Source organism: Stegostoma tigrinum, chromosome 7 (genome assembly GCF_030684315.1).
Source record: "Stegostoma tigrinum isolate sSteTig4 chromosome 7, sSteTig4.hap1, whole genome shotgun sequence".
NCBI lineage: Eukaryota > Metazoa > Chordata > Chondrichthyes > Orectolobiformes > Stegostomatidae > Stegostoma > Stegostoma tigrinum.
The window spans coordinates 83942239-84084107 of NC_081360.1; the positions used below are offsets into that span (position 1 = coordinate 83942239).

Consider the following 141869-nt stretch of genomic DNA (forward strand, 5'->3'; position numbering starts at 1 on the left):
CCCAATGGTATCAATGTGGATTTCACAAGCTTCAAAATCTCCCGTCCCCCCACTGCACCCGAAAACCAGCGCAGTTCGTCCCCGCCTCCCTAACCTGTTCTTCCTCACACCTATCCCCTCCTCCCACCTCAGGCCGCACCTCCATTTCCTACCTACTAACCTCATCCCGCCTCCTTGACCTGTCCGTCCTCCACGGACTGACCTATCCCCTCCCCACCCATACTCTCCTCTCCACCTATCTTCTCCTCTATCCATCTTCAGTCTGTCTCCCCCTCTCTCCCCATTTATTTCAGAATCCTCTCCCCATTCTCCTTTTCTGATGAAGGGTCTAGGCCCGAAATGTCAGCTTTTGTGCTCTTTAAGATGCTGCTTCGCCTGCTGTGTTCATCCAGCTCCACACTTTGTTGTCTTATATTTATGACCCCTTGTTTTGGACCTCTGTCTATCAGTTATTTTCCTTTGTTTCCACCTGTAGCCCAGGCTAATTCAGTCTCAGTGCTGAGATGTTATTTGACGTTTCTGTATGTCCGTCTGCCTCAATAATATTTTCAATTCGTAGAAAGTATGATTTACTTTGCAGCCTGGTTTTACTATGTCAGCTTCCCTTGTTCAACACCAGTCCTAATTAAGACAGGTTTATTAATGGCAAAGGTCAACTCCAACATTCCTACTCGTGAAGATGATAAATTAATGTAATTTCATTCAATATATTAATGGCTAGCTTGTTACCACTGCTGGGCAAAAGAACTTTGACAATGTGGTAACAAACAGTAAATGACTGCATTTTGAACCAAATGTCATATTAGACAATTCCACTCAGATGATGAAATTTCACTTACGTCACTGCATAACAATTAGGAAATAAGCATTACACTAATTTTAACAAAAATGACATTGACAACACTTTAAAATCATATTTTACGTATGTATATGTATGCATTAATTTGAGAAAAGTAGAAGAGACACCACTACACACACAGCTACATAAATTGTGTCAGTAATTGGTCAGTTAGTGATGATCTAGTGGTACTGTAACTGGACTAGTAAGTCAGAGATGCAGGTAATATTCTGGGGACCTAGGTTTGAATGCCACCACACCAAATGGTGCAATTTGCATTTAATTTTTTAAAAATCTAATGATGATGGTGAAACAGTTTTAATTTTTTGTAAACACTCATCTGGTTTCCTAATGCCCTTTACAAAAGACAACAGCTCTCCTTACCCACTCTGGCATGCACATGACTTCAGACCCACTGCAGTGTGGCCTAGCAAGTTACTTTATTGTATCAACTGCTACAAAGTCTAAAGAAAAGGACTAAAGAAAAGAATTAAACCAGATGGACTGCTTGACTCATTACAGTGTAGAGCTGGAGGAACACAGCAGATCAGGCAGCACCAGAGGAGCAGGATATTTGATGTTTTGGTTCAGAACCCTTCATCAGGGCCAACATGGCCAACACATCAGTACAAAAGGTAAAAGTTGAACCATCTGCAACAATCTTCATTTAGAAGTGCTGAGTTCATGATCCATCTTAGTCTCCTCTGGAGAAGGGTCCTGACCTGAAAAGTCAACTCTCCTGCTCCTTTGATGTTGCCTGACCTGCTGCGTTCCTGCAGCTCCACACTGAATTGACTCTGACTCCAGCATCTGCAGTTCTTGCTATCTCAGAGTGGACTGCCTGACATTGACTAACAGACCAAGAACAAAGAAAAGCCTCTCCAGCGTCTGCAGTTCCCATTATCTCTGATCACAATGAAAAGCCTATTGGTTCTGTGACATTCTCCTTACTGAAGTCTGGGGACTACTGCCAAAATTGAGGAAGCTGTCTCTCAGACTAAATGTCACTCTTCAAAAGGTGTAATTCTGTTCCTGTGTCCCAGCCAACATTATCCCTGGATTCTTCCTCTCCCGCTGGTAAGACAGATTCAGCAGAGGTGGCAGTACAGTGGCATATAGTGTGCAGGGACTTGCCTTGGGAGTCCTCAACATTGACTTTGGACCCCACAATCCCTCATGATGCCAGGTCAAACCTGAGCAAAGAAATCTCTGAAGAAGGGTCCTGACCCGAAACATCAAGCTTTCCTGCTTTTCTGATGCTGCTTGGCCTGCAGTGTTCATCCAGCTTCACACCATTTTATCAAAGAAATCTCCTGCAGATTACCGTATACTGTTTCTCTTTTCTTCTTCATCCTTCCCCCACTACTTTTGCTGCAAAAATGCTGAGACTGTATGAGGTAGCCATAAGACAATAAGTACAGGAGCAGAATTAGGCCATTCAGTCTACTGAGTCTACTTTGTCATTCGATTGTGGTTGATAAGTTTCTCCAGTCCATTTTTCAGCCTTACCCCCACAATCCTTAATCTCTTACTAATCAAGAGCCCAACTATCTGTCTTAAAGCCACTCACTGACCACGACCTCCTTGGCTTTTTGTTGTAGTAATTTAAGGCTTTGAGGTAGATTTGTGGTACTAATTTCCATGGATTCACCACCATATGGCTGAAGAAGTTTTCTTATCTCAGTTCTTAAGGGTTGTCCCTTTATTCACTCTGTGGCTGTACCTTCCAGACCTGGTGTCTCCTACCAGTGGAAAATATCTTCTTCATGTCCAATCTATCTGTGCCTTTTGGTATTCTGTTAGTTTCAGATTGGGTCTGTACTCAGAGTCCTCAACTGCTTCTCATGTGACAAGTCTTTTGTTCCTCAGTTTATTCTTGTAAACCTCCTCATCACATCTTTCCTTAGATATGGGACTCAAAACCATTTGCATATTCCACCTGAAGTTACAAAACAGGATTACTTGTGTGCCAAACAATGCAGGCAGCAAGCGATAGCCAGATCTAAGTGTTTCTACTACTAACAGATCAGATCTCGACTCTGCAGTCCTGCCCCGTCCACTTGTGAATGGTGGTGGATAACTGAACAATTCACTGAAGAAGGATGCTCCATAAGTGTCCCAATGCTCTCCTAATGGAGACCAACACATCAGTACAAAAGATAAAAGTTGAGGCATCTGCAATGATCTTCATTTAGAAGTGCTGAGTTCATGATCCATCTTCGTCTCCTCCAGAGAGTTCCAGATTCACAGATGCCAGTCTTCAGCTAATTCTGTTCATTCCATGTGATATAGAATTGGTTGTAGGCACTAGGCACTGCAAAGTCAATGAGTCCTGGTAGCATTCCAGCAACATAACTTAAGACTCCAGAAAGTACTGTGCCCCTAGCAGAGCTGTACAGCTACAACACTGGCACCTACCTAACAATGTGGAAATTTGCCCAGGTATGTCCTGTATACAGCAACCCAGTCAAATCTAACATAGCCAAATACAACCCCCAACAGTCTTCACTCGATCATAAGTGATGGAAGGTGTCATCAACAATGCTATCAAGCAGCACTTTCTTAGCCATAACTTGCTCACGTATGCTCAGTTTGGGTTCTGTCAGGACCACACAGCTCCTGGCCTAATTACAGCCTTAATTCAAATATGGACAAAAAAAACTTAATTCCCAAGGTGAGGTAAGAACCAGAAGTGGCAATTTTCACTAATGATTGCGCAATGTTTAGCACCATTTGTGATTCCTCAGATACTGAAGCAGTCCTTGTCTGAATGCAGTAAGACCTAGACGATATATTGGCATATGTTGACAGTGGCAAGTAACATTCATGCCAGACACAAGTGCAAGGCAGTGACCATTTCCAACATGAGAGAATCTAACCATCACCCCTTGAAATTCAATGGCATTACCATAACTGTAACTTTAACTATCAACATCCTGGAGTAACTATTGATCAGAAACTGAACTGAACTGGCTATAGCAAAATCCAAAAGGCAGATTATTATCTGAACAGCGAAAAATTGGGAAAAGCGGAAGTGCAACTTGTTCTTACTCGTCAGTCAAAGAAAGTAAGCATATAGTTGGAAAGGGCAATGAGGAAGGCAAATGGTATTTGAGTTCTGAAGAACCAGACCCAAAATGTTGACTCTGCTGTCTCTCCACGGATGCTACCAGACCTGCTGAGTTTCTCCAGCAATTTTTTTGTTTCAGATTTCCAGCACTTGCAATTCTTTGTTTTTTGTTTCGGCAAATGGTATGTTGGTTTTCATTGCAAAAGAATTTGAGTAGAGGAGCAAGGATGTCTTACTGCAATTGTATAGGGCACTGCTGAGACTACACCTAGAGTATTGTGTGCAGTTTTGGTCTCTTTATGTAAGGAAGGATGTTTTGGTTATGGAGTGAGTGCAATGAAGATTTATCAGACAGATTCGTTGGATAGCGTTGTGGAGACCTGTTTGCCCTATCTAGAAAGGAGAATAGATTACCTATGGCTATATTCACTCGAGTTTGGTAGCCTGAAGGGTAATCCCATAGAAGCTTATAAAATTCTAACACAGCTAGATAGGGGGGAAATGCATGAACGATATTCCCGCTGACCAAGGAGTCGAAAACCAGAGGTTACTTGATAGGTTATTTTGGACTGAGGTGAGGAGAAATTTCTTTCCCTGGTGAATGAAAAGGCCAAAAAAAGGGAATGTTTTCAAGAAGGAGTCAGTTATATTTCTTAGGGCTAAAGGGATCAAAGCGTATGGGTTGGAACAGGGTACTGAATTGGATTATCATCAATGGAATAAATATGCCATGATCATCACAGACTTCATTAGTAAGCATGTAGAGGACTGCATGTCAAAAAAGTCAGTCCCAGTGTTGCCCAACTGGAAATATAAATGAGCCAGGAGACCTAGTCTAGGTCAAAAGTGTTCAATTCAGGTGACCCTGAATATATAAACTAAATCTAGGTGCAACCTTTGTAAGGCCATCGGGGACTTCAAGAGACAATAACAGACTAAACTAGAGTCTAAGATTAACCACATGAACACATGTCGACTGCAGCAAGGCTAACACAATGTAATGGGCTGCAAAGCGAGTTTGAGTAGAATCGCTGACAACAAGGCAACCCTCTCTGATGACCTTAATGCATTCTATGCTTATTATGATCAGAGGTTCAATGAAATGATGTCACCTGCCTTGACAGCTTTGGGTGCAACTGTACCCACAGTCACCACTACAGACATCAGATTGGCCTTCTTGTGGGTGAACCCACGGAAAGGATTGAGTCCCCGGCCATGCACTCAGATCCTGCACAGACTAGATGGTGGGAGTATTTGCAGACATCTTTACTGGGATGTGAGTCTCCCACCTGCTTCAAGAAGACCACTACCATTCTAGAAAGAAAAATCAGGCAACATGCCTTAATGACTGATACCTGGTTAGTAATGGCAGACATCAACTCCAGCCTCCCAGATTGCATTAATCCACTACAATTCACCTACCATCACAATAGGCCCACAGCAAGTGCCATCTCCATGGCCCTACACCCTTTCCGGGTATACATGCATAACAGGGTGGCAGGTGTCTCAGTGGATAGCACTGCTGCCTCACAATGCCAAGGAATTGGGTGCAATTTCATACATACATTCTCCCTGTGTCTGCATGAGTTTCCTCCCACAGTCCAAAGATATGCAAGTTGGGTGGATTAGCCATGGGGAATGCAGAGTTACAGGGATGGGGTGGGTTGGGCAGGATGCTCTTTGGAGGGTCAGTGTGGGCTTGATGGGCTGAACGTTCTGCTTCCATACTGTAAGGATTTTATGATTTATCCTATTTGCGGACTTTATCTCTGCCTTCAAAGCTATGATTCCAAAAAAACCTATCTCCAAACTCTGAGACCTAGAACTCTGCTCTTGCCTCCACAACTAGAAGCTTGACTTCTTGACCTGCAGACCACAACCAGTAAGGATTGGCAACAACACCTCCTCTGCACTAATCCTCAAAACCAGTGCCCTGCAAGGCTGCATACTCAGCTGAGTTTGCAGGTGACACCAAAATAGGTGGTATAGTGGGTAGTGAAGAAGACCATCTCAGAGTACAATGGGATTTTGATCAGATGGGCCAATGAGCTGAGAATGGCAAATAGAGTTTAATTAAGATAAATGCAAGGTGTTGCATTTTGGAAAGGCAAACCAGGGCAGGACATACAGTTCATGGTAGGGTCCTGGGGATTGTTGCTGAATAGAATCCTATGGGTGCAAATTCAAAGTTCCTTGAAAGTGGTCGATGGTAGACAGGGTGGTGGAGGGCATTTGGCACACTTGCCTTCATCAGTCAGATGATTGAGTGTTGGAGTTAGGATGTCATGTGGTGACTGTACAGGACATCGGTGAGGCCAGTTTTAGAATACTACATACAATTCTGATCGCCCTTCTATAAGAAGGATGTTGTTAAACTTGAGAGCACCTAAAGATTTACAAGGGGTGTTGCCAGGACTGGAGAGTTTGAGTTATAGGGAAAGGGTGAATGGACTGGGCATTTTTCTCTGGAGCATCCAAGGCTGAGGGGTGACCTCCTAAAGATTTATAAAATCATGAAGGGCATGAATAGGGTGAATAGCTAAGGACTTTACCTAGTGTGGAGGAGTCTAAAACTAGAGGACATAGATTTGAGGTGAGAGAAGAAAAATTTAAAAAGGGCCTGAGAGGTAGCTTTTTCCACAGAGTCTGGTGCAGATATGGAATGAATCGCCAGTGGAGTTGTTGGAGACAGGTCCAATTGCAACAATTAAAATGCATCTGGATGGTTGGATAAATAGGAAGGGTTTAAAGGGATATGGGCCAAATGCTAGCAAATGGGACTAAGTCAGACTAGGATATCCAGTCAGGGTGGATGAGTTGCATCAAAGCTATATGACTCTAATTTTTACAGATGCACAATAGAAAGCATCCTATCTGGATGTACCAGAGCTTGGTTTGACAACTGCTCTTCTCAAGGCCTTAAGAAATTAGAGTTGTGAACGTAGCCTAGTCATCACAAAAACCAGCTTTCTTTACATTGCTGCCCGGCTTGATGTGTTGTTCCAGCCTCCTGATTGTCTGCTGCCTGGCTTGAGATGTTCTTCCAGCCTCCTGTTTGTCTACCTTGGATTTCAGCATTTGTTTTATTGTCTCCTTCCCTCCATTGACTCTGTCCCCACTTTCCACTGCCTTAGGAAAGCTCCCAACATAATCCAAGACTCCTCCCACCCTGCTTGCACTCTCTTTCAGTGGACAGGAGATGCAAAAGTTTGAAAACATGTACTGACTCATTTAAGAACAGCTTCTTCCTTGCTGTTTTCAGATTTATGGAGAGGCTTCTCATATATTAGAGTTGATCTTTCTCTGCACCTTCTCTGTATCTATAACAGTTTGTTCTGCATTCCCTTAGCCTGTGGTACTTATGCAAGGTATGATTTGCCTGGTTAGCACACAAAATAATACTTTCACTATATCTTGGTACAGATACAATAATAAATCAAATCAAATCATATTGAATGGCTGAGCTGGCTCAAAGTGCCAAATGGCCTACTCCTGTTCCTATTTTGTATGTTTTCCTATAAATATTGTGGCTACAAGAGCAAGAGAGAGATGTGGGATTGTGCAGCAATTAACTCACTTCCGGACTCCCCACAGCCTTTCCAACAGTTCCAAAGCTCAAATCAGAGGTATCATAAAATACACGTCATATCTGAATGAATACAGCTCCAACAGTACTCACAAAATATGACAGCATTCAAGTCAAAGCAGCCTGCTTGTTTAGCACCGCCTCCCAAAACACGCATACCCCCCATAACACAAATGTGCTCAACTTGTAAGATGCAATTGTTATGGACCAAACCAGATAACCCCCCTCCAAATTTTTGTAAGGAAATAGCCTAGACCCTAACTTCTGTATTTTTTTAAAGGCAAGTGTATGGTGTTGTGTCCCACATTCAGGTATTTCTGCTGTAGTGCATGTTTTGTTAATGGGAATTGGTTGTAATGTGATTGATGAATAGTGGACACTGTTTGCAAAATGTGAACTTTCTGCTGTACAGGTTTTGTGATTTTCTATAGCAATTTCTCTATAATGCGATTTTCTATAGAGGGATTTTCTACAGTGCAAGGTCACACAATAATGCAACTATTGCGTTTTAAGAGAAATACCTGTATGATTCAATTAGTCCACCACTCTGCTTTAATCAAAACACATTTTATTCTTACAACAGTTAAAATACAAAAAAAGTTGACAAAACTTCGTACAAATATTTAACAAGATAATGTATTATTTAACCACCAGTCATCAACTGTTCCAATATTGACAGCATCCCATAAACACACTCTTTGGCAAAAATGCAATTCAGCAAAACAGTAATGATTCTCACATGCAGTCTCTCTTCAGTCCAGAAGAAATAATCTGCCTCTTTTCATTTTTAAGACAAAGCCTCACTATCCAAGACTTCACTAGCAGGTGCGAACGCGGGCTTTCAGTTCAGCAGCCAGCGGAAACCTTCTCACTAAAAGCAAAACAAAAACCCTTCCTGGGTCTTTGTGAGCCCTGACTCCGCCCACTCATGATTCTCTTGTCTCATTTTAAAAGAACTCAGGGATGACTCCAAGCTGTTTATCTGAAGGAGATATTTTGACATCACTGTGACAATACCCCTTTGCAAGAGAAATAGCGCAGAAGACATCTCTTAAAGGCACAATACCATCATACATTGTAAAAGGCACCTTAGACAGCATGTTGCAAACCCATGACCACCACTATTTAGAAGGACAAAAGCAGCAGATACGTGGGGACAATACCACCTGCAAAGCCCCCTCCAAGCTACTCAGAATTAAGATTTGAAAATACATCACTGTTCCTTCAGTGTTGTTGAATCAAAATCATGGAACTCCCACCCTACGGTCCCTGTGAGCCCACCTGCATCAAATGAACTGCAGCAGTTCAAGAAGAGAGCTCATCACTCTCTCCCAAGGTTTACATAGATGGTCAATAATGTTAGCCCAGCCAGTAACAACCACAACCCTTCTCTCAGCGAGCAAGGAGATCTGACTCCCCTAGTCTGGATTCACAGTCTGAGCCGACGCTCCAGGTCCACAGCTAGCCTGGGCACCTGAAGGAGAGGAGGCATCAGTGAAAGAGATGGACGATGGATCAACGGCAGCATCTGGAGGAGCGATGGATGGGGAATAGGAGGTACAGAACCCGTGCATCACCAGGCCCATGTCTCCAGCTTGGATGTGGGAGTCGCAGTGATGGAGGCCCGTAATGGAGATTCCCCAAGTCTGTTTCACAGACTGTGGCCAATGTCAACCAGCGACTGGAGGAGTAGCAGAGGAGAAACAAGACAAAAAAATGAATTCTACTGTTGTAAAATCTTACATTATATTCAATGATTCAAGATAGCACCAGAGTGTGGTGACACTTTGCATATGACACATGATAAAAGTTTTATACTGTGTTTTGATATGTATGTGAAAATAAATGTAAATCTAATTATTAAAAAACTGAATACAAGGTCCATTCCAAGGTGCGAGCATTAAAATGAAGGCTGAGGAGATTACTGAGAGAGTGTTGCTTTGTTGGATCTTTTTCAATTAGGTCATAAACTCATATAGATGTGCAGCATGGAAACAGAGCCTCTGGTCCGACTAGTCCATGCGAACAGATATCCCAAATAATTTAGTCCCAACTGCCAGCATTTGACCCATATCCCTCTTAAACCCTTCCCATTCGTACACCATCCAGATGCCTTTCTAAAGGTTGTGATTGTACCACTTCCACCATTTCCTGTGTCAACTCATTCCATTCCCACACCATCCTCTGCATGGAAAAGTTGCTCTTTAGCTCCCTTTTAAATCTTTCCCCCTCACCATAAACCTATGCCCTCTGGTTGACTCCCTCATCTCAGGGAAAAGACCTTGTCTATTTACCCCTTTCATTGCCCCTCAGGATTTTATAAACTTCTATCAGGTCCCTCAGTCTCCGATGCCCCAGGAAAATAGCTCCAGCCTTTTCAGCCTCTCCTTGCAGCTCAAACCTTCCAATCCTGGCAACATTTTTGTAAATCTTTTCTGAACCCTTTCAAGTTTCACAACATCCTTCCAATAGCAGGGAGACCAGAATTGCACACAATATTCCAAAAGTGGCTTAACCAATGCCCTGTACAACCGCAACATGACATCCCAACTCCTATACTCAGTGCACTGACAAATAATGGAAAGCATACCAAGTGCTTTCTTCAACTATCCTATACTATCTATCTAACTATGGTCTTAAAAAGCAGACATAATATTAGGGTTCCTTTCCAGAGGGATAGAATTCAAAAGCAGCAAAGTTAAGATAAACTTCAACAGAGTGTTAGACCACACTTGGAGAGCTTTGAACAGCTCTGGACATGATGATATGAAAATAATTTACAAGCCCTGGCAAAGATGCAAGTAAGGTTTACCAGAATTATACCAAAATTAAGCATCTATGTCTATCAGTAAAGATTGAAAAGGCTGACACTTCTTTGTGTAAAACAGTACAGAAAACAAGGTGTAGAGCTGGATGAACATAGTAGGCCAAGCAGCATCAGAGGAGCAGGAAAGCTGATGTTACGGGTCTGGACCCTTCTTCAGAAATGGACCCTTCTACAGAAATGGGGGAAGGGAAGGGGATTCTGAAATAAATAGGGAGAGAAGGGGTGGTGGACAGAAGATGGATAATGGAGATGATAGGTGGAGAGCAGACAGACAGGTCAAAGAGGCAGGATTGGACCAGTAAAGGTGAGTGTAGGTGGGGAGCTCGGGAAGATGGGCAAGACAAGGGAGGTGGCGGTGGATGACACTAGTAGGTATGAGATGGGGGTGGGGCTTGAGGAGACAGGAAGGGATTGGTGGGAGGAAGGACAGGTTCGGGAGGCAGGGACAAGCTGGGCTGGTTTTGGGATGCAGTAGGGGGAGGGGAGATTTTGAAGTTTGACTCCTCTTCAGGAATGGGGGAGGGGAAGGGAACATTCAGCATACTAAATTGATAGATGACTTCAGTCTGTTCTGTGGAACTGCCCAATTAACGCAACTACCCCTTGAAGGGCAACACATCACTCACAGAGTGCCTTTGTGCTCGTAAGAGAAAGCATATTCTGCACTCTCTGGGTGTGGCTGCGGTTATTTTCCACTTCCAATGCACATCTACTATTTGCATATGTAAGGCAACATAGGTTCAACCTGAAACATCAGCTTTTGTGCTCCTAAGATGCTGATTGGCCTGCTGTGTTCATCCAGCTCCACACTTTGTTATCTGGGATTCTCCAGCAGCTGCAGTTCTCATTATCTCTGATACAATTTTAACCTCACTGCAAAGCCTCTTCCAAGGATGCTTAACCTGAAGAAGTTACTGTCCTCCCTCTGGACAAACCTCAGGGGATTTCACTCCCACTGCAACTCTCTTGTATCCATCTTCGATCCACCTCCCCATCTCTTCCTATTTATTTCAGAACCCTCTCACCATCCCCCTTTTCTGATGAAGGGTCTTGGCCCGAAACATCAGCTTTTGTGCTCCTAAGATGCTGCTTGGCCTGCTGTTCCTCCAGCTCCACACTTTGTTATCTCGGATTCTCCAGCATCTGCAGTTCCCATTATCTCTGGTAATCAAGTGTGCCCAACCTCCATATACTTTTCTTCTTACACTCCCTTTCAAGCCCATCAAGACAGCTTCCACATGTTCTCACATGCCTTTTTGAATTGTGAGCTTATGAAATATCAGAGTAGTAGTCACAAAACATGGTCACATAGTTTGGTTTAAGTAATAAAATGTGAGGCTGGATGAACACAGCAGGCCCAGCAACATTCAGGAGCACAAAAGCTGACGTTTCGACCTAGGCCCTTCATCAGAGCAGTTTGTGAAAGGCACAGTATAATTTTTTTTTGTTTTGTAGAACATTTGAAAACAATCCAAATACCACCCTGGTGGAATACTAGAATTCTACTATCAGTAAGGCAGAAAATTCTTTGCTGTACAATATCTAATGTCAAGGTGTTCAATTATAAAAAAAAATTCTTGTGAATATAATTATTGCCCATCTCAAATTTCCCTTGAGAATACTGTGAACCACCCTTGCAAACAACAGTGGTCTACAGAGCATTCTACAACCATGCTGTTTTCTGTAAGAAGCTTGATACAACTGAATGGCCTTTTGGCCATGTCAGAGGGCAGTTAAGAGACATCCACGTTTCTGTAAACCAAACCAGGTAGGTACATCAACTTTGATCAGAGATAATGGGAACTGCAGATGCTGGAGAATCCAAGATAACAAAGTGTGAAGCTGGATGAACACAGCAGGCCAAGCAGCATCTCAAGAGTTCGTCAACTTTGCTCCCTGGGGACATTACTGAACAGAAAAGCTTAGTATTATGTTCAAATATCACAGTTTTCAGAATGGGATTTGAATTTGACACTGTCTCTGGAGCATTAATCCAGTAATGTCACACTTGGCTACAATCTTTAACCAAAAGTGAAACTAATAACTTGGACTTGAGAAATCATTGACACAAATCTATTTCCTCATAAACATTCACCTGATTTTGACAGCTACAAAATGAGGAGTAATAAAATTTACTGATAATTAATTTTGACACTCTGATGCAACCGAAGGTGTTTTAACTTGTTTATTCATTTGCAGTCCTGGATGGTGGAAGGTTGTTGGGTGATAACATCAACGTTGACCTGATGGCAGTAAATGGGATAATAGGTGAGAAATAATCAAACTAGACACAGATTGTTGTCATCACCATGGTTTACAAATGAAACACGCTTTATTACCCTTAAAAAAAAGATATTTCAGCACTTGCCTAAAAGGCATTTTAAAAGAGCAAGGCTAGCAACATTTGAAAATATCTTAGGACAGTTACAAGGAATGTGATGGATAACATACGCATTTAATGAAATGGAGCCATATGCATATTTTTTCAAAGGGGATGGATAAATTGAGAAGAGCTTAGAAAGACAATAGCCTGACATCACATGATTATGTAACAATTTCAAAGCATGGAATTACAAGGTGTAGAGCTGGATGAACACAGCAGGGCAAGCAGCATCAGACGAACAGCTACGCTAACATTTCTAGACCTGAAATGACAGCCTTCCTGCTTCTCTGATGCTGCTTGCCCTGCTGTGTTCATCCACGTCTACACCTTGTTATCTCAGATTCTCCAGCTCTTATTACTTCTTCAAATCATGGAACTTGGGTTTCACCAGCTGGGTAAATATTTATTGAAATTTCTTTTGTCCTTGAAGGTGGTGGTGAGCTGCCTTCTTGAAAGGCCCCAATCTATTTGGCATCAGTCCACAGACAATGTTGTTAGGGAGGGAGCTCCAGGACTTGTCCCAGTGGCACTGAAGGAACATAGATACATTTACGACTGGCGAGTGGCTTGGAAGGAAAATTGCAAGACGTGCTGTCCCCATGCATCAGCTGTCCTTATCCATCTAGATGGTAGTGATTGCTTGTTTAGAAGGCCCTGTCCAAGAAGCTACAGTGAATTTCCACAGTGCAACTGGCAGACGGTGCATGTCACCGCCACTTGCCTTCGGTGGTGTAGGGAATGAAAGTTTGTTGGATGCTAGTGCCAATCAAGCCTGCTGTCCACCCCACACAGGCAAGACGACTCACGTAAGGGAACACTTGACAAGGGGATGCCCGACAGAATGCAGGTCTTAGGTTTAAAGGGCAGAAAGCCCAGGCTGCTCACCCCTGGGTTGTCGAGTGTCACGGGGCACTCGACCGCTCAAGCTGAATCGGAAAGGGGGACTGGAACAAAAAAAAGTGGGCGTTGGAGGAAGGCATATAGAAAACAAGGTGATCTAATCCAGGTGTACGAGCTCCTCCGCAAAGCGGACCCCAAATGCAACATAAATTGAGCAGACCAGCTCCGGCACAGGACAGGGTTATGATGGTGCGCGCGCAACCCCTCCCCCCACGTTGTGGGAGGCGCGCGCGGCTCCTTGGGATTGCTGCTTTAATGTCCGCCATGTTTGCCGTGGCGCATGTCGCGGACCGACGGCCAAATTTCGGTTTCTCGGGCTCGGCTCGGTCGGCATGAGGGGCATTTCAAGGAGCGCCCTATCCACCCAGGGGACGGACTCCTTAACTCGCATCCATGAGCGGCTCTGGGCGTCCGGCCGCCCAATTAAGACTGGTCTAAAACGCCATCTTTGTGCCAGTGAGGTCCGCTCCTTTTCGCTGCGCGGTGTCTGCTGTAGTAACCCCACGGCGATAACTGGGGGGGGTGGGGGGGGAGGGGGTGTGCGGGGAGGGGAGGGATTTTTTTTCTTTGTCGGAAAATTTTCTTTTATATAAAAAAAACAGGAATCCTCTCCCGCGCACACCATGAGTAAACTGTCGTTCCGAGCGCGGGCGCTAGACGCCACCAAGCCGCTCCCCATTTACCGGGCGAAGGATCTGCCGGACCTCCAGGATTGCGTCTCCATCAATAGGGCCGTGCCGCAGATGCCGACCGGGATGGAGAAAGAAGAGGAGTCGGTGAGTGAGAGGGGAGGGAGGATGGTTGGTGGGGGGGCCGGGGGGCGGGGAGAGAGGGAGAAACGGCGGCCGCTGGCGTTTTACTCACTGCGCAAGCCACGGCTCCCGCCGCCATTGTTATCCTTTGCAGCCAGGGGACGTTTTGGCGCGGAGATTTGAAATCCCGGAATCGTTTTTTTTCAAAAACAAACGTGTTGACATACACATTACTTTCGGGCGAAAAAAGTTCTTGTTTAACTTGACACGGAACTGAGACATCGAACTTTTTTTTGCCGAACCTATGGCACGATAACCATCCTCCTGCAGACTGTTGCTTTTGATGGTTTTTGTCCGTTTATTTTAAATAGTCCTGCCCCTTGCCCCGTCTGATTGGCTGGAGCCCCTGACAATCTCATTTACCGGGTAGAATTCGGCCGCTGATTGGATGCCGGCGATGACGTGCCGCTCGGCGGGTAAACACCGAAGCCCATGCGTCGGCAGCTTGTTGACAGTTCGCGTCGTAGAGTTACTTCTCTGGGAGAGTGGAGGCTGAAATTTTATTTAACCAAAAAACTAAATGACCCTAGATCTTGAGGCGACTCAGATGTTTCGCCCCTGTTGGAGGCCGGTTTGGCAGCAACCTGTGCTATTTGTGATACCCGATTATACTTAACATTTAATGCAAATAACTAGAATTTAATGGTACTTTTGTGGAAGTCATTTTCAGTGTCCTAACACGGATTGAGAGATTAATATGTGGCAATGAATGGCGATGTTTCTGCACTAAAGCTGACTACACTAACCAAGGAAAAAAATTTTGAAACGTATGGGATTATTTTTGCTGTTAAATTCTTCCCTACGCTAATTGCTTTGTGTAATGCAGTCAGATGAAACATGACAATAAATGCAACGTACAAAATACAGATTGGCTGATTAGTATTCTAGTGCAAATGGTAAGGCAGATGTTCACATGAGAGATGATGGGAACAGCAGATGCTGGAAAATCCGAGATAACAAAGTATGGAGCTGGAAGAACACAGCAGGCCAAGCAACATCCTAGGAACACAAAAGCTGATGTTTCGGGCCTAAACCTGATTACCCTGCAGTTTAATCTGGTTTCATTTATGTGCTAATTTAAACCCTACCTATTTTGCAAGGAATTATCAGATCAAAGCAGGAGATGCGATCAGGCCAATCTATTAATTTGAGACCTAGAAAGACTAAACTTGGCCCACTGACAACTTTTTCCAAAAGATTTGGGTCTGGTCAAGTCGAGAACTGTTTTAAGTACTCCTCTGTTCCACCTGCATAGATGCCCATGTGGTGCAGAATATGCTGCCTCACTGCCAATGAAATTAGGAAAATGCTTTCTCCTGTATATTTTCTGAATTTGTGTCACTTGAATGCTGGAGCCAAGGTCAGTACCAAATGTTTAGGTTTACTGCAATCAGTTCTGGTCTCCCTGCTTTAGAAAAGATGTTGTTGAACTTGAAAGGGTGCAGAAAGGATTTACAAGGATGTTGCTGGGACTCGTGTGTTTGAGGAATAGGGACAGGCTGAACAGGCAGGGGGTATTTTCCCCTTAGAGCATCAGAGGTTGAGGGGTGACGTTATAAAGGTTTGTAAAACCATGAGGGGCATGAATAGGGTGAATAGATTAGATTCCCTACAGTGTGGAAACAGGCCCTTCGGCCCAACAAGTCCACATCGCCCCTTGAAGCATCCCACCCAGACTCATTCCCCTATAACCCACACACGCCTGAACACTATGGACAATTTAGCATGGCCAATCCACCTAGCCCGCACATCTTTGGACTGTGGGAGGAAACCGGAGCACCTGGAGGAAACCCACGCAGACATGGGGAGAACGTGCAAACTCCACACAGACAGTCACCAGAGGCTGGAATCGGACTTGGGTCTCTGGTGCTGTGAGGCTGCAGTGCTAACCACTGAGCCGCTGTGCCGCCCCACCACTGAGCTACCGTGCTGCCCCAAGAATAGCTGAGGTCTTTCTCCCAGGGTGGAGTGGCCCAAAACAAGAGGGTATAGGTTTAAGATGAGAGGAAAAAGATACGTTAGGGATCTGGGCGTAACCTTTTCGTGCAGAGGGTGTTGTGTGTATGCACTGAGCTCTCAGAGGAAGTGGTGGAAGCTGGTACAGTTACAGCATTTAAAAGGCATCTGGATGGGTACATTAATAGGAGGAGTTTAGAGGGATAGGGGCCAAATGCTGGCATGTGGGGCAGGATTATTTTAGGATGTCTGGTCAGCAGGGATGGGTTGGATCAAAAGGTTTGTTCCATGCTGCATAGCTCTATGACTGTAAGTTTGTCTCAAAAAGAGGAACGTTATCAGTGGAGCTTGCACTTGATGATGGAAGAACTCATTTGTGCAGTATGTAAATAACCTAAAAGCTGGGATGATGCATTTTGTCGGCAGCTCATTGCTGCAATAGGCTGAAATTCTGCTCTCTAATAAGTGCCCCAATCAGGGAGATGGAAAACTTGGGCTATAGTAACTAATTTGTACATGTGTATTCAGTGCAGTTACTTTAATTCTTTTCTTCATTTTGGGAAAATATGGAAGATAAGAGATTTGTTTTCCTGATTCACTTTATTTACTATGCTGCATCGGACATTGGTGCCCTGCCGTGTATTGAGTAAAAGAAAAATACAAGTTGTCACAATCTGGTATGAAATATTCTTAGGGTTACTGCCTAACTAGAAGATTACTTTTTATTTTAAATGTTTGCTGTGATGTTGACATAGCTACACCATGCCATTCCTTATTGTATTTCCTAATTATATAATCGGTTGATGGGTATGTGCAACTTTTTTACCCACTTTTTTGGATTTATAATTTCCTGCTTTGCGCATTATAGTGTATAAAGTAGGCATCTAAAAGGAAGTCTACATTTGCGAACAAATCAAACTGATCCAAAGTTGTTATTTAGTTCACTGCTTGAATGAATGATTCTGTAATTTGTATCACCATTTTAACTATAATATGACTAACATCAGAATGACCTCTTTTCTCAAATTACACCCTTTCCCCTATCTTTCTTGAAGCAACTCTATTTCCATCCAAGTCAGCCTATAAGTCAGAGTTTGTTCCTGCCTTATATAAAAATAGGAGTAGAAGGATACGCATCCAGTGGGGCTACCTGACCATTTATTTTGGTAGTGGTTGGTTTTGGTCTTTGCTTTGACTTCCCTGCCCACTGTTCATACGGTTTGATTTCATTGAAGGACAAAGCTATTTTGCAGCCTTAAATGTATTCAGTGACAGAGAATCTGTAATGCACTAGGTTAGGGAATTCCAGGGGCTCACAATCCTCTGGGGTAGATAATGCTCATCTCAGTGATGAATCATCAGCCCTTATCCTAAAACTCTGCTCACTTTGTTCTACGTATGTTGGCCAAGGGATGAAGTACCTTACTATCCACCGTGTCATACCTCTTTGTAACTTTGAATGTTTCAATGAGACCACCTCTCATTCTTCTGAACTGTAGATAGTGTAGACCCAATTTAGACAGCCTCATGATAGACAACCCTCTCATCCCTGAACCTTTATACTATTCATGATGCAAAATGTCCTTCTCTAACGAGTTCCAATATATTTTAGAGGTGGTCTCTTCAAATTCTGACAAACCTTGTAGCAAAACGTTTTTTATTTCTCGGGATTGGAATACAAGAACAAAGGCCAATGTTCCCTTTGATTTTCTAATAGCTATTTTTACTTCAATGCTAGCTTGTTGTTTACCTTGGAGGAGCAGGCTCCAACCATAGAGTCATTGAGATGCACTGCATGGACACAGACCCTTTGGACCAATTTGTCCATGCTGATCAGACATCCTAGATAAATCTAGTCCTATTTGCTTGCATTTAGCTTATGCACTTCTAAAGACTTCCTATTCATATATCTATCCAGATGTCTTTTAAATGCTGTAATTGTATCAACCTCCACCACGTCCTGTGACAGCTCAGTGCATACACACACCACACTCTGCATGAAAAAGTTGCCCCTTATGTCCCTTTTAAATTTTTCCCCTCTCACCTATGCTATCTAGTTTGTGACACCCCCACCTTAGGGAAAAGACCTTGTCTAGTTACCCTACCTATGCCCCTCATTGTTTTATAAACCCCTATAAGTTTACCCCTCAGCCTCCGACACTCCAAGGAAAAAACCCTCAGCTTATTCAGACTCTCACAATAGCTAAAACTCTCCAGCTGAGTATGCATATGACACCAGGTTACAGTCCAACAGTTTTATTTGAAATCACAAGCTTTTGGAGTGCAGCTTCTTCATCAGGTGCAGTGAGAGAGAAGAACACGTTGACACAAACTTTATGGGCAGAGAGATCAAGGGCTGAGAGATCAAAAGATTATACAACTAGTGTGAGTGGAGCGTCAGATAATAGGTCTCAGCAGGTGACCAAGTGTCGTGGAAGGTAAGTAAAGTGTCAACAGCTAAATAACCAGTGAAGGGATCCGATTAAATGAGGCAGAGAGATAATTACAAAAAATGGAAAATAAGCTGGTACTGGAGACAAACAAAATGACCAGAATAACATGGTGGGTATAACAGTTGCATGCTGAAGGTCTAACGAAACTAATAAATAATTCAAAATTGTGCAAGCTAATTAAGGTAGAGACATCATCACAATTTATGGAGATGATGGTGTCAAAACAGTACAATAAGGAAGATTTTACAGATACAGAACAGTGTGGTGGGGCCACATATAGCGTGACATGAACCCAAGATCATGGTTAAGGTCATCTTCCTGGGTATGGAACTTAGCTATCGGTCTCTGTTTGGCGATCCTGCGTTGTTTTTTTTTCTATTCATTTGTCGGATGTGGGTGTCGTTGGCTGGCCAGTATTTCTTGCCCATCCCTGACTGCCCTTGAGAAGGTGGTGGTGAGCTACCTTCTTGAACCGCAGCAGTTCTCCTGCTGTAAGTCGACCCACAATGCTATTAGGGAGGGAATTTCAGTATTTTGAACCAGCGACACTGAAGCAATGGCAATATATTTCTAAGTTGATGAGTTGCTTGGAAGGGAACTTGGAGATGGTGGTGTTTCCATATGTTTGCTGCCCATGTCCCTTTGGGTGGAAGTGGTTGTGGGTTTGAAAGGTGCTGTCTGAGAATCTTTGGTGAATTTCTGCAGTGCATCCTGTAGAGAGTACACACTGCTTCTACTGAGTGTTAGTGGTGGAGGGAATGAATGCTTGTGGATGTAGTACCAATCAAACTGGCTGCATTGCCTGGATGGTGTCAAGCTTCTTGTTGTTGGGGCTGCACTCATCCACACAAGTGGAGGGTATTCCGTTACATTCCTGACTTGTGCCTTGTAGATGGTGGACAGGCCTTGAGGAGTCAGGAGATGAGTTATTTGCCACAGTATTCCTAGCTTCTGGCCTGGTCTTGTAGCTACTGTGTTTATGGTTGAGTCTGTGGTCGATGATAACGCCCAGGATGTTGATCGTGGGAGATTCAGTGATGGTAACACCAATTGAATGTCAAGAGATAGTGGTCAGGTTGTCTGTTATTGGTAATGGTCACAGCCTAGCATTTGTGTGGCTTGAATGTCACTTGCCACTTGAAGCCCAAGCCTGGATATTGTCCACGTCTTGTTGCATTTGAACATGGACTGCCTTCAGTATCTGAGGAGTCACAAATGATGCTGAACATTGTGCAATCATTGGTGAACATGTGCAATCATTGGTGAACATCCCCAGTTCTGACCTTATGATGGAGGGAAGGTCATTGAAGCAGCTGAAGATGGTTGGACCTGGGACATTGCCCTGAGGAACTCTTGCAGAGATATCCTGAAGCTGAGACGACTGACTTCCAAACAACCATGACCATCTTCCTATGTGTTAGGTATGACTCTAACCACCGGAGAGTTTGTCCCCGATACCCATTGATTACAGTTTGCTAGGGCTCCTTGATGTCACACTCTGTCAAATGCAGCCTTATATCAAGGGCTGTCATTCTCACCTCACCTCACCTCACCTCTGGAATTCACCTTTGTCCACTTTTGATCCAAGGCTGTAATGAGGTCAGGAGCTGAGTGTCCCTGGCGGAACTCAAACTGGACATCGCCGTGCAGGTTTCTTCTGAGCAGGTGCTGCTTGACAGCACTGTTGATGACGCCTTCTATCACTTTACTGATGATTGAGGATAGACTGATGGGGCAGTAATTGGCTTGGTTGGATTTGTCCTGCTTTTTGTGTACAGGATATACTTGGGCGATTTTCCACATTGCCGGGTTGATACCGGTGTTGTAACTATATGGAAACAGCTTGGCTAGGGGAGCAGCGAGTTCTGGAACACAAGCTTTCAGTCCCATTGCCGGAGTTGTCAGGGCCTGTAGCTCTTGTAGTATCCAGTGTCTCCAACCATTTCTTGATATCATGTGGAGTGAATTGAATTGGCTGAAGACTGGTATCTGCAATACTGGGACCACTACGCCAAGATGGATCGTCCACTCAATCTGGCTGAAGATTGCTCTGAATGCTTCAGCTTTATCTTTTTCACTGGGCTTTACCCATCATTGAGGATGCGGTATTTGTGGAGCCCCCTCTTCCAGTGTGTTGTTTAATTGTCCACACCATTCATGACTGGACGTGGCAGGACCGCAGAGCATAATGATCCGTTGGTTATGGGATCACTTACTTCTGTCTATCACTTGCTGCTTTCACTGTTTGGAGTGCAAGTCATCCCGTTTGGTGGCTTCACCAGGTTGATACCTCATCTTTAGGTATGCCTGGTGCTGCTCCTGGCATGCCCTCCTGCACACTCCATTGAACTAGGGTTGATCCCTTAGCTTGATGGTAATGGTTAAGTGGGGGATATGCCGGGCCATAGGATTGTGCTGGAGCACAGTTATGCTGTTGTTGATTGCTCACGGTGCTTCATGGGTACCCAGTCTTGAGTCGCTAGATGTGTGTGAAGTCTGCCCCATTTAGCACAGTGATAATGACACACAACACGATGGGAGTTATTCTCAATGTGAAAGCAGGCCTTTGTCTCCATACGGACTGTGCGCTGATCACTCTTAATTGTACTGTCGTAGACAGATACAACTGCAGCTGGCAGATTAGTAAGGATGAGGCCAAATATGTTTTTCCCTCTTGTTGGTTCCCTCACCATCTGCCACAGACCCAGTCTAGCAGCTATGTCCTTTAGGACCCAACCAGCTCGAAAAGTAATACTGCTGCCGAGCCACTCTTGGTGGTGGACATTGACGTTCCTCACCCAGAGTACATTTTGTGTCCGTGCCACCCTCAGTGCTTCCTGTAAGTGTTGTTTAACATTTGATGAGTGCTGATTCATCAGCTGAGGCAGAATGGTATGTCATAATCAGCAGGAGACTTCTTGCCTGCATCTAACCCGAAGCCACGAGACTTCATGGATCCTGGAGTCAATGTTGAGGACTCCTAGAGCAACACCCTCCTGACTGTATACCTTTGTGCCAACACCTCTGCTGGGTCTGTCCTGCTGGTGGGACGGGACATATTCAGGGATGGTAATCGTGGTGTCTGAGACATTGTCCATAAGTTATGATTCTGAGAGTATGACTCTGCCAGGCTGTTGCTTAACTACTTCTGAGGAAGGGTCACCAGACCTGAAACGTTAACTCTGTTTTTTCCTTCACAGGTGCTGCCAGACCTGCTGAGCTTTTCCAGCAACTTTGTTTTTGTCGCTTAACTAGTCTGTGAGGCAGCTCTCCCAACTTTGGCCCTAACCCCTAAATGTTAGTGAGAAGGACCTTGCAGGGTTGGCGGGGCTGTTTCTGCTATTTTAAAAGTAGAAAGAGCTGCGGATGCTATAAATTAGGAACAAAAAGCTCAGCAGGACTGACAGCATCTGTGAATAAAAAATCAGAGCTAAGGTTTCAGATCCAGTGACCCTTGCTCAGAACTCAGAAATGAAAATTTTATGTGTTATGAAGCATTTGGATCCTACAAGTTGTAACTTGCTTCCCATGATATTATCCATCATGGTTTTATCTTAAAATTGCTATTGGAATGGCTGACATCAGTAATGCTTGAAAATTTTGCACTTCAATTCTGCATTGTTATACTTTACTTCAAATACCCAGATCCAGCAGCATCTGTGGAGTGAGAAACAAGTAACATTTTAAGCCTTTTTTCTGAGCTTTTGTATTGATACTTGATTAGCAATGGGGCAGATTTTCTGCAGGCCAGACATTTGTTGTGTAAGCATAGATCAGAGTTGTGTGCGGGACTGTGCAGAATCCCCGTTGTAGCATCCTCTGAAACGTGCACAGGAAATTGAATTTTCTGCTGGATACCAGACACATTTTTCTCCCCATCCTGGGAGCTGACACACTGCTCCAATTTGTGCACTAGTTGACCCAACCCAACTCTCCAGGATCCTTTCTGATATAGGAGTGGTTGCTTTGCTGGTTGGAGTCGCACCCTGACACAAGGAAGGTGGTTTGATTGTTGGAAGTTAATCATCAGCCATGGGACAACATTCATCAGTTCCTAAGCCTAACAGCCTTCGCCTGTGTCTGCAGTGACCTTCCCTCCACCCTAAGATCAGGCTTGGGATGTTTGCTGATGATCGTACATGGTCAAGTAGAATTTGTAGTTGTGGATACAGAGTAGTTCACATTCAAGTGCAGCAAGACCTGGACCGCATTCAACTGTGGGCTGCTAAATGACAAATAACATTAGCACTACACAAGTGCAGATCTTTGAAGCCTAGTAGACTGAACTTTACATTTGAAATGCAAATAGGATTTTTAAAAATATTCATTTTTCATGTACCCAGATACCTTCCTTCTATTTTCTGTAAGTCATTTCTCATCATTTGTGGGTGTGGTGTTTGGCCTTCACCTTGGATAGAGAAAAGTTACAAAAATTGATATTGGATGGGAATGGCAATGTGTTGCTATCTTGACCTCCGCTGTAGTTTCGGTGCATATTTGGTAACCTTTCCTTTTACTGTTAAGGTTTTGGAGTAGATCTGTAGCTCGGGTTGTGGGTGTTGAGGTTGGTTGGCTCGCCAAGCTGATTTGTTGTTCCGCAGACTTTTCGTTACTGTGCTTGGTAATGAAACGTCTGCAGAACAACAGACCAGCTCGGCGAACCAACCAATCTCAACTTTCCTTTTATTCTTTGGAATTGGGATATCATTCGCAAGGCCAGCAGTTGTTATTCATTTCTAGTTGCCTTTTTACTGAAGAACTTGTTAGGCCACTTCACGCCCAGTTAAGCATCAACTGTTGTGCTTACTCTGCAATTTGAGTTCATATATGTGAAACTGGTGAAGGGGTATTCTGCAGATGTCACTTTTGCAAGGGCTGTCTCAGATATGTCCACCTTTTTCCTCAACTGAGGATTCCCCTCCATCGTTGTTGACATGGCCCTCGTCCACACCCAATGCATTTCTGCCCTCTCCCGTTCCCTCCAAGAACAACAGTATGGTCCTCTTGTCCTGATTTTTTACCATAGCAGCCTCCACATCCAAAGGATCATAAGCTTCCATTCTTGTGACCTCCTGCAGGATGCCACCACCATACGAATACTCCCCTCCCCTCCTTTGGCAGCATTCCTGTGGGACTGTCTGGTCTATGCCTCCTCCAGTCCCAATGCCTTGTCACACCGTACTGGTTCTTTGGTGTGCAAGGCCTCAGACACACCTTCCTGGTGAAATGGCGATTTACCTGCACTTCATTGAATCTAGTGTACTATCTTTGCTGCTAACTAGGTGGTCTCCTCAACAATGGGGAAACAAAATGCATTCTGGGTTGCCGCTTTGCCAAACACCTCCATAAAAATAACCCCAAGTTTACAATTGTCTGCCACTTTAACATACCACGTGCCCATGTTACAGTTCTGTTTCAGGCCGACTACACGGCTCTGGTGAAGTTCAGTGCTAGTTGGAAGAGCAACACTTCATCTTCTGTCTAGGTACCTTGTAGCCCTCAGGATTCAACATTGAGATTAGCAATTTTAGAGACTGAACACACTCCTCCATGTTCATGAGCTAGGACTATGTGGGTGTGTGGGTTAGGTTCTGTATAGGTTGCTTCCACTACAGTCAGTGCACTTCCACTATTCACAACTCTCATTATCACGTATTTAGCCTTTACTTATTCCTAGGTTTACTGTTAGCTAAACAGCAGATTATGAAACAAGACCGTTGAAGGTTATAATCTCAGAATTACTCCTGGTGCCATCTCTATTCTCCTATTTCTGTGCTTTCTAGCAGCAGATGAATGCATGGTTCACGAGGCTGGATGGGCCTGTACTTTAATTCCAAAAGTGTTAGACTGATGCGGTCATGATATGGATTGATTGGTGGAATTGCGATGTTGCGACTACCACGGAGATATGGTTGAGGGAGAAAAATGGCCGGCACCCTAATGTTCTGGTGTTTAGGACCTTCAGGGAGAGTGTAAAAATGGAGGTGATGTCATATCATTAGTTAAAGAGTCAGTTACTGCGGTAAGGCGGGGTGATATCTTGGAAGTGACGTCAAATTAGGCTTTGAGGGTAGAACGTCAGAATAAAAAGGGGACTATCAAGTTGATAAGTGTGTATTGTGCATCCCTTAAACAGACAGTGGACAATTGAAGAGCAGGTATGTAATCAATTCACCTGAGGTATGTAAATATAATCGGGAATTTTAAATACCCTAATGTTAGTTGGGATAATTACAGTATAAAGGGGTTGGGGAGGCAGATTTCTTGAAATGCATACAGAAAGCCCTGTATCAACGTGTAGACTGCCTTGTAACAGATGGTGCAGTGCTAGACCTAATTCGGGGCAATGAAGCTGGACAGGTTTTCAAGGTGGGTTCAAGTGGGGAAGCATTTTAGTGATAGTGACAGCAACACTGTACATGTTAAATTTGCTTTGAAAAGGAGAAAGATGACCTGCAAAAAAAAAACAGTTTTGCATTAAGGCCAATTTTATTAAAATAAAGTAAGAAACCGCTATTTGAGGGAAAATCTACAGTGGAATTCTGGCAGTTTTTCAAAAAGGTACATGGGGGAATACAGGCCCAATGCTTTTTAGGGTGAAGTGTAGCAGCACAAAGTACGGACAACCCTGGATGTTTAGGAATATTCAGGACTTGATAAAAAGAATAAAGAGACTTGAAACTGCTGTACAGGGAGCAAAATAACAGATGCCTAGAGGTGTATAGAAAGTGCAAGAGGACCTCAAGAAAGCAAATGGGAAAGCAAAGGGAGACATGAAAAAAACGCTGGCTAGCAAAATTAGGGAGAATACCAAGATATTCTACAAGTATATCAAGGGGAAGGGAATAATCAGGGAAAGAGTAGGGCCTATTAGGATCAAGGGGGCAATCTGTGAGGAAGCTGCAGGACGTTGTTAGTGTTAAATGAGTCCATCATATCTGTCTTTACTTGGGAAAGCAAAGATGCAAGTCAAAAATTCAAGAAGGTAGCCTGTGACATTCTTGAGCAGATTGATGTAAGAAGCGAGGAGGTATTTGGAGGTTCTGGCAGACATCAGGACAAATATCCAGGTTCAAGATAACAAAGTGTGTAGCTGGATGAACACAGCAGGCCAAGCAGCATCTCGGGAGCACAAAAGCTGACGTTTCGGGCCTAGACCCTTCATCGGAGCTGCTTGGCCTGCTGTGTTCATCCAGCTACACACTTTGTTATCTTGGATTCTCCAGCATCTGCAGTTCCCGTTATCTCTGATCACAAAAATATCCAGGTTCAGATGGTTTGTATTCTAGAGTCTGTAGGAGATGAAGGAGGAAATTGCAGGGGTCCTGACCCAAACTTTTAAATCATCTCTGGCCACAGGGTCATGCCAGAGGACTGGAGAACAGCTGTTGGTCCCACTTTACAGGATGGTGGCAGAGATAGAGTAGGGAATGATAGACCAGTGAGTCTAACATCAGTAGTAGGGAAACAGGTCTTTGTCAGAGGGAAGTCATTCTGAATAAATGTAGTGGAATGTTTCGAGGCGGCGACCAAATGCGTAGATGAGGGTAGTGCAGTTGATGTAGTTTGTATGGATTTCAGCAAGATCCCCCACAGGAAACTGATGAAGGATGTAAAGGCTCATGGGATCCAGAATTGGTTTTGTGGCAGGAGAGATAGGGTGGTGGTCAAAGGCTGTTTATGTGACTGGAGGTTGGTGTGCAGTGGTGGACCACAGGGATCAGTGCTGGTCCCTGTTTTTTTTTGTGATTTTTGTTTTAATAGAATCGCTATAGTATGGAAACAGGCCCTTCAGCCCAACAAGTCCACATGGGCCATCAGAGTATCACACCTAGACCTATCCCCAGACACAATGGGCAATTTAGCATGGCCAATGCACCTACCCTGCACATCTTTGGACTGTGGGAGGAAACTGGAGCACCTCGAGGAAATCCACGCAGATGCGGGCAGAATGTGCAAACTCCACACACGGTCACCAGAGGGTGGAATTGAACCCAGGTCTCTTGCGCTGTGAGGCAGCAGTGCTAACTACTGAGCCACCGCACCGCCTGTTTTCATAAGTGATGTAAACGAGAACGTGAGAGATGGATGATAAGTTTGCAGATGACATTTGCTGTGTTGTTGACCGTGAGGAGGAAGGTATTAGGTTACAGAAGGATTTCAGTGGATTGGTCCGATGACCCAGATCCAATGGAGCTGGAATTTAACCTTGATAAATGTGAGGTGATGCACTTTGGAAGGAGGAACAAGATGAAGAAGTACTCAGAGTGGCAGGTCACTAGGAAACTCAGAGAAACAGAGGGATCTTTGGGCACTTGTCCACAGATTCCTTCCAGCAAACGAAGAAGGCATCAGAGATCATGGGAACTGCAGATGCTGGAGAATCCAAGATAACAAAGTGTAATGCTGGATGAACACAGCAGGCCAAGCAGCAGAGACCTCAGGAGCACAAAAGCTGGTGTTTCGGGCCTAGGCCCTTCATCAGAGAATGAAGAAGACATGCTTGACTTTATCAGTCATGGTATAGATTAAAAGATCAGGAAGGACATGATGGAGCTGTACAGAACTTTAGTTAGGCAACAGCTGGAATACTGTGTGCATTTCTGGTTACTGCTCTATAGGAAGGATGTGATTGCACTGGAGAAGGTGCAGAGGATATTCACCAGGACATTAATTGTGATGTAATATTTCAGCTTTGAAGAGAGGCTGGATAAGCGTGGGTTGTTTTCTTTCGAGCAGCGAAGATGAAGAGGGACCTGATAAAGGTGTATAAGGTTGAGGGGCATGGACAAGGTGAATAGAAAGCAGCTGCTCCCCTTAGTTGAAGGACCATAATTTTAAGTTGAAAAGTGGGAGATTTAGAGGAGATTTGAGGAAAAGAAAGCCTAAGCCAGAGCTTGTGGGAGATCTGGGGCCCCCTGCCTAGGAGGTAGTTGAGATGGGAGACTTGTCAGCCTTTTAAAAAGTACTTGGATGAGCACTTAGTGTCATAAGATTGAAGCCTTTGGGTTCAGTGCAGTGTAGGCAGTACTGTGCAGATCGCAATGGGTTGAAGGGCCTTGTCTGCTGTTCTGTGCTGTACAATTCAATGAATCCCATTGTGTGCTTCCTATTTTTCTCTTTCTCTCTCTGAACACTTTTTCTATCTATTTGTCTTATGCTCCAATCCCATTAGTATCACTTTCCCTGCTGCTTTTAGTTCTGACCAAGGGCCATTGCACCTGACACGTAACTACACTTTTCTCTCCCCAGATGCTACTAGGCCTGCTGAGGTTTTACCAACGCTTTCCTTTTTGTTTAAGATTTCCACCACCTGCAGCTCTGTTTTATTTAAGGGGTACAGGTGGTCTATATAGCAAGTTGAAAAAGTTCAGATTCAAGTACTCTTAAGCTTGCACAGCTTATTATCTGTCAAGACACAAGATGTCAGTCTTGGCGTGTGGGAATTTCACTGTCTTCTCTGAGACCTTCACTGAGGGCTGTCCTTCCACTGTGGGGGTTTTGCAGTCTTCTGAATCTGCAGCTCAGGTTCATTCTTCTCACCTGCGTTAGTCGGTGGTTCTCAATCTTGATCGACTTTTAGGCAGATTTTAAATCCAATTTACAAGACTTGCTATCCCCTGTCTTATTCATGGTACTGGTGCTGATCTACACGCTGTTCTTTTTGCTGCACAGGATTCATGATTTCTTATCACAAGTTCACTGTTGTGACTAAAGTCCTTTGCTGCTTTTCACAAAAGAATAGCTTGTCAGTATTAGTCTGTTGGAGTTTGTAGTTTAGTACTTAGGTCCACACAACTTTTTGGGGGTCTGGAATCACATGCAAACCAGACCGGGTTAGGTTGGCCGATTTCCTTCCCAAAAGGTTGCTAGTAAACAAAATAGGTATTTTACTATAATTGCCACTGAATCTTGATTTAAATTCCAGACTTAGTAATTAAATTTATAATCAGTTGTGGTGAGATTTGAACTTTGTTCTAGACCATTAGCCTAGATCTCTGAATTACTGGTGCAGTAACATTGCTATTAAGTTACCATCCTCCCCCTGATGCGTACTTGTGGGAAGCTCTGATTGAGGTTGTTAATGAGCGATTTTTCACAAGTGCAATTTTACCAGTGATGCAATTCCACTGTCTTTGTAGTTCATAAACTCACAGGAGGAGTCAAAACTGATGAATATAGTATGCTGCTGCTGTAATGTGCGTGTTCAAAATGAAAATTGGCAACATTGCAGTCATTAGAAAACTTTGTTTTCTAATTGTATGGTTATCTTTTGGAGACTGATGTCATAGTGCTGGGAATGAAGAGATGGCTGCGTTTCCTCCACCTCAGTCTTGTAGCATGGAAACAGGCTCTTTGTCCCAACTTGTGCATGCTGATCAAATTTCCCCATACTAAATTAGTCCCATTTGCCAGCTTTTGGCCTATATGCTTCTAAACCATTCCTATTTTCCAGTTTTGTTTCTTTTACTGTGACAGTAAAGGTAGTCAACTGCTCTTGCAATCACACATATGGAATTGCCTAACCAGCCTTCCTGTTGGACAGCAGCCTTGAAGGGGCCCTCTATATTCTTGGAAGTATATATTGTTAGGTCAACTACAACCTCATGATGGCCCAATCAACCTGGGAAAGCCTATATCTTGAAACTTCTGTTTCATATTTCCTTTAAGCATACTTCCAAATACAGGATATTGTCTGACAGACTCCCTTGAATTCTGTTTTCCAAGAAACATTTGGTATTTGTTTCCTCATGTAATTTTTATATATTATGTGCCAAAATGTAGAAACACAAGATAAGCTCAAAATGTCAGCTTTCCTGCTCCTTTGATGCTGCGTGGCTTGCTGCGTTCACCTAGCTCTACACCTTGTTATCTCTGATTGTCACAAAAGCCGTTTTAATCATAGTGTTGGTATGCAAGTACAGCAAGTGATCAGGAAGGGCAGTGGAATCTTCTCTCCACAAATGCTGTTAGACCTGCTGAGTCTTGCCAGGAACCTCTGTCCTCCTTTCAGACCCTCAGCATCTGCATTTTCGTATTTATTTAAATAATTGTTGTAACCCACAGGGCCGAGCTGATGCTTTGGGCAACGGGTTCAAATCCTTCTGAGGCAAATGGTGGAATAACACGTCTGGAATCGAGAGATCGTCTCAGTCATGGTGACTGTGAAACTATCACTGATTTTTGTAAAAACCCACCTGGTTCACCAGCATGGTAGTGGTGGGGACAGTCAGCATGGCTTTGTGCAGTGCAGGTCATGTCTGAATTTTCAAGGAGGTGATGAAGATGATCGATGAGGGTAGAGCAGTGGATGTTGTCCACATGGATTTTAATAAGGCACTCGACAGGGTCCCACATGGTAGGATCGTCCAGAAGATGAAGATGCATGGGATCCATGAGCTCCATGATCGCCTTGTTCAGGGTATCGGGATGAAGGATTGAGTGGAGCAGAGATGATGAATAGTAGGAGAGAGAAGTCACTAGTTGTGTGGTCTGCAGGCCCCCTAACAGTAGCCATGATGTAGGACAAGTCTACAAGAACAACTATCAGGTGCTTGTGATAAAGGTACAGCAATAATCTTTGTTGACTTTAATCTACATATACTTTGGAAAAATGAAATTAGCAGTAGTAGCCTGGGTCAGGAGTTTACAGAATGCCTTCCAAAGAGCTGCTTAGAACATCATGTTCTGGAACTGATCAGCAAGTCGGTTATTTTAGACGTTGTATAATGTGACAGGATCATAACCTTACAGTAAAGACGCCCATGGGCAACAGCGAACACAATATGTTCGAATTTTATATTCAGTCTGAAAGGAAGGAGATTGGGATTGAGACTAGTATTTTGAACATAAATAAGTTCAATTACGGTATTTCTGCTATAATGTGTGCTTCATTAACACAAATTGGCTGTAATGTGATTGATGAATAATGGAAACTTTGGGTAACATGAGCCCTCTCCTGTACAGTGTAGCGATTTTTTTTTTTTTCTCTATCATGTTTCCCTAGTGTGATTTTCTACGGTGATTTTCTAGAGCAGGGTTTGCACAAGAACACAACTGTCGTGCTATAGGAGAACTAGCTGTATATGCGCATTAAAGCTGAGCGAATTGACTTGAACAGAGATACTAGGTTTGGGATAGCTGATTAGAGGTACAGTTGCAAGCGTTAAAGGAGTATTTCAGAATATTCAAGAAGTAAATTCCCATAGTAGAAAGTTAGGGAAAACATTAAATTCAAGAAAAGGGCATATAACTATATAAAGATGAGTGGCAGCCAACTGATGGGGCAGAATGGCAGTGAATTACTAAAGCCTTAATTGACAGAAATTTAAGTATAGTGGAAAGTTAACTGCAAGTGTAGATGCAGAAAGAGTTTTGATGAGTATTTAAAAAGAAAAAGTCTTAAGTAAGTTGAGTTTTTTGGTCTGTTAGCAACTGGGAATGGGGAGTTAACAGATTATGGCACATGAAATGAATAATTCTTACTTCTGTCTATGCTCTGGAAGATATAAAAACATTCCAGAAATAGCTATCAATATTACAATCTCAAGGGAAACAGTACTGAACCAACGTATGCAGCTGCAGGCTGGCAAGTCTTGGTGTTCAAATGGACTTCATCCTGTGTTGTAAGAGAGGTAACTAATGAGATAATAGATATGTTGGTGTTAATTTTGCAAGCTTCTCTAGATTCCACCAGACTTGAAAGTTGCAAACTATCTCTATTCAAGAAAGTAGAGAGGCAGAAAACAGGAAACAATAAGCCAGTTAGTTTGACCCCTGGTGTGGAAAAGGTATTAAAGACGATCTTTAAAGAGATTATAGCTGCGTACTTGAGAAAACGAAAGGTAACCAGGAAGGGGCAGCATAGTTTTGTGAAACCAAAATTGTTTAGCCAATTCTTCGGAGTCCTTTGAAGGAGTAACATGCATTTTGATAAAGAGGGCCATGTAAATGTTTTGTACTTGGATTTCCAGAAGCCTTTTGATAAGGTGCCACATCACAGGTTATTGCAGAAAATAGAACTCATGGTGTGGAGTTAACATTGGTGTACAAATGAGATTAGTTGGATGATACAAAACACAGCACGCGTAAAAGGGTTTTTGTCTGATTAGCAGGATATGACAAGTGGAGTTCTACAAGGGTGGCACGGTGGCTCAGTGGATTGCACTACTGCCTCACAGTGCCAAGGACCCAGGTTCGATTCTACCCTTGGGCAACTGCCTGTGCGGAGTTTACACATTCTTCTCATGTCTGCATGGGTTTCCTTGGGTGCTCGGGATTCCTCCCACAGTCCAAAGATGTGCCGCTTAGGTTGATTGACCATGCTAAATTGCCCATAGTGTCTAGGGGTGTGTAAGTTAGGTGGATTAGAGATGGGGGGTGCAGGGTTATAGGGAAAGGGTAGGGGGATGGGATGTTCTTCAGAAAGGCGGTGTGGACTTGTTGGGTTGAATGGCCTGTATGAATTTCTAATTGGGCATAAAAAGAGCCTGTGCTGGGGCCTCAACTTGTTTGAATTAATGTCACTGTGTTGGATAATGGCAACAAAGGCATGGTAGTTAAATTCAAAATGACACAAAAATAGGAATTGCTTCGATAAAGAATGACTGCGGACTTCCAAGGTGCACAGGGATTTGAGTTATTTAGTGTTTTTTTTATTCATTCATGGGATGAGGGTGTCATTGGCCAGGCAGCATTTATTGCCGAACTCAGTTGCCCAGAGGACAGTTCGGAGTCAACGGCATTGCTGAGAGTCTGGAGTCACGTGTAGGCTAGACCAGATAAAGATGGCAGTTTCCTTCCCTAAAGGATAGGCTTTTCCTGATATTCGTCAATGGATTCATGGTCATCATTAGATCCTTAATTCCTGATATTTATTGAATTCAAATTCCACCATCTGCTATGACGGATTTCGAAACCAGGTCCCCAGGACATTATCTGGGTCTCTGGATTAACAGTCCAGCAATAATACCACTAGGCCAATGTCTCTCCTCGTATGAATTACACGGTTGGTACTCCAGTACAGCACGTCATGAAGTGATGTAACGTAATGGAATGCTGTCCATTAATACGAGAGGGATTAAACATAAAAGTAAGGATATAATGCTTCTGTTATACAGAACACTAATGAGACCTCATTTCAAATACTGCAGAGAGTTTTGGTCTCCTTATTTAAGGCAGCACGTAATTGTTGAAGACAGTTCGCAGAAGAATTAGATTGATAAGTAGAATGGTTGGACTGTCATGGGGATAGTTTGGACCAGCTGGGCATGTTTTCACTGAAGTTGAGAAGACTGAAGGCTAACTTGATTGAAGTGTATAAGATTTTGTATCTTGACCAGGCGAACTTGGAAAGAGTGTTTCCTCTTATGGCTGAATTCAGAACCGGGGACTGTAAAAGTTAGAGGGTTGTCCTTTTTAGGTTCAAACATGGCCAAGAAAATATACTGCTTGTTGCCGCTTCCTCCTCTTTTTCTCTCCCCCTGTGTATCTGTCTCTGTCTCCCACTTTTCTCTCTTCCATCCTTTCTCTGAAAATCATGTGGAGCCATGAGGGGCTGTGGACCATTAACTGTAAAATTGCATTCAACCACAATATTTTAGACCTCAAATTCCCACTCCACTATTACAATCAATCCTGGTTCAATGAAAAGAGCAGGAGGCATACAGGAACTGCATATGATGTTCACTGATTTCATAATGTTGAGCCCGTTTGCCGCCCTGTTATCAACACCCCCTCTAAGCTGTGCGCAGCCATTTCAATGTTCCGCACACAGCAATCGCTGCTAGCATGCTGCTATGCAAAGGTTTCAGAGGTCCACGCAGTTGTTAAGAAAATTGGAGCAAATAGTGCCTCCATTACTGGCCATTTCTAAATGCAGCAGGATCTAGTCAATATCTAGGCTTGGACTGATAACGAGACAAGTAACGTTCATGTTGTGATCGTCTCCAGCACAGGAGAGAATCCAAACGCCAGCCTTGACAAACAATAGAGTTGCCACTACTGAATCCCCCATTCTCAGCATTGAGAGTTACTATTGACCTGGAGAAGTCATGTATAATTAGGGTCAAAGGGACAAGTCAAAGGCTGGCAATTCTAAAGTGAGTGATTCACTTCATGATATCAAAGCAGTGGGTACAAGTCAGTGCAGTGGACTAATTCCCACTTGCACTGATGAGTGCAATTTAAATAGTCAAGAAACTTGACACCATCGCTGACAAAGCAGCATGCTTGAATGACATCACATCTACAAACATTTACTGACAGAAATTCCAACGCAATAGCAGCAGTGTGTACCATCTATAAGGTACACTGCAGAAAATCACCAGGGCTGTTCAGAGAGCACTTTCCAGAACTGACTACTACCATCTCAAAAGTCAAGGGTGGAAGAGTTATTGGAACACCTCCACCTGCAAGCTTTCCTTTAAGTCAGGCACCACCTGCACTTGGGAGTATGTTGCCTTTCTTCCAGTGTCACTGTTCCAGGGACAAAGTCCTGGTTCTCCCATCCTAACAGCACTAATGGTATTCCTGCACCAACTGACTGCAAGGGTTCAGAAAGGCAGCTCATCCTACTTCCTCAAGGGCAGTTTTGATTGGGGCTCAATGCCTGAATTTATTTAAAAATACTAGAAACTTTTTAACAACTAAGAGTGAGATGAATTTCCAACAGATGTTCAACATCCCAGTCACACCTCTTGGAGATATGTTAGCTATAAATTAGAAATGAGCTGAGTGAGAGAGAGAATATTTGTCGATTCATGTCTTGTGAGATCTTTTTGTTTGGGTGGAGATGTGTGATCCTTCTGAGGCCACACGTCTTTGGAAGGTGTAACGCTGTGGATGTGCATTTGATGCAAAACTTTTACAACCTCACATACTGGTGCTGCCACCCTTTAATGATTCACTCTGCCTGTTTACTTCCCATTTACAGGACTGCTCAGTTTATATTATAAAAGGCAGTTATGTGGGACCTTTTGCTGCTCTGGTGCTTTGAGCTGCTTTCGAACAAATCCCTTCACAGCACACGAGCTAGGAAACACCTTTCAAATTGCAGGTACAGTTGAAACCCAATAATTTAGACTCCCTGTTAAAATTATCCTGTTTATCAAGTGACTGCCATTAAGGAAAGATACTGAGTAAATTAGATGCAGTGCAGTTTACGTTATGCTGTTGGGATGGTGTTTGGTTGCTAAACTAATATCAATGGAAATAGTTTATTTCCATAGAAGTCATAACTTACACCTGCAATTTATTTGTAAAATACTAGAACCCTCTTAACAACTAAGACTGAGGTGAATTTCAACTGATGTCATGTCCATGATTCTAAAGAGAATCCACTGTAAATCTCAGATTGTGGTTCCACAATATATTTTTGACCATGTATTGCTGACTTTAGTATGCCAGCAGTTGTACCTTGGATAATCACATTTATGTATGGTTAGGAGTATTTAATTAAAACTTCATTTGAACAAAAATGAAAAAGAACTTTCATTTATATGAGCACCTTTCTCAATTATTTCTTAGAGCACTTCACAGTCCATTAAGCATTTGTGAAGTGTTCACTGTTGTGATGTAGTGAAATGAAGCAGTCATTTGCATCCAGCCACAAACCACCAACAACATTCAACTAACTCTGTTTGTGTGACATTGGTTAGGAAGGAACATTTGGGAGAACCTCTCTTCTTGGATTCATTTTGTGGGAATTTTATGTTCATCAGAAAACTAGGCATTGTTTGCTGGTTTTTTCCTCTAGGTGCTTTTTGTTCTGTCCAGTAGGCTGCAGTCCATACAGGAAGTACCCTCATTGTGACTTCAACTTTAATGTGGATCTGGAGGGAAATCCCATTTATTTCTCCCCTCACCAGCCTGGTCTGAATCATTCCCAGTCATCAGCAACTTGACCCAGTCCACCCAGGTTTTCTCTTCATCTCTCAACATACTTCGAAGCCTGTAAAATTTTTATGTTTTGGATTCATTGCTGACCAGCCCTACAGAAGTGCGTATTCTCTGACTAAACAGTTGGCTAATTCATGCTTTTCCATTGCAGTCTTCTGAGCTGTTAGTTTTCTAAAACAGTTCCCAATAATACAAACAAATCAGAAAGATACCCAATACAGAAACAGATTTAAAAAATAAGCTGATAAATTGTTGGCCCTATTATTTTTTTACAACTCTGCTGAGTTGATGGTCAGTTGGTGTATTGTATATATTGAATTCTCCTTCACTGTTTGGAACTCCAAGTCTCTGGTTGACCAATTTAAAAATGCAAACTTGAGTTCTCTTGTTCAAATTTCAGAAAGCTTTTATTGTGTTGTAGGTATATATTGGAAAGTTTGCAGTTTCCTTTCTCCTAAGGTGATTTGTGATGGGATATGTTTAATGCAGATTTTGCAATCATTTCATTACCTTGTACGCATAGCCATTTTTACTTTTACTTGGACAATTCGTTTGCTGATTGACATAGTCGTTTGCTGAGTAACATAGTAAAACTAAATTCTGGCCAAACCAAATGTGTTCTTTCCAGAAGAAAGTGAACTTGACTTCTTTCTGTTCTGCTTTCATAGCAGGAAAATTTGTGCCATGTAATTTTGGAGTTGAGATCAGGTAAACTGCTACAGAGCAGGGATCAAATTTAATGCTTCCTGAATTTATATAATTTTTTACCACTCAGACATTGGGAAAATTCTAAACTTAACTTTTAATGTTGCATTAATGTAGTTTCCCTCCTTTCTTTCAGGAACATCATTTGCAGAGAGCTATTTCAGCACAGCAGGTCTTCAGAGAAAAACGGGAGAATATGGTTATTCCTGTGCCAGAGGCAGAGAGTAATGTCTCCTACTATGATCGTCTATACAGGGGAGAATTCAAGGTTCCAAAACAGCTCATTCATATTCAGCGTAAGTCATTTACCATCTGATTACCACCACTTCTGTTGCTTTGGGACCCTTTAAATTGATTCCAGTTTGTGGAGAAGATTCATTTTCAATTGATTGCTAATTGATTGGCTGTTTGTTTTAAAATTTCATTCTTTCGTATTCTGTTATAACCTTTAAAATTGTTTATCTCTGCCTTAAATCATCTATATTCAGGAAAACTTTATAATGAGGAGCCTGACTATTTCTTTTTGTGAGGTTTTCTTTCACTTAAATCCTTTCCTATGATATAGATATAGATACAGTTGTTAAAATTACAAAAGAACTATTACGTGGTTTCCCTCCTTTTTCTCTAAGCACATCAGTTCTACGTATTTAGTGACCGAAAATGGCCACTGCAATTGTGCTCTGGAAAATTTGATTACTTGTGATTTACTTTAAGAATCTAAATTATAATTAATTTGATGTTAATATTAATGTTATTTTCATTTCTTTATTTGACTCAAAACAGAGAAAGATTGGTTTTAATTTATGTATTCTTGCAGCATTAGCAGCTTTTCTTAAGCATTGAATTGTTAACGCATTAATTGTAATATCCTCCTTGCTAATTAAATTCTAACCCATTTAACCTTTGCATTAATTTTTCTGCATTTAAAAAAAAATCTGATTGTATTTTGCAGCTTTTAATCTGGATAGTGAACAGCCAGATTATGACATGGATTCTGAAGATGAAGTCTTATTCAACCGCCTGAATAGAAAGATAGAGATCAAACCGTTGCAGTTTGAAGAGATGTTTGACCGACTGGAAAAAGCTAGTGGAAATCAGGTACTGATGTATTAGCTGCCAAAAACAGCAAATTTTGGTTGCAAAACTTGAATTGTTTAAGGCCACATCATGAGGACAGGTAACTTAAGAGTAGGAAATGTACGAATGTAACTTTGCTCACTTGTCTGTATTTGATAATGTCGGTGACAGTTGGTTTGAGCTGATTTTAGCTGCTCCAGAGATCAGAATTTATCAGTATACTTAATTGAGTAATTAATTTTGCTGCCCTTACTATCCTTTCATATTGTAGAAATTTGTAGCATTTTGGAAAAAATAGTTTTCAGTGTGTTGAGAGATTCGCTTTTTATTCACTTGTCCATTATATCAGATTCTCGATTGGAATGCATAGTTAAAATTAGATCTGTGAAATACAAAATGCAAGGACTCGGAACTCAATGCTGATGTTTGGTGAGACCACACTTTAGAGTACTGTGTGCAGTTCGTTCCTCCATCTCCGAGGAACAAAATACCTTGGTGACAAAACAGCAAAAATTCACTGGATTAATTTCTGGGATGAGAAGGATGTCCTATTGATTAGCTAAGTAAATTAGCCTCTGCCATCTAGAGTTCAGAAGGATGATTTGTACTCTCATTTCAAGTCCGCAGGTTTCCTCTCGTCATTAATTTGGAACAGGAGGGCAGAGCCTCTTAAGGGGTTGATTATTTATACATTAGAAATGAGGAATCATTTGATATGGGGAAAGGGTGGAAACGAGCTGTCCAGGCAGAAGGTCAGCCATGATCATGCTGAATGATGGTGCAACCTTAGGAGCCAGATGGTTTATCATTGTTTAAATGTTTCTGTGTGTGGAAGAACACAACACAAATCAGAAAACCCAGATTTTGTTGTCCAATGTCAATTAAATATTACAAGTAATAATTTACAAATTACTTTTTTGTAATTTATCTTGTTCTTCAGCTTGTATCTATTCAAGAGGCCAGATTGCTTTTGAAAGAAGATGACTACCTGATTAAAGCAGTGTATGATTACTGGGCAAGGAAACGCAAGAACTGCAGGGCTCCCTCCCTAATCCCCTGGGTGAAACAGGAGAAAAGAGATGGCTCCACTAACAATGATCCATATGTTGCTTTTCGAAGGAGAACAGAGAAGATGCAGACCAGAAAGGTGAGCATGATTTTAATATTTGCAGTTTTTGTAGAGGTCAAATTCCTCCTTTTAAGAGGGGATGTGAAGATTTGAGGGGCTAGCTGCTTTTCTATGTGCCTTGTTGGTCACATACTATGTGTTAGTATTGATGGAAATTTGGAAACGTATCTGCCATGCACTGGATATTGTGCAGGACACAATATATGGTTTAGGAATCAATAAGAATGAACATAAATCCTTGCTAGGAAAAGTGCTAGATTTGTATGGAGTGAGAATGGATTTGTGTCCAGGGTGCAGAATTGTTGACACAAAAACAGAAATTACTGGAGAAACTCAACAGGTATAGCAGCATCTGTGGGAACAAAGCAGCATTGACATTTCAAGTTAACAAAGATTGTGAGCAGTAAGTGAGATGAGGAGAAACCCCTTTACTTGGAGAGTTATTAAGATTTGGAATGCTCTGCCTGGAAGAGTGATTGAGTTAGCTTCCACCTGAGGTTTCAAAAGAGAAATGGATATATATATTTGAAAGTGATGAAGTTAGTGGGCTATGGAAACAGGGTTGGAAATTAGGCTAGCGGTGTAGCTCTTTCAGGCACTAGTACGGACAAGGTAAGTTGAATGACATCTTTCTGTACTGTAAAATTCTATGATTCTAAGTCCAGTGATTCTTCATCAAATTGTTGAGTTGGGACCAGCATAGACCATAAATCCTTTGTTTGTGCTGTGGCTAACCTTAGGATATTTAGCATGACCATACAAAATTGAAGAAACTGCATTTTTTGCTTTCATTTTTAGTCACAGTTCAAAACCAAATGTGGGTTTAAAAGTTACACACTATGTTAATTTCATGGGGGAAATGATTCAGCGCCTATAAGCTTTCTTCCTGTTGATCTGAGTGCTTTTTCTGATGATTACTGTTTTATAAAATATGGATTCTAATTTTTCTAAAACAGAATCGCAAAAACGATGAAGCTTCATATGAAAAAATGTTGAAACTGCGTCGAGAGTTCAGCCGGGCAGTTACCATCTTAGAAATGATTAAGAGACGGGAAAAGACTAAAAAAGATTTGCTTCATCTAACACTAGATGTGGTTGAGAAGAGGTATGATGACACTTTTTTCTTCTAAGCTCGTAAAATATCACCTTAGCAATCAAGACACAATGTCGCAAAAAAAGGAATAAAGCCGAATAGATTATCTGTCAACCTTGCAAAGTCCTTTCAAGCATTTGGCTCTACTGCCAGAAATCAGAAGATGTGCAACAGCCTAGGGTAGCTATACTGTCACAATCGTTTCTTATACATTCTGCCCCAGTCAACACCATCACCCTGGGTCTGCCCTGTCCCTCCGGTCAGCCAGACGCACCAGGATTGGTGGTATACAGTGGACTGTAGTTGTCCTGAGAGTTCTTGTGAAGTCTAACAGCATCAAATCAAATAGGTGCACAGTGAACTCTAGTTGATGACCATCCCTGTGTGTGTGTGTGTTTCTTTTATCTATCTTTAGTTGTCTCGGCCTCCCTCCCTCAATCTCTTCCCCCTTGCTGTCTTTATTTTTCTCACGCTCACTCTATATCTGTTGTTCAGCCTCTCTTTATCTCTTCTACTCCCACTACGTCACTGATTAGTGTTTCATGATGTTGAGCATCACTTGAAGGAAGAACTCAAGGTGACAAGAAGACACAATGCATTCTGGTAGTGGGAACTTCAATGTCCATAATCAAGAATGGCTGGGCAGCACCTTTACTGACTGAGGTGGTAAAGTCGTAAAGGATATAACTACTAGACTGAACAGTAGAGAGAGCACCCAGGAAAGTTGGACTTGATATCATCTGCTTGCCACAGATCCATATATCCATGATAGTATAGTTCGGAGTGATCGATGCACAGTCGTTGTCCTGTCTTCACATTTGAAGTTCCCTTTATTGTGGCATAGTTACTGTGGAAATTTGAACAGATCCAGCAGCTCAAGATCTGTGAGCTACTGTGGGCCATTAGGAACAGCAGAACAACATCAGTACGATTTGTACACTCATGGTCTGGAATATCCCCACTGTACTAACACCATCAAGCTAGGAGATCAAAAATTGCTGGAAAAGCTCAGCAAGCCTGGCAGCATCTGTGTAGAGAAATCAGTTAACGTTTCAGCTCGAGTGATTCCTGGTTCTAACGAAGGTTTGTCAACCCAAAATGTTATCTCTGATTTCTGTCTACAGGTGCTGCCAGACCTCCTGAGCTTTTCCAGCAATTTCTCTTTTTGTTTCTGATTTACAGCATCTGCAGTACTTCCTGTTTTATTAAGCTAGGAGGTCAACTCTAGTTCAGTAAAGAGTGCATAGAGGGAGTAGCCCCAGGCATACCTGAAAATCATGTATCATCCTGGTGCAGCTACAACACGGGACTACTTGCATACTGAACAGCAGGGGCAGATAGAGACAGGGCTAAGCAATTCACCAGTTATTGGATAAGCTCTGCATTCTGCCAAACCCAGCTGTGAATGGTAATAGACAGTAAAACAACCAATAGGAGGAGGGACAGACTCGCTGTGCAAAAGATAAGGCTGAAGCGCTTAAAACAATCTTTGGCCATGAACTGAGTGTGTGATCCATCTTGCTTTCAATTTAGTTTCAATCCCTCCAATGGCAGATGTTGGAATTAGAATATAATAGAAGCCTAGAATTTAAGAGCCAAAAGAGGAGTATGAAACCATCTTTGATTGTCAGAAAAACCCATCTGGATCACTAACACCCCTTTTAAGGAAGGAAATCTGCTGTCCTTGTCTGACTCCAGATCGACAACAATACATTTGATTCTAAAACTACCTTCTGGAACAATTAAGGACGGCAATAAATGCTGGCCTGGCCAGTGATGCTAACACCCCAGGCAAAAAAAAAACATTGACCAGAAGCTGAACTGAGCTAGCTATGTAAATACAATGGATATAAGGGCAAGACAGACTCATGCAGTGGGTGACTCACCTCCTGACAACCCAAAGCCTCCCCACAATCTACAAATGCAAGTCAAGAATGTGATGGAATATTCCTCACTTGCTGAGACAAATGCATGTCCAATAACACTCCAGAAACTTGACACGATCTAGGACAAAACAATCTGCTTTATTGGTGCCACATCTACGAACATTCACTTTCTTTATCAGCCGCACACAGTAGTAGCAGTGTGTACCATTAACAAGACACGCTACAGATTGACCAGGCTCTTAGACAGAATGTTTCAAATACACAATCACTACCATCAAAAAAGACAAAGGCAGTAGATGCATGGAATACTAACCTGCGAATTCCCCAAGCCACTCACGGCCTTTAGTTGGAAACATGTTGCAGTCCCTACGTTGTCACCTGGTCAAAATCCTGGAATCCCCTTCCAAACAACCTTGTGGGTTGAGCCACAGCAGGTGGACTGCCGTGGTTCAAGAAGTCAGTTCACTACCACCTTCTTGAGGGCATCTAGGAGTGGGCAATGAATGCTGGCAGGCTTGCGATGCCCACATCCCACAAATAAGTATTTAAAAAAGACATGTTCCTTCGTTGTGGCATTTTGACTGTGCCTATACTAAATGGAGTGCAATGCTTCAAGAAAGCAGCTCATCACCCCATTCTTGACGGCAATTGTGAATGAATAATAAACGCTGGCCCATTTGGTGAAGCCCATGTCCCCCCCCCACACACTAACAAATCAACTAATGTCAGCCATAGAAGATAGGAGCAGGAGGAGGCCATTTGGCCCTTCGAGCTTACTTCACATTGATCACAATCATGGCCGATTGTCCAACTCAACAGCCTAATCCTGCATTCTCCCCATAACCTTTGATTCCATTCACCCCAAGTGCTAAATCTAGCTGCGTCTTGAATACATCAACTACGACTTCCTGTGGTAATGAATTCCACAAGCTCACCACCCTTTGGGTGAAGAAATATCTCTTCATTTCCATCCAAAATAGTCTACCCAGACTGTGAGCCCCTGGTTGTGGACACACCCGGAGGAACATCCTCCTTGCATCTACCCTGCCTAGTCCTATAGAATTTTATGTCTGTGAGATTCCCCCCACATTCATCTGAACGCCAGTGAAAACAATCCCAGCCTAGCCAGCCTCTTCGCATAGATCTGTCTGGCCATTCCCAGAATCAACCTGGAAAACCTCCGCTGCACTTCCTTGAGAACAAGAGCATCCATCCTCAAAAAAGCAGACCAAAACTGTACTCAGTGTTATAAGTCTAGCCTCATCAAGGCCTTGTATAACTGTAACAACACATTCCAGCTCTTGTACTCAACTTCTCACAATGAAGGCTAATGAACCATTTACCTTATTTACCACCTGAAACGCACGTTGGCTCCCTCTGTAGGAAGTGCTGACTTTTTGTTCTGTTTGAGTAGGTACCATATGGGTGACTTTGGTGGAGCGATTATGAGTGAGCTGAGGACTGTGAAACAGGAAAAGACCATATCCAACAGTACAGTGTCTCTTCACAACGGCAATCATTACAAAGTGCCAGAAATCAAAACCGTCAAGGTGAAATTTCCATGTTAAATTTTTCCTTATGCATTCATTAATCAAAGTTGTATACGTTAATATTGGAGTGTTTTGTATTTTTAGATTTCATATTTGTTCTTCTTTTAGTCCCCAGTAGTGAAAAAATGATTTCAAGACACATTTCATCAGTGAAGTTTTGCTCTCCCCAGAAAAAGTCATAAGCAAGACATATCAATATGAATGAGATTGTCAGTCTGAGAGAAGTGCTAATTGTTTAGTAGAGATGTTGCCTGGTGTATGCACAAATTGTTAACTTGACAGCCAACTTGTCAGTTCTGTTGTGTCAAACAGAAACCAAATTGATTAAGTTAGCACATTTAATTTGAAAAGACGGTGTTTGATTTTTGGTTAGCCACAGACATTGATCAGCCAGTTCATCTTACTGTAGCAGTCTTAGACATGTTCATACTCACTTTGATTTTGTATGTTAATAACTGTCTAAATGCTACTTTTAAATTGTAAGTTGCAAGTCTAACAAGTTTTTGCCAGTGTTGCACCCAACTTTAGAATTGCTTTGGGATGTTCAAATCGCCACTAAAATACTTCGAAATTTTTGTAAGAAACTGGAGTTTTTTGGAACCGAAATAGTCAAAATAAAACCAAAATGTGTATCTTAAAGTTATTGTTAGTAATGTAGGTTTAGTGTGAGTTGGAACATCTTGTGTTCCTTTAATGCTGAAATGCTAGCAATGTTGAACAGTGCAGTGCAGTCTTGATCAAAGTAGCCAAAACAGTAGAAAATAAATCATAGAAAGTTGAGATATTTGCTCTGTTTGGATCACAAAAAAAAGTGTATAGGCAAGAAAATCAATCCATTCAGCTCATTTTTGTTCATTCATTTAGAAATGCCCTAAAATCCTCCTATTGTCATTGTCATTTTCAGCGAATTTTGTCTCTGTTCTAAACAGTTTTTGCCCCTTGCACTGTTTACTTTCTGTCTTCTTGATATAAGTTCTGAGTCTACTGTTTATTAGTTTGATTTTACCATTTAAAACATCAATCAAATTTCTTTCCCTCTGAATAGGGTCTCTTCTGGATACCTTTTCAAAATTGATGTTTTCAAGTTTATTTTGTCTCCCGTCATAAATGTGGACCCTTGCCTAGTAAAAGTCAGCCCTCTGTGTCTCATGCACTGTCTTGGCATTTAAATTATTTCCTTATATATCAGGAGAATATACAATCACAGTTATTGTATAAGCAGTGTACTAAAATTTGATCGTGATTTCAATTGATTTGTACAGTTTTGGCTGTTAATTCTGTGTATATTGCAATGATACATGTACGATAAGGATATTGGCTATTTTAACTCATGAAATACTTCTCTAATTCTCAAAACCACTTTGATGTGCTGAAGAGCTGTACAAAACACATTGTTATTTAATCTGTTGTTCGTTTTACCCTTCACAATCAGAAGTAGCTTTTTTTAAAAAAAAATCAATATTCCTTAAGTGGAATTATGTTTGATTCAGTATAAAATATTGCAACACTGGTTTTCATTTAAATTTATTATTTTAAATTGCTTTATTTGAAATATTGGATAATTCAAATTTACTTGTAGGTTTTAAAAAAGACTACAAATTAACTACAATATACAGTATTTAACAACTTAATTATTTCTGGGAATAAGCACTGCAGCCGTCTTTCCACTACATCGGAAGCAGTTTAGGGTTTTTAAAAGAATAAAAGTGTATTGATTCAATCAATAGAACAAGATTACTGAATTAATTTTCTGATCAGAGGAAAATAATGATGGAGAACAATTAGATGAAGGTTTGAGCTTACGGAGTATGATATGTTTTGCCAGTTGGGATAGTTGAGGCAACAAACAAAATATACAGCTTAGGGAGAAATATGTAATTATGTTTTTAGCAGTAAGATCCAGGATTGTCAGAAGGCAGTAAAATTAGCCCTGGATTGCTATTGTAGACAAATTTTATGTAGTGAATTTCAGTCGTTCAAACAAAAGTCAGTCTGCAGCAGGAATGTAATATTTAAATGAAGAGCTTTCATAGCATGTGTATACTAAAGTAAATTACTTAATTTGCTTTTGATTTGCTTTTTAAAGCAGCAGCAGACACATCTGATGTCATTTAAAGAGGAGGCTACTGATACTGTTCATGCAAAAAAGAAGTATGTGAAGAAGAAGCATAAAACATCAGAGTGTGTTGTTATACACCGTCAGGCTAGCTCAGAATCCCAGCCAGCCCTGAAGAGGGACATTAAGCAATATGATTTTCTCAGCTCTGATGAAGATTCTTACACCCAGGTATGCTGGGTTCTTTTTCCTCTTGCCAAAACACTGTAATGCTCTGTACTGATTATATTGACACAATTAAATGGAAAGTAGGATAATAATGTCTCTACATGTATTTGTACTTTTTGCAAATTTATGCCACAGAGACCAAGCATGACCATCCTCCCTATTTCAGCTAATGTTAACCGGTAATGAGTCTTTCTGTTTGAATTTTGTGTTCATCAAGGTTAGAATCTGAGAATTGCAGTGTCCTTGGCAACAGTGTTAACATTAAGCAGACTAAAAATTAAGTTCATTTGGCACTGCTCCTGCAATTTTAATCTGAAACTCAAGTGCACATTCTATAAGTTCTATCCATTTTATGCCAACTATTTTGTGTAACTGTCCTAAGTGTAATTGCCTTAAATGTTTTGCTTTGTGTGTATTTACATAATTTTATAAAATACATTTTCAAATCATAGAATTTTATAGTACTGAAGGAGGCCATTGAACCTATCATGGCTGTACTGGCTCCCAGAAAAGCTTCACAGCTAATCCTCTTCCTCCAGCCCTGGCCCTATAGCACTCTGAATTCATCACTTTTCAAATATACATCCAGCTTGCCATTGAAACCTCCTGTGGAGATCACTTCCACAACTCTCGAAGGATTTGGAATGCAGTGCCTATCAATTCTGAGTAAAGAAGTTTTTCCTCATTTCACCTTGAGCTTTCTTGCTGATGATCTAGAAATTGTGACACCCCACCCCAATACTGATCTGCCAGCTAGTGGAAACAGAATATCTTCCTTTATCCTGTCAGAATTGTTCATGATTTTGAACACATCTACAAGGTCACATTTTAATCTTTGCTGCTCCAAGGAGAATAAGCCAAATTTCTCTAACATTCCCTTCTATCTAAAATTCCTCATTACTGGAATCATTCTAGTAAATCTCCTTTGCACTTTCTCCAGAGCTTTAACATCCTTTCTTAAATAAGTTGCCCAAAAAGTGGAATTTTGGTTGCGTTATACTTATCGTGAAACAATATTTGAATTTCTTGAAGCCACTGCTTGAATTTTGATTAGTGTAGAAGGTGATTGAAATGACTTAAATGGTCTTGTTAGGGATGGGAGAGGAAGCCCTGCATGTTAGTAACTGTTCTGGTTAAGGTCAGTGCCCCTTAGATCTAGTACTGTTATTGGCAGACGGTTAATCCAGAGAAGCATATAATTTATCCAGAGAACCATGTAATTTTCTGGGGTTTGAATCTTCCCATAGCAGATGGTGGAATTTGAATTAAATTGAGGAAATTTTCAATTAAGTGTGGAACGATGACCATGAAACAGTGTTCAATTGTTGGAATAACCCATTTGGCTCACTAATGAGAGATAATGGGAACTGCAGATGCTGGAGAGACCCATCCCCCTCTCTGATGAAGGGTCTAGGCCCGAAACGTCAGCTTTTGTGCTCCTGAGATGCTGCTTGGCCTGCTGTGTTCATCCAGCCTCACATTTTATTATCTTGGCTCACTAATGCCCTTGCCTGTTGTGGGTTTTTTTGACTTCAGACTCCTTTGGGATGGGCAATAAATGCTTTCGTAGCTAACAGTGCCCACATCCCCTGAATGAATTGTAAACATCCTACTTTTGTTTAAAAACCGGTAGTGGTAGAATGTTGATTTCATGAATCCTCTGAAATTTGCCCCACTACAGCAGTTAAGCTCATGGGCCTACAGCTACCTGATTTTTGTCTGTCTCTTTTTGTTTTTAAACAGCACAGCACATTTGCTGTTTTCCAGTCCAATGCCAGAACCACCCCAAAGTCCACTGAAATTTTGGTAAATTTCCATGAGTGCAGCTGTTATTAACCCCGCCAACTTTTTTAGCACCTAGGAATGCATTCCTTCAGGACCAGGAGACTTGTCTACCTTTTAGCCCTGTTAGCTTATCCATCATTACCTCATTAGCGATAATGGTAGTTTCTAGGTCCTTACCTGCCATAACCTCCTTGTTATCAATTATTGGCATGCTATTGTGTCTTTCACTGTGAAGACTGACTCAGAATACCTGTTCAACACCTTGGCCATTTTCTCATTTCCCAGTACTAAATTCCCTCTCATCCTCAAAAGAACCAATGGTTACCGTAGTCACTCTCTTTTTTTGTTTTATATATTTGTAGAAACTTTTGCTATCTTTTTATACCTTAAGCTATTTTACTTTCATAATCCATCTTCTTTATAGAAATGTAACTGCTGCAATTTGGACTATCTCCCAGCATTATTAACTCATCTTTACCATAAAGTAGCAGTTTCCTTAATGGTGGTGAAATTTGAATCCTTTATCATGATGTCTTGCACGTTGTACCATTGCCTTTTGTTAAGATACTGCAAAGTGGTACAGTTTATAATTGCTGATAATTGTATTCTGTTTTCACTCTGACTTGCAGTAAATGTCACACTAGAAATGGTTGATGCAATAGTAGTATTTGCATGCTAGTGAAATTGTTCCAACATTAGCACATACTTTAACTATTTTCTGTTGAAATATTGACTGCATTTGCTGATACCAGCCAATGCTTATTATGTGCACTTTAAATCACCCATGTGCATTCAAATGCTTCAGTGCTGTGACTGAGCAGGGGTGAGCATGGGAGGAGGGAGAGAGGACATCATGACTCCTGGGCCCTCCTCGTTGCCCGTGCATTGTTGTCTACAGTTGCAAGTGCCAGCAAACACTGCCTAAATATCAAGCAAGTTCCATACCTATACCGCTCCTTCATGGAGAGTGTGGATCAGGGAACTAAAGAACTCCCATTGCCATTGTACAGTTTAAAGCACCTTGGAATGTTTTATCATGTTAAAATTGCTATGTAAATGAAATAAATATTTTTGAGATTCAGTGACACAATTCTTTTGCGATCATGTCATGACCAATAATTCCTTGCATATTCTGTTTACTCTGCAAGTTAAATTTCAGCACCATTTAAATTCCATTTACTTTTGATCTGGAAAAAATATTTTCTGGATTTCTTGCAACACCAATCGCAATGTTACAAATAATGAGGAGGCAGGTGTGAATCATCTATTGGTGAAATTAGATGGGAGAGTTTAATTAGCAAGGGCATGGGGATATAATTCAAGCCAAACTTTAAAATCATGAAATTTTTAAAAACAAATCTGAATTCCTCTGTCCATATTTTTACTAATAACTATTTTCTAACCTTCAACTACTGTTACAGTTGGTGCAGCTTCATCAACGACAGGCGGGTGTTCTTAATGGCATCCATTAATTTTACTTTTAGTTTAAGCATTATATTACAGGAATTTTAGGAAGCAAACCATGGATTGGAAGCATCTTGGTCTACAGCAGAGTAGAAAATCTATTTTTTTAAAAATCTGAGGCATAGCTAGACTTCACTTCTATCCTTGTTGCTGTACAAGGGCGTATTAGTACACTTTGTTTTGTTCCACTTCACTGTTTTCCTGTCCAGCAAGCAAGAAAGCAATGTCCATATCTGTTGAGTGAATTAAAAGTAGAGAAATAATTAGAGTATGAAAAGCAATGAATGCAAGAAACCTGGATAATAAAATGTGAGGCTGGATGAACACAGCTTGGCCTGCTGTGTTCATCCAGCCTCACATTTTATTATCTTGGATTCTCCAGCATCTGCAGTTCCCATTATCTCTGAATGCAAGAAACCTGATTTATTTCATAAAATGAGAGGGAAATTGCACATATTATGCAATATTGAGATGTGTCATTGTTCTAATTTATATTCCTGTGGAGAAAATTTGTACACAGTAAGATTATTTGGGAGATTTAGTTTTGTTCCCTCTTAATGTTTTTATGTATGGAAACAGCATTGATGTTTTTATTTCCCCCTTAGGTTCCTTCTCCAGTATCAGAAGCTGAAGAAGACAGTGATCCTGATGGACATTTTGCTTTCAGGAGGAAAGCAGGTTGCCAGTACTATGCTGTAAGAAACTATAAAGTCTTATTTTGTGTGTACCGTGTAAACATTATAATAGTGATTTGAAATGTCTTCCAAATTAATTATCTGTTGTGTTTGCTGCATGTTGCAAATTTTAAAAAGATAAGACTTAAGGGAAAGGGAGATCATAATTTTTTAAAAATTCATAAAATTAATTTATTGATGTATAGAACTTAAAACACTAAAATAGGCTATTTGGACAAGCTGGTGTTTTATTCTTCAAACGCAACAGCCCTGTCGTATATAGGCATTTCTATTTTTGTAGTTGGCTCAACTCTATGCTTAAATAGCATTAGAAAATCAACTATGGTTTCCCCAAGAATTGTTTCATTCTGAAAACTAAAATTAGTAGATTTTGATAGAATGTTATCTCTTGACTAGAAAAAATTAGTCACTTCAGTTCTTGTGCTGTCTAAGAGGATTACAGGACAAGAAGTGTTTGAAGAACCTTTCCTGGAGAAACCCAACACGAATTCCTGCTAATGCCTCCCCATTGTTCTATCCTTCTCTGAGTATCCACTTTCCTTTCGGATCAATGATTTATGTGTCAATGACTCCCCATAGTAGAACATAGCGTGTTTCAGTAACAATCTGTATAAAAAAATTCTCCCTCACATCATTCTGTTGGTGACAGTTTTAGACAACAACCTCGCCTACTGGCTCATGAACCAGAGCAAGTTACTCCTTATTCATTCTAGAAAAACTCTTAATAAATTTAAATAAATTAATTAAATCTACTCAGCCTTCATGTTCTCGTGGCAATAAATCCAGTATCTTCATTAATTCCTTATTGTTGAAATATTTTGTTCCTGAGATCATTGTGCGTGAATCCGTGCTTTATGCTGGCTCTAACTCTGTTATCCTCTCCTAAAGAGAATGCCCAGAATCTTTAGAAGTGTTGCCTTGCCCAAGAAAGAAAGACTTGCATTTAAATAGTTCCTAAGGATGCCTCACTTGAAGGCCAGTGCAATAGTTTTAACGTGGTCACTTGTAACGTTAAAAATAGGGCAGCTGTATTTGACCAATTATATTTGCCTCATGGATATGTGACAAAAATGGGGTCTAAGAGATTCAGGATTAAAACTAGCATTTATGTGTCATATTGAGCACAAAGGCAAGTGGGTTGTGGTTGTCAAAGGTCAGTCACCTCCTTCATCTTGAACTGCTGCAGTCCGTAGGTTGCAGGTAGGCCAGCAATGCTATTAGGGAGGGAGTTCTGGGATTTTAACCCAGTAGCACTGAAGGAACGGTGACATATTTCTAAGTCAAAATTGAGAGTGGCATGAAGGGGAACTTGCAGGTGTTGTGTTCCCATATATCTGCTGCCCTTGTCTCTCTAGGTGGAAGTAACTGTGTGCTTGGAAGCTGCGGTCTAAGGAACCTTAGTGAATTTCTTCAGTGCATCCTGTAAATGGCACATACTTCCACTACTGAGTATCGATGTTGGAGGGAGTGAATGTTTGTGGATGTGGTGCCGATCAAGCAGACTGCTTTGTCCTGGATGGTGTCAGGCTTCTTGAGTTTTGTTGGAACTATAGAATACTTTTCACTTGACTAGATTACTATCATATACCTGACTTGTGTCTTGTGGATGGTTGGCAGTGTTTGACGAGCCAGGAAGTGAGTTACTGAGAGATTTTGTTATAGCCGTTGTCTATATTCAGTTCAGTTTCTGGTCAATGGTATTCCCCAGGTTGTTGATAATTGGGGATTCAGTGACGGTAGCACTGTTGAATGTCAAAGGATGATGGTTAGATTCTCTCTTATTGGTGATGATCATTGCCTTACATTTTGGTGGCACGAATGTTACTTGCCATGTTGCAGACCAAACCTGAATTTTGTCCAGGTCTTGCTGCATTTGGACATGGACTGTTTGAGTGTTTAAGGAGACAAATGTTGCTGAACGTTATGCACTCATCAGCGAATCTTACGATAAAGGGAAAAGTCGTTAAAGTAGCTGAAAATAACTGGGCTCAGTACACTACACTGAGGAACAGTACTACAATGGTAATATCTCAGCCTCTAAGACAGGATGCTGGGCTTCAATTCGACCTGCTCTAGAGGTATCTGATAACATCTCTGAACAGGTAGATTAGAAAACATCTGTCCTGTGAAACTCTGGTACATTGGTGGTTTCCCAACCCCTCAGATAGAAAGCATGAGTTCAAGCTCTACCTGCTCCAGAGGCATATCATAACACTTCTGAACAGGTTGCTTAAAAATAACTCCCCTGGGGAACCTTTGTCCTAGAGTTGAGATGACTGACTTCTAACCATCACAACCATATTCCTTTGAGCTAGGCATGTCTCCAAACAGAGGAGAATATTCTTTCCGATTCCCATTGACTCCAGTTTTGTTAGGGGTCCCTGAGGCCACTGTAGCAAATGCAGCCTTGATGTCAAGGATGGTCACTCTTTCTTCCATATGTTAAATCTAACATTAATCTCATCAAATAAACATTTTCTTTTCAATGGATTCAATCAATTTGGTTTCAACAGTCATCTTTAAAGCTTTTCATGGATGTCAGAAAGTAGAGTGGTGAAAAATTAATCATTCATAACTTATAATTATTCATTTTATGTTATAACCTTCTGACCTGTTACAGCCTCACTTGGACCAAATTAGTACTTGTCCATGGGAAACATCTGATTCAGCTGGGCTAAGTGAATCACGATATAGATACTGCTTAACTACGCTTACGGTTCCAAGAAGGTGCATAGGTTTAGCACGGAGGCGCACAGGCCGTGGAGGAAGGTATGCAAGATTTTGACTACCTAAAAGAAAATTGAATAGAATTTAGGAGTTGCTGAGAGTGTTGAATCATTAGTAACTTGATTTGTTGAGGTTGTTGAAAATTTTTGTTTTGATTATTCTATTGAGAGCTTTTATTTAATAAAATGTTAAAATTCAATTCATGTCTTTGAATATGATATAGAATTATGCACATAATAGTTGTGCATTTGCAAGATAGTTTCAGCTAATGGATTGGCATTTATGTAATATTGATCATTCACAGCACAATGATACATTGTTAAGCGGATACAAAATATTGCTATTTAGCTGGTATTCAAAATACACAAGTGTTGGTTTATTCAAAATTATTTGTTGTAAATAGTAAATATTTTTAATTCTAAAAACATTTCTGTAGCTTTGAAGCTAATGTGACAGCCCTGCAGCCTTTTTGATTTGTACCTTGTTTCGTGATTCATGTATGCGGACTTAAATCCCTCTGTTCTGTAGCTTTCTGCAGTCTTTCTCTATTTAAATATTATTCGCCTGCTTTATACCTGATGCTAAAGAGCATAACCTCATGTTTTCCCACATCACATTCCATCTGCCTAGTTTTCGCACGTAAGCGTCAGCTTCTTGTCATCCATTTACCCTGTACTCTGACCTACGTAGGTGTTTGTTTGACCAGCATTTTCCATTACCTTGCTTACAACCTCCCTCAGCCCTACAAATCTATAAATTCTGCATTTCTCCACCTTTGCTCTTTTGCATCTCCTGTGCCTTTGTCCCATCATTGGCAGTGTCTTTGGCTATCTTGGCCACAAACGTTTTAAATTCCTTCCAGAATCTCTGCCTCTTCATTTGTCTGTCATCTTAAAATTCTTGTAAGTTAAGGACTTAATGCTGTCATTAACACTTTCTAACTCTGACTGAGCACAAAGATGCAGATTTTATATTTTATTCAGCATGTGTCTAGTTAGAAAGCCAAGCAATAGCTGGTGACTTGTTTAATAAAGTTCTGTAAACATTCTTTCAAACACTCGGTGATGTGAGTCAACGCTTTGTCTTGTTCACAGCTGCAGTCTGGATAGTCCAGGGGACCTCACTGATACTAGGTTTTTCACAGATCTTGGCCAGTCCCGAAACTCATTGAATGGACCCACTGTCACTTTGCGAGAACGCAGCTGGATGGATAGGCAATAAGATCTACAATGAGAAAGTGATTTCTGGTGGATTTTTTTCTCCCACCAATCCTTCCTGTTGGCCCTCAGTGTGATTAACTGTATTGGTAGTGCTTGGGAGGATGTGCTGCCGGCTGATGATGTCCTTGAATAAGGATACGGTTAGGTTGGAGTAGATTCTGCAGCTTGCTGTTTGCAATTACACTTGTGCATGGAGATGCTGAAGGCACATTGAATAGATGGAATTTATCCAGGTCTTTGGGGTGGGATTATTACAGGGGATTAGACTGTACCAGGAATCTGATGTAACCCTGTCCCTTTCTGACTTTCCCAGTGGTTGATAGGAGTGCAGCAGTGTCACTGAAGCAACAACCAATCGTAACACTTGAGAAGAGAGATAGGTGGAGATAGCCAGGCAGCATTGGAGGAGCAGGAAAATTGATATTTGGGAAGGGTCCCAACCTGAACATCAACTTCCCTGCTCCTCTGCTGCCTGGCCTGCTGTGTTCTTCTAGCTCCACACCTTTATCTCAAAACTTGAGAAGGCGTTTAGGAGCGATTTGGACCTCTTGTCTTTTCTATTACAGTTTGGTAGAGAATTTGAGCATTGAGAACCTCTTCCTAAAACTGACAAGCAGTGATGATTTTGACATGTCACGAGAAGGAGCTATAGCCATATCCAAATCTGGGGCTGCTGTACAAAATATTCTTTTGCTAGAAACTGCTATTTGTTTGTCAAGTGATGTGAAGTGTTTGAAAGACACTTCACTTACCTTCAACTACACTTTGCTGCTTCCACCCTTTGTAGTAGTTTGGGAGCAGTTCAACTGTCTACATTTGCTCAGCAACAGTAGAAGGGTGCTCAACAGAAAGAGCAATATCTTGCAACCATGTGCCCTTCCACATCACAGGAGAGGGAATAGTCACAGAGATATAACTGCCACCAGGCATGAACACCAACGCTGGCTATACAAGCAGAAGATAACTGACTTGGTATGGGGAACATCACTGCCTCAGGAGGTGCAGGCTTTTGTTTTAAGATGCTGTTGATGTCTTCATCCCGCCAGCTGAATCAAGTGGATAGGTGTTGCCAGTGGCTGACAGGGTGCCTGTCACTGGAGCTCCACCTCTCATCCCCTCTGCAAATTGTGTGCTGCCTTCTGCAAGTGAATAAAACTGGTGGTAATGATTTGTGAGCAGAGAAAGAAAGGATGCCGTTTGCAGAGGCTCACGAGTCATGGGTGTAGGAGAACAGTAGGCCAGGAGTAAGTATGGATATTGGCTACTCAAATGGGAATATGAGGTCTCTTCAGAGTGAAAATGAATCAAAGTGCAAGATATAGACATAGAACATTACAGCACAGTACAGGCACTTCGGCCCTCGATGTTGTGCCGACCTGTCATACTGATCTCAAGCCCATCTAACCTACACTATTTCCATGTATGTCCACATGCTTATCTAATGACGACTTAAATGTACTTAAAGTTGGCAAATCTACTACTGTTGCGGGCAAAGCGTTCCATTCCCTTACTTCTCTCTGAGCAAAGAAACTACCTCTGACATCTGTCCTATATCTTTCACCCCTCAATTTAAAGCTATGCCCCGTCGTGCTCGCCGTCACCATCCTAGGAAACAGACTTTCCCTATCCACCTTATGTAACCCTCTGATTATTTTATATGTTTCAATTAAGTCACCTCTCAACCTTCTTCTCTCTAATGAAAACAGCCTCAAGTCCCTCAGCCTTTACATTTTGTGTGAGAATGCTGTGTAAGCCGAGACGGTGGTGAATTGACATCTGGGAGTTTGGCGGGAGTGGTGTTCCTTTCCAGGTCTCTTCTCCAATCCTTGCCACTAGTGAAGAATTGGCCACAGGCATTTGGCAAATTGATATTCTTTCTTTCAAAGCCATACAATACTGAATTGTCTTAAACTTGCAACAGTGAATGAGTGTAGGTGTCATTTGTTAGACCGTTGTCATCCTTCCCTAATTGGGCAAATAATTAATTATGGTATTACACAGGAGTTAGTGTGTTTATCAGACTATAGTTCAGGTGTTGAATTTCTTGTGACCTGGAATCTGATGGGCCACTTGTTCAAAGAAGCAAGAAAAATAGTCTGCTCTTTATAACCTTTTCTGTTTTTTTTTGGGTGCCTCTTCGTGATACTGCAGTTTTGGACCTGCAGGACTGCTTTGGGAGTAAAGTAAAAGCAATCTGCCTTCAGAAGGAAAGCAGCTTGATTGTCCTTTTGGTTTTTTTTGAGGACTTTGGTAATACAACACTAACTTAAGAACCCAGTTTTGCTCACCTGGTTGGCAGTTTTTGCAATGCGCATTGCTGTATGGCTTCTAGTGAGAGTTGAAATGTGCAATTTTGCTAGGTGGTTTAGGGTCGCACCATTAAAACATTTTCATTGAAAGGAATAGAATGCTATAGTTATAAAAAGAGATTACAGGAGTTTGGCCATGAACTCATAATCTAACAAATGCCTGGATGCTGACATTTCAGAAACAGCATATGTCAGAGAATAAGCAAGGAAGTCTGTACAGCACAGAAACAGACCCTTCAGTCCAACTCGTCCATATAGACCAGATATCCGATATTAATCTAGTCCCATTCGACAGCATTTGGTCCATATCCCTCTAAACCTTCCTATTCATGTACTCATCCAGATGCCTTTTAAATGTTGTAATTGTACCAGCTTCCATGTCCAGCTCATTCTGTACACACACCATCCTCTGTTTGGAAAGGTTGCACTGTTTGTTCCCATTCAGTCTTTCCCCCTCTCACCTTAAACCTATGCCAACTAGTTTTGGACTCCTCCCCTGGGAAAGAGACCTCGGCTATTCACCCTACCACACCCTTCATGATTTTATAAACCCCTAAAAAGTCACCTTCCAGCCTCCGACACGCCAGGGAGAATACTCCCCAGCCTAATTCAGCTTGGCCCCATACCTCAAATACTCCAACCATGGCAATGTTTTTGTAAATCTTTCCTGAACCTTTTCAAGTTTAACAAACATCTTTCCCACAGCAAGGAGATCAGAACTGTGTGTAGTATTCCAAAAGTGGCCTAACCCATGATCTGTACAGCTGCAGCATGACCATCCAACTCCTCTACTCGATGCATTGACTAATAAAGGCAAACTTCACCAAAGATCATCTTCACTACCCTGTCCACCTGTGACTCCACTTACCCCTCTCTAAATCTCCTAATTATTTGATAAAATAGTGATGGTTTATTCTTGAAGAAGTGTTTTGAAATAAACTGCAGCTCACTCCAAAAGAGAGTAAACAGATTGCTATCTCTCTTTTGAGAATGTTTGTACCTCGTTTTGCAGAAAACTTTGGCTTGCAAAATCCTTTTGAAATTGTTTCCCTAGCTCTGATGATGAGTTTGATTGCTGGTGAATGAAAACCTCAAACTTATTTTTACAAGGGCCTACGGGTCCCTGCAAGATGCACGTTTATGCACTAATCACCAATTGAAGCATCAAAATTATCTTGAATTACACTGACGTAACTGCTGCACACATTGTTCTTTGTACATACAGATTTCTATTCAGATACAAGTGAAAGTTATTACAAGTAAGAAATAAAATCAATTGAAAAGATTTTTTGCGTCATAAACCGTAATTCTTGCAGGTCAATTTCAAGATATTCTGGAAGTTTGTAAGCTTATAATTGAGGGAAAGTTTTTAAAAAATAGCTTCATTTCCTTTAGATTTCTTGGGAACTTGAAAGTATTGTTGACAATAATATTTTAAGTACTATTAAAAATTGCATGGAGTGATTTTTGATCTTTTAGAAACGCTAAATTGAAATGATTCATACAGGATTGTGCTTGCTAGAAATCTGAAATAAACACAAGAGGAAATACTTGGCAGATCAGTACCATCTGCGGAGAGAAAGAGTTACTATTTCAGACTGAAATAGCACACTTTGGAGCTGGAGGACCACAGCAGGCCATGTAGCATCAGGGGAGTAGATATTTCTGAAGGAGGGTCCCAAACCGAAACATCAGTGTTCCTGCTCCCCTGATGCTGCCTGGCTTGCTGTGCTCCTCCAGCTCCACACTGTTATCTCTCTGACTGCAGCGTCAGCAGTTCTTCCTATCTTTGAGTGAACTATTTCAGATTGGATCTTGTTTTGGTGATGGATAATCAATGAAAGGTCAACGATCAAAAACGTTAACTCTGTGTTTCTGACTGTGCAGATGCTGCCAGACTTGTTGTGCAGTTCAAACATTTTTGCATTTTTATTTCTGTTAATTACGTTTATCTTTATTCAGAACAAATACTTCATAATACACACAGTTTACATAGAGATATTGATAGGTTAAGTAAGTAGGCAAAATGTTGGCAAATGGAGTCTGATGAGGAAAAAATGTGAAGTTGTTCATCTTGGAAGAGTGAGCAAAAGAACAGAATATTATTTAAATGGGAAAAACTGCTACCCAAAGAGACTTGAGTACTTCTGCATGAAACACAAAGCTAGCACACAGGTGCATCAGGTAATCAGGAAGGCTAATGGAATATTGGCCCTAACTTCAAGGGTGTTGGAGTAGAGGAGTAGGGAAGTCTTCTGTGACTGTACTAGGTTCTGGTGAAATTACATCTGGAGTACAATGTGCACTTTTGGTTTCTTTATTTAAAGAAAGATACTGTTTCATTTGAAGAAAGTTCTGAGAAGGTTTTTGGGTGATCCCCAGTGTGAGAGGTCATCTTATGAGCAAAGGTGAAATGGGTTGGGACTCTATTCATTGGAGTTTAGAAGAATGAGAGATGATCTCATTGAAACATATAGGATTTTTAAGGAGCTTCACAAAGTTAATGCCGAGAAGATGCTCTCCCTTGTGAAAGAGCCCAGGAAAAGAGTATATAGTCTCAATAAAAGGCCATAAATTTAAAACTGAAATGAAGAGGAAGTTATTCATGAGTGTTGAGAGTCTTTGGAACTTCTTAGCAGTGTAGATGAGCAGAGAAATCTTGGTGTCCATGTACACAGATCCTTGAAAGTTGCCACCCAGGTTGACAGGGCTTTTAAGAAGGCGTACAGTGTTTTAGCTTTTATTAATAGAGGGATCGAGTTCCGAAACCAAGAGGTTATGGTGAAGCTGTACAAAACTCTGGTGCGGCCGCACTTGGAGTATTGTGTACAGTTCTGGTCACCGCATTATAAGAAGGATGTGGAAGCTTTGGAAACGGTGCAGAGGAGATTTACTAGGATGTTGCCTGGTATGGAGGGAAGGTCTTACGAGGAAAGGCTGAGGGACTTGAGGCTGTTTTCATTAGAGAGAAGAAGGTTGAGAGGTGACTTAATTGAAACATCTAAAATAATCAGAGGTTTAGATAGGGTGGATAGGGAGATCCTTTTTCCTAGGATGGTGACGGCGAGCACGAGGGGGCATAGCTTTAAATTGAGGGGTGAAAGATATAGGACAGATGTCAGAGGTAGTTTCTTTACTCAGAGTAGTAAGGGAATGGAATGCTTTGCCTGCAACGGTAGTAGATTCGCCAACTTTAAGTACATTTAAGTCGTCATTGGTTAAGCCTATGGACGGACTTGGAATAGTGTAGGTTAGATGGGCTTGAGATCGGTATGACAGGTCGGCACAACATCGAGGGCTGAAGTGCCTGTACTGTGCTGTAATGTTCTATGTTCTACGTTAACTCCTTGCCACAGAGAGCTCTCGGAGAAGAGTTCTTGTGTATATTTAAGGCTCAGAGAGATTCTTGATCATTAGGGGAATCAAAGATTGTGAGGAAGACGTAGGAGAATGGCTTTGTGGAATGTCAGATCAGTCATGATCCTCTCGAATCCTGTTTGACTCGAGACCAAGTGGCCTACACCTATTTCCTATGTCATATGGTCTTTGCAGCAACCACCTGATTGTATTTCTTTGTGTTTAGAGCAACTATGAAGATTTAAAATAGTCTTTTCTCCCCTTCTAGGTTTTTGTTAGATCGTGCATCCACAGATCATGATCATATTCTACACCAAATTGATCCCGAAATGCTGTCATCTCCTAGTTCTCCAGCTGCTTTTTCGTCTGATGACTCATGGATCATTTCTTCCAATAAAGACTTTTCAAATAGACTGTCACTTAGCGAAATACTAAGCAATATCAAAGCATGCCGATTACGGCACTTCCAGCCTCGGTTATCCCCGCTTCAGGACAGTGATGACCACAGTACTTCCAAAAAATTAGGACAAAATGTGAATAAAAAAAGAATTCCAGTGTCTTCTATTTTAACATCAAGTACCATGATCACCAGTAGGAATAAGATATCTGGTGAGTAATGCAGCCTGTGTAAGTCTTTCTGTTTCAGTGGGACCTGTGACTCCTCCAGCTTTTAACCATAGAATTTGCAGATTTTGAACAGTTGGTTGGAAGTAATTACAACAGTAATGTTCAGATTTAAAATAAGCTATTTTTCTTTTGCTGTCTTTTTCTCGTTTCCCCTTGTTCTTTTAATTTAACTTGTACACATATTTTCTGTGTATATGCACTATAGTTTCATTTGTTTCATAATATTTTCCCCTGGGGTTTGGTTATCTCCGTTGACTGGCTGGCTGGTTTGCAAATCAGAGTAACACCAACAGTATGGGTTCAATTCCTGCAACACCTGAGGCTACCATGAAGGACTGTCCTTCTCGATCTGGGGTTAAACCAGTTTTCTGTCTGTCTAACGATAGCAGCAGTGGTCTGCTAGGACTGTGACAACTTCACCTTTATACTTTGCTCTGCATGTGTATTGGACCCACCTTGGAAAATCATTTTAATGTGTACATTGAACTCCATTGCATTAACCTGTAAATGTTTTTATAAGTCTGAAATATGTCACTTTGTCCTTTTGTTAACATAAAAACATAAAAAATTTAATCATCAACTGCTATTAAAATATATAGCTTTTTTTTCTTTTGTAGTGATGGGCGGTATAACGGAAGAGCAATACCACACCCATCAACAACAGCTTGTTCAAATGCAGAGACAACAGTTAGCGCAGACGCAGCGTCAACAAGCTCAACATTCCTCAAACATCACCAATGAAAGCACACAGGTAACTTACTTTTTTTTATATTTTGGGCTCCTCCAGGTGACAGGCGTGTACAACAACTTTGCTGACTTTGGATTCCAGTTTTCCATTTACCAGTGTTTCATTTGACCATAGCTGCGACAGAAATAGTGTAGTTATGTCTGTTATCTACCTTAACAAATTAAGTTAATCTTTCTTCTAAGAGCACATTAAGAGGCTCTCATCTCTATTCTCATTCATCAATTGTCATAGGAACATTGCACAAATTGATTACTTGTTAATAATGTTGCAGTGTAGGCATGGAGGTAAAGGTAACATATTAACTTATAAAACTTTCAGTTCATAAAGAGATGACCCATTTTTGGTAATTAGGTTGTTATGGATTTGGGTGTTGATTGTGTAAGATTTCTTAAGTTCAGCACCACTTTTCATTCTTCATGAACTAAAATCCTTCCTATCTATGTAGATGTAGTGAGGCCCAGGGACATAATGAGTATAGTTGTTTCTCTGAATTTATTTCATTTTTGTTGGGGGCTGCCTTGTGAATTTCTGCTTGGAAAATGATTGAATATGTTATTAGGTCATTGTTCAAGTTATAAATTAATAAATTTACTAATAAAGTGATTAAGATTTGCAGCAAATATGGATTTTTATGAGATCTGCTTGGAATCAAAGAATGAAATTTACCTTATCCTAGTAAGCATGTGGAAGCCTATGTGACTGTGTCCCATTACTGAGTTTCTGGTTAATCTAGCAACTCTGATGTACGGATTGATTTGTCTTCTTACAGTACCACTCTAGCAAGAGCTCCAAATTCTTTGAGATATTCTAAAGCAAAGAATACTAAATTATTTTTCATTGTTCTTTCATATTGCTTAAAGATCACAGGAATCCAAATGTCATTTGGCAACAGTTTTTGTATGAATAAAATCTGTTATTTACTAAAAAAAAAGCCTCAAGATTCCACTGTTTAAAACAATAATTTTTAACCAGACAGATGCAACAAAATAAACACTGAAAACAATCAGTACTATACTTTAACACCCAGAATTAACACAAGTTAATTATGAATTAATAGGCAAGTTGTAGTTGAATATTGCCTATGAATTGGACATTAACTGACAGATACATCAAAAATAAACATGAATTATGGGAGGCAAGGGAGCGGCTTTCAGCAGGCTTTGGGAGTTGTGAGGATTACTTTCACTTCACCCTATCAGTGTATCCCTTGTGTGCCTGTCTAACTGTACTTCTCTTAAAATCTGTTTTGAAAATATTTTTTAGGGATCTAGGATATCTGAGGGCTCTTCAAAAACTCTGGATTCAGCTAGTGCCCACTTTGCTGCATCAGCAGTAGTTAGTGCTCCTCGGCCAGGCCAAGCGGATGTTTCTAAGGACACTGCAGGTCATACTTCAAACATGAATGGTGTGGTTCAGACTCCAGGTATTGTACTGTTATCCAGGTATTAGCTTTTTATAAATATTAACAAATGACTTCCAGCAAGTTTTTCTTCAGTAATTCAGATATTAAATGAATACACACTTGGTGATTAAGGTTAACAGCATGGGAGTAGCTTCACTCCCACTTCCCTCTGATAAGAATAGACTCGGCAATATATCTTTTACCAAACCAGGCTGTCAGTTGAAAGGATAACTGAACCTTAGTTTTAAAGGATTTCAAGCCTAACTGCATTATTCCTTTCTATCTCCATCAACAGACTGTAGGCTGAAAGGGAAATTGAAAGCTGGCTATCTTTATTTCCAAGTAACAGTGTATATTCAATACCTTTGATATTTTCTTCTTAGAATAAATTCACTCCTTAGTGACCATCTTATCTGGTGTAGGTGGCTTCCTGATTCATGTAATCATTTCACCCAAGAAATAGTTGGAAATGATCATTTAGAACAATACTTATCGTATGAAGTAGAAACTTAACAGCAGCGCTTCTGTTCCAGCAGGTTCTTTAAGAAGTCATTACTTTAATAACAGGATTTCAGTACCAGAACAGTGATACAAAATTTGCATCTCTTACCTGCATTATTCACCTGAATGTAAACAATCCCATTATTACCTCACCCATTGATATGAATGAAGTTTAATTTACTCTAACAAAGTGAAACTTTAACGCAAGGAGTATCAGGAATAAAAGTGATGAACTTAGAGCATGGATCAGTACCTGGTGCTATGATGTTGTGGCCATAAGAGACATGGGTTTCTCAGGGGCAGGAATGGTTGCTGGATGTTCCAGGGTTTAGAGCATTTAAAAAGAATAGGGAGGGGGGAAAAAGAGGACGGGGTGTAGCATTACTAATCAGAGAGGGTATCACAGCTACAGAAACTTCCATTGTCGAGGAAGATCTGCCTACCGAGTCAGTATGGGTGGAAATTAGGAACAGCAAGGGAGTAGTCACCTCGTTAGGGGTTTACTACAGGCCCCCCAATAGCAGCAGGGAGATTGAAGAAAGCATAGGTCGACAGATGTTGGAAAAGTGTGGACGTAGTAGGGTTGTTGTAATGGGTGATTTTAACTTTCCCAATATTGATTGGAACCTCCTTCGAGCAGAAGATTTGAATGGAGCTGTTTTTGTAAGGTGTGTTCAGGAGGGTTTCCTAACTCAGTACGTTGACAGGCCGAAGAGGGGAGAGGCCATTCTAGACTTGGTGCTCGGAAACGAGCCAGGGCAGGTATCAGATTTTGTGGTGGGAGAGCATTTTGGTGATAGTGACCATAACTGCCTCACATTCTACATAGCTATGGAGAAGGAGAGGATTAGGCAAAATGGGAGGATATTTAATTGGGGAAGAGGAAACTATGATGCGATTAGACATGAGTTAGGAAGCATGGACTGGGAGCAATTGTTCCATGATAAAGGCACTATAGACATGTGGAGACTGTTGAAGGAACAGTTGTTGCGAGTGATGAATAAATATGTCCGTCTGAGACAGGCAAGAAGGGGTAAGATAAAGGAACCTTGGATGACGAGAGCGGTGGAGCTTCTTGTGAAAAGGAAGAAGGTAGCTTACATAAGGTGGAGGAAGCTAGGGTCAAGCTCAGCTCTAGAGGATTACAGGCAGGCGAGGAAGGAGCTCAAAAATGGTCTGAGGAGAGCCAGGAGGAGGCACGAGAAAGGCTTGGCAGAACGGATTAGGGAGAACACAAAGGCATTTTACACTTATGTGAGGAATAAGAGAACGTTCAAAGAAAGAGTAGGGCCGATCAGGGATAGCATAGGGAACTTGTGTGTGGAGTCTGAGGAGGTAGGGGAAGCCCGAAATGAGTTTTTTTGCTTTTGTCTTTACGAAAGAAATGAACTTTGTAGTGAATGAAACCTTTTGAAGAGCAGGTGTGCATGCTGGAATAGATAGAGATCGAAGAAGCTGATGTGCTGAAAATTTTGTCAAACATTAAGATTGACAAGTCGCCAGGCCCGGACCAGATTTGTTCTCGGCTGCTTTGGGAAACGAGAAATGCAATTGCTTCGCCACTTGCGAAGATCTTTGTATCCTCGCTCTCCATTGGAGTCGAACCTGAGGACTGGAGAGAGGCAAATGTAATTCCTCTCTTCAAGAAAGGAAATAGAGAAATCCCCGGCAATTACAGACCAGTAAGTCTCACGTCTGTCATCTGCAAGGTGTTAGAAAGTATTCTGAGGGATAGGATTTATGACCACCTGGAAGAGCATGGCTTGATTAAATGCAGTCAACACGGCTTTGTGAGGGGCAGGTCATGCCTCACAAACCTTATCGAGTTCTTTGAGGATGTGACTAGAAAAGTTGATGAGGGTCGAGCTGTGGATGTGGTGTATATGGACTTCAGCAAGGCATTTGATAAGGTTCCCCATGGTAGGCTCATTCAGAAGGTCAGGAGGAATGGGATACAGGGGAATTTAGCCGTCTGGATACAGAATTGGCTGGCCAACAGAAGACAGCGTGTGGTAGTAGAAGGAAAATATTCTGCGTGAAGTCAGTGGTGAGTGGTGTTCCACAGGGCTCTGTCCTTGGGCCTCTACTGTTTGTAATTTTTATTAATGACTTGGATGAGGGGATTGAAGGATGGGTCAGCAAGTTTGCAGACGACACGAAGGTTGGAGGTGTTATTGACAGCTGTTGTAGGCTGCAGCAGGACATTGACAGGATGCAGAGATGGGCTGAGAGGTGGCAGATGGAGTTCAACCTGGATAAATGCGAGGTGATGCATTTTGGAAGGTCGAATTTGAAAGCTGAGTACAGGATTAAGGATAGGATTCTTGGCAGTGTGGAGGAACAGTAGATCCCTTAAAATGGCCACCCAAGTGGACAGGGTTGTTAAGAAAGCATATGGAGTTTTGGCTTTCATTAGCAGGGGGATTGAGTTTAAGAGTCGTGAGATCTTGTTGCAGCTCTATAAAACTTTGGTTAGACTGCACTTGGAATACTGCGTCCAGTTCTGGTTGCCGTATTATAGGAAAGATGTGGATGCTTTGGAGAGGGTTCAGAGGAGGTTTACCAGGATGCTGCCTGGACTGGAGGGCTTATCATATAAAGAGAGGTTGACTGAGCTCGGACTTTTTTCATTGTAGAAAAGGAGGAGGAGGAGAGGGCACCTAATTGAGGTATATAAGATAATGAGAGGCATAGATAGAGTTGATAGCCAGAGACTATTTCCCAGGGCAGAAAAGGCTAACACGAGGGGTCATAGTTTTAAGCTGGTTGGAGCAAAGTATAGAGGGGATGTCAGAGGCGGGTTCTTTACACAGAGTTGAGAGCATGGAATGCTTTGGCAGCAGCAGTTGTGGAAGCAAGGTCATTGGGGTCATTTAAGAGACTGCTGGACATGCATATGGTCACAGAAATTTGAGGGTGCATACATGAGGATCAATGGTCGGCACAACATCATGGGCTGAAGGGCCTGTTCTGTGCTGTACTGTTCTATGTTCTCTATGTTGTCTGCAATAAGTTGAGGCCCATCTTTTATTAATTTGTAACAGCAAATCTCTTTGTTCTCTTTTTTTTGCGATTTATTTGTTCATGGAATGTGGGCAACATTAGCGGACGCAGAGTTTGATGTAATGGTGTATTGTGATTTTCAACCATTGCAGTCTATGTAGAGCAGATAAAGCCACAGTCTTGTTAGGAAGAAGATAAAACTATAACATTGTATTACCAGTGTTAATCATTGCAACTTTTGCAATTTGTTATAAATTCAATTTTTGCCGTGGCAGCAGAACTTTTCTTCTGATCTGAAGCTGTGGTTCTATCTTTCTGGACAAAGATTTTCCATTTATAAGAGTCAGGTCAGGTTTTCTTTTGTTATAGAAATAATGTTTCCTACACTTGCTTTTTAAAGAGGTCTATGCCATTACTTTGATGTACCAGAGAAGCATATCACGCAAGTTTAATTCTTGGCAGAAGTTTTTATAACAGATTGTGGCAATTAAATGCTTTGCACATTATCTTAAGTTCTCTGAGGGACTAATTGTTCAAAGTTAGAAAAAAGCTTTTTTTCTGTTCAGACCCAGACTGCTGGAAGATGGGGCTTTAATGTTGACCTTCATGCTGTCCACCTAAATTACTTAGCCCAGTGAAATTCGTGCTAAAGAAGGTGTTGAGTACACGATTCTTGGTATGATGACATTTTCTTGGAATAAATTTGAATATGACCGACAAATGTCGAAAAGTTAATTCCTTAGCTTAATGTAAAGTTAAGTATCTCACGTTATTGTTCAGCTTCTGTTGAATAAGAAACCTCTGTTTACATTCTTTATGGTGAACACTTCTGTTAGTTTTTTTAGAAGGCATAACTTTGTTTTACAGATGTAACAGTAATGGTTGTTTTGCTGCAATCATTAGAGATTAAAATGAAGCCATGTTAAGTGTTGAAGCACGCTAGACAAAATATGTACTTGAGTTTTCTCTGACTACCAACTAATCTGAGAGAAGCTAACAGCGAAATACTGTAGTTACTGCAAAACTGAAGACAACAGAAAATGTTAGCACTGAGTTGATCAGGTAGCATCTGTGAGAAAAAGAAAGAATTGACACAAGTCTTTGTCATATCTGTAAAGCAATATAGCCCTTCCCATAGAGAAAATGAGATTCAGAATTGACAAGATATGGAAGGTGCCACCTGAATTTAGTTTAATAAAGATTCCAGTTTGGATGCAGAGTCTAATGATCTCTTGCTTGGTAGACTCCATAATGAACAGTATGTAAACAATTAATGGATGTGAGTTTGTTCGCTGAGCTGGAAGGTTAGTTTTCAGACATTTCGTCACCATTCTAGGTAACATCATAGGTAACATCATCAGTGAGCCTCCGGTGAAGCGCTGGTGTTGTGTCCTGCTTTCTGTTTATCTGTTTAGGTTTCCTTGGGTTGGTGATGTCATTTCCTGCTCTTTTTCTCAGAGGATGGTAGACTGATTTGGAGCCAGTGTGTTTGTTGATGGAGTTCCGGTTCGAATGCTATGCTTCTAGGAATTCTTGTGCGTGTCTCTGTTTGGCTTGTCCTAGGATGGATGTGTTGTCCCAATCAAAGTGGTGTCCTTCCTCATCTGTATGTAAGGATATGAGTGATAGTGGGTCATGTTGTTTTGTGGCTAGTTCATGCTCATGTATCCTGGAGGCTGGCTTTCTGCCTGTTTTTCCGATGTAGTTTGTCACAGTTCTTGCAAGGCATTTTGTAGATGACGTTCGTTTTGCTTGTTGTCTGTATAGGGTCTTTTAAGTTCATTAGCTGCTGTTTTAGTGTGTTGGTGGGTTTGTGGGCTACCCTGATGTCAAGAGGTCCGAGTAGTCTGGCAGTCATTTCGGAAATGTCTTTGATGTAGGGGAGAGTGGTTATGGTTTCTGGGCACGTTTTGTCTGTTTGGGTTTGTTGCTGAGAAATCGGCGGACTGTGTTCATTGCGTACCTGTTCTTTTTGAATACGCTGTATAGGTGATTTTCTTCTGCTGTTCGTAGTTCCTCTCTGCTGCAGTGGTGGTGGCTCATTGGAATAATGTTCTAATGCAGCTTTGTTTGTGGGTGTTGGGATGGTTGCTCATGTAGTTCAGTATTTGGTCCGTATGTGTTGTTTTCCTGTAGAAGCTGGTTTGAAGTTCCCCATTGACTGTTCGCTCTACTGTGACATCTAGGAATGGCAGTTTGTTGTTGTTTTCCTCCTCTTTTGTGAATGTTATGCCAGTAAAGGGTATTATTGATGGTCTTGAAGGTTTCCTCTAATTTGTTTTGTTTAGTGATGACAAAGGTGTCATCCACGTAGCGGACCCAGAGTTTGGGTTGGATGATTGGCCGAGCTGTTTGTTCGAGTCTCTGCATTACTGCCTCTGCTAAGAACCCTGACATCTGAGATCCCATGGGTGTACCGTTGGTTTGTCTGTAGGTTTTGTTATTGAAAGTGAAGTGGGTGGTGAGGCATAGGTCCACTAGCTTGATGTTGTCCTTGCTGATGAGGTTGGTGGTGTCTGGTGTATGTGTCTTAGGTTCTTCTAATAGTGTTGTCAGTGTTTCTTTGGCCAGGTTGATGTTGATGGATGTGAACAGGGCTGTTACGTCAAAGGAGACCATTACTTCATCCTCTTCTATCTTGGTGTCTTTGGTGTTCAGGAATTGTTGGGTGGAGCAAATAGTGGTGTGAGTCTTCTACTAGGTGTTTTAGTCTTTGGTGTAGTTCCTTGGCTAATCTGTAGGTTGGTGTTCCAGGTAGCGAGACTGTGGGTCTGAGGGGGGCTCCTGGTTTGTGAATTTTTCGTAGTCCGTAGAAGCGTGGTGTGTTGGATCCATCTGGTTTCATTCAAAAAGAACGGGTACCCAATGAACACAGTCCGCCGATTTCTCAGCAACAAACCCAAACAAACAGACAAAACGGGCCCAGAAACCATAACCACTCTCCCCTACATCAAAGACATTTCCGGAATGACTGCCAGACTGCTCGGACCTCTTGGCATCAGGGTAGCCCACAAACCCACCAACACACTAAAAAAGCAGCTAATGAACTTAAAAGACCCTATACAGACAACAAGCAAAACGAACGTCATCTACAAAATGCCTTGCAAGAACTGTGACAAACTACATCGGACAAACGGGCAGAAAGCCAGCCTCCAGGATTCATGAACATCAACTAGCCACAAAACAACATGACCCACTATCACTCGTATCTTTACATACAGATGAGGAAGGACACCACTTTGATTGGGACAACACATCCATCCTAGGACAAGCCAAACAGAGACACGCACAAGAATTCCTAGAAGCATGGCATTCCAACCGGAATTCCATCAACAAACACATTGGCTCCAAATCAGTCTACCATCCTCTGAGAAAAAGAACAGGAAATGACATCACCAACCCAAGGAAACCTAAACAGATAAATAGAAAGCGGGACATAACACCAGCGCTTCATCGGAGGCTCACTGATGATGTTACCTAGAATGGTGACGAAATGTCTGAAAACTAACCTTCCAGCTCAGCGAGCAAACTCACATCCAGAACCTCAATCTGAGCTACAAATCTTCTCAAAACTCGCTATAAACAATTAATCCTTTTAACTCTCCATTTAATATTTTTAAAGTATCAACCTGTCATCTAATTGTTATTTTTCCATTTACTGGTGGCTAAAATAATTTAAACTTTAAAGTTATAGGTTGGAATTCTAATTATGGTTCACTTTTTAATTTTTTTTTGTTGAACTTCTGTTATAGACTCAGTTATACAGCACAGAAACACTCCCTTTGATCCAACCAGTCCATGACGGATATAATCACAAACAAAAATTGTTCCAACTGCTTGTACCTGGCCCATATCCCTCCAAACCTTTCCTAGTCATGTATTTATCCAAATGTCTTTTAAATGTTGTAATTGTACTCACATCCACTTCACTTCCTCAGGAAATTTATTCCACATGCAAACCACCTTCTGTGCTTAAAAAAAATTGCCCATCATGTCTTTTTTAAATCTCTGACCTTAAAAATGTGCCCCCTCATCTTGAAATTCCCCCTCCTAGGGAAGAGACAATTGCCACAAACTTGTTGCTCGTTGGAATGTAGTTAAATGTTAGTGGTTGAATTACAGTGAGACAAAACCAAAGTAACAGTTAATGGTTTCAAGTTGCCATTTGCTACTGCCATGCAGTATTGCTGTGAGGTAGTGAATTTTTTATAAGAAACACTGACTTAATACCGGCTCAACGGTACAACTTTTGAGGCTGTACAGGAGCAGAGGGACATGTGTGAATCACTAAAGATGGCCAGGCAAGTTGAAACAGTTGTTAGCACGGCTTATATGATTCTTGGGTTCAGATAAAGGCATAGAATGTAAAAGCAAGGAAGTGATGTGACTCCTCTACAAGTCATTGGCCAGACCATATTTTGAGTATTATGCTCAATTCTGGGTATTTTAGGAAGGATGCTTTTAAACCCTGGCAGAGTGCAGAGAAAATTTCCTAGAATGATACCAGACATGAGGGATTTTAAATACAAGGAAAGATTAGAAAAATTAGGCTTATTCTTCTTACAGTAGAGAAAATTAAAAGGTGACCTTATTGAGGTGTTCAGAATTATGAATAATTTTGACAGGGTGATGAAGGATATTCTGTTTCTACTGGTTAGTATGTCGGTAACGCCAGGGTTGTAATTTCAAGATTGTCAGCTAGAGAACTAAGACTAAGATGAGGAGTAACTTCTTTACTCAGTTGTTAGGATTTCAAATGCAGTGCTTTTGAGAGTGGTAAAGCGAATTCTGTTGGAGGTTTCAAAAGAAGGCTGGATGCGTATTGGAAGTGGGGTTAGAGAGTGGAATAAGCTAGGTAGCTCTTTCAGGAGCTGGTACACAAAGATTAGGGAGCTTCAGATGTTGAGGAGATTGCCAAAATTTACAGCAGAATATTGATAGGCTGGAGGTTTGAGTAGAGAAATGGCAGATAGAATTTAATCTGGACAAATGCAAGGACGTGCATTTTGGAACGTCTAATGCAGATGGGAAGTACAGTAATTAGCACAACCCTTAGAAGGTAATGTACAGAGGGATCTAGGTGTCCTGGCCCACACATCTCTGAAAGTAGTAACACAAGTGAATAAGTTGTTTAAGAAGGTGTATGGTGTGTTTGCCTTCATTGGTCAGGGCATAAAGTATAAAAATTGGCAGGTCATGCTGCAGCTGTAAGAACTTTCATTTGGCAGTGTTTGGAATATTGTATGCAGTCAGGTCACCACACTACCAGAAGTATGTGGAGGCTTTCTTGAAGGTGTAAAAAAGTGGTTTACTAGGATATTGCCTGGTTTGGAGAGTATTCACAATAAGAATAACAAACAAGTTTGTTTTCACTTGAAAGTTGGAGGTTGGGGCAACCTGATTGAAGTTTACAACAATATGAGAGGCATGAATAAAATGGATAGTCAGTCTTTTTCCCAGGTAGCAATGTCATTTACTTCGGATTATAGGCTTAAGGTAAAAGGGGATAAATTTAATGGAGATGTGAGAAACAAATATTTTTTTAACACAAAGATCGATAAGTGCTTGGAATGTGCTGCCAGAGGAAATGGTAGAAGCAGATATAATGGTGAAGTGTAAAAGGCGTCTTGACAGATACATGATAGACAAGGGAAAGAGGGATACGCACTGAGTAGAGGCAAAGGGTTTTTGTTTTGGAAAGGCATCATGTGTTGGCACAGGCTTGGTGGGCCATCGGGCATGTTCCTGTAATGTACTTTTTTGTTTGTTCTAAGTAGCTCTGCTTTAGGCCTTTGTCTTCCCTTTAAAATATTTGGTCATCTGCCTTCATTCAGAATTTTGACTCCCAAGATTTTAGTATGTATTGATTGTAAACCAACTGGTGATGTTATGTTCTGGCATTGTAATGTTTCAAAACCAAGTTTCTGCAGCTGAGAGAAATTGTGGGAGATTTGTAAATTGTACGTTTCTCTCAATAGCTTCCTTATCTTAAAATTGGAAGCATGTATAATAAGCTGGAGGTTTCTGGAAGTTTCTATGTTTGAACTGTCTGCATAAAAATATTATTCCTTTTTGCTATTCCATTTCAAAATTCTAATGTTGGGTCATTTTGAGTTTGTGCAGAAGCAAGTGAGGAATTAAAACTACTTCACGATTTGTGTGCATAGAAATTAGCCATTTTTAAATTTATGTTCTTGCTTCTTTTAACAGGTACTTATCGGAATCTTCAAACCTCCAGTGCTACTTCCTCCTCCAGTCCAGGGTTATCTACTGTACAAATTATAAGGACTGTCAGTCGCACTTCAACAAATCATGTGTTACCTACATTGCGCACAAGCAGTCCCCAGTCATTTCCAGTGAACAATCCCTGTATAGGAAATGCTATGCGGCTGAATAGTATGAATGTGGTTACTCCTGTCAACGTGCATCTCAGTGCAAGGACTTCAGCACCTTCTCCTTCTGCCTTAAAGCTGGCCACAGCTGCTACCAATCTTGACAGGGTGCCAAAAGTGACCCCCAGTAGTGCCATCAGTAGTTTGTCTAGGTAACGAAATTTAATGTAACTGTATTCTAAAGGGGTATAAATTTAAAGGGGTTTATTTTGAGAATAAACTTTTTACCTTAGACATGGAAATAAGAGATCCTTCTGCAACTTGTGTACATGTACTTTATTTGGAAAAAAATTAATCCATGTTCGGAGCAGTGATGTAAGTTTATTGAAGTCAAATCATATTTTTTTCCTCATTGATGTATCTGCAATGACCCCTTTGCTTTGTAAACTACGAGATGTGCAACAGGTGTGTATTAATAGGACGAGAAAAGGAAGAGATATTTGGAAAGTGAAATTGCATAATGCAGCTTTTGTCATTTAAGGCATTCTCCTGGGCACCCTTGAGGTTTGCGGTGGGGGGTGTTGGGTTGTTAAAACTGCATTGATTTTAAAATGTTGAATCAGTATTGAATCTATTTGGATAACTTCTCTTATGTTTATAATTGATTTTACGTTTCTGCAGTTATTCTGAGGGATATTGAAATGCTGCCACTGTCCTATCTATATCTACAGTTCCCTAATTGCCTTTTATTCTTCATTTGGATTAATGGTGCTAATGTATGATTTTGGTTATATTTGCAGACTTTAATTTACCCTTTGTAGTGTGCCATTTGGACATTTGCTTTTCTTGCAGCTTTAGAGGATTAAGTATGCTTTCCCTTCAGGATTATTCTAAAATCATAACTGATAGAATAATTAAAACTCAGGAAAGTTTTACAAGGCAGCAGTTTTATTTTAGGATTTGGCGATTCATACATCTGGATAAGTTTGCAACCATTGAGTTAAATTCTAGGATTAAAACGTGCAGTGAACTTCTTGGGGTTGAGGGGATGGGGGAGGGGGGAAGAAAAGGATAATTTTTGCTTATCGTGAATGCCACCAATGTAATAAAAAATTAATGATTGACGTACAATTTGCTAAGTGGTAATCAGTTGGGAAATAAATTGGCTCATCCGATTTAATACAATTGGATTTGTATAGCATAAATTAAAAGTATGATAGAAATAGTCAATAGAGGTGATGTGTTTTCATTGCCGGTTGGACTACTTCGGTAAACTACTTCAACTTAATTTTGTTCTTTGATATTGCAATCTATGCTCTGTATGTGTTCCTTAGATTTTCTTTTAGGTAGATTAACATACTTACATTTATCTATTTGCTTTGCTTTTTCAAGAATCATGCTGTATAACTGGAATATTTATAGAAATTAAACATCATTTATTTTCTTGCAGGGAGAGCAGTGAACCAGACAGACTATTGAATGGTATTGCAGATAAAACAGTAGCAATGGAAGTGACATAACGTCCACCACGCATCTCTTCTAAGACAGTGATGGAAATATTGCATTCCAGAAAGAATGCAGAATAAGGCACCCAATCAATTGCAAGTACTAATTGTGGACCTGAATGGCATCATATCATTAATGTAAAATTCTGTCTATATATAAATGTAAATTTTGTAAAGTTCAGGTGATCACTACCTTGTACAATAGTTTATTTGTATCATCATATGTATTTCTGTTACTTGAATACTAGATATTCATCATGCTTTGCACTTGAAATTACAACAGAATGAAAATGACACAAATCTATGGGATCATGAGCATGAAATTGGGATCCTTTTGTCACTTGTTTTAACTATTTATTTTGCCATGTTTACATTTTGTAACTTGTACAAATCAACTTTGTGCTTAAAGAAATTTAAAGATATTTAGGTAGGCCATGTAAATCCTTGTCATTTTTTTGTACATTGTAAAGTTTTCACTTTTTTTTCTCACAAATTGAATAGATGGATGTTTGGTAAATACTAAGTGACATTTCTTGATCACACATTTAAGTCAAGACAAAAAAAATATTTTCTATTGTTTTGGAGGGTGAGGGTTGTGAAACAGAATTGAAGATTATCGACTTCCATCTTGCTCCTTTTCCTGTGGCTACAAGGCAAGTAACAGGTTGGAAAGACTGTCTGACTTTTGTGTTTGGACTCCTTTAGTATAGTGTTTTTTTTTATGAGTTTATACAATTACTATTACATAAGCCTTTTCAACAGTATTAGTATTGGAATGTTAGTGTCAGCACTACATCAGACAACTTCCTTGTTACTTGATCTTGTTAAGTGAAAAGAAATGCAGGGAAATTAAACATACATATCAGAATATCTGTTTGGTCTAACATTATTTCACAAAGCAGGGGACATATTGCTAACCTAGAAATAAAAGGGTAGATTTTACTGCAACTGAATCCAAATGTTAATACATTCTTTGTACATGTTTTTGAATTGATATTATTTAGAGGAAAGATTTTGTTGTCGTTCTGGTGCATTTCCTACTGCATTGCCTTCTCCAAGGCATGTGTATGAGTTTCTGGAAGAAGGTGTAATGAAAAGAACTTGGCAGTACACCTTGGATAAGCAGACTTAACAATAGTTGAGACAAGGATCTGAGTTTTCTGTCGTGGGCACGATCTGTCATGTGTCCAAAGTGTGCATGCCTGTATTGTCAGAAATGAAATTAATGCTCGGATTTCCATGCAAGCTTCTAAGCATAATCTGAATGCAAAATCTACCACAGATTGGCACATGCAATGATTTTAATCAATTCTTGACTAGAACAGAATTTTCTCTACCATCACAGGGTTGGGGTGGCGGGTGGAAATTATCTGGAAATGAATAATCTTCAGCTGACAGATCTACTGTTCTTAATGATCTGAAATTGATTGATTGTTAATCTCAATTTGGTACATCAGCCTCATGACCAGCAGTCATTTGAATTTTCATGTTTCCTATGCAGTAATTGACTGAATTTGGACTAAGTTAAACATACACTATTTGCAGCAGCAACAGGCAAAGCAAAGGTCTGGATTTGTATAAGCATGAATGCCTGTGTGCTTGACAATCTGAAGCAAACCCTGTAGTCAGGTGCAATCAGCATAAACTTGCCAGATCACTTTAGGAATATGATCACTTCTACAGCAGGGCACTGCTTTAGACGATGGATTTTTGAACTAGTATGAATTATAACAAATATTCTCTTACAATGTAGATGTGAGGAAAATGACATTCTGTAACCTTGCAACACTTTTTTCCTTCAACTCAACTGCTAGCTTACTGGAAAATCTACATCACAGACTTTATTGAACCTGTTGCTGATTGGGTTCTCTTCTGATGCAAGGAGACCTAATACCCTTTTCAACCATGCACTCAGTTTTTATTCATATTGTCACTCAAAAAAACTTTTCTATTTCCAGGTTTTTGTAACAGTGCCTGCCTCTGGTTTTATACTCGTCTGTTTTTGAATCCAAATACCTTTGTCACCTCCTGTTTTGACTACACTAATGTTTTCTTGGCTAGTCTCCCATTCTTCAATTCCAAACATGAGCTCATTGCAAGATGCTACTGCTTTGTTCCTATTCTCTGTGTAGACGCCTTTTTAACTTGCCATACTTTCCACTCAGTTGAGCGCAGTGAGATATTTTGATGCTGGCATAATATTTTTACTCATACATTTGATTTACAAAATGTCAGTTTTAAAATTCGAAGTCATTTTCATTCAATCTTGTAACTGGCCAATATACTAAAACAAATTGTGAAACACCTCAGAGCTTCAACTGTTGATGGTTAAACAGAAACATTCCAAACATAATGTTTGTGTTGTAGCATAATGCAAAAGCTATTAGTAAACCAAGCACAACACACTTGTGAGCAATGGTAGAGCTTGTGGAATTAGGGGACAGCAACAATGTGGATACAAAGTTAGCTGAGTAAAAGGAAACAATATAGTTAATGGGTGTTTTTTGGGACAGTGGAACGTAGCCAAGCTCCCCAGACATCAATGCTGAGACCCTTACTTTTTCTGCTTTGAATTCACTTGTGAGCTGTGGCTGTTGCTGGCTGGCCAGCATTCATTGCCCATCCCTAGATGCTCCCGAGAAGGTGGTGGGAAGTTGTCTTCTGGAACTGCGGTCTGCTGCCTGTTGCAGTAGGTAGAGCTACAGTGCCATTCAGGGGGAATTCCAGGATTTTGACCCCTTGACAATGAAGGAATGACAATTATATTTTCAAGTCAGAAAAGTGAGCGGCTGGAGGTGGGGTTGTGCAAGTAGTGGTGTTCTCATTTATTGCCTGTCCTTTTACCTTCCACTTTCAGCTTGAAGGACATGTCCTGAGGATTTTTGGTCGATTTTCTGCAGTGCATCTTGAGGATGTACACACTGCCACTACTGAGCGTTTGCGATGGAGAAAGTGGATGCTTGTGGATATGGTACCAATCAATCAGGCTACTTTATCCTGGATGGTGGTCAAACTTGTTGAGTGTTGTTGGAACTGCACCTATCAAGGCAAATGGGGAGTATTCTATCACACTCCTGAATTTTGCCTTCTAGGTGGTGGACAGGCTTTGAGGATTCAGGAGGTGAGTTACTTATTGCAGTATTCCTAGCTTCTGACCTACTCTTGTAGCCACTGTATTTATGTGGCATGTCAGTTGTACCCCTCAGGATGTTGATTGTGGGGAGCTCAGTGATGGTAATACGATTGAATATCAAGTGCCAATGGTTAGATTGTTTCTTACTGAAGATGGTCATTGCCTGACATTTGTGTCATGTGAATATTACTTGCCAATTGTCCAGATCTTGTTACATTTGAACATATACTGTTTTAATATCTGTTCAGCACCATTTGAGACTCCTCAATATGCAATCATTGGCAATCATCCCCATTTCTGAACTTACATGAACATAAGAAATAGGAGCAGGAATAGGCCATCTGGCCCCTCAAACCTGCTTGACCATTCAGTAAAATCATGGCAGATCTTTTTCATAGACTCAGTTCCACTGACCCGCCTACTCACTATAACCCTTACTTCCTTTGCTGTTCAAAAATCTGTCTATCTTTGCCTGGAAAACATTCAACAAGGTAGCCTCAACTGCTTCACTGGGCAGGGAATTTCACTGATTCTCGACCCTTTGGGAGAAGGTGTTCTTCCTCCAGCTCAGTCCTAAATCTGCTCCCCCTTATTTGAGGCTATGCCTTCTAGTTCTATTGTCATCCACCAGTGGAGACAATCTACATGCTTCAGTCTTGTCTATTCCCTTCATATCCTTGTATGTTTCTATAAGATTCCCCTCATTCTGAGGCAAGGTCATTGATGAAGCAGCTAGACCAAGGACATTATCCTGACGAACTCCAGCAGAGATGTCCTGGAGCTGAGATGGCTGACCTCCAACAACCACAAACCTCTTCCTTTGTGCCAGCTTTGACTCCAACCAGTGGAGTGTTTTTCCCCGATACCCATTGATTCCAGTTTAGGGCTGGCTCTTTGTTGCATTTGGTCAAAAGCAACCTTGATGTCAAGGGTTGTGGCTGTCGCCTCCCTCTGGAATTCACTTCTTTTGTCCAAGGCTCTCATGAGGTTAGGAGCTGAGTGCACCTAATGGAATCCAAACTGGGTATTACTGAGCGGAATACTGCTGAGCAACAGACTTGAGCAAAGGTAGAGCTTGTGGAATGAAGGGACAACAGCAAAGGCTGTCATGAGGTTAGGAGCTGAGTGCACCTAATGGAATCCAAACTGGGTATTACTGAGCGGAATACTGCTGAGCAACAGACTTGAGCAAAGGTAGAGCTTGTGGAATGAAGGGACAACAGCAATGTGGATACAAAATTAGTTGAGTAAAAAGAAAGCACTAATAGCACTTGCTGATACTTACCATCACTTTACTGATGATCATTAATAGGCTGATAGGCTGGTTTGGATTTGAACTGTTGGTTCTGTTACAGTTGTGATTCTTCAATGCAAATTGGCTTTAACATGATTGAAGAATTCAGGCTGCTCTTTGTTGAATGCAAACTTTCCTTACCTGCATTGGCTACGATGTGATTCCATGCCCATTAGTTTAAATGGCGTGGCTGTTGCACCATTTTCTTATAATGTAAGATCGCACAAGAATGGAATTATCATATTAAATTGGAACCAACGGTACTGCTGTTTGTTCCAAGACACATCTGGGCAGGCTTCCACATTTTTGACAGCTGTAACTATACTGAAACAGCTTGGCTATCCAAGTGGTGAGTTCTGGAGCACAAATCTTCAGTGTTATTGTTGAAATGTTGTCAGCACCTATAATGTTTGCAGTATCCAGAACATCCAGCCATTTCTTGATAACACAGGAAGTGAATTGAATTGGCTGAAGACTGGCATCTGTGCTAGAGATTGTATATTAATATGAAAGGACATAGACAAATTGGTGGATTGGGTGGCTAGATGGCAGATGTTCAATGCGGGTAAGTGAGTGGTAATATAACAATGCAGTAAATGAAAGGTTTCAACTCAAGGGAGTGGAGGAGCAGCGGGACCTATAAATCATTCAAGATGACATTTCAGGTTGAGAACAGTTCGCAAAGCAGAGATTTAGTGTGAAGCTTGAAGTTATATAAACATTAATTCAGCCTCTGTTGGCGCATAGCATCCAGTGCCTTATAAGAATGGTTCTGGGGATGAGGAATTATAATTCATGAAGTTTGATTTGAAGAAGTTGGGACTATTGTCCTTGGAGAATAGATGGCTAAGAGGAAGTCTGATTGCAGCATTCAAAATTGATGAGCTGCCTGGACAGTATGGAGAATGAGAAGATGTTCCCACTCATGAAAGGATTGGGGGCAAGATGGCACAGAAATCAAGAAATTAGTAAAAGAAGTGAAAGTGATAAAACACGTTAAGGTACAGGTTATTCTGTCTGAGTGTGTGGTGGAATAAAGGAACACGAATCGACTATTCAGCCCAACAAGCTGCCTTTTCCATTCTATATCATGTCTGATCACCTCATAACTATTTTGCCACACTGTCTTAGGTTTCTGCAGACTACTGACATTCAGGAATACTATCAGTTTCTGTCTTTGACTGCCTCAGTGATTGAGTTTCTACATCTTTCTGAAGTACAGAATTCCAAAGATTTAAGACTGTTGAGTGATGAATTTCATCCACATCCCAGCCTTAAATGGACAGCCCCTTATCCTGAGATTATGTACCCTAGTGCTAGAATCACCAACTGCTGAAACATCCTATTCGTATCCATACTCGACCAACCATATTGTGCTCTAAGAATTTTGAGTTTCAATGAGACTGAGAGATAATCTTTGAAACTGTGGAAAATACAGATCCAGTTTTTCTGAATTCCTCGTAAAACAACCGTGCTGTGCAGGCATTAATTTCTATAAATGGGCCCCTTTCGGAATGGCAGGCAGTGACCAATGGCGTTCCACAAGGTTTGGTGCTGGGACCGCTGCTATTTACAATATACATTTAATGATATAGATGAAGGCATTAAAAGTAATATTAGCAAATTTGCTGATGGCACAAAGCTGGATGGCAGTGTGAAGTGTGAGGAGGGTGTTATGAGAATACAGGGTGACTTGGACAGGCTAGGTGAGTGGACGGATGCATGGCAGATGCACTTTAATGTGGATAAATGTGTGGTTATCCACTTTGGTGGCAAGAACAGGAAGGCAGATTACTATCTAAATGGAGTCAAGTTAGGTAAAGGGGAAGTTCAACGAGATCTGGTTGTTCTTGGACATCAGTCAATTAAAGCAAGTATGCAGGTACAACAAGCAGTGAAGAAAGCTAATGGCACGCTGGCCTTCATAACAAGAGGAATTGAGTATAGGAGCAAACAGGTCCTTCTGCAGCTGTACAGGGCCCTGGTGAGTCTGCACTTGGAGTATTGTGTGCAGCTTTGGTCTCCAAATTTGAGGAAGGACATTCTGGCTATTGAGGGAGTGCAGCGTAGGTTCACGAGGTCAATTCCCGGAATGGTGGGACTATCATATGTTGAAAGATTGGAGTGACTGGGCTTGTATACACTTGAGCTTAGAAGGATAAGAGAGGATCTGATTGAGACGTATAAGATTATTAAGGGATTGGACAATCTGGCAGCCGGAAGTATGTTTCCGTTGATTGGGGGAGTCCAGAACTAGAGGACACAGTTTAAAAATGAGAGGTAGGCCATTTAGAACAGAGTTGAGAAACTTCACCCAGAGAGTGGTGGATATATGGAATGCTCTGCCCCAGAAGGCATTGGAGGCCAAGTCTCTGGATAGTTTCAAGATAGATAGAGCTCTTAAAGATAGTGGAATCAAGGGTTATGGGGATAAGGCAGAAACAGGATACTGATTGTGGATGATCAGCCATGATCATAATGAATGGTGGTGCTGGCTTGAAGGGCCAAATGGCCTACTCCTGCACCTATTGTCTATTGACACTATGTCCTTGCATACACGAAGAAACAAGAACTCTACACAACTTCTCAAGTGAGGTCTCACCAAGGTTCCGTACAACTGCAGCAAGACAGCTGTACTCAAATCCCTTTTTAAACAAGTGCCAACACACCATTTGGTATTCGAATTGTTTATTGTGCCTGTAATCATACTTAGTGACTTAAGGGACAAGGACGCTCATCACTTTGGCAATCACTCCCAGCTTCTCTCATTTTAAGAAATTTTCTACCAGAGTGAATAAGCTCATAGAAGCTTATAGAATCCCTACAGTGTGGGGTTGGGCCAAATGGCCTGTTCCCACAAGTCCACACCACCCCTCCAAAGAGCATCCAACCTCGACCAGTTCCCTTACCCCTGCATTTCCCATGTCTAACCCCCTAACCTAAACATCCCTGGACACTATTTGCAATTTAACATGGCTAATTCACCTAACCTGCCCATCTTTGGACTGTGGGAGGAAACGAGCAAACCCACGCAAGACATGGGGAGAATGTGCAAATTCCACATAGATAGTCGGCCAAGGGTGCTATTGAATCTGGGTTCCTGGCACTGTGATGCAGCAGTGCTAGCCACAGTGCGGCCCTTAACACTTACATTCCACCTAATATGTTCCAGCCTGTTCCCTTATTCTCTTGAAGTCTTCCTGTGGAGGCACAGTCACACAATATTCCAAGGTGACTTAGATAGATAGTTATTTGTAAAGGATGAATGCATGGTTTTGGGGAGACAGGAGAACAGTACAATGTGAGATGTTCTTTTTGAAGAGCTGGCATGGACATGATGAGCTGGATGATCACCTCCTGAGCTGTAATGATTCTATGAATGTAGATCTGCACTTGTTATGAAAATAAAAATTGATTCATTACCAGATGCAAGCTAGGACAAGACCATAAGGATTGGCAGTGACAGTTAATACATGGATATATATACTATACCCACACATCCCCATCAAATTAATTCTCCAACTGTAACACTGATATTCATCAGTATCAGCATGAAGTAAACTCCCAAAATGCATCAGCAGTATGTTGTACGAAGCCTGTCACAAAATTTACTGCTGTACAGTGGTAATTGCCAACACAAAAAAGCATTCTTGCAGGTACAAAAGTGCTGTTTTCCTGTATTGTAAAGACTATTGGATTCTGGCATTCCAAACATTGGTGCTATTTTTGTTAATGTTGAATACACTTTGGTTTAGTCTGATTCGTTTTTCATAACTGCTATTCAGTCACCTTTAATTTTTCATGGGATGCAATAAATTTTGACATCAGATTTTAAGTTTAGCAATATTTTAAATTATTAAAGCCACTATTATTCCAGGATTTGGATTCACTAACAGTAAGAATGACCTACTGGCAGGATGACCTGTTAACAAATAGCAACTATGTTACTCTTTTAATGCAGAATTAAACATTTTAGTCACTTTCTAGAGAATTGATCACAATCTGGGCTGCACTATGAAAGTGGTACTGCGATTTTAAGATGACTCCTCAAATAGAGATTCTTTACAGTCTCTAAGATGGGCATAAGATTCTATGTTACAATTCAAAGTGCAGGAGAATTCTCCCAGTATCGATTCTTAAGCCAAGATTGTTGAAACATCAGCTACAATTTTCGATTTTCAGGCAAAGTGAAAAAGGAGCAGCGCTATGAAAACTTGTGATTTTAAATAAACCTATTGGACAATAACCTGTTGTTGTTATGTGACTTCTGACCTTGTCAATCCTAGTCCAACACCGGCACTTCCACATCAAGAATAATATACCACTGTTACTTCATTATTATTTTACTTTAAGGAGAAGTTCACTCTAATTCCTTGCAGTTTCTTTCTGTGAACAGTAATAAGCCTTACATGAGGAATTGAGCATGCCAATGTAAAAGGGGATTGCTTAAGACCGCTAGATTTGTGATGCTGTTAAACCAACTCCAGAGCTAAAGAGTGCTTCTATTTATGATGTGGATAACACACGTTCATTAAACACAGAAACAGGAAAAATAATTTGCAATGGTATACTTTAAACTTATTTTTATAACCAAAGCTATTTGGAAAACTTGTTACTTAAATTGTGTTTGAAGCAACTTCAGCCGTGTAATATTCTAGGACCCGTAACAGACAGGTGTTAATATAATACTAAATAAGCATAGTAGGTTAGAATTTGTTAGCTGAGTCACAGATAACTCCAGAATTCATATGGTATTATGTGGTTACATTAAATGAAAATTTATTAATCTTACTACACAATGGAAATATTACAGAAACTGCTGCAGTTTGTTTTAACATTAGAATATGCATAACTTTCATTGCAACATGTATTTCTACCTCCAAAAGAGAAAATAACCACAAGATGGCACTCCAAACTACATCTGACCTTAGCAGGTTTGTGAACATGTTGGAAGTACAACATAATAAAATGAAACAGTCTAAAGCAAATTATGAGGAGTAGATAGCTTGATCAAACTTTCTGCAACACTGATAAAGTGCTGTAAGTTCTGGCGTAAGTTGAAAGTGCTGTGGTACTTGCTGATACATTTGCCGAAGAATGTCAAAACGAAGCATAGGTATCACTTAGAAATGGTTTTATTTCAGGAAAAATTGCAATAACGATCAAAGTATGTCATAAAGCAAGTGTGAAACTTGATTAGTTTCTATTAGATTTTAAATCCATGCGCCTGTTTTTCAGCCAAGTTATTTTAAGGAAATTCTTTTATTTGTCTTAATTGCAGTGGGGCTTCTTGTGGATGTTTATTAAATAATAATCAAATTGGTCGATAAAAGGGAATCAGTGGATGTAATATATTTGGATTTCCAAAAGACATTTAACAATGTGCCACATAAAAGATAAGAGTTACTGGGATTATTGGTGATATATTAGCCTGAACAGAAACATAGAGCAGGTGGTGGCCATTTGGCCCTTTTGAGTCTGATACGCTGTTCTTCAAGATCATGGCTGATTGTCCAACTCAACAGCCTAATCCTGCTTTCTCCCCATAAGCTATCATCCCATTTGCCCCAAGTGTGATATCTATTCGCCTCTTTAATACATTAATTTATTGGTATTAACTCCTTCCTGTGATAATGAATTCTACAGGCTCACCACTCTTTGGATGAAGAAATGTCTCCTTATCTCTGTCCTAAATAGTCTATCCCACATCCTCATACTGTGGTCAGAGATAATGGGAACTGCAGATGCTGGAGAATCCAAGATAACAAAGTGTGAAGCTGGATGAACACAGGCCAACCAGCATCTCAGGACCACAAAGGCTGATGTTTCGGGCCTAGACCCTTCTTCAGAGAGCATGGGTCCATGCCCGAAACGTCAGCCTTTATCTCCTGAGATGCTGCTTAGCCTGCTTTGTTCATCCAGCTTCACACTTTGTTATCCTCATACTGTGACTCCTATTTCTGGACACACCCGTCATCAGGAACATTATCCCTGCATCTACCCTGTCCAGTCCTATTAGAATTTTATAAGTCCCTATGAGATTCTTCCCCCCCCTCCTGCCATGAAAACAATCCCAACCTGGCCAATTTCTCCTCATATGTCAGACCCACCATCCCTAGAATCAACCTGGTAAACCTTTGCAGCACTCCTAACAGCAAGAACATCCTTCCTCAGAAAAGGAGCCCAAAATTGTACATGATATTTCCAGGTGTGGCCTCACCAAGGTCCCATATAACTGCAATAGCACATCTCTGCTCCTGTATTCAAAACCTCTCGCAATGAAAGTCAACATATCATTTGCCTTTTTTACTGCCTGTTGCACTTGCATATTACCTTTAGTGACTGGTGTGCAAGGATGCCCAGGTCCCATTGCAATCTCCCCTCTCCCAATTTACAGTCCTTCAGGCCTTAATCTGCCTTCTTGTTTTTGCTTCTGAAGTGAATAACCTCTCATTTATCTGAATTTTACCACATCTGCCATTTGACTTGCCCACTCATTCAACCTGTCAAGATTATGCAGATGGATCTCTGCATACTTGTCACTGTTCTCCCTCTCGCCCAACTTTGTAAATGTGGTAAATCTGCAGACTTAGAGATGCTATATTGTATTCCCTCATCCAAATCATGAATACATATTTTGAATAGCTGGGTCCCAGCACTGGTCCCTGTGGTACCCCACTAGTTACTGCCTGCCAATTTGAAAAGGACCCATTAATCCCCACTCTTTGTTTCTTCCCTGCCAACCAGTTTCCAATCCATGTGAATGCACTTCCCCCAATCTGATTTGATTTAATTTTGCACATTAATCTCTTATGTGGGACTTTGTTAAAAGCTTTCTGAAAGTCCAAATATACTACATCGACAGCCCCCCTTGTCAACTATACTAGTTACATCTTCATAGAATTCCAACAGATTTGTTAAGCATGATTAGTTAATGAACAGAAATAGATTTGCAATAAATGGAGGATTTTCAGGTTGATTGACTGGCTTATGTCCTCTGGTCATTAGTTACATACAGAACTGAAATGAAGACCTTCTTTCCTCAAAGTAGTGAATCCTTGGGATTATCTACCCCAGAGAGTTGTGAAAACTTAGGCACCTAAGTTGGGTCGAGGCAGACTGATAGATGTCTGGTTAATAAACACATAAATGGACATGGGGATAGTATAAGAATATGGTGGGAAGGAGAGTGATCAGCCATGATCTACAATAGCAGAGTAGGCTCTGCTACGAAGTTCCTGTCAGTGCAGAGGCCTTCACTATTTTCTGTTAACCTTAATGATTTAGATAAAGGTACCAAGGTTAATGTATCCAAGTTTGCAGATGGTTGAATGCCAAATGAGTCAATAAGTTCTGAGAATGACACAAAGCAACTAAAAATAGATACAGAGAAGTTAATTGAGAGTGCAATAAATTAGTAAATGGTGTGATACATAATAGAGCTGAAGATTTGTATATAGTGTGAACTTCAATTTTGGTGCTTAGGGATATGAGTATCCTCATACACACAACACAAAGGTTAACAAGCAGGTACAGAAAAGAATTAAGAAGATTAATAGAATGTATTACCAAGTGTAAATGAATAAGGAAGTGTTACAAAACTATACAGGGCTTTGATGAGACCAGCTATTTTAGCCTCCATAATTAAGGATGAAAGTATTTTCCTTAGAAATTTGATATTTGAATTTCCTATGTTAATTTGAAACACTAGATTGGTTCCTGATAGAAAAGTGTTTTCCATGGAGATGTTCAGTAAAATGAAAAAGTAATATCTGAAATTTATAAACAGGAGGTAATCTCATTGATTGTTAAAAGATTTTAAGTATACTTGACAGTTTGGCTTCTGACTGGAGACTCTAAAACTGTGGGGCTTTGGGTACATAGTTATTGTTAATGTAAAATTGAGGGCTGGAATTTTGGACACTGAGGGATATGGAAATCAGCTAGGAAAATGGATTTGACATCAAAGATCAGCCATGATCTTCTTGAATAACAGTAGCATAACAGGCTTGAGAGTTTAAATGGCCTATTCCTTTCTCTTGTTCTTAATGTTATCAAAGGTAAACGCAAGGATTTTTAATATTCCCAATTCAGTTTTCAATCATTGATTTATCTCACAACCAGATATAGCCAGAAATAGGATTGAGGATATAAAAAGTGATTTCAGGGAGTTAGGATGGAAGCTGCAGAACAGGACGAACAGAGTAGTGTTCTCTGGTTTACTACCGGTGCCACGAGATAGCGAGGCGAGGAACAGGGAGCGGGCGCAGCTTAACACGTGGCTACGCAGCTGGTGTAGGAGGGAGGCCTTCAGATATGTAGATAATTGGGATGCCTTCTGGGGAAGGTGGGACCTGTACAGGAAGGACGGGTTGCATCTGAACTGGAAGGGGACCAATGTCCTGGGTGGAAGGTTTGCTCGAGTAGTTCGAGAAGGTTTAAACTAGTATGGCAGGGGGGTGGGAACCTGAGCTGTATACCGGAGGTGAGAGTTGATGCAGGTGAGGCAGTAGCAAGAGGTAGACCAGCTAGTGGGAAGGAACAAGGGATCGGTTAAAGTGTGTTTGCTTTAATGCAAGGAGTATCAGGAATAAAAGTGATGAACTTAGAGCATGGATCAGTACCTGGTGCTATGATGTTGTGGCCATAACAGAGACATGGGTTTCTCATGGGCAGGAATGGTTGCTGGATGTTCCAGGGTTTAGAACATTTAAAAAGAATAGGGAGGGGGGAAAAAAGAGGAGGGGGTGTAGCACTACTAATCAGAGAGGGTATCACAGCTACAGAAGCTTCCATTGTCGAGGAAGATCTGCCTACTGAGTCAGTATGGGTGGAAATTAGGAACAGCAAGGGAGCAGTCACCTCGTTAGGGGTTTACTACAGGCCCCCCAATAGCAGCAGGGAGATTGAAGAAAGCATAGGTCGACAGATTTTGGAAAAGTGTGGTCGCAGTAGGGTTGTTGTAATGGGTGACTTTAACTTTCCTAATATTGATTGGAACCTGCTTCGAGCAGAAGATTTGAATGGAGCTGTATTTGTAAGGTGTGTTCAGGAGGGTTTCGTAACGCAGTACGTTGACAGGCCGACGAGGGGAGAGGCCATTCTAGACTTGGTGCTCGGAAACGAGCCGGGGCAGGTATCAGATCTTGTGGTGGGAGAGCATTTTGGTGATAGTGACCATAACTGCCTCACATTCTACATAGCTATGGAGAAGGAGAGGATTAGGCAAAATGGGAGGATATTTAATTGGGGAAGAGGAAACTATGACGCGATTAGACACGAGTTAGGAAGCATGGACTGGGAGCAATTGTTCCATGGTAAGTGAACTATAGACATGTGGAGACTGTTTAAGGAACAGTTGTTGCGAGTGATGAGTAAATATGTCCCTCTGAGACAGGCAAGAAGGGGTAAGATAAAGGAACCTTGGATGACGAGAGCGGTGGAGCTTCTTGTGAAAAGGAAGAAGGTAGCTTACATAAGGTGGAGGTCAAGTTCAGCTAGAGAGGATTACTCGCAGGCAAGGAAGGAGCTCAAAAAAGGTCTGAGGAGAGCCAGGAGGGGGCACGAGAAAGGCTTGGCAGAAGGAATCAGGGAAAACACAAAGGCATTTTACACTTACGTGAGGAATAAGAGAATGGTCAAAGAAAGAGTAGGGCCGATCAGGGATAGCATAGGGAACTTGTGTGTGGAGTCTGAGGAGGTAGGGGAAGCCCTTAATGAGTTTTTTGCTTCTGTCTTTACGAAAGAAACGAACTTTATAGCGAATGAAACCTTTGAAGAGCAGGTGTGCATGCTGGAATGGATAGAGATAGAGGAAGCTGATGTGCTGAAAATTTTGTCAAACATTAAGATTGACAAGTCGCCAGGCCCGGACCAGATTTGTCCTCGGCTGCTTTGGGAAGCGAGAAATGAAATTGCTTCGCCACTTGTGAAGATCTTTGCATCCTCGCTCTCCACTGGAGTCGTATCTGAGGACTGGAGAGAAGCGAATGTAATTCCTCTCTTCAAGAAAGGAAATAGGGAAATCCCCGGCAATTACAGACCAGTAAGTCTCACGTCTGTCGTCTGCAAGGTGTTAGAAAGTATTCTGAGGGATAGGATTTATGACCATCTGGAGGAGCATGGCTTGATCAAATACAGTCAACACGGCTTTGTGAGGGGTAGGTCATGCCTCACAAACCTTATCGAGTTTTTTGAGGATGTGACTAGAAAAGTTGATGAGGGTCGAGCTGTGGATGTGTTGTACATGGACTTCAGTAAGGCATTTGATAAGGTTCCCCATGGTAGGCTCATTCAGAAGGTCAGGAGGAATGGGATACAGGGGAACTTAGCTGCTTGGATACAGAATTGGCTGGCCAACAGAAGACAGCGAGTGGCAGCAGAAGGAAAATATTCTGCCTGGAAGTCAGTGGTGAGTAGGGTTCCACAGGGCTCTGTCCTTGGGCCTCTACTGTTTGTAATTTTTATTAATGACTTGGATGAGGAGATTGAAGGATGGGTCAGCAAGTTTGCAGACGACACAAAGGTCGGAGGTGTCGTTGACAGTATAGAGGGCTGTTGTAGGCTGCAGCGGGACATTGACAGGATGCAGAGATGGGCTGAGAGGTGGCAGATGGAGTTCAACCTGGATAAATGCGAGGTGAAGCATTTTGGAAGGTCGAATTTGAAAGCTGAGTACAGGATTAAGGATAGGATTCTTGGCAGTGTGGAGGAACAGAGGGATCTTGGTGTGCAGATACATAGATCCCTTAAAATGGCCACCCAAGTGGACAGGGTTGTTAAGAAAGCATATGGTGTTTTGGCTTTCATTAACAGGGGGATTGAGTTTAAGAGTCGTGAGATCTTGTTGCAGCTCTATAAAGCTTTGGTTAGACCGCACTTGGAATACTGCGTCCAGTTCTGGTCGCCGTATTATAGGAAAGATGTGGATGCTTTGGAGAGGGTTCAGAGGAGGTTTACCAGGATGCTGCCTGGACTGGAGGGCTTATCTTATGAAGAGAGGTTGACTGAGCTTGGTCTCTTTTCATTGGAGAAAAGGAGGAGGAGAGGGGACCTAATTGAGGTATACAAGATAATGAGAGGCATAGATAGAGTTGATAGCCAGAGACTATTTCCCAGGGCAGAAATGGCTAGCACGAGGGGTCATAGTTTTAAGCTGGTTGGTGGAAAGTATAGAGGGGATGTCAGAGGCGGGTTCTTTATACAGAGAGTTGTGAGAGCGTGGAATGCGTTGCCAGCAGCAGTTGTGGAAGCAAGGTCTTTGGGGTCATTTAAGAGACTGCTGGACATGCATATGGTCACAGAAATTTGAGGGTGCATACATGAGGATCAATGGTCGGCACAACATCATGGGCTGAAGGGCCTGTTCTGTGCTGTACTGTTCTATGTTCTATGTTCTATGTTCTAACCACAGAACCTTGGGGTTCTATTTTAATGTTAATGATGGCAAGCAATAATGCATGCATATCTATTGATTTAAACCATTTTGCTTTGAAGGGAAATAATGTGATGAGAAAATATTAATCAACTTTTGTAGCTTTTTTACTTTGGGTGCAGCCTTGGGTATTCAGTTGACTCAGAGTAGTGCATTGCCATATCTGAAAAAGATAAACCTTAGATATTTCTCCCTCATCTCTAAAAGATAATTGAACAGAAACTGCAATGAATTTGAATGTTCAATATTGTTAAAAAGGAACCGTGGAACCCATTTTCACTCACTAATTGCTTTTCTGATAAAGAGTCTAGGTCCGAAACATCAGCTTTTGTGCTCCTAAGGTGCTGTTTGGCCTGCTGTGTTCATCCAGCCCCACACCTTGTTATCTTCACCAGGTAATGGTCCACATTAGCAGCTTTTTTTTATCCATTCTTTTGTCATTTCAACTGTTGTTCTCTCTCTCTCTCTCTCTCTCTCTGACTCCATCTTCATCTATCACTTATTCCTTCCCCATATCCTGTCTTCAGCCAACATACCAACCTTTCCCTAGCTACAGAGATTCCCTAGCTACGACCTGTTCTGAAGAGCAGTCACTAGACCAGAAATACTGACTCTACCTTCTCTCCACATATGCTGACATTTTTGTTTTTGTTTCAATATTGGATAGTTGCACAAAAACTTTTTTTCGTGGAATGTCTGTCTTACTAACTAAATAAGCATTTATTGTCTATCCCTGATTGCCTTTGAAGGAGATATTGAGCTGCCTCTTGAACCGTTGCAGTCCATTTGATGCAGGCACACCCTGCTGTTAGAAAGAGAGGTCAGGATTTTGATCAACGGCAGTGAAAAAAACTGTGATATTGTTCCATGTCAGGTTATCGGGTTACTTGAAGAGGAATTTGCAGGCGATCATGTTTCAGTGCATTTGCTGCCCATGTCCTCTTAGATGGTGGAGGTTGTAGGTTTGGTCAGTTGCCGCAGTGCATGCAGATGATACATGCTCATTCCACTCTCCATCAGTGGTGAAGGAAGTGAATGATGAAGGTGGTGGGTGGGTTGCCATCTAAAAGAGCATTGCCTTTTACAACTACATAAAAAAGGTGGAAAGACAGGTTATGAGATGGATATAAACAGTTTGCAGAGAGCTATTAGTAGGTTAAGTGGGCAAATGTCAGCAAATGCGGTATAATGGAAAAATATGTTCATTTTGAAAGGGAGAACAAAAGAATAGTATTATTTAAATGGAGAGACACTGCAGAAAGCTATAACACAAAGGACTTGGAAGTATTTGTGCATGAAACACAGAAAGCTAGCAGGAACAAATTACTGCAAACACTGTACTCTGTACTGAAAACAACAGATGCGATAGGTCGCAGTGGGTCAGACAGCATGTATGGAGAGAGAACAAACTAATGTTTAAACTCTGATGAAGAGCCATCTAGACTTGAAACATTATCTTGCTCTCTCTCGACAGAAAACTAGCGCATAGGTGCAGCTGGTAATCAGGAAGGCTATTGCATTGTTGGCCCTCATTTCAAGGATTTTGGAGTTTAAAAGTACGGAAGCATTGCTGCAACAGTCCAAAGTGCTGGTGAGACCTCGTCTGTGGTACTCTGAATAGTTTTGGTCCTCTTATTTAAGAGAAGATATCTTTTTCTTGAAGGCAGTTTAGGGAAAGTTCTGGTACAGAGAGATTATCATATCAGCAGAAGCTAGACAGGTTGAGGCTCTGCATAACGAGCTTTGGAGGAATGAAAGGTCGCTCATTGAAATATATAGGATTCTTAAGGGGCTTGACATGGTCAATGCTAAGCAGATGTTTCCTCTCATGGGGAGGCCAGGACGAGAGACCTTAGTTTCAGGAGAAAGGGGTGCCAACTTAAGACTGAGATGATGAGGAATTTCTTCTCTATGAATTAGAGGGTTAATGCAGTAAAGTAGACATAAGGAATGTCAGAGCAGCCATGATTCTATTGAATGTTGAAGCTGGCTTGTTCCTATTTCTTATAATCTAAGCTTCTTTTAAGGCTGTGCCAAAGTGAATATCAGCTATTTAACCATTGTGGGTACTCTTGTCACAAACACAAAATGGCAGGTGGAAATTCAGCACCTTGAGCATGAACTACAATTCAACATGGCTGATTTTCTACCTCAAAGACATACTCCTATTCTCTGCCCAAATCTCTTGATGCCTTTAGACTCTAGAGGTCTGTTTCTTTCTTAAATATACTTTTGATTGGAGATAGTCAGCATGGATTCGTCAAGGGCAGGTCGTGTCTCACAAACCTCACTGAGTTTTTGGAGAAGTTGACCAAGCATGTGGATGAGGGTAGGGCAGTTGATGTGGTGTACATGGACTTCAGTAAAGCCTTTGATAAGGTTCCACAGGGTCGGCTATTGGAGAAAATACAGAGGCATGGGATTGAGGGAGATTTGCAGTTTGGATTAGAAACTGGCTTTCTGTAAGTAGGCAACGAGTGGTGATTGATGGAAAATATTCAGCCTGGAGTCCGGTTACTAGTGGTGTGCCTCAAGGATCTGTTTTGGGACCACTGCTGTTTGTCATTTTTACAAATGACTTGGATGCTGGCATTGGTGGATAGGTTAGTAAGTTTGCAGATGACACTAAAGTCAGTGGAGTGGTGGACAGTGTGGAAGAATGTTGCAGGTTGCAGGGAGAGTTGGATAAACTGCAGAATTGGGCCGAAAGGTGGCAAATAGATTTTAATACGGATAAATGTGAGGTGTTTCACTTTGTGTACCGCAAACTTCTAAGATTCTAAATTACCCAAAAGCTTACCTAAATTTTACATTATTTGTGATTCATCTTACTCTTATCAGGACATTAATTATTGATGAAATTGGGCACTCTCTGTGTGAAGGTTAGGAATGTGATATGAAAATGGGCTGGATTTTCAGAGGAGTTTCAGTCGCAGTCAGATTTCCATTCCTACTTTTTTGTGTTAAGAAAGAGCCCCACATTGCTGGCAGAGCATTCAGATCATGGTCCCTTCAGAAGTGTAAGGTACGCCTTAAATTGACATGTCCATCATAGTGTAGGATAGTTGAGGGAAGTCAAACCATGTTCCCTTTTCACATAAGTTTTTGCCATATTCTGTGATCTAAGACAGCTACTTTGACAGCTTCTGGGAAAATGTAAATATGTAAGTAAAGTGGTTCAGGTGCCAGGTCAGTTAGAGCTCCAGGTGTGTAGGGTAATAGGGCACAAGATGGGAAGGATGCCAAGTATTTGAAATATGTGACATAGGTAGGGGGGAACACATGTGGTGGAAAGGGCATCAGGTCTAGCAACTAAGGGAGGGGACTCTTCCTGTTGGGCCCTGAGGGGGAGGATTATTGTCAGATCCAGGGGAGAGAAGGAGGATGCCATATCTAGCAGAGGAGAAAGATGTCCTATTGGGAGGGGTGAGCTTTGAGTCAGAACATTTGAAGAATCTTGGGGAGGTACAGTTGGGGGTGTATGTGTGTGTATTATGTTAGTGAGTGCGGGGGGGTGCGGGTGTCATCAGTTTAATGATTATTCAGAAGTCAGAATATGTTTTCAATTGTTCAACTTTTCCTGGAAAGTATTAGTGGATGCAGAACTTTCCAAATTATCCAATTTGAATGTATTTCATTTTCTTCAACGGTATATTTTGTTGTAAATTTAAAGCGGAACAACATGAGATGTTAGGATCAACTATGTTTATCTATTGTCAAGAAAGTGATAGGAGTTCCTGTCTTTTCTTATTCTGGAGAATTTGTTACTTTACAATCTTGTAGGATGGATTGGTTGCTACTAGAATGAGGCTTTATATACAAGTTAACCTTACATCATTGGGCCTATGCTTTGACATAAGAAAATAAGAAATCTGGCCCCTCGAGCCCGCTCCATAATCCAATAAGATCATGGCTGATCTTTTTTGTGGGCTCACCTCCGCTCACCCATCCACTCACCATATACCTTAATTCCTTCACTGTTCAAAAATTTATCTTTGCCTTAAAAGCATTAAATGAGGTAGCCTCAACTGCTTCACTGGGCAGGGAATTACACAGATTCACAATCCTTTTGGAGAATTTGTTCCTCCTCAACTCATCCCTAAATCTGATCCCCTCTGCTCTGCCCCCTAGTTTGAGTTTCATCTGCCAGCTTCCTGCTTCTATCTTATCTATCCATTCACGTTTTAAATGTTTCCAAAAGATACCCCTCATTCTTGAAATGGTCTCTGACACTAACATCCATTATAGAATATTTAGATCGTAGATCATTGAATCCCTACTGAGTGTAAACAGGCTCTTTGGCCCAACAAGTCCACACCAACCCTCAGAGCATCCCACCCACATCCATCCCCCTGTGATCTATAATCTACACATCCCTGAACACAATCGCCAAACCACCTAGCTTGTACATCTTTGGACTGTGAGAGGAAACCAGACCACCAAGAGGAAACCTATGCAGACACAGACAGTTGCCTGAGGGTGGAATTGAACCCGGGTCCCTAGTGCCATAAGGCAGCACTGCTAATCACTAGGTTGTGCTTCAAGAAACTGTCCTTTATTTGTTGTATTTCCGTTAGCCATTGGCACTGTTCTGTTTACAAACATATAAACGTATGAATTAGTAAAAAAAAAGGACATTTTGCCCCTTCAGCCAGCTCCACAATTCCTTAAGACTGTGCCTAATCTGACTATTCCACATCCCCACCCGCCTTCAAAAATGTTTCCCCCACTCTTGCTTATCTGGAATCAACTAAATCTGCATTAAAAATATTTCAGGACTTTTCTTCCACTGCCTTTTGAGAATGAAAGTTCCAAAGACTAACAACCCATCGGAAAGGAAAAAAAAGGTTTGTCTACCTCGGTCGTATTTGGGAAAACCCTTATTTTTAGACAATCACCCTTGGTTCTCTCACAAGCTTGGAGTGCAGGATCATGGTTCCTTGAAAATGGTATGGCAGGCAGATAGGATAGTGACGAAAGCATTTGGTACGTTTGCCTTTATTGGTCAGTGCATTGAGGATAGGAGTTGGGAGGTTAGGTTGCGGCTGTACAAGACATTGATTAGGCCACTTTTGGAATACTGTGCGCTATTCTGGTCTCGCTGCTGTTGGAGGGATGTTGCAAAACTTGGAAGCGTTCAGGAAAGATTTACAAGGGTTTTGCCAGGGTTGGAGGGTTTGAGCTACACGGAGAGGCTGAATCGGCTGGGGGTATTTTCCCCGCAGTGTCGGAGGCTGAGTGGTGACCTTATAAAAGTTTATAAAATCAAGTGGGGAATGGATAGGGTAACTAGACAAGGTCTTTTCCCCAGGGTGGGGGAGAGCCAAACCAGAGGACATAGGTTTGAGATGAGAGGGGAAAGATTTAAAATGGATCCAGGGGACAACTTTCTCATGCAGAGTATGGTGCGTGCATGGAACACATTACTAGAGGAAGTGGTGGAGGCTGGTACAATTACAACATTTAAAAGGCATCTGGATGGTTATATGAACAGGAAGGGTTCAGAGGGATATGGGCCAAATGCTGGAAAATGGGACTAGATTAATTTAGGATATCTGAGATAACAAAGTGTGGAGCTGGATGAACACAGCAGGCCAAGCAGGAGCACAAAAGCTGACATTTCAGGCCTAGACCCTTCATCAGAAAAGGGGGATGGGGAGAGGGTTCTGAAATAATTAGGGAGAGAGGGGGAGTTGGACCGAAGATGGATAGAGGAGAAGATAGATGGAGAGGAGAGTATAGTTGGGGAGGTAGGGAGGGGATAGGTCAGTCCGGGGAGGACGGACAGGTCAAGGGGGGGTGGGATGAGGTTAGTAGGTAGGAAATGGAAGTGCGGCTTGAGGTGGGAGGAGGGGATAGGTGAGAGGAAGAACAGGTTAGGGAGGCGGCGACGAGGTGGGCTGGTTTTGGGATGCAGTGGGGGAAGGGGAGATCTTGAAGCTTGTGAAATCCACATTGATACCATTGGGCTGCAGGGGTCCCAAGCGGAATATGAGTTGCTGTTCCTGCAACCTACGGGTGGCATCATTATGGCACTGCAGGAGGCCCAGGATGGACATGTCGTCTAAGGAATGTGAGGGGGAGTTAAAATGGTTCGTGACTGGGAGGTGCAGTTGTTTTTTGCGAACCGAGTGTAGGTGTTCTGCAAAGTGGTCCCCAAGCCTCCACTTTGCTTTCCCAATGTAGAGGAAGCTACAACAGGTACAGCAGATGCAGTATACCACATTGGCAGATGTGCAGGTGAACATCTGCTTGATGTGGTAAGTCTTCTTGGGGCCTGGGATGGGAGTGAGGGAAGGAGATGTGGGGGTAAGTGTCGCACTTCCTGCGGTTGCAGGGGAAAGTGCTGGGTGTGGTGGGGTTGGTGGGGAATGTGGAGCAGACAAGGAGGCCCGGAGAGAGTGGTCTCTCTGGAAGGCAGACAAGGGTGGGGATGGAAAAATGTTAGCGAGTTTTGAGAAGATTTGTAGCTCAGGTTGAGGTTCTGGATGTAAGTTTGCTCACTGAGCTGGAAGGTTCGTTTTCAGACATTTCATCACCATTCTAGGTAACATCATCAGTGAGCCTCCGGTGAGGCGCTGGTGTTATGTCCCGCTTTCTATTTATGTGTTTAGGTTTCCTTGGGATGGTGGTGTTAGTTCCTGTGTTAATGTAATTTCCTATGTTGGTGATGTCATTTCCTGTTCTTTTTCTCAGAGGGTGGTAAATGGGCTCCAAATCAATGTGTTTGTTGATGGAATTCCGGTTGGAATGCCATGCTTCAAGGAATTCTCGTGCGTGTCTCTGTTTGGCTTGTCCTAGGATGGATGTGATGTCCCAATCAAATGGAAAAATGGGGTGTGAGGGATGAGGTGCGGGAAAGGTGGGAGACACGGTTGAGGGTGTTCTTGACCACTGCGGAGGGGAAGTTGTGGTCCTTAAAGAACGAGGCCATCTGGGATGTACGGGAGTGGAATGTCTCGTCCTGGGAGCAGATGCGGTGGAAGCGAAGGAATTGGTGATAGGGGATGGAATTCCTTACACCCCGCCCCTGCAATAACCACCAAAAGAGAATCCCCCTAGTCCTCACGTACCACCCCACCAACCTCCAGATACAACGCATCATCCTCCGACACTTCCGCCATCTACAATCTGACCTCACCACCCAAGATAATTTTCCATCCCCACCCTTGTCTGCCTTCCGGAGAGACCACTCTCTCCGGGACTCCCTTGTCTGCTCCACACTCCCATCCAACCCCACCACACCCGGCACTTTGCCCTGCAACCACAGGAAGTGCTACACTTGCCCCCACACCTCCCCCCTCACCCCCATCCCAGGCCCCAAGATGACTTTCCATATCAAGCAGATGTTCACCTGCACATCTGCCAATGTGGTATACTGCATCTGCTGTACCCGTTGTGGCTTCCTCTATATTGGCGAAACCAAGCGGAGGCTTGGGGACTGCTTTGCAGAACACCTCCACTTGGTTCGCAATAAACAACTGCACCTCCCAGTCACGAACCATTTTAACTCCCCCTCCCATTCCTTCGACGACATGTCCATCAAGGGCCTCCAGCAGTGCCATAATGATGCCACCCACAGGTTGCAGGAACAGCAACTCATATTCCGCTTGGGAACCCTGCAGCCCAATGGTATCAATGTGGATTTCACAAGCTTCAAGATCTCCCCTCCCCCCACTGCAAACCCAAAACCAGCCCACCTCGTCCCAGCCTGCCTAACCTGTTCTTCCTCTCACTTATCCCCTCCTCCCACCCCAAGCCGCACCTCTATTTCCTACTTACTAACCTCATCCCACCCTCTTGACCTGTCCGTCCTCTCCGGACTGACCTATCCCCTCCCTACCTCCCCACCTATGCTCTCCTCTCCACTATCTTCTCCTCTATCCATCTTCGGTCCACCTCCCCCTCTCTCCCTATTTATTTCAGAACCCTCTCCCCATCCCCCTCTCTCTGATGAAGGGTCTAGGCCCGAAATGTCAGCTTTTGTGCTCCTAAGATGCTGCTTGGCCTGCTGTGTTCATCCAGCTCCACACTTTGTTATCTTGGATTTTCCAGCATCTGCAGTTCCCATTATGTCTAATTTAGGATATCTGGTTGGTGGTTCTGTGCTGTACATCTACTTGACTCTATGACTCTAAGAGCAAAGTTCCTTTCTACAGTCACCCAGTCAAGTCACAGATTTTATAATGTTTCAATCAAGTTATCTCCAACTTCTCTAAAAGCCTGTCCAACCATTCCATACAAGACAATACCCACATTCCAGGTATTAGTCTTGTAAATCTTGTTTGAACGGTTTCTTATGCATTTGGGTTTTTCCTTTCCAAGAAGTCAATATTATATATGCTACTCTAGATCTGTTCTCACCAATGTTTGATATAACTGAAGCATAATCTTCGTAGTTTTGTATTCCATTCCACTCCCCTCACAATAACTGATAACATTCTATTAACTTTCCAAATTACTCTCTGTGCCTGCACAGAAACAATTTATGTTTCATGTATCAGGGCATCCATCTTACTTTGCATCTCAGAGCTCTGTAATCTTTCACCATTTAGATTTATACTTCTTTTCTTTATTGCTGCCAAGTTGGATTATTTCACATTTCCCCACATTATTCTTCATTTGCCAGAACGTTGCCTACTCAACCTATCTAAATCCCTTTGTAGCTTCCTTATGTAATCTTCATAACTTACATTCCTAACTCTCTTTTTGTTATCAGCAAATTTAACAAACATTTGGGGTGGCACAGTGGCTCAGTGGTTAGCACTACAGCCTCACAGCGCCAGGGACATGGGTTTGATTCCAGCCTTGGCAACACACTGTGCGGAGTTTGCACGTTCTCCCCAAGTCTGCGTGGGTTTCCTCTGGGTGCTCCGGTTTCCTCCCACAGTCCAAAGATGTGCAGGCTAGGTGGATTGGCCATGCTAAATTGCCCACAGTGTTCAGGGGTGTGTGGGTTATAGGGGGATAGGTCTGGGTGGGATGCTTCAAGGTGCAGTGTGGACTTGTTGGGCCGAAGGACCTGCTTCCACACTGTAGGGAATCTAATCTAATCAATTCCTTTGGTCCCTTTATATAAATTGCAAAAGGTTGAAGGCCAAGCATGGCTTCCTGTATTGCGCCACTCATTAACACCTTGCCAACCAAAAAGTGACTCAGTCATATCAATTCCAAATTTTATTTTTGCTATCCAATCTTTTATCCATGTCAATATATTACCCTCTGCATCATAAGCTTTCATTTTCTGCCATAACCTTTAAACTTATTAAATGCTCTCTAGGAATTCAGGTACAATACAGTCACTAATTCCTCTTTCTCCATAGCACATTACTTCCGAAAACAGCTCGAATAAATTGATTAATTATAATTTCTCTTTCACAAATATTGAACATTTCTATATCCCCTACTACAACATCTTTAATAATGCCTTCTAATGTTTTATCTGTGGCAGATGTAAGCTAAGTGCCTTGTAGTTTTCTGCCTTCCATCTTCGCTCTAGATTGAACATTTTGCATGTGGTATTACTGAACCTAATAGAAGGTGCTCTGAATCCACAAAAATTTTTGGATGTTTGGAAAATTAAACCTGATGTATTAACTACCTGATTAACTAGTTCTTTTAAGACCGTAGGATAAAGTCAATCAGGACCTGGGGATTTCTCAGACTACAGCTCATTAACTTGTTCAGTGCCATTTCCTAGTGTTTGTAATTTCCTTGAGTTTCTTCTTCCTATTTCCTAGTTTATACTTACTTCTGGGAATTTACTTATATCATCTACAGTAAGGACCAATACAAAATACCCATTCAATTAATCTGCCATATCGTTATTTTTCCTTTAATAATTTCCGAGACTCACTTTAAATTGGACTAATTCTCTCTACATTCACTCATTTCCTTTTTAACAATTCGGAGAAAATTTTACTCTGATTTTATATTTCTGCTTAGCTTTCTTCCAGATCCTAATTTTTCTCTCAAGATTCTTTTAGTCATTTTTTTGCTACGTTTTAGATTTTTTCTGGTCTTCTTACCAGCCACTGTGCAATTATATGCTTTTTCTTCAAATTTTATGTTAACATTAACTTTTTTTTAAAGTTAACCACAGATTATGGGGGTCTTCTTCTTTAAATTTTTCTTTCCATATTGATAAATTATATCCACTCTATGTCTTGGTGAATATCTGCTGAAATGTCTGTATTGATATATCCCTTAACCTAATTTGCTGGCTTTCTGTAGCTATGTCTTGTTTCATGCCCTCTGAAGTGATCTGGTTTAAGTTTAAACTATTAGCCTTTCAACCACGCTTCTTTGCCTCAAACTGAATGTAAAAGTAAATTAAATTAAATTGTTGTTACAAACAAGGTGTGCCTTCAGTATGAGTTCATTAATTGAACACTATCTCATTGCACAATCATAGCCTTGTGTAGCCTCCTCTCCGGTCGCCTCCAGAATGTGCTGTTGTAAGAAATTATCCTGACAACATTCCATGAACTGTCATCTAGTCTACTTTTGCCTATCTGTCCCTTCCAGGCTATGCAAAGACTAAAATCTCCCATAATCCTCACCATACCTTTCTAATTAGTTTCCATTATTTCTTCTTTTATACATAACCTACCATGAGGTTACTTTTCTGTGGCCTGCACACCACTTTCACAGGAGACTTCCTGCCTTTATCATTTATCTTTTTGACTCAAACTGCTTTACACCCTGGTTCCCTGAATATAGACCATCCCTCTGCTAGGGGAGGCAATAGCCTCGAGATATTATCACTGTACTGTTAATCCAAATTCTGGGGACCTGGGTTCAAATCCCTCCATGGCAGATGGTGGAATTTGAATTCAGTAAATATTTGGAATGAAGAATCTAATGATGACCATGAATCCATTGTCGATTGTTGGAAAAACCCCATCTGGTTCACTAAAGCCCTTTAGGGAAGGAAACTGCCATTCCTACCTGGTCTGACCTACATGTGACTCCAGACCCACAGCAATGTAGTTGACTCTGAACTGCCTTCTGGCAATTAGGGATGGGCAATAAATGCTGCCTAGCCAATAATGTCCTCATCCTGTTAATGAATGAAGGACCATGATTAATTAGCAGAGTGAGCTCTTCACCTTTTCCTAGTTTCCTGTTCTTCCTAAACACCAGGTACCCTTCAATATTCAGGATCCAATCTATTCCTTTACAGAGACATAACTGTAGAATAACAATCAGATCATATTATTTCTTCTGTTTGTAGTATCAGTTCATCTGTTTTATTCTGAACGCCTTGGGCATTCAAAGAACAAAGAAAAAAGAAAATTACAGCACAGGAACAGGCCCTTCAGCCCTCCAAGCCTGCGCTGATCCAGATCCTCTATCTAAACCTGTCACCTATTTTACAAGGATCTGTATCCCTCTGCTCCCTGCCCATTCATGTATCTGTCTAGATACATCTTAAATGACGCTATTGTGCCCGCCTCTACCACCTCTGCTGGCAACGCTTTCCAGGCACCCACCACCCTCTGCATAAAGAACTGTCCATGCATATCTCCCTGAAACTTTTCCCCTCTCACCTTGAAATCTTGACCCTTAGTATTTGGGTCCCCCACTCTGGGAAAAAGCTTCTTGCTAACCACCCTGTCTATACCTGTCATGATTTTGTAGACCTCAGTCAGGTCCCCCCTCAACTTTCGTCTTTCGGATATAAATAATCCTAAGCTACTCAACCTCTCTTCATAGCTAGTGGCCTTCATACCAGGCAACATCCTGGTGAACTTCCACTGCACCCTGTCCAAAGCATCCACATCCTTTTGGTAATGTGGCAACCAGAACTGTATGCAGTATTCCAAATGGGGTCAAACCAAAGTTCTATACAACTGCAACATGACCTGCCAATTCTTATACTCAATACCCCGTCCCATGAATGAAAGCATGCTGTATGCCTTCTTGACCACTGCGTGGCCACCTTCAGGGGAAAATGGACCTGAACACCCACATCTCTCTGTGCATGAATTTTCCCCAGGGCTTTTCCAGTTACCACATAGTTTGCTCTTCAATTGGATCTTCCAAAATGAATCACCTCGCATTTGCCTAGACAGAGTCTTTCATTTTCTTTTATAATATTTTTGTAATATTTACCCTTATCTGTAGATTTATACTCTTTATCTCATCCTATCATGGCCTGTTTAATATTTCCCACATTAATATCTTTTTTCTTACTGTGTCATCCCAAAAATTGTTCCTGTGAAGTTCAATTCAAGCTGAAGGAACAGCACTTCATGTTCTGCTTAGGCACTTTATTGACCTCAGGAGCTACTTTTGAGTTAAACAACTTCAGACCATGAACACTGTGCACCATTTTGAGTAATTCTCATCCACCACCAAGCTCTCAGTGTTTTGCTTACATGAGTTTGCTCACAGTACAGCTGACCTATTTTCTGCTAAGAACACTGCTATTAATATTACCTTTCATCTTTATTGCTCCTCTGCTACCATCAGCACCCCCTTTGACTTTTACTCCAGGCACCATTAATGTCTATTTCACTTGTTCCTCCTTCCTCCTTCCCACCACCCCCCGCCCCCGCCCCGTCCCTGCCGCTTCTTAACAGTTTAAAAACCCTCACTCTTCCAGGCCATTTCAGTTCCAAAAAGGAATTACATTGGACTTGAAATGTTAACTCAGTTTTTCTGTCCAGAGCTGCTGCCAGATATAAATTTCTCTAGCAGCTTTTGCTTCTTTTTTGGATCTCCATCATCTGTAGTACTTTGCTTTTACTTCTAGTTGTTCCACTTACCATTTAAACCCCACTCTACTTCCCCAGTTACATAACTTGCTAGAACATCGATTGCAGCACAGTTCAGGTTTAGACCATCCCAACAGTATATTTCACACTTTCCTCAGTACTGCTGCCAATAAACTGTCCTCTGATACCTACATTACATTTTTCTTCCCTCCTCCCACGAACCCACTTGGATGGCATCTTCTACCACAGTCCCTTGGTCAATCCATCCTGCAGCACTCACTCTCATTGAAACAACCAGAAAGAACTTCAAACCTATTGTACAATTGTAAAGGTCCTGCACTCCTTTCCCCTGGTTCTCCTTTAACTGCCAAACTCACAATCATACCCTCCTTTCCCTGATCAGTTAGCAAATCAGAAAACGCTATCATAAGGGTGTGACTGCACCCAAGATAAAAGTGGCAAGGTACATTTCCCTGACATCTTGGATTGAGGATTGGCTGTCTGACAGAAGGCAGAGAGTTGGGATAAAAGGCTCTTTTTCAGAATGGCAACCGGTGACGAGCGGTGTCCTGCAGGGTTCAGTGTTGGGGCTGCAGCTGTTCACTTTATACATTAATGACTTGGATGAAGGGACTGGGGGCATTCTGGTGAAGTTTGCTGATGATACAAAGATAGGTGGACAGGCAGGTAGTACTGAAGAGGTGGGGAAGCTGCAGAAAGATTTAGACTGTTTAGGAGAGTGGTCCAGGAAATGGCTGATGAAATTCAATGTGAGTAAATGTGAGGTTTTGCACTTTGGAAAAAAAGAATAAAGGCATGGACTATTTTCTAAACGGTGAGAAAATTCGCAAAGCGAAGTATAAACGGATCTGGGAGTGTTGGTCCAGGATTCTCTAAAGGTTAACTTGCAGGTAGAGTCCGTAATTAAGAAAGCGAATGTAATGTTGTCGTTTATCTCAAGAGGGTTGGAATATAAAAACAGCGATGTGCTTCTGAGGCTTTATAAAGCTCTAGTTAGGCCCCATTTAGAATACTGTGTCCAATTTTGGGCCCCACACCTCAGGAAGGACATACTAGCCCTGGAGCGTGTCCAGCGGAGATTCACACGGATGATCCCTGGAATGGTAGGTTTAACGTACGATGAACGGCTAAGGATCCCGGGATTGTACTCATTAGAGTTTAGAAGGTGGAGGGGAGATCTAATAGAAACTTACAAGATAATGTATGGTTTAGAAGGGGTGGACACTAGGAAGTTGTTTCCGTTTGGCGGGGAGACTAGGACCCATTAGATGGGGTAAATTTAAAACTGAAATGAGACGACATTTCTTCAGCCAGAGAGTGGTGAGCTTGTGGAATTCATTGCCATGGAGTGCAGTGGAAGCCGGGTCGTTCGATGCCTTCAAGGCAGAGATCGACAACTTCTTGATCTCAGAAGGAATCAAGGGCTATGGGGAGAGTGCAGGGAAGTGGAGTTGAAATGCCCATCAGTCATGATTTAAATGGCGGAGTCGACTTGATTGGCCAAACAGCCTTACTTTCACTCCTATGTCTTATGGTCTTATGGTCTTATGAACATGCTGCAGTGTCTGTAGTACAGCCTCCAGCTCAATAATTCTTACCCAAGTTTGCTTGAGCTACAAACATTTACTGCAGATATGGTTGTCCAGACACAGGAACATCCAGGAACATACGTGCTCTGCAGCTGCAACATATTCCCTCCCCTGCAATCGGTCTTGTCCTAATTAAGTAACTAATTAATTATAAAATAGATTAGTATATCTACCACTTACTGTATTAACTTAGACCCTGCAATCCGACAAACTTTATCAATATAGAATAGGATAAACATATTTTTGAATTAGCATTTATAGTTTATCTATTCTTACTCCCAATTACTTTTACCACTTTAGTAAGTCTTCTGATAAGTTACTGATTATTTGTAGGAGTTTAGCAGTTAAATCATATCATTGTTCCTTCTACTGTTCCACTGATGCTGGCTATCTCTGTATCTGCCTTTCACTCACTCCTGTAATTGATGCTAACTGCCTCTGGGTCTTCCTTTCATTCACCCCTCTGATGCTCTATTTTTTCTCTTGATCTGCTTTTTGAAGCTAAATCCCTGACTGCCATCTTTTTTCATTCATTCCTCTATCTCATGCTGATTTCCTCTGGGTCTCCCTTTCACTTGTCCTTCTAACAAATGCTGACTATCTCTGAATCTTCTTTTCTCCTTTCCCTCTAACAAAATGATAACTAACTCCTTGTTTTCCTTTCATTTGCTCTTCCACCTGATGTTGACTCCCTCTAGTTGTATTGGTTCACCAGATCAAAAAAATCCAGTGGTACTGTTAACGCACTTTTAGGAAAATGGTCTGCTAGCAGCTGTGGCACAAGAGACAAAGTTAACTTTTTAACTCTGGTATAACTCTTTAGAAGAGTATCATACTCAAAATGTAAACTCTGCTTCTGTCTTCACCATCACTGCCAGACCTGCTGAGTTACTCTGAGATAACAATGTGTGGAGCTGGATGGACACAGCAGGCCAAGCAGCATCTTAGGAGCAAGGGTCTAGAGTCAAAACATCAGCTTTTGTGCTCCTAAGATGTTGCTTGGCCTGCTGTGTTCATCCAGCCCACACTTTGTTATGTGAGAGATAATGGGAACTGCAAATGCTGGAGAATCCAAGATAACAAAATGTGAGGCTGGATGAACACAGCACGCCAAGCAGCATCTCAGGAGCACAAAAGCTGACGGTTTGGGCCTAGACCCTTCATCAGAGAGGGGGATAGGGTGAGGGTTCTGGAATAAATAGGGAGAGAGGGGGAGGCGGACTGAAGATGGAGAGAAAAGAAGATCGGTGGAGAGAGTATAGGTGGGGACGTAGGGAGGGGATAGGTCAGTCCAGGGAAGACGGACAGGTCAAGGAGGTGGGATAAGGTTAGTAGGTAGGAGATGGGGGTGCAGCTTGGGGTGGGAGGAAGGGATGGGTGAGAGGAAGAACAGGTTAGGGAGGCAGAGACAGGTTGGACTGGTTTTGGGATGCAGTGGGTGGAGGGGAAGAGCTGGGCTGGTTGTGTGGTGCAGTGGGGGGAGGGGACGAACTGGGTTGGTTTAGGGATGCGGTGGGGGAAGGAGAGATTTTGAAACTGGTGAAGTCCACATTGATACCATTAGGCTGCAGGGTTCCCAAGCGGAATATGAGTTGCTGTTCCTGCAACCTTCGGGTGGCATCATTGTGGCACTACAGGAGGCCCATGATGGACATGTCATCTAAAGAATGGGAGGGGGAGTGGAAATGGTTTGCGACTGGGAGGTGCAGTTGTTTGTTGTGAACCGAGGGGAGGTGTTCTGCAAAGCGGTCCCCAAGCCTCCGCTTGGTTTCCCCAATGTAGAGGAAGCCACACCGGGTAGAGTGGATGCAGTATACCACATTGGCAGATGTGCAGGTGAACCTCTGCTTAATGTGGAATGTCATCTTGGGGCCTGGGATAGGGGTGAGGGAGGAGGTGTGGGGGCAAGTGTAGCATTTCCTGCGGTTGCAGGGGAATTTGCCGGGTGTGGTGGCGTTGGAGGGCAGTGTGGAGCGAACAAGGGATTCACGGAGAGAGTGGTCTCTCCGGAAAGCAGACAGGGGTGGGGATGGAAAAATGTCTTGGGTGGTGGGGTTGGATTATAGATGGCGCAAGTGTCGGAGGATGATGCGTTGTATCCGGAGGTTGGTGGGGTGGTGTGTGAGAACGAGGGGGATCCTCTTTGGGCGGTTGTGGCGGAGGCAGGGTGTGAGGGATGTGTTGCGGGAAATATGGGAGACGCGGTCAAGGGCGTTCTCGATCGCTGTGGGGGGAAGGTTGCGGTACTTGAAGAACTTGGACATCTGGGATGTGCGGGAGTGGAATGTCTTATCGTGGGAGCAGATGCGGCAGAGGCGGAGGAATTGGGAATAGGGGATGGAATTTTTGCAGGAGGGTGGGTGGGAGGAGGTGTATTCTAGGTAGCTGTGGGAGTCGGTGGGCTTGAAATGGACAACAGTTACAAGCTGGTTGCCTGAGATGGAGACTGAGAGATCCAGGAAGGTGAGGGATGTGCTGGAGATGGCCCAGGTGAACTGAAGGTTGGGGTGGAAGGTGTTGGTGAATTGGATGAACTGTTCGAGCTCCTCTGGGGAGCAAGAGGCGGCGCCGATACAGTCATCAATGTAACGGAGGAAAAGGTGGGGTTTGGGGCCTGTGTAGGTGCGGAAGACGGACTGTTCCACGTAACGTACAAAGAGGCAGGCATAGCTGGGGCCCATGCGGGTGCCCATGGCCACCCCCTTAGTCTGTAGGAAGTGGGAGGAGTCAAAAGAGAAGTTGTTGAGGGTGAGGACGAGTTCGGCTAGGTGGATGAAGGTGTCGGTGGAGGGGGACTGGTCGGGCCTGCGGGACAGGAAGAAGCGGAGGGCCTTGAGGCCATCTGCATGCCGAATGCAGGTGTATAGGGACTGGACGTCCATGGTGAAGATGAGGTGTTGGGGGCTTTGCTATCTTGGATTCTCCAGCATCTGCAGTTCCCATTATCTCTGCTGAGTTACTCCAGCAGTTTCAGATTCCCAGCATCTGCAGTATTTTAATTTTCTTTTTTTGAAAATAGTGCTAAGTGAAAACATTTTGATATCAATTTGTAACCAAACAAATGTAAAAGCTGAATTTAAATGTCAATAGTTTCAACCCTAATCATTTCAGTTCCTTTGTAAACTTAAAATAGTTAATGTTTGGTAGCTTGTAAAATTTACCACCTGAATCAAATAAGAATCTGTTACACTTCCAAACATTTTAAGACTGCAGACTCCATAACTTTTTATTTTCCTGTATTTTTAATTGTGGGCTGAAATGAGAAAAGCCATTGTTTACAAAAACAGGGATTGCTGTACTTCTTAAATGCAAGCTGCCAGGGCTTATTGTCAGTGCTATTAATACTATTGTTTATTCAAGCAGTGGAGGAGGTTTCTGGGGATGAGCTGGAACCAGGGGATGTATACAAAGGGAGATTTAACTGGCAGCAGATTGGTGGCCAGGGGTGGATGACAAAAGCCTTCTGCCCGCCAACAAATATGTGATTGGCTCCCAGGTCACTGAACATCTTGGAGGGTATGAATGGTTAGTCAGAAACCATCCGATCACTGAAAAGCAGGGTGCTCTATTTACCTATGCTGTAAAACCTACCTAAAGTTTGAAGAAAGCCAATTTATTTTCCATCACCAGTTGCTGCAAACTATAACTTTTAATCAATAAGTCTGAGTCACGGTAACATCAAACCCTGACAAGTCAAAAGGATCATCTCAGCAAATGCTGTAGACAGGGACTTGCCAATCTTTCCCATCATGCCTAACTCCCATGTCTGCACGAAGGAGAATTTTATAAAGGTGTTGGAGTTAGAGTTAGATGTTGACATTTCATAAATTGTTTACCTGTAGCTAGAATCTATTTATTTGTAATTAATAATGATTCAGAAACCTGGTCAATGCTTTCTGTCAATCTGGGTCTAAAACACAGGTAAATTAGTAAATTCTGCGTTACTCCATAAAATCTTTAACTTCTGTGACAATTTTGGGAAAAGAAATAAATGGCTTAATTTCCAACTCATTATTTCAGTAAGGCCAAAGCAATTATTTCCTTTTCATATCTTTTGTATTTTGAGAACTGGGGACATACCTGTTTTAATTTTGCAGTTCAATTCAACATATTCAAAATTCTATTAAATTGTGTTAGGAATCACAAAAAAACCACTCAGCAAAGATTAATTGACAATATCAACTTTACCCTTTCAGGAATAAAAATATTTTCAGAATTCTATTAAAGCCAAGGAACGCAGAGTAATCTTTTATTCATTTTCCACTGCAGAGTCAGATCAATTTTTTGCAAATCTATTTATTGATTTCATTACACTAATTGAGAATGTTTTTCAATTTGATATTTAGCTTGTTCCACATATCCATGTTTATGGAATCAGAAATCTACGTGCCTTGGGAATGCTGTTACTCTATTTTACTATTCATAGAGGTCACTGGTTAGCATAAGCTCAAATTAATAGCATGAAACCCCATGAAATTACTGTTTGTTGATTGACTACCCTATGTTACAACCAGTCAAAGGATAGGAATTTTGATAGCAATACCAGACAGAAAGATCTATGGAAATCTTAAGTTTTTTTTGTATATTATATATTTGGAAAATTATATCTTTTGCTTCAGTTGTAATGGTGGCTTTCGAATGAATTTGTGGCATTAACATGATGGGCCAAATGGTCTCCTTCTATGTCGTAACAAGTTGCTGATTCTATGACAATCTTGCTTACCTTAATGATTTCTTTCATGGATTTTCTCAACTATTTCACAGGAATAATTGGAATCAATTGTGGAAATTCCTAGATGCAGCGATAAAAATGAAAGTTTGGCCGGACTACTTTAATGAAAAATAACATTGAGGAATTTCCAGTACTTTCTCGTGTATTGTCTGTTTTCTATAATTCTATTGTCCACTACTCAATAATGAATGGTTGTGGTCACAACTCCTCAGGCTCACCTACCTTTGTTAGCTATTGATTCCTACCACTGCCTTAAAAATATTCAATGACCCTGCCTCCAATTCTCCCAGGGGAAAGGATTTCAAAGACCCCAGAGAGGAAAAAATCTCCTTGCCCATTTGCAATGGAAACTTCATTACTATTAAACTGACTGCTGTAGTTCTAGTCTGTTCCACAAGAGGAAATGCCCTTTCAGCATCTACCTTGTCAACTCTCCTCACGATCTTATATGTCTCAATAAAATAATCTCTTATTTTTCTACACTCCAATAGGCACAGGCCAGGCTTGTCCAAGCATTCTTTATTTGATAACTACCTTATTCCAGGAACCAGGATGAACACAGCAGGCCAAGCAGCATCTTAGGAGCAGGAAAGCTGATGTTTCGGGCCTAGACCCTTTCTCAGAAATGGGGGTGGGCAAGAGGGTTCTGAAATAAATAGGGGGAGAGAGTGAGGTGGATCGAAGATGGAGAGAGGAGAAGATTGGTGGAGAGCTGACAGACAAGTTAAAGATGCGGGGATGGAGCCAGTAAAGGTGAGTGTAGGTGGGGAGGTAGGGAGGAGATGGGTCAATCCAGGGAGGACGGACAGGTCAAGGGGGCAGGATGAGGTTAGTAGGTAGGAAACGGGGGTGCGGCTTGAGGTGGGATGAGTGGATGGGTGAGAGGAAGAAAAGGTAGGGAGATGGGGATGAGCTGGGCTGGTTTTGGGATGTGGTGGGGTGAGGGGAGATTTTGAGGCTTGTGAATCCACATTGATACCATTGGGCTGCAGGGTTCAGAGGCGGATTATGAGTTGCTGTTCCTGCAATCTTCGGATGGCATCATTGTGGCACTGCAGGAGGCCCAGGATGGACATGTTGTCTGGGGAATGGGAGGCAGAGTTGAAATGGTTCGTGACTGGGAGGTGCAGTTGTTTATTGCAAACTGAGTGTAGGTGTTTTGCAAAGTGGTCCTCAAGCCTTCGCTTGGTTTCCCTGATGTAGACGAGGCCACAACAGGCACAGCGGATAGAGTATACCACTATGGCAGATGTGCAGATGAACCTCTGCTTGATGTGGAAAGTCTTCTTGGGGCCTGGGATGGGGTTAGGGGGAGGTATAGGGGCAGGCGTAGCATTTACTGCGGTTGCAGGGAAAAGTGAGCCGGGTGTGGTGGGGCTGCAAGAGAGTGTGGAGCAAACAAGGGAGTCAAGGAGAGAGTGGTCCTTTTGGAAAACAGACAAAGAAGGGGAGGGAAAAATGTCTTTGGTGGTGGGGTCGGGTTGCAGATGGTGGAAGTGTTGGAGGATGATGCGTTGGATTCACTCCCTTGTCCGCTCCACACAGCCACATTGTAAAAATAACTTTTGGTAAGTGATTTTTGGAGTAACTGAAGACCCTGAAATTGTTTATTCTGAAAGGAAGGCTCGGGAGAGATATCATTTAAGTATTCAGATCCCTTCATTGAACTCTAACAATAAAAATTAACTGCCCAGGCCAACAGATGGTGTGGAAATCTTAACTTGGATGTATACTTGAGGGACTTGGTAACTGAGAACTATTAATTTTTGGATCTGCGAGACAGGTCATGGAATAAATATCAGGTCTTGTATATAGTAAGTTCAAGAGGAAAACATCCTTTGTTGAGTATACTTTTTCTTAGTCATTCACTTAATTAATCCAAATAAATTATGTGTGGATTTGCTCTGCTGAATTACATATTGATGTATGAGTCATTGAAAGGAGACAGCCCTTCATTGATAACTTAGACTTGATAAAAGTTCCAAAAAGATGTCATAATAGATGTGAAACACTACCTGTGTGTTTCTCTCTCCTTTGTCATGTAGTTTTATGCACGCATTTAAGACTTTGGGGTCAAAACAGACTTGTCAAGGGGAAGGCAAGGTTAAGAATCATCTTCCTTTTAAGCTTCTTCAGAACTGTATTTTGTATTTGAATATATATTACTACTAAATATGTAATCTGAGATATACCAGCATCTAATCTCACAAGCATATTGTTGAATAACAATTTTCTACATGTGCATTTCTCCCAATCTATCTCTCTCTCACATAAAAACACACACACACACACACACACACACACACACACACACACACACACACACACACACACACACACACACACACACACACCTCTTCCAATCTAATTAAATCTGCCAATAAGGTGCTGTTTATGACCAGTGGAAAGCTGGCTCAGAAACATCAGCACAATGATCCTGCAAGGTCCCTAAATCTCTTACAAAACACACTTCTTCAACTTTTCCTTCTCCAGTGTAGACATTGAGTAAGATCTGTATGCATGAAATGAGTTACTTGGATTACTTTATTTTGCGGCATTTACTCTATCTTTTTCCTCTATATCACCTACCCTTCCTGAAGTCTTTGATTTGATTAAACTGTGCTGGTTGGTTGACAGGGAAAGTTCACCACAAAGTAACAAAACAATTAAGGTAAAGTTAGTGAGCCTTCCTTCCCTCTGCTGGCTTCTGTTAAATCAGAGATTTAATTGATCTAGTGGCCTGATCGTACACCCTGAATGGAATAGATCAAACCATGAGACCATGCAAAGACAGTGGTGCTTCGTGGCAAATGACTGTTTGTTCCTGATATTGGTCTGGTGGAGTGGATTCTGGTTCCTGTAATAAGGAAGGTAGACAAATAGGCTGGAACATTAAGATGAGCTGACTGTGGTTGCAGCTGATAAGACCTTCAGTTGTGTCTATATGATTTGACCAGGTCTGGACAGTAACCCTTCTTTGTAGGTGCCTTATCCAGACAAGTTGTCCATTATCCAATGCAAGCAGAACTTTGGTGCAGTAATGTTTATGGTATTTTTGTGCTTGCCTATTCTGGAGTTAAGCTTCTAATCTGTCCCCATCAGCATTTGAGTGATAGTAAAATGTAGGATATTCAGGGTAGGTTGATCTTAGAATAGGATAATAGGTTAGCACAACATTGTGGTCTGACAGGCCAGTATTGTGCTGTACTGTTCTATGTTCTATGTTCTATTTCTGATAGGGTCAGCCCTAAAGCTAGCAGAATGTGATGTGGCAAAAGAAAGATTTCCATTATTAAAGAAAGAAGGTAAACAAATCTGGAAATTTTCATCAGTTTTCAATGCCTGAATCATTCATTTTGCCTATTCATTGGACTGGGTATATTATGGGCAAACTTGTGACATGTTGACATCCCTGTGTCTTTGCAAATGTTTTGAATATCTGATTAGCCAACTTTGGGCCATTGTCGCAAACAGTGTCTGGAATACACTATGTGCTGAACAATCCCTGCAGGACTCGCTCACAATTCTTTCGGTGGTCATTGATGTCAGTTTTTTGACCTCCAAAGCATCTTGAGTCATGATGAGGCAAGTATGGCCTTCATACATGAAAGGTATGCAGAAAAGAGCCCATGATTTATCAGAAAATTTAGTAGGAATGAAAGATTTCCATTATTAATTATTGTGTTAAGCACATGTGTTTACAACTAACAACAAAGTCCTGTAACTATTTGGAGATCATAAAACAATTCTACAAGTTTCTGCTCTGCGCTTGGTCATGCCTAAGTGCCCTTAGTAAATCCTTTGAAGAATATCATTTCACAATGAATGGAGAATTGTCAGTTGACAATGAAATGCTAGTAAAGCTTTGATGATAGAGATGTGCTGCCTGTGTTCCACTAAAGTCTTCATGGCATGGTCTGCAAACCAAGCTTCTGGCCAAGCTTGGGTACAATTCTTTCATGAAATGATACACTCATTTATTCTTCTCTGATAAACTTCAGTTTGTTTAGCATGGCTGGCCAAGATAATGCCTTTGGTTGGGCATAGAATTAGACTTCAGTACCTAGGTGGAAGTTAGGAACAGCAAGGGAGCAGTCACCTCACTCCAGACCCCCAAATAGCAGTAGGAAGATCGAAGAACTCATTGGCCGGCAGATTGTTGAAAAGTGCAAATGTAGCAGCGTTGTTGTTATGGGTGACTTCAACTTTCCCAATATAGATTGGAACCTCCTTAGTGCAGATGGTTTGGATGGAGCCGTTTTTGTCAGGTGTGTTCAGGAGGGTTTCCTTACTCAGTATGTGGACAGGCCGACGAGGGGGGAGGCCATTTTGGATTTGGTGCTCGGCAATGAGCCAGGACAGGTATCAGATCTCGTGGTGGGAGAACACTTTGGCGACAGTGACCACAACAGCCTCACATTTACCATAGCCAAGGAAAGGGAAAGGAGCAGTTACCAGGGGAAGATATCTACCTGGGGTAAAGGAAACTATGACGCTATCAGACAGGAGTTGGGAAGTACAGATTGGGAGCAACTGTTCCACAGAAAGGGCACAGCAGACTTGTGGAGACTGTTTAAGGAGCAGTTGTTGCGAGTGATGGATAAATTTGTTCCTCTGAGACAGGTAAGAAGGGGTAAGATTAAGGAGCCTTGGATGACGGGTACAGAGGTGCTTCTTGTCAAAAAGAAAAAGGCAGCTTACGTAAGGTGGAGGAAGCAAGGGTCTAGCACAGCTTTAGAGGATTACAGGCTTGCTCAGAAGAAGCTCAAAAGTGGACTGAGGAGGGCCAGGAGGGAACACGAAAAAGGCTTGGCAGGAAGGATTAGGGAGAACCAGAAGGCATTTTACGCATACGTGAGGAATAAGAGAATGATCAGGGAGAAGGTAGGGCCGATCAGGGATAGCGTAGGGAACTTGTGCGTGGAGTCTGAGCAGATAGAGGAAGCCCTAAATGAGTTTTTTGCTTCAGTTTTCAATAAGGAAAGGGACCTTGTTGTGAATGAGGACTTTGAGGAGCAGGGAAACAGGCTTGAACAGATCAAGATTGAGGAAGTTGATGTGCTGGAAATTTTGGCAAACATTAAGATTGATAAGTCCCCAGGGCCAGACCAGATTTATCCTAGGCTGCTCCGGGAAGCGAGAAAGGAGGTTGCTTACCTGCTGGCGAAGATCTTTGCTTCCTCACTCTTCACGGGAGTTGTATCGGAAGATTGGAGGGAGGCAAATGTTGTTCCTCTTTTCAAGAAAGGGAATAGGGAAATCCCTGGAAATTACAGACCAGTCAGTCTTACGTCTGTGGTCAGCAAGGTTTTGGAAAGAAGTCTGAGGGATAGGATTTATGACTATTTGGAAAAGCATAGCATGATTAAAGGGAGTCAGCATGGCTTTGTGAGGGGCAGGTCATGCCTTACAAATCCTATTGAGTTCTTTGAGGAAGTCACGAGACGGTTGACGAGGGTTGAACAGTGGATGTGGTGTACATGGACTTCAGCAAGGCATTTGATAAAGTTCCCCACAGCAGGCTCATTCATAAAGTCAGGAGGTGTGGGATACAGGGTGATTTGGCTGTCTGGATTCAGAATTGGTTGGCTGACAGGAGGCAGAGTGGTTGTAGATGGTAAGTATTCTGCCTGGAGGTCAGTGCTGAGTGGTGTCCCGCAGGGCTCTGTTCTTGGGCCTCTGCTTTTTGTAGTTTTTATAAATGACTTGGATGAGGAGGTTGAGGGGTGGGTCATTATGTTTGCTGATGACACAAAGATAGGAGGTGCCGTTGATAGTATCGCGGGCTTCATCGAGACATTGGCAGAATGCAGAGCTGGGCTGAGAAATGGCAGCTGGAGTTCAACCTGGATAGATGTGAAGTGATGTATTTTGGAAGGTCAAACTTAAATGCTAAATATAGGATTAAAGGCAGGATTCTGGGCAGTGTGGAGGAACAGCGGGATCTTGGTGTTCAAGTGCATAGCTCCCTCAAAGTTGCCACCCAGGTGTATAAGGTTATCAAGAAAGCATGTGGTGTTTTGGCTTTCATTAACAGGGGGATCGAGCTTAAGAGCCACGAGGTTATGCTGCAGCTCTACAAAACCCAGGTGAGACCACACTTGGAATATCGTGTCCAGAAAGATGTGGAGGCTTTGGAGAGGATGCAAAGGAGGTTTACCAGGATGCTGCCTGGACTGGAGGGCTTGTCTTACGAGGAGAGGTTGACTGAGCTCGGACTTTTCTCTCTGGAGAGAAGGAGGAAGGGAGGTGACCTGATCGAGGTGTACAAGGTAATGAGAGGCATGGATAGAGTCGATAGCCAGAGACTTTTCCCCAGGGCAGGATTGACTGCCACGAGGGGCCATAGTTTTAAGGTGTTAGGAGGAAGGTATAGAGGAGACGTCAGAGGGAGGTTCTTCACCCAGACAGTTGTGAGCGCATGGAATAGTTTACCAGTGGTAGTTGTGGGAGCGGAGTCATTAGTGACGTTTAAGCGACTGCTGGACATGCACATGGACAGTCGTGAATTGAGGGGAATGTAGGTTAGGTTATTTTATTTTTGGATTAGGATTATTCCACGGCACAACATCGTGGACCGAAGGGCCTGTACTGTGCTGTACTTTTCTATGTTCTATGTTTTATGTTCTATGTTCTAAATCATCTTTGCAGATGTGAGTATGTCGGATGTGGTTCTGGAAACAGCGTCTGCTGATATCTGATATTTGAATTGGAAATATCAAATCTCGTATGAGAATCTCATAAGTCTCAGGTAAAAGTGTTGTTTACAAGAAGGTGAGCTTGCTAAGTGTTTTTCATCTGTTAAGAAGATCAAAGGTTTATGACCAATCTCAACCATGCCTCTGAATCTCAAAAGGTAATCATAATTTTTTCACAGGCTCATGTAGCCATTAAAGCATCTTTCTTGAGAATTTTCTTAACTTGCTTTTTCATAGCTTTGCCAATGAAGAAATGGGATGACTGCCAAAAGTCTTAACTGTGCTTCCCAGCCTAGTGTTTAGGTCTTTATTTGGTTCAGGTACATAGTTCGTCGAAAGTTACATCACAGGTAGACAGAGTGGTGAAGAAAGCGCTTAGAATGCTTGCCTTCAGTTCTCAGGCCATGAGTATAGGAGTTGGGACATCATGTTACAGATGTAAATGACTTTGGTGAGACCAATTTTGGAGCGCAATGTACAGTTCTGGTTGTCCTGCTATAGGAAGGATGTCACTAAATTGGAGAAATTTCAGAAAAGATTTACTAGGGTGTCACTGGGACTGGAGGGTTTGAGTTAGTGGCATTATCGCTGGACTGTTAATCCAGAGACCCAGATAATGTTCTTGGGACACAGGTTTGAATCCCACCATGGCAGATGGTGGAATTTGAATTCAATAAAGATCTAGAATTAAGAATCTTATGATGAATCGATTGTCAGGAAAAAAAAACCCATCTGGCTTACTAATGTCTTTTAGGGAAGGAAACTGCCATCCTTACCTGGTCTGGCCTACATGTGACTCCAGACCCACATACAACAATGTGATTGACTCTTAACTGCCCTCCAGGCAATTAGGGATGGGCAATAAATGCTGCCTGGGCAGTGACACCCTCATCCTGTGAATAAATAAGGGTAGAAAAAACTGGGACTTTTTTCACTGGAGGTTGACGCGTGACCTTATAGATGTTTATAACATCATGAGGGGCATTAGATAAGGTGAATAGAAAAGGTATTTTGCCTAGGGTTGGGAAGTTCAAAACTAGCGGGCACAATTAGAAGGTAAGGGGGAAAGATTTAAAAAGGATCTATGGGACAACTTCTTCATACAAAAAGTGGCTCATATGTGAAATAAACTGCCAGAGGAAATAGTAGATGCAGGTACAATTACAACATTCGAAATAAATCTGGACAGCTAATTGAATAGGAATGGTTTAGAAATGTATGGGCCAAACACAGTAAGATGGGACGAGTTTAGTTTGGGAAACTTAGTCGGCATGGACGAGTTGGACCAAAGGGTCTGTTTCCATGCTGTATGACTCTATGACTGTAAATCTGTTTTGGTTGTCAGGTAATTTGCTTTTTCTCATGGATGCTTAACATTAATTTGATCCCTTCGTATCTGGTAATCTTTTACTGCTCTCAGTACTTCTTCTTTTCCCTTTAAGAGTTTGTTTTCCCTATTACTGGCTGAAAAGAGCTCTTATTGACTTACACTTGTCTTAGGTGGTTTCTTCACAGAAGATTTATATTCAGACATATTTGTTCCACAGCAGCTGTGGCTCTTGTTGCTAGCTGGTCTTGGAGCTGCAATTGTTCTTTTGGAAAAGCTAATTTTTTGAGTTCTTCTCCAAATTATTTCAGGCCTGTTTTGTGATCTTGTCTGCTGACACAATTTTCTAGGCAGTGGTTTGCATTGCAGCCAGTACCTTTTGTATGTACTTTATTCTGAGATTGAAAAGTTTGGGTTCAAAATGGACTGGTCAGAGAAAGGCAGCAGAGACTCAGGAAAACCTTGGTGTCGTCCACATTCAGGGAGTAGAAGGATTTCCTGTTCACATTAATCTTAGGTTGATGGGTGCAGTTAGATGCCCAAGAGGATACTGGAGGGATGCTTACTCATTCTGCCCCTTGGCTCTCTGCGTCTGAGACACCATATCCATCAGAAAATTTAAAGTGCTCCCCAAAAGTAAATGTTCTCTTGTTGGCTTTTTTATATATTGGGTTAGGAACACTATGGCTCTCCATACTTACTTTACTTCCCACTTCAATCCAATTAATATTTGGGTTGTTGAAATGCCCCATGATGATAATTCACGTTTTTTTACTAAACTTCCTAATTTGCTTGCATCAGTTTTCTTACACCTCCTACCACAATTAGGTCAACTTCATTTATTACTGTGATTGATTCTTTTTTGTCTTTCACCTCTGTCCAAATGGATTCCAATTTAGTGTTTCTGATAGCTGCTTCCCTTTTTCATACTTTCATTACATTATCCCCAGTAAATGCAATTATTTTACCTCTCCTTTGTCACTCCCTATCATTTCTAAGTGTATTGCACCCTGCAATGTTTAATACCTAGTCCTGATTTTTTTGGAGCCATATCTCAGTAATCCTGATCATGTCTGGTTCTTCAAAATGTATACTGCCTATGGTTTCTTATTTTCACAATGGTCTCTTGTTTGCATTATTTCATCTTTAAGAGGATATCCTAACCTTTCAAAAAGAATAGATGCTGTAGATGCAGCAGGCCCAGGACAGAAAGGTTAGTATGATAACAAAGTTGTCGACTGAAATAAGTGTAAGGTTAGGCCAGTTGTAATGCTCCAATGAATCACAATGCAAGTTTGAGGAACAATATGTCAATTTCTCATTGAGTACTTTACAGCTTCAAGGACTTGATATTTAATTCCATAAGTGCAGAGCTTGATCGCATGTTATCTGTTCTCCACTTATCATACATTCTGTAATTTGGATCGTGTTTACCTTGTTCTGAGTGGTGAAGGCCCATTTTCTCCCATTCACACCTTAATTTACACTCCTTTATATCTCCTTTTCTCTTTCACCACCATTAACAACCATCTTTGAATTTTGTACTGAGTTTCTACAGCATCAGTCCTGTTGCTCCTCCTCTGCCTCTATCAAAAGTTTTAAAAAAATTCCAACTCCTTTCAGTTCTGAAAAAAATCATTCTGGACTTGAAATGACAGCTGCAATAATTACATCCACAAGCATCTGCTCCCTCCACCACTGATGCTCAGTAGCAGTAGTGTATCTTATGTTTAAGTGATTTATATTAATCTGTTGATTACCTGCAAAGACTTGCTATTCAGCCTGTCAACACTAATTGTACCCATCTGTTGACACTTCTTCCCTCGAATTACCTGTCCATTATCTCTCCACCTATATATTCTGTGTCTGTGCACCTCCCTCCACTTCACCTGATGAAGGAGCAGGGCTATGAAAGTTTGTGATTTTAAACAAACTTGTTCAACCTGGTGTCATATGACTTCTGACTTTGTCTACTCCAGTCCAAAACTAGATTCCAGCTCTGATGAAAGATCATTAATCTGAATGTTAGTCTAATTCGCTCTCTTCATCGATACTGATAAGATTTCTATTTTCATTTCTGTTTTTATTGCTGCATTCAGGGTACGTTGCTTTTATGTCAACTCATGTTCTGATCGGCCAATGGAGTGAAACATCCTATCTTCCTGTTTATTGGAACTAATCCAATTGTTAAGTAGATCATCTCTAATTTATGTGGGACTGGATTAATGGCTCACTGTAAAGGATGACTAATTCGACATTCTCCAAAGTATAATAAGGTACAGTACTCACTTGTTGAAGCTGAGATGATATGATAATAATCAAAGCCGAGAGGTCTATCAGAATCCAGACAGTATTTACTGGCACTGTGATGGCATCAAGCTAAAGAGAAATAAATCACTGAGTCACTTTTCCAAGATATATGGCTTCACCTGCTTTCTGTTCAAATTTGCAAATATAGCTCCTTTCTTCAGCAACACTTGGTAGAATCAGAAAACTTTAAAAATGGGTAGAATTGCTATTGAGGCAACCTGCAGCGATACTTTAACAACAACAACACAGATATATATGAAGTAGAACTTGCTGGTGATTGCATTCCCATGTATCTGCTGCTTGTATCAGAGATAATGGGAACTGCAGATGCTGGAGACTCCAAGATAATAAAATGTGAGGCTGGATGAACACAGCAGGCCAAGCAGCATCTCCTGAGATGCGCTCCTGAGATGCTGCTTGGCCTGCTGTGTTCATCCAGCCTCACATTTTATTATCTGCTGCTTGTGTTCTTTTTGGTGATAGAGGGAACATGTCTGGAAGATGCTGTTGCAGGTGCCTTTGTGATTTACTGCCGTGCATCTTGTAGATGATACACACAGATGCTTCTGACCATCTGTGGTGAAGGGAGTGAATGTTGAAGGTGGTGCAGGGAATGCCAATCGTGCTGGCTTGCCTTGGATAGAGTCAAGTGTCTGGAGTGTAGTTGGAGCAACAGTGGAGGCCCCGGGAAGAATTTATTCAGGATGAATGACTTTAAATGGTGGAAAATTGGGGATGCACACAAGCAGCCAAAATTGGAGGAGCACAGATTGTTGTGAGCTGGAGGAGGTTACAGAGATTGGGGATGTGAAACTCCAGAGGCTCTTGGAAACAAGGATAGATGTTTCTGTAAAATTGACAGCTGGAAACTGTTTGTAAACCGCTCTGAGGCATGCTAAAGCTGAGAAAGGCACTTTCTATAGATTGTACATCCTGTTTTTCATTGGCCATCAAATAGTAACGTGGGTTACATTCCAACAAAATAATTCCTGTTCTGATCCATTTTTTGTGATTTCCTTTTGTGAGTCACAGTTTAATATCCAAGCCATTGATCTTCTGACAGTCTGCAACACAGACACAGACCCGTCAGTCCAACTCATCTGTGCTGACCAGACATCCTTAAACTGATCCAGTCCCATTTGCCAGCATTTGGCCTATTTCTCTCTAAACCCTTCTTATTCATTTACCCATGCAGATGCCTTTCAAATGTTATAATTGCACCCTCCTCCACCATTTTGTCTGGCAGTTGTTTGCATACACACACCACCCTCTGCGTGAAAAAGTTGCCCCTTACTTTCCTTTTAAATCTTTCCCTTCTCACCTTAAAACAATGTGCTCTCATTCTGGACTCCCCTACCCCTGGAAAATGATTTTTTCTGTTCACCCTGTCCATGCCCTTTATAAAACTCTATAAGTCACCCCCTCAGCCTTCAACACTCTTGGGAGAAAATCTCTAGCCAATTCAGCCTCTCCCAATGGCACAAATACTCCCAACCCAGCAAATCCTTGTAAATATTTTCTGAATCCTTCCAACTTTAACCGTATCTTTCCTATAGCAGACAGACCAGAATTAGATGCAGTATACTAAAAGTGGCCTCTCCAATACCCATTACAACGCAACTTGACAAATCTACTTCTATGTGTTTTAAGACATCCAGCACCTCTTCTTTTGTAGTATGGACACCTTTCAAGAGAATACGACTTATTTCCCCAATTTACTTAGCTTCCATGTCCTTCACCACTGTAAATAGTGACACAAAATATTCATTTAGTATCTCACCCATCGCCTGTAGTTCCACTCATATTTTCACTTATTGATCCTCATGGGGCCCTGCTCTCTCCCTACTTACCTTTTTGGCCTTCAATATATTTGCAGAAACTCTTGGATTCTCCTTAACGCTATTTGCTAAAGATTGTTTATGATATGTTCCCTTTTTGACCTCCTGATTTCCCTCTTTAAGTGCAATCCCACTGCACTTATACTCTTCTAAGGATTCATTCAATTCCAGCTCTCAAGACCTGACATATGCTTCCTTCCTTTTCTTGACCAGAGCCTCAATTTTTCTAGTCTTCCAGCATTCCCTACACCTACCAACCATGACCTTTTCCCTAACAGGGGCATATATTCCTGTACCTGTGAACAATCTCCGATCAACTTTTGAGTATTTCTGCCTTATACCACCAAAACGGGCCTCCCTCCAGTTTAGAACTTTAACTTTTATGTCAGGTCCATCCTTTTCCATTTCTATTTTAAAACTAATAGAATTATGATTACTTGCCTCAAAGTATGCCCTACTGACCCTTTGGTTACCTGTCTTGCCTTATTTCCCAAGAGAAGGTCAAGTTTTGCTCCCTCTCTAGTAGGTACATCCAGATATTGAATAAGAACATTTTCTTGTACACATTTGGCAAATTCCTCTCCACCCAAACCCTGAACACTATGGCAGTCCCAGCCTACGTTTGAACAGCTAAAGTCAGGTTCACCAATTTGTTGTTCTTTAGCTTTCCCTTGCAAACTTTCTTAAACAATGGCACAAGATTCCAGCACTTCACCCGTGGCTGCCATTGATATAAATGTCTATGCATGTGGCCCTGCAATTTCCTCCCTAGCTTTCCACAATGTTCTGGAATATACGTGATCAGGTCCCAGGAATTTATGGATTTCAAGAACTCCAGCTTGCTCCAAACAACCTTCATGTTGTTCAGCACCAACTGCATCTCAAGGCATGATCCTCTGGCACCGGTTGTATAAATCCCTTATCCACAGACATTGGCATGTGCAATCTGCTCCCCCGCTCAGGACAATTACGGCACTTCTCCCTTGCAACCACAGTGCACCCTGGAAGCACAGAAATGCATTCCAGCGTGCTAGCAACTAGCTTTGAAAGGCTGTTACTAGATCATGTGAAAGTTCTCCCAATACGCAGATTTTAAGCATCTGCCTTTTGATGTTAACGCAGATTTTAAGCTTTATTGGTGAATTGAACTTGGTGAAAATCAAGTAATCTCAGGCTGTGAATTTAATTGAACATGAAGAATCATGATGAGGCAAAGCTCAATTTTAAACATTAATAAAGAAACCCCAAGGAAACACATTCAAAATTGTGAAATTAAATTAATATTTAGAGTTTAATCAACACACATTGCATAAGGGAGGTTAAGGCCTATTAGTATTAATGCTGGACTGTTAATCCAGACACCTAGATAACGTTTGGAGTACTCGGTGTGAATCCTGCCATGGCAGATGGTGCAATTTGAATTCAGTAAATATCTGGAATTAAGCATCTAATGATGACCATGAATCCACTGTTGATTGTCACAGGAAAAACCCATCTGGTTCACTAATGTCCTTTAGGGAAGGAAACTGCCATCCTTACCTGGTCTGTGACTCCAGACCCCAGCAATGTGGTTGACTCTGAGCTGCCCTCTGGGTAATTAGGGATGAGCAATAAATGCTGCCTGGGCAGTGACAGCCTCATCCCATGAATGAATAAAGGAGGAAAACAAAATTTGACTACTCAAACACAAAAGTGTAACAATGAAGCGGATGTACACAGTTTCTTGTTTAGGTCTTAGATTCTGTCTAATATGTAGCCGTTCATTTTGTGCAGCTCCTTTCTGGCTTCCCACCGTCAACTTGGGTCCTGGGTATAGACGTGACATGGGCATGCTATGGATGTTGAAGGCAAAGCATTAGTCTTATGTGTTGAGCCCTGAGCCTATAGTCACAGTACAACAAGTATGTAAGTAAGAGAAATTAAATAAAGCATTCAGACAACAGCATGGATAACTTACAGGGCATATAGACAGGCTAATGGAAGCACCAGCTTTGCAATTGGTCAAAAACTGGGGGCAAGGCTTGCCATCCCTCCTTGTCTGACATGCAAAGAAATTGAATAAACTTAACTGTGCATATCTTGAATGTTGATTGTACACTGACAGCTCCCTGATTCAGACATACTGCCCTTACTGAATGCCATTTGTAAGGCCAATTAGCTTTCAACCTCACTGAGTGCTGGCCAATCAGCACACAGCAACCATGGTCCAACTCATTCCAAGCTTTTAGGGGGGTGGTATAGTTTAAAGGCCAATTGAGCAGTTAGCCAATTGGGTTACCAGATTGGAACTGAGGCAGGGAAAATCCTCTGAAGTTGGTGCCGTCTTCATCACACCAGCCGCAGCCAGTATCTGAAATGATGAACTCTTAAAGGATCCATGGCTGAGGTTGTTGCCCAATTATCCATGCGTTCCCTCCTTTCAGCCTGAGCACACCCAGTCAGACCCTCACTCCCGACCACTGCATCCCCTCCACCTCAACCCTGACACAACCCCTACTGCACCTGAGCACCACACCAAAACCCACATCTTCCACTCTGTTCCCTAAATCAAGATAACACTCCACCCCACTTGCCCAAGGCGCAACCGGGAACCAACCTCTCTTGAACTACCATAAATACTCACGAACTTGCCTGACTCCTTACTATCAGGCGCCCTATCCCCTTATCAACATACTGCACCACCCTCTTACCTACACACGCCATCTAGCACATCTCCTCCCTTTGTGAAGAAAGTTCACAATTTATTAATGTGAATTGGAAAACCGGGTTCTGGAGTGGTGGAAAACTGGATTTTCTGTTCAGTTCTGTGAAGCTCTTTTTTTATTTTTGAAAAGATCAAAATTTCAATCTGAACAGTGAGTTCAACATAACATTTTCAAGAAGTATTGTGATTTTAGTTAAATGGCCAGCAAGATATCTGGGAAGGTAATTGATAAAGTGTTTACTGACTTGAACTTTATAACCTCCAGAGTATGTGTGAGAGAGAAATAGATAGAGAGCAAGAAGTAGTCAAAAACAGGTTTGTGGGAAAATAGTCAGGACTGGGGAGATGTCCTGAAAAATTTTGTGATCAGTAAGAAGAAACATAGGAAGATATCCAACAAAACTCTTTGAAGACATGAGTTAAAGTTACCCATGTTAAAAAAAATGTGCAGATTAGGTAGATTGGCCATGCTAAATTGCCCATGGAGGTCAAGGGATGTGCAGGCTAGGTGGATTAACCATAGCAAATTCAGAGTTACAGGAATAGGGTGGATGTGGGTCTGTGTGGGATGGGACAGTCAGCGTGGACTCGATGGGTCAAATGGCCTGCTTCCATAAAGTAGGGATTCTATGATTTTATGCTAAATAACAGTGGCCTGGGTTATAGTTTGCAGTAATGATCTTGGGAAGAGGCATTATGGAAGAAAATAGCGTCTAGTGAATACTCAGCAAATTGCGAAATGAAAATGTTTGCTGTCATGCCAGCTAAGCACAAGCTTTAACATAGAGATGCGGTGATGCTTTACCAAGCATCTGTAAGGGTCTTGCTAGAGTACTAGGGATTAATCTTTCTTTTTGATGTAGTGAGATCATTCCAATGGTTCTTATATATTGGGATGTACTTTGTGTTTTGCTGCTCTGTACCAACATTCATATTTCTTTCATGCTCAACTCCATTTCTGGTTGCGGCAGCAGCGTGAGCGGGAGCCTGTCGGGAAGCCGGTGAGTCTGAGATTTTTTTCATCCCTCTGCTATATGAGTGATCGTTGTCTAAACCCAAGACCCTACCCTTGTAGGGCCTCCCACCCATCCACCTCCTCCAACCCTATACACCAGGGATGAATCAACGTAAGCTTCTCTTTTTTTCACTTTCTGTTCAGGGGATGGCAGTGCAGGTAGAGGAATGTTCCTCCTGCATGATGTATGAGGTGAGGGACGCCATTAGTGTCCCATCCAAATATGTCTTGCAGGAAGTGCACCCAACTCTTGCTCCTCCAAGACTGCGTTAGGGAACTGGAGTGGGAGCTGGATGAACTTCGGATCATTCGGGAGGCAGAGTCAGTGATAGACAAGAGTTACAGAGAAGTAGTTACTCCTAAGCGTGAAGAAAGCTGGGTAACTGTTAGAAGGGGGGAAAAGCAGTCAGTACAGGGATCCCCTGTGGTCATTCCCCTGAAAAACAAGTATACTGTTTTGGATACTGTTGGGGGAGACTACTTCCCAGGAGCATGCAGTTGGGTGTAGGTCTCTGGCACAGAGTCTGTCCCACTTGCACAGAAGGGAAGGGGGGACAGGAAGAGAGTGATAGTCATTGGGGACTCAAAAGTTAGAGGGACTGATAGAAAGTTTGCCGGGAACGAAAAAGACTCACGGTTGGTGTGTTGCCTCCCAGGCACCAGGGTTTTGGATCGTGTCTTTGGGGTCCTGAAGGGAGAGGGTGGCCAGCCCCAAGTTGTGGTCCACATAGGCACCAACGACATAGGTAGAAAGAGGGATAGGGATGTCACGCAGGATTTCAGGGAGCTAGGGTGGAAGCTGAGAGCTAGAACAAACAGAATGGTTATCTCTTGTTTGTTACCCATGCCCCATGATAGCGAGGCAAAGAACAGGGAGAAATTTCAGCTGAACATGTGGCTGCAGGGATGGTGCAGGAGGGAGGGCTTCAGGTACATGGTCAACTGGGGCTCATTCTGGGGAAGGTGGGACCTCTACAAACAGGACAGTCTCCACTTGAACCAGAGGGGCACTAATATCCTGGGTGGGAAATTTGCTAGTGCTATTCAGGTGGATTTAAACGAGCTCAGAAGGGGAATGGGAAACTGAGGTGTAGTCCTAGTACACTGGAGGATGAGCGTAGGGAGGACTTGGACAGGTCCTCACTGTCACAGAACTGTGCTGGCAGACAGCAAGCTGGGTTGAAGTGTGTCTACTTTAACACCAGGTGTATCTGGAATAAGGTAGGTGAGCTTGCAGCTTGGATAGGTACCTGGGACTTCGATGTTGTGGCCATTTTGGAGACATGGATAGAGCAGGGTCAGGAATGGATGTTGTCGGTCCCAAGGTTTAGATCTTTCATTAAGTTCAGGGAAGGTGGTAAAAGAGGGGGAGGTGTGGATTGTTAGACAAGGACAGTATAACGGTGGCTGAAAGAACTTTTGATGAGGACACGTCTACTGACGTGGTATGGGCTGAGGTCAGAAACAGGACAGGAGAGGTAACACTGCTGGGAGTTTTTTATAGGCCCCCGCAAAGTTCCAGGGACGTGGAGGAGAGGATCGGCAAAACTATTCTGGGCAGGAGTGAAAAGAACAGGGTGGTCATTATGGGAGACTTTAACTTTCCTAACATTGACTGGAAATGCTATAACTCTAGTAAGTCAGATGGATCCGTTTTTGTCCAATGTGTGTAGGAGGGTTTCCTGACTCAGTATGTCGAAGGGCCGACACGAGGGGAGGCCACACTGGATCTGGTACTTGGTAATGAACCAGGCCAGGTGTTTGATTTAGTGGTAGGTGAGCACTTTGGAGAGAGTGACCATAATTCGGTTATGTTTACTTTAGCAATGGAAAGGGACAGGAATATGCCACAGGGCAAGAGCTATAGATGGGGGAAGGGCAATTATAATGCGATTAGGCAAGACTTAGGAGGCATTGAACGGGTTAGCAAAATGCAGGGGATGGGAACAATTGAAATGTGGAGCTGGTTTAAGGAACAGATATTGCGAGTCCTTGATAGGTATGTCCCTGTCAGGCAGGGAGGAGGAGATAAGGGAACCATGGTTTACTAAGGAAATTGTATCTCTTGTTAAGCAGAAGAGGGAGGCTTATGTGACGATGAGATGAGATGGTTCAGATGAGGCAATGGAGAGTTATAGATTAGCGCGGAAGGATTTAAAGAGAGAGTTAAGAAGAGCAAGGAGGGGACATGAGCAGACATTGGCAGGTAGACTAAAGGAGAACCATAAAGCTTTCTATAGGTATGTGAGGAATAAAAGGATGACTAGGGTAGGAATAGGGCCAGTCAAAGACAGAAGTGGGAATTTGTGTGTGGACCGTGTGGAGATTGGAGAGGAGCTAAATGATTATTTCTCATCTATTTTCACTGTGGAACAGGAGAATATTGTAGAGGAGATGACTGAGTTACGAGCTATTAGAATTGAAAGGATTAAGGCTAGTAAGGAGGAGGTGTTATCAATTCTAGAAGGTGTGAAGGTAGATAAATCCCCTGGGCCGGATGGGATTTTTCCAAGGATTGCCTGGGAAGCTAGGGAGGAGGTGGCGGAGCCTTTGGCCTTGATCTTTGAGTCCTCATTGTCTACTGGTTTAGTACCAGAGGACTGGAGGATTGCAAATGTTGTGCCCTTGTTCAAGAAGGGCAGTAGGGATGACCCAGGTAATTATAGACCTGTGAGCCTTATGTCTGTTGTAGGAAATATTTAGGAGAGGATTATTAGAGATAGGATTTATAATCATCTAGCAAGCAACAATTTGATTGGAGATAGTCAGCATGGATTCGTTAAGGGCAGGTCGTGTCTCACAAACCTCATTGAGTTTTTTGAGAAGGTGACCAAGCATGTGGATGAGAGTAGGGCAGTTGACATGGTGTACATGGACTTCAGTAAAGCCTTTGATAAGGTTCCACAGGGTAGGCTATTGGAGAAAATACACAGGCACGGGATTAAGGGAGATTTAGCAGTTTGGATTAGAAACTGTGATAATGGGAACTGCAGATGCTGGAGAATCCAAGATAACAAAGTGTGGAGCTGGATGAACACAGCAGGCCAAGCAGCATCTCAGGAGCACAAAAGCTGATGTTTCGGGCCTAGACCCTTCATCAGAGAGGGGGATGGGGAGAGAGAACTGGAATGAATAGGGAGAGAGGGGGAGGCGGACCGAAGATGGAGAGAAAACAAGATAGGTGGAGAGGAGAGAATAGGTGAGAAGGTAGGGATGGGATAGGTCAGTCCAGGGAAGATGGAAAGGTCAAGGAGGTGGGATGAGGTGGTAGGTCGGAAATGGAGGTGCGGCTTGAGGTGGGAGGAAGGGATAGGTGAGAGGGAGAACAGGTTAGGGAAGCAGAGACAGGCTGGGCTGGTTTTGGGATGCAGTGGGGGGAGGGGAAGAACTGGGCTGGTTTTCGGATGCAGTGGGGGAAGGGGAGATTTTGAAGCTTGTGAAGTCCACGTTGATACCATTGGGCTGCAGGGTTCCCAAGCGGAATATGAGTTGCTGTTCCTGCAACCTTCGGGTGGCATCATTGTGGAGCTGCAGGAGGCCCATGATGGACATTGCACCCGGTGTGGCTTCCTCTACATTGGGGAAACCAAGCAGAAGCTTGGGGACTGCTTTGCAGAACACCTCCACTTGGTTCGCAATAAACAACTGCACCTCCCAGTCGCGAACCATTTCAACTCGCCCTCCCATTCCTCAGACAACATGTCCATCATGGGCCCCCTGCAGTGCCACAAGGATTCCACCCGAATGTTGCAGGAACAGCAACTCATATTCCGCTTGGGAACCCTGCAGCCCAATGGTATCAATGTGGGCTTCACAAGCTTCAAAATCTCCCCTCCCCTCACTGCATCCCAAAACCCGCCCAGTTCTTCCCCTCCCCCCCACTGCATCCCAAAGCCAGCCCAGTTCTTCCCCTCCCCCTACTGCATCACAAAACCAGCCCAGCCTGTCTCTGCTTCCCTAACCTCTTCTTCCTCTCACCCATCCCTTCCTCCCACCTCAAGCCTCACCTCCATTTCCTACCTACCACCTCATCCCGCCTCCTTGACCTGTCCATCTTCCCTGGACTGACCTATCCCCTCTCTACCTCCTCACCTATACTCTCCTCTCTACCTATCTTGTTTTGTCTCCATCTTCGGTCCGCCTCCCCCTCTCTCCCTATTTATTCCAGTTCCCTCTCCCCATCCCCCTCTCTGATGAAGGGTCTAGGCCCGAAACAACAGCTTTTGTGCTCCTGAGATGCTGCTTGGCCTGCTGTGTTCATCCAGCTCCACACTTTGTTATCTTGGATTAGAAACTGGCTTTCTGTAAGAAGGCAACGAGTGGTGGTTGATGGAAAATATTCAGCCTGGAGTCTGGTTACTGGTGGTGTGCCTCAAGGATCTGTTTTGGGACCACTGCTGTTTGTCATTTTTATAAATGACTTGGACGCAGGCAGTGGTGGATGGGTTAATAAGTTTGCAGATGACACTAAAGTTGGTGGAGTGGTGTACAGTGTGGAAGAATGTTGCAGGTTGCAGGGAGATTTGGATAAACTGCAGAATTGGGCTGAAAGGTGGCAAATGGTGTTTAATATGGATAAATGTGAGTTGATTCATTTTGGGAGGAATAATAGGAAGGCAGAATACCGGGTCAATGGAAAGATTCTTGGTAGTGTGGATGTTCAGAGGGATCTTGTTGTCCATGTACATAGATCCCTGAAAGTTGCCACCCAGGTTGACAGTGCTGTTAAGATGGCATACAGTGTTAGGTTTTATTGGTAGAGGGATTGAATTCCAGAGCCGTGATGTCATGCTGCAGCTGTACAAAACGCTTGTGCGGCCTCATTTGGAATATTGTGTGCAGTTCTGGTCGCCCCATTACAGGAAGGATGTGGAAACATTGGAAAAGGTGCAGAGGAGATTTACTTGGATGTTGCCTTGTCTGGAGCGCAGGCCTTATGAAGAAAGGCTGAGGGGCTTGGGTCTGTTCTCATTGGAGAGGAGAAGGCTAAGAGGGGATTTAATGGAGACATACAAGATGATCAGAGGATTAGATAGGGTGGACAGTGAGAGTCTTTTTCCAAGGATGATGACTTCAGCTTGTACAAGGGGGCATAGCTACAAATTGAGGGGGGATAGATTTAAGACAGATGTCAGAGATGGGTTCTTTACTCAGAGAGTGGTAAGGGCATGGAATGCCCTGCCTCCCAATGTAGTTAACTCAGCCACATTAGGGGCATTTAAACAGTCCTTGGATAAACATATGGATAATGATGTGATTGTGTTAGTGGGGGGAGGCTTGGATTAGTTCACAGTTCAGCACAACATCGAGGTCCAAAGGGCCTTTTCTGCGCTGTATTGTTCTATGTTCTATGTTCTATTTACTTCTTACTTCATCTAACTTAGCTTCAACTTAAATGAAGTGAGTTAAACTGCTCTTCATCTTACTTTTATTTAACCCATATTTAACCCTAACTCTAACTCTACCTCTACAAGTTTGGCTTGAAACAAATACTACCCCAATTCGAGTGTTGCAATCAGCTTTGCTCTTGGTATATATCTTGCCTCGTGATTCTTAGTCTTCTCTGAAGATAGCTTCAAGGCAAGTGCTTCTCAAATGTGCTTTTGAAGGCTCACTCCTGCAAATCCCTTGTTCTCCTAACTTTTATCACAAAATGTTGTTCTTCTAGAATCTTCTCTGGTCCTTAGCTAATAAATTGACCAAACCCTGATCACAATGTTCAATCCCTAACAATGGAGTTTACTGGAAAGTGATGCCCAGAAATTTATGCCAAGTCATAAGCAGTCACATTCCATACTCCATATAAGGTAACATGGTGCCAGTGTATCTAGCAGAGCACATTGAGACCTGCCTTATTTGATCAACCCAGGAAACTGGAGGTTACAATATCTTCTGGCTTCAGTTTAACTGAGGTCAGAGTATAAACCAACTTGACCAAAATTTCCAGCAAACTTGATTGTAGCTCTTAACCAGTCTCATAACCATTTCTCAGATATAATGGGAACTGCCGATGCTGGAGAATCCAAGATAATAAAGTGTGAAGCTGGATGAACACAGCAGGCCAAGCAGCATCTCAGGATCCAAGATTTTGAGATGCTGCTTGGCCTGCTGTGTTCATCCAGCTTCACACTTTTTTATGATAACCATTTCTGCTGCTCGCCACTTGACTGCTATAGCACAATTCCCTTCCAAGAACAAATCTGATGAACCAATGGTGTACTTCCTCTCAGTCAAAAGAAATGTTTCCCGAGATAAGGAGACACAACACTTGAAGTCTGGTGTAACCAATCTCTTATACAATTGTTTTTAACAACTAGTCTGAAACAAGACTTTACTAGTGCCAAACTGAAATCTCCTTGCAATAAAGTCTAACATTCTATTAGCCTTCCTGGTAGCTTGCTGCCCCTGTTTCTAAGACTTGAATGACTTATTAACAAAGGCCCCCTGGGTCTCTTTGTAAATCTACACTTTAAAACATTTTACTGTTTTAGAAATATTTAGCATGTGTCTTTCTTGCATCAAAATCAATAACCTCACATTTTCCTACCTTATTCCAATCACATTTGGTCTTGACCTCCAAACTATTATTATATATTATGAAGAGTTAGGGCCCAAGTACTGATCTTTGTGGTATTTCATTAGTCAGATTCTGCCAATGTGAACATTTATTCCAGTCTCTATTTTCTGTCTGTTAACTAGTTAATAATCATGCCATACAGTGCCTCTAATCTCATTTAATATTTCTAACAGGCTTCCTGTTGGTGACTTTATCAAAGTTCTTCTGAAAATCTAAATATATTAGATCCATTGGCTCAACTTTATCAATTTTGTTAGTGACTCAATTCTCCTTTATCAATTTTATTCATAATACGTTCTCTATCCCACATGCACTGGTACCAGAATTATGCTTTACAGATCATTTTTTGGAGCTTCCCCACTTGAAATATTTGTATCTTGACCTGTCTATTTGTGCATGTGTGGAAATTTGGAAGTTTTTAAGTTGTAGAGGCTTTTTGCAATACACGTTTACTTTCTGTTATTGGTTAAAAACAATCTGCTTGCCATAAATAGCTGTTCTCAGATAAAGATCGGAAACCTGATAAGTGCTTTAATCTCAGACATCGGTCAGGTAAACTGGGGATCTTAGATAGTTTCATTAAACCTTTGATGCTAGAGTTACACAGCATGGAAACAGACTCTTTGGTCCAACTCATCCGCATCAACCAGATATCCTAAACTGATCTAGTCACATATGCCATCATTTGGCTCATCCCCCTCTAACCCGTTATGATTCATGTACCCATCCAGGGGCCCTTTAAATGTTGTAACTGTACCCTCTGTCAGCCCATTCTATACATGCACCACCCTCTGCATGAAAACATTACCCTTTGGGGCTTTCTTAAATCTTTCCTCTCTCACCCCTTAAACGTATGCCCTTAAGTTTTAGACTCCCCATATGATTTTAAGGACTTCTATAAGAACACCCCTCAGCCTCCAATTCTCCCTGGTTAAAGACCCAGCCTACTGACCCTCTCTCTACAGCTCAAACCCTCCAATACTAACAGCATCCATGTAAATCTTCTCTGAACGGTTTCAAGTTTAACAACATAATTCCTGTGGCTGGGAGACCAGAATTGAATCCTGTACTTTAAAAGTGGCCTCACTGATTCAATGCAAAAGCCTGATTTGGCCACATTTGGAGTATTGTGTCCAGTTCTGGTTGCCTCATTACAGGAAAGATGTGGAAGTGTTCTATTTTCCCACATTATATTCTAACTTGTAAGTATTTACTCACTAATGTAACCTGTTCATATCCTCTGCAGACTCTTTGGGTCATCCTAACCAGTGACCTCCCCACATATTCTTCTGACATCCACACGCTTGGCCGTAGTACATTGACTTTCCTCATCCAAGTCATTCAAATGTATTGTGAATAATTATGGTTCCACCATAGGCAACAATTTGCATTTAGATGAAGTTAAGCAAGTCTGATTCATTGCACTGATGGTCATCTCTAACTTCCTGCAATGCTCCAGCCCACTCTCAGCAAGTTGTGCACTTAAGTGGGACTAATCCACAGAACAAGCAGGAACTGATTCAGAGATAATAGGAACTGCAGATGCTGGAGAATCCAAGATAACAAGGTGTAGAGCTGGATGAAAACAGCAGGCCAAGCAGCATCTTAGGAGCAGGAAAGCTGACGTTTTGGGCCTAGATCCTTCATCAGAACTGATTCAATCTTTGCTGCCTGTAAGCCAGATCTGAGGTAATCTCATACTCTGTCATTGAGTTGCAGTATGCAGAAGGTGCTTGCATCTACATACACTCAGAGGCTGAGTTCCAAGTCACTGTCAACACTTTCATTAAGGTGAAGAAGAGCTTCGGCCTTACACTAAATATTTGCAAAACAAAAGTATACCAACATGACCTTGCCACACTGTATTGCCTCCCCTTATCTTTATCACAGTCCACAATAAGTTTTGAACAATGTAGAATACTTTCTATTTATTGGGCGTTTTCTGTCAACAAGAGCAGGCAATGATTATGAGGTTCAGTGCTTCCTGCAATGCGCCAGCACAGACTTTGGTCACCTGAGATGACAGCATTTGAAGACCATGTTCTCAAATCTCCAACCAGACTTATGGTCTACAGAAGAATAGCAATACATTTCCTCCTCTGTACCTCAGAGGCATGAGCTATATACAGCAGGATAAAATCAGCTCTGCTGCTGAAAGATCTTGTAAATCCATTGGCAGATTAGGCGCACTGATATCAATTTTCTGTTCGGGCAATATCCCCAACATTGAAGTATTGGCCATATTCAATTAATACAATTGGGCAGGCCACCCTGTCCACCTCCCTGAAATGAGATGCCTGAAACAAGCTTGGATCATCAACAAGGCAAGCGAATTCCACCAATGTAGAGGAAATACTTCAAGGATATCCTTGAAGCCATCAAAATTCAGGAAACCCTGACACAAAATCATGAAAGGAAAGTATCTCGGAAACATCTGTAAACCTTGAATCTCATTGTTGACACCAAACTGAAGTTGAGTCAACAGAGAAAGCAGCATGAGACAACTAAGCATACCACCCTCCCATTTGCTTAACCACCATCTGTCTAACCTGTGACAGACAGTTTAAGTCATATCATAGAACATGGAACACTACAGCGAAGTACAGGCCCTTTGGCCCTCGATGTTGCACCGACCTGTGAAACCAATCTGAAGTCCATCTAACCTACACTATTCCATTATCATCCATATGTTTATCCAATGACCATTTAAATGCCCTTAAACTTGGCATGGATCATGGACTCTTCAGTCACCTGGGAACTCATTCTTAATGCAGAATCAAGTTGTCCTTGACCCCAAAGGAATGCCTAAGAAGAAGAACACTTTACAAAATTACCTTTTCTTCAATCACTGTCAAAGTGGCATTTCCTTTAAGTAATCGAAATCTTTTAAAATGACAACAAATGACATAGAAAAGGAACACCCTCCAAAACTCGTGCTCTGAGTATATTTCTCCCAGGTTCCTCTAATGTCTCGAAAATTTGAACACATTAAGTGGGTAATCTTGAAGAGTATTACCTTTGTTCAAATCTGTTCTGATAGTAAGAGGGACATCTGGTTTAGGAAAAGATAACAAGATTTGACACCAAGGTAACAGTCGGGCAGGTGGTCAATTGCTTTGTAAAGGAAGAAGGTTTCAAGGAGTGTTTTAAAGGAGGCATATGAAGTAGATAGACAGAGATGTTAAGCTGGGCATTTTCAGATCTTAGAATCTTGGCAGCTGAAGGCACAGCTATATTGTAAACAGTGACCGGCAGCATTTAAATGCATATAGGTGATGGGTGTTGTATTGGGATCTGCTCAGAAAGCTAGCAGATGTGGTCCTTCACCAGTGGACATCACAAACATCAGATTGCGTCTGAGATAACAAGGTGTAGAGCTGGATGAACACAGCAGGCCAAGTGGCATCAGAGGAGCAGGAAAGCTGACGTTTCAGGCCTAGACACAGTTCTGAAGCAAATCAGATTACATCTATTTTGTTTTCACAGGTGAACTGCATGAAGACCAAGAAAGGCCATTCAAGGGCTTTTCTACTGACCCCTCTTCAGTGAAGAATAAATTACACAGGAGAACAAAGTGTGGAGCTGGATGATGACAGCAGGCCAAGCAGCATCTCAGGAGCACAAAAGCTGACGTTTCGGGCCTAGAAGGATCTAGACCCGAAACATCAGCTTTTGTGCTCCTGAGATGCTGCTTGGCCTGCTGTGTTCATCCAGCTCCACACTTTGTTATCTTAGATTCTCCAGCATCTGCAGTTCCCATTATCACAAATTACGCAGGAGGACATGTTCTAATTCAACCCATGTAAAATAATGGCAGCATGGATATGATTCATTTTAAAATTTTGAAGAATCCATAGTTTTCTTGAGAAATGGGAACCCTCCAGTAGATTGATGAAGAAGAACTGGTAAGGATAAGTAAGTGCAAAAAACATTTCAAGAAGGAAGTAATTCCTACAGTAAACAATTTGGACTCTGATTGGGAAATATATTTGCCAGCAGAAGTCTTAGCTTTACTTCCTGGTTTGTTGAAGTGTAAAGTGGATTATTTTTACCACTAATTATTTCCTTTGACAAATAGTTTTCCTGTGTTACCCAGTGAGGATGATGCCTTATTGAAAAAAAATATATAAACAACTCATGAAGGAAATGTTGTGCTTTTTTCATCATTAAACAATGCCCTGTGTTTTGTTGGATGTGACATTCTTTACTAAAGAAGTGAGGCTGAGGATGAATAAACAGTTCACAATGCCTTTGTCGCTCCCAGACCAAAAACCATCTTGCAGCATGTAGAGGTAATGCACTGTACACCTTCTAACATGAGACTTCTCTTCACAATAAACAATGCCAATTTATCCATTTACTTTTAACTTGGTATTTTTCTTTTCCAAAATATTGAAAAAATGTATAATTAAATGTTATTAGTAGCTATTTAAGTAGGAAATACATTCCCTTAAATATTATTGATCTTGCCGTACAAAATAGTTATTAGCAGAATACATGATTAAAAAGATGAGCAAATTAATTCTTTCCAAGGAATACATAGATGGAATTCATAATAAGTAATTGTGGGATGAATTTCCACCATTCCATTTATTGTAATAAGCAGCATAATGTGTGAAGACATAAAGAAACTGCCATGACCCATACTTTTGAATTTGCTATAGACATTTAATATATATAATCTAAAAATATTATTCTCATGTATACTTACCATATTTTGTCAACTTTCTTAACATAATTCTCTTGCCATTGGGGCAGGGGCTGGGGCAGAGGCGGAGGGAGGAAGATCCAGTAAGGTAACTACTTTGCATATTTGGAGGTCGCAAAACATAGTTTTGAGCCTTTCCCATCTCAAGTCCTTATCCATGCTGTGCCTCTGGGCCTTCAACTGAGTGCGGTGTCACTAAGTCTGTGTAGCATTTGTCTAACAGAGCAAGTTCACTGGAGGTTTAAACAATGGTTTGTTTTGAAACAATGTGGCTTGTTCTAAGCCTGGCTGCATGGATACAATCTGTTCCATCTCTGTAGTTTACAAATTGCAGAGTCCAGCTGTGTTTAAATTAGCTTCCACATTTTGAGCTTTTATCATTGCCCTCATGAAAGAATATCAGCATTTCTGTCACAATCCTGGAGGGATTGGGTCCCCTGGCCACATAAACCAGACTCAGATAAATTTACTTTATTTTATAAAGTTTTTAATACGGAAAGCATATCAGAATTCTTATATTGGTGGGCATTATGTAGTGAAAACAAAAATTGGCCAAAGATTATTTTTATCCTCTCATGGGATTGTGGGTGTTACTGGCAAAATGATCATTTGTTGCCCATCTCTAATTGCCCTTGAGATGTTGTTGCTGATTTGCTTTCTTAAACTTCTACAGTCCATAGTGCTTGCATGTAGGTACACCCGCAGTGTTGTTACAAAGGGATTCCCAGGATTTTGACCTGACAACAGTGAAGGAGTGCTGACATGGCTCCAAGTCAGGTTGGTGCATGGCTTGGAGGGGAAATGTCAGTATTGTCCTTATCCTTTAAAGTGATGGAGATTGCAGACTTGGAATGTGCTGTCACAGGAGACTGGATGAGTTGCTGTAGTGTGTCTTGTACATAGCACACATTGCTATCACTGTACCTGAATGGCGGAGGGGATGAATGTTTAAACTGGTGGAAGTTTGCCAATCATATGGACTGCTTTGTCTTAGATAGTGTTGTTTTTTGAGTCTCCATGAGCTGATCCATCAGGACAAATGGAGAATGCTCCATCAGACTCCTGACTTGTGTCAACTTGTAAATGGTTGACAGACATTAGGAAGTTAGAAGCATAGTGCAGAATTTCTAATCTCTTGTAAGGTATGGTATTTATACAGCTGGTCCAGTTCAGATTCCAAGTGTTGGCAGTGGTGGATTCAAGACTTGTAATACCTTTGAAGCTCATAAGGAGATGGTTAGATTCTCACTTGTTGGAGACAATCACTGTCTAGCATATGGATCATATATTTGTCACTTGTTAGCCTACAGATGAATGTTGTCCAGATCTTGCTGCATTTGGAAGTGGACTGCTTCAGTAGCTGAAGAATCACCTTGAAATGAATATTGTGCAATCATCATTGGACATCTGCTTTTTGACTTATGATAGAGGGAAGGATTTCAATGAAGCATCTGAAGATGTTTAGGCCTATGACAGTACCCTGAGGAGCCCCAGTAACACTATCCTGGGACTGAGATGACTGACCTGAAACAGTCTTCATTGGACCGGAATAGGTCCCTGGGCTTGATTGCAAAGGTAGAGTGAAAGATTTACCAGGATATGTGGTTGTAGGTTGTCATTGAATACAATTATTCTGCTCCCTCATGGACACCTAGTTTGAGCTGCTATATGTGTTCTGAATCTAACCATCATCATTATAACTCAAGAGAGAATATGCTCAGTGTGAAGATGGGATTTCATTTACACAAAGGTGGTGTGCTAGTGACTCATTTCTATCTCATCATGGGCAGATGCATCCGTAATATATAGTGGATGAGGTCAAGGTAGAGTAGGTTTTCCTCCTTGCTTGCTCCCTCACTGTCAGTGAAAGGCCAGGTCAAGCAGAAATGTTCACAGGACTCTGCTAAATAAATCAGTAGTGATGCTACTAATCTAGTTTCAGTGATGAACATTGATCTCCTCTGACAGAAGTACATGCTGTGCCCATGTCAATCTCAGTGCTTCTTTCAACTGATGTTCAACAAGGAATGCTGATTTCATAAAACACGGAAAGAACTGCAGATGTTATAAATCAGGAACAAAAACAAATACGCTGGAAAAGCTCAGCAGGTCTGGCAGCGTCTGTGAAGGAAAAACAGAGTAAACGTTTTGGCTCCAGTGACGCTTCCTCAGAGAATGCTGATTTCATAGCTGGGGTGCAGTAGGTCATAATCAGCTGGAGATTTTTTTTGTTCATGTTTGACTTGATGCCACGAGAGATGACAGTCAATGTTTAGGGTTTCCAGGGTAAATCAGTCCCAACTATATGCTGTTGTGTCTGACCTGCTGGACAGCAAGGACATATACAGTGATAGAGATGGCGATGTCTGTGATACTGGCTGTCTCACTGTTTCTTGACTAATCTGTGAGATGGCTTTCCTAATTTGGCACAGCTCCTAGACATTAATAAGGAACACTTAGGAGTGTCAACAGGGTGAATAGCACTACTGTCAATTCCAGGGCTTAGATTGATGTTATATGGTCCGTCACATTTTATTCCTTTAAAAAAAATTCTGCAGAAAGGTCACTGGACGTGAAATGTTAAATCTGCTTTCTTTCCAATAGATGTGCCAGACCTGCTGAGTTTTTCCAGAAATTTCTTATTTTTTTAATTCCTTTATAACTTTTATTTTTCTGCATCCTTACAACTGAGTGGTTTTTAGGTCATTTTGGACTGCAATTATGAATCAAGCATATTTTTGTAGGTCTACAGTCACAGGAAGGCTAGCGTAGGTAAGGAAGCAAGGTTACTTTTACATTACCTGGAGAAATTCAAAACTATTGCTCCATTATCAGAAAGCAAAAAAAATTCACAGTGATTATTTTCAAGACCGGCAATTGGTCCAGCATATAGGCCCAGACCTTCTGGTCACTGGATAGATGGAAATAGAGCTGAATTCCAGAATTGAGGCAGAAGGGACAGGCCTTGAATCCAATGCCATATTTGACAAAATGTGGCATCAAGGAGCATAAGAAAATCTGGAGCCAGTGGAAATCAGAAGAAAATTCTCCTCTACTTGGAGTTATATCTGGCACATAGTAAAATGTTTGTGGTAGTTCAATGTCAGTCATCTTAGTTCCAGAAGATCTTTGCAGGGTTTGTCAGGTTAGAACCCCAGTCCTAAACACCTTCAGCTGATTCATAAATGCCCTTTCTTCCCCATCATTAAGGTAAGAGGTGGATACATTTGTTGATGATTGGAAAATGATCAACACTGTTTACCGCCCCGGGATACCGATGTAATTTCCTTATCCAAATGCAGCAGGACATGGTAAATATCCAGACTTTGGCTGACAAGTGGCAAGCAATGTTTTTGCTACACAACTGGCAGGCAATGCATTTCTCCTTGACATTCAATGACATTACCATCTCTGAATGTCTTACTGTCAGCCCCCTGGGAGTTACTAACTGAACTGGACTAGCCATGTAAATACAATGGCTACAAGAGCATGTCAGAGACTAGAAATTCTGCAGTGAGTAACTTATCTCCTGACTCCCCAATGTCTATCCATCACCTTCAAGGCCCAAGTAAGGAGTGTGATGCAATAATTAATAAAATAACTTCACAGGTGCTGGGATCCCACCACTAAATCACTATTTATACGTGGAGTGGTCCAGCTCCCTCAGAGCTAGCCGCCAGAGTGAACAGGATGTCTGACACTTCAGTTCTTATGTGTCAGCCAGGACTTCCTCATTGGGCCAGATTTACAGGCCTTATCAGGGAACTCATATTCTATGATGTCCACCTGCTGACTTTGCTACAGTCACTACACTTACCATTTTTCTTGATGAGCACAACTCCAACAACACTCAAGAAGCTTGAAACCAGTTAGGACAAAGGAGTCAATATGTTTGCCACCATGTGAACAAGCATTCACTTCCTGTACCACCAATGTTCAATAGGCCCAGTGTGTAACATCTACAAAGTGTACTGCAGAAATTCACCAAAGCTCCTTAGGTAACACCTTACAAACTCATGACCACCAGCATCTAGAAGGACAAGTTCAGCAGATACATGGCAACCACTCATAGTTCCTGTCCAAGCCACTTACCATCCTGATTTGGAAATATAATACCGTTTCTTCAGTGTTACTGGGTCCAAATCCTGGAACTCCCTCCCTGACTGCAATGTAGATCTACCTACACCAAATGGATTGCAGTGGTTCAAGAAGACAAATCACCATCACCTTTTCCTGGGGATAGGCAACAAATGCTGGCTCAGCCAGAGACACCTATAGCCAATGAGGGAATGAAAAAGAATTGAGTTCAAAATGTAACTATTTGGTGCAAAACGAACATATTGCCAGAAAGGGGAAACAAAATCTATAGATTCTAAAGACAACAGAAAAAGGTCTGTTGGGCTACATGGTGACTCAGTAGTTGGCACTGCTGCCTCATAGTGCCAGCGACATGAGTTAGATTCCATCCTCAGGTAACTATCAGTGTGGAATTTGCACATTCTCCCTGTGTCTGTATGGATTTCCGCCAGGTCCTCCAGTTCCTTCCAAAGTCCAAAGATGATCAGGCTAGGTGAATTAGCCATGCTAAATTGCCCGTAGTGTCCAGTGATGTGTAGCTTAGGTGCATTAGCCATGGAAAATGCAGGGTTGAAGGGATTGGGTAAGGGGATGGCTCTGGGTGGGATGCTCTTCAGAGCGTTGGTGTGGACCTATTGGGCTGAATGACCTGTTTCCACACTGTAGGGATTCTAAAGATATCTACTTTTTCATTACTGAACAAAATGATTTACCAACCTATTAGAAATATATTGGATGATATTCTAACACATTCAAAACTTATCCATTGGCACAGACTTAAAATTGAACCCAACAGACAATTTTTATTTAAGTACCAAATGAGAATGTTATCAAGATGGTGGCAATATAGCTGTGCCACCCATGTAGAGATAGTAATCAATTTTAGAATACAGCATTTTCCCATTCCTTGCTGGAATATTAAAAAAGAACACATTACAGTCCTGAAAGGGAATCTTTTAGCCTTGGAGCTCTGCATTTATCTGTTCCAATGTACCAACTTTCACATCCACTGGCTTTGTTGTAAAGACAGATCTAATGTTGATGACACTGCAAAGGAAAACTGATGTATTTTGAGACCCTGAAAAGTCTGAATTCAGTGTTCATTGAGTTGAGACAGAAGAGCCATTACAGAAATGCATGTCACGGCTTTCACTTGTTATGAATCAATATCTTGCTGTATCTGACATTCCCAACTGAATTAAACATTTGGATGGACAGAGATGTTCAAATCTCACGTGACAAGAAAATCTCTTGAGACATTCGCTGGCACAAGTACATTTCAAAGAATGTTTGTGTGGCTGGAGATAAGTAATTATCCCAAATGGGCAGCAAAGTGACAGCACGCAGCAAAAGCTCATGGTAGCTATAGCAACAAATCAGCTGCATTGTAATTGAGCATCTAGTCTGGCCGCAAAATAAATGTATTGTCAGCGAGGAGAAACAGAACCTACAGATTCTAAAGACAACAGAAAGGGGTCTGTTGGCTACAGAGTAAAGCACAAAGGTGTTCGCAAAGGAGGCAGTCAATTAAAAATGTAGCATTATAGGCGAATTCAATAATTAACTCCAGGCCTCTAAGCCAGAATGGAAGGTCCAATTCTTCCACCGTGATCATTAAGGGATTGATTAGAATACAGACTCTTTGACATTGTATCCGGTGTTGCTTTTGAAATATTAATTTAAGCTCTGTAACTGCAGGGCTGCAACTGGAGATTAATGTCTGCCTAGTGGCTAATATGCATCACTGCAATAAACTACCTAATTAGCTATAAGTACATTACCAATGTTCTTTGGCAGCAAATTTAAAATAATAGCAATCAGTAACTGTGATTAAAAATATTTAGATGCTCTAAGTGGGAGTTCTACTTATTTTAGTGCCACAAGCAGTAGTGATAGTATTGTTTAGCACAGCACAAAGAGTTTAATTCCTTTGTTAGTGGTGGCATAACATGAGTCATGGCGATTGTGAAAGAATGAGGCAGGCACATTTTCCCTAAAGCAAAATGACTAATGGTTCCATTATGACCTGTTCAATGCCCATGAATTATGAAATGTATCTTTGATTCTTGCACAGATGCTGGTGGGTTTGAAGGCAGCAAAGTGGAAGAATTTCTCTTTACCCCTTAAATTTCCATAAAAATTGTAGGGTTACACAATTGTTTTAGGGCCAGAGTTCAGAATAAGTCCTTTTGTGTGCTAACTTGTGTTCCAGCAGTTTTCATTTTTCTACACATTAAGTCAGACAATAACAACTTCACCCCTCATTGCACAAAATAGGAGATCAGTTGGAACACAAGCTAAGTCATACAAATTGGTTTCTGTGATATAGTTACTGTGATGTTTTTGACCTGAGGGAAAGACTCAAAAGATCGTATTTATTGTCTATCGCTAATTACCCGAAAGACATTAGAATTGACCCACATAGGATGGGACTGAGTCATATTTAAGATTGAGTGGCAGTAGATTGCCTGCATGACATTGGTGCAACAGGCACAACAATGTTCCACATTTTCTTTGACAGTGATTCCCCAGAAATGAACAGATACATTAACTTTCATTTCATAATT

General features: G+C 41.8%; 1 protein-coding gene and 1 long non-coding RNA gene across 5 annotated transcripts; one reads left to right on the forward strand and one right to left on the reverse strand.

The window, feature by feature from the left end:
* Positions 1 to 8083: 8083 nt before the first annotated feature.
* Positions 8084 to 14446, reverse strand: LOC132209826 (uncharacterized). The gene is made up of 3 exons (XR_009445961.1): positions 14288 to 14446; positions 12417 to 12564; positions 8084 to 9175 (listed from the first exon to the last, which is right to left on the reverse strand). It is a non-coding gene; the product is annotated as an uncharacterized LOC132209826 (long non-coding RNA).
* epc2 (enhancer of polycomb homolog 2 (Drosophila)) lies at positions 13822 to 73991 on the forward strand. 4 transcript variants are annotated; one of them, XR_009445960.1, is made up of 15 exons: positions 13822 to 14065; positions 14207 to 14380; positions 36566 to 36725; positions 37382 to 37527; positions 38447 to 38653; positions 39592 to 39740; positions 43029 to 43164; positions 45251 to 45451; positions 49303 to 49392; positions 52013 to 52161; positions 59274 to 59614; positions 60250 to 60383; positions 61644 to 61803; positions 65853 to 65962; positions 71497 to 71611. XR_009445960.1 is itself a non-coding variant. In XM_059647457.1 (15 exons), the coding sequence occupies exons 1-15, from the start codon at positions 13937 to 13939 to the stop codon at positions 73136 to 73138; spliced, it is 2580 nt and encodes an 859-aa protein (XP_059503440.1). In that variant the 5' UTR covers positions 13822 to 13936; the 3' UTR covers positions 73139 to 73991. The 4 variants fall into 4 exon arrangements, 3 of the variants coding, with proteins under 3 accessions (XP_059503440.1, XP_059503441.1, XP_059503442.1); XM_059647457.1 differs by lacking the exon at positions 65853 to 65962 and adding an exon at positions 73069 to 73991 and having other exon boundaries at positions 71497 to 71830; XM_059647458.1 differs by lacking the exon at positions 65853 to 65962 and adding an exon at positions 73069 to 73991 and having other exon boundaries at positions 45254 to 45451; positions 71497 to 71830.
* The last annotated feature ends 67878 nt before the right edge of the window (positions 73992 to 141869 follow it).

Excerpts from the sequence above, each read along its gene's own strand:
- epc2 (XM_059647457.1), top strand. The coding sequence starts at position 13,937 with ATGAGGGGCATTTCAAGGAGCGCCCTATCCACCCAGGGGACGGACTCC. Across the intron at positions 14,066-14,206 it reads GCCATCTTTGTGCCAGTGAG|GAATCCTCTCCCGCGCACAC; the intron begins GTCCGCTCCTTT and ends TAAAAAAAACAG. Across the intron at positions 36,726-37,381 it reads ACAGCTCATTCATATTCAGC|CTTTTAATCTGGATAGTGAA; the intron begins GTAAGTCATTTA and ends TGTATTTTGCAG.